This window comes from Bos indicus, chromosome 13 (genome assembly GCF_029378745.1).
Source record: "Bos indicus isolate NIAB-ARS_2022 breed Sahiwal x Tharparkar chromosome 13, NIAB-ARS_B.indTharparkar_mat_pri_1.0, whole genome shotgun sequence".
Classification (NCBI taxonomy): Eukaryota; Metazoa; Chordata; class Mammalia; order Artiodactyla; family Bovidae; genus Bos; species Bos indicus.
The window spans coordinates 34,146,733-34,290,911 of NC_091772.1; the positions used below are offsets into that span (position 1 = coordinate 34,146,733).

Consider the following 144,179-nt stretch of genomic DNA (forward strand, 5'->3'; position numbering starts at 1 on the left):
TGGAGCCCCTTGCCAGTCCCCTTCAGCTACCAATAGCACATCCATGGACCCTAGTTCAGTTCAGTTCAGTCGCTCAGTCGTGTCCGACTCTTTGAGACCCCATGAATTGTAGCACAAGCCCGTGGGGTCACTACGAGTCTCGACTGAGAGACTTCACTATCACTTTTCACTTTCACACAATGGAGAAGGCAATGGCAACCCACTCCAGTGTTCTTGCCTGGAGAATCCCAGGGACGGCAGAGCCTGGTGGGCTGCTGTCTATAGGGTCGCACAGAGTCGGACACGACTGAAGCGACTTAGCAGCAGCAGCAAGCCTCCCTGTCCATCACCAACTCCCGGAGTTCACTCAGACTCACGTCCATCAAGTCGGTGATGCCATCCAGCCATCTCATCCTCTGTCGTCCCCTTCTCCTCCTGCCCCCAATCCCTCCCAGCATCAGAGTCTTTTCCAATGAGTCAACTCTTCCCATGAGGTGGCCAAAGTACTGGAGTTTCAGCTTTAGCATCACTCCTTCCAAAGAACACCCAGGGCTGATCTCCTTCAGAATGGACTGGTTGGATCTCCTTGCAGTCCAAGGGACTCTCAAGAGTCTTCTCCAACACCACAGTTCAAAAGCATCAATTCTTCGGCACTCAGCTTTCTTCACAGTCCAACTCTCACATCCATACATGGCCACTGGAAAAACCATAGCCTTGACTAGACGGACCTTTGTTGGCAAAGTAATGTCTCTGCTTTTGAATATGGACCCTAGAGTACCTCACAAATGCTACCATTTTCTGTACATGCCATGCTCCGGGGGAAGAAACGGATGCACTAAGGATGTTATGTTGGAACTTTTAGTCTCAGTTTCCAGTAAGGCCACGAGTAATAGATAAAATATTCCAAAATGTGCATGTGAGTTCTTCAGTTTTACACTTATCACCAGGGTCCTATGTAATAAACTGTGCAATATCAGAAATAAAACCATTTTCTTTGTTAAAAAAATTCCAAAATGAACTGCAAGATTTGCAAGGAATGCTTATGAAAACCAGTTTTCTACTGTCAGTCCACCACCCACCTCCAGACTATACAAGATAACTAAAAGGCCAAGAAAAGAACTGCTGTGAACAGAATTTGGAGGAAGAGAGCTAACCTGTGGGTTCCACCTGGAAGAATGGCATGTCTCCCTCAAAACAACACGCAGGGGCTTTGAGGAAGCATGTGGAGGTTTAAACTATGTCCCTGAAGCTGGGGGACACAGTGGGCTGAAGTCTGATGGAGTCTGGAGGGAGAGAGAGCCTGGCGGGCCAGCCACTCTGACAGCCAACCCGGAGAGTCAGCCGCCTGGGGACTGGCTAGCCCTCAGCATTGAGGGGCAGAAGGCTCTCAGGGTTTCCAGAGGGCAGGATGAGGGCCAAGCAGACACCCACCACTGGAAGATGGGGTCAGAACCACAGTTGGGGGTGCACTGGTGGGTAGGGGCTCTTTGCTCCTGCTGACCTCAGCCTGCAGTCCATGCAAGGGGGAGAGGCAGGCAGAGTTTTCCCGGTGAAATGAAGTGTGATGCTTCTGATTATCACAGGAGATTGGCCACATTAATTACTAAAATGAAGTGATGCTTTGAGATTTAAGTGACTGGGACATTTCTCATATCTAAATGGTACCAGGAGAGTAATGGGCACCTGGTTTTCACCCACCAAATGCTCTAAAGGGAGACTGCAGCAAGAATAAACTTCCCTTCTTGCTGCCCGCTGGGATCCTGGCTCATCCATCCTCACAGGTGCAGCTCTGTCTGAATCCCCTCCCATATATGTCTGCATCAGCTCCTTGAGAGTAAGGCCCATCCTTACCTGTCAGGGCCTTGGACTTGGTGCAGTGCTGGGTGCACAGGGGCACCATGGCATTTGGTGGATGGACCCAACCGCCATCCCGTCACGCGCTGCATTTCTGTTTCCTTCTTCCCAGTTTTCTCATTTGGAGCTCCTCACCTCTGAGCCTGGAAGGAGTTGCGGGTGAGGACAGAATGGTCGTCCTCCACCCCCAGCTCAGCCCTCGGGCCACCACGTGAGTCCTGTGGGGCTGACACCCAACACCAGTTCTCTTCAGCCACCAACACCTTTTCATCGCAGCATGCCTTCCAAAAACCATTCCTTCCTGCTTTCCTGCTCTGAAGTTTATTTCCATCTCTCCCTGAAGGTCACCTGCTATACCACTGCTTCCCCATCACCCGATGGAGTGTTACTTCCTCCTTACCTGTGCCAGTTATGTGTGACTTTCCTTCTTCATCTTGGTTCACTTAGAATTCTTCGCATGTGGTGACACAGGTGTCCTTATGTCTACGTTACTACCTTGCTACGTCTGTTACAGATGTCCCCACACCTACGTCACATATCACTACGTCTGTGTTACGGGAGTCACCACAGCTACATCACAGGGCACTACGTCTGTGTTAGGGCGTCCCAACAGCTACATCATACGTCACTACATCTGTGATACGGGCGTCCCCACAGCTACATCATACGTCACTACATCTGTGATACGGGCGTCCCCACAGTTACGTCATATTTCACTACGTCTGTGACACGGGCATCCCTGCATCTACCTCATACCTCACTACATCTGTGACACAGGCATCCCTAGGTCTACATCATACATCACTGTGTCTATAACACAGGCATACCCACAGCTACCTCATACGTCACTGCTTCTGTGATACGGGCGTCCGCACAGTTACGTCATACGTCACTACGTCTGTGACTCGGGCATCCTTGCATCTACCTCATACCTCACGGCATCTATGATACAGGTGTCCCTACATCTACGTCATACGTCACTACGTCTGTGATACGAGTGACCCTACAGTTATGTCATACGTCACTGCGTCTGTGATACGGGTGTCCCCAGTTACGTCATACGTCACTGCATCTGATATGGGCGTTCCTACTTCTATGTCATGGAGAAGGCAATGGCACCCCACTCCAGTACTCTTGCCTGGAAAATCCCATGGACAGAGGAGCCTGGTGGGCTGAAGTCCATGGGGTTGCTAAGAGTCGGACACGACTGAGCGACTTCACTTTGACTTTTCACTTTCATGCATCGGAGGAGGAAATGGCAACCCACTCCAGCGTTCTTGCCTGGAGAATCCCATGGACAGAGGAGCCTGGTGGGCTGCCATCTATGGGGGGTCGCACAGAGTCGGACACGACTGAAGCAACTTAGCAGTAGCAGCAGCACTTCTATGTCATACGTCTGTTATAAGCACTGGGGGGTAATGAGGATGCTCACAGCCATCACCAAGAACTGCCTCATGCCTCCCTCTGAACCACTGCCACGTGTGTCATCCACATGTTGCTTGGGCTATGGGGCTGGCTGAGCTCTGGGACCAGCCAGCCTCCAAGGTGAGACTCGATTAAGCTGCAAAGGGAGAGGTGTAGTGGCAACAAGCTTAGTCTCCAGCTCCACCCATTTGCAGGCACCCCAGGCTTTTCCCAGCCCTGCCTCTCATGCCCTTTGGTTTCTACTCAGCTGCATCTTCACTTTGCAACTTCCTGGCCTCGGGGTCTTGCTTCCCAGGCCTGATGCCAAGGTTCCTGGGCTCTGCTTCTCCCACCTGGAGCCCTGGTCCCTACCTGTTCCCAGCGGCTCTGGATCCTAGGAACTGTAGGATCTGCTAACTGAACCTCTGCTAATGGATCTTTCTGATGATCCCCATTCAGCTACATCCCAAACCTGGTATGATCTTGTTGGTCATGAAATCTGAAAGAAATTCAAGTTTTATTAGAAATGGTAGGGGCAAATGACATATTATAGCACTTATATGGGGAATCGAAAAAAATGATATAAATGAACTTATTTACAAAATAGAAAATAGACTCACAGACATAGAAAACAAACTTACAGTTACCAAAGGGGAAAGGGCAGAGTCGTGGGGTATCTAGAAGTTTGGGATTAAACAGGTATGCATTACCATATATAAAATAGAAAACCTACTGTATAGCATAGGGAACTATATTCAATATATTTTAATAACCCATAATGGAAGAGGATCTAAAACTGAATCATTTTAGTATATACCTGGGACTAACACAACATTGTTAATCAACTACATTTCAATTTTTAAAAAAAAGGTAAAATAAATGATAGGGACAAAGTTAGGAGGTGAGAAAAATTACCCGATGCCAAAGATCACAGAATGGCAACTCACTCCAGCATTCTTGCTTGGGAAATTCCATGGACAGAGGAGCCTGATGGGCTACAATCCATGGGGTCGTGAAAGAGTTGGACACAGCTTAGCTACTAAACAACAACAAAAGATCACCTGAGCCGAACTGGAAAGAAGGTGTTTCTGAAGACTTCAGAAAAACGTTGCAAGCCGTCTTCTGGCTTAAGTTGTCTGTCTGCAGCTATGACACATGGTCATGACCGCCCACACCATTATTTGGAGACTCAGTTAGTATTAAAACTGTCTAGTAAAGTATGGTTCACATTGGTAAAACTCTGGAAACAAGAATAGAATTTTATTGTTTAGTCTGGCAGAAATTATTAAAACAATGGTAAATGAAAACCATGTTCCTTGATTCTTTGAGCTACGAGCACGAAACGCTCTTAATTCCAAAGGTTTTGGTAAACAGGAGATTACTTGCAGTATGTGAATGGAATGACTTCCTCTTTGCCAAACTACACACGGGGAAGTCTCAGGTACCCACTAGGCATCTAAGTATAATGACCAGTAGGGAATTAGGTACACTTCTGAAATTCAGGAGAAGAAACTTGGCTGAATACATCCATTTGCAAACTGTTAGCTCATGGATGGTGTATTAGTCATAAGTCAGGGTGAGATCCCAGAGAAACAAAATAAGAGTTCAGGATTGGAAAACCGGGAGTACAGAAAAAAAATGTTTTATTAAGTTAGAAAATCATACACTAGGAAAGGAGATAACCTCCCTTATGAAGTATTTGCTGCGTTCTCCCTCTATGGATGGGCCCACTGATATTCCTTCACTTCCTCCTTATCAAACACAAACCCCATCACGCTCCTCGCCTGGGGCATCGTCCTCAGAGAGCAGAGGATGGCTGTAGGCATGACCACAGGAGAGGCAGAAACTCCCAACCCACTTTTTCCAGATCCCAGTTCTAGGATCCAGGCTCTGCCCATAGCCCTCTCCCCTCACAGGGGGAGGGAAGGTGCAGAGTTTAGGAGCTAAGGGTTCTGGGAGCAACCCTTCACATCTCGCCTGGCACAGGGCAGGCACTGAAGTGCCCCCTTCCACTTGAGGCACCTGCCAGAGATTCCCAGGCCCTCACAGAACCACCGTCTTCTTCTTCAGGCCTCGCACCACCTCTGCTTTCCCACCGCAGGAAGAGACATTGACACCATGACCTCAGGGCCACCCCAAAGATACCTGCCCTTCCCTATCCTTCAATGAGGGACAAAGGCTTTCATCCTCAGAGATGGGGCTGCACTGTGAACTAGAGCTTCCCAACCTCTGTGCCAGTTGTCAGTGTATCAATAAACTGATCCCCTAGGGCCTTGGGCACCTGGGTACCCGGAGCATCCCTCACCACCCCACAGCATGGTCCCAGCAATGGTGTAAATGTGCCCATTCCCTGTGGCAGCCATGACATGTAGATAGTCTACACAAGAGCAGATCATCCTAGTGAGTAGCTTTTGTGGAGGATGGGTCCAGGTTCTGCCAGAGGCATTTCCACCCACTCAACTTTTTAGCCAGAGCATCACTACCTGCAGGAGTGGCAGCCGGCATAGAGGGCTGGAGACCCTAATCCGTCCCCGGTGCTGGGCCAGCCTGAGTCCTGTAGGGCCCTCTGAGCTTTTGAAGTAGAAGATTTCCCCGTCAATCTAACCTCCCAGAATCCTCCCTGGCTTCTTTTTTTCTCTCTCCCATTTTTACCCAAGGTTAGAGTCTACCTCAGCCAGCATCATACGCTTCCCCTATTCTGACCCTAGGCAGGGGACTCAGAAGCAGGGGTGGGAGCCCGGGGCTATGCCCTTAGCCCTGGTCACAGGTGACATAACCTCCCATTAATGCTTAGCAGGAAGACTTCAGAATTGACAACCATGCTCAGTTTTAAGAGGTTTATGAAACACTTTCCCCGTACCCGCCCCCCCCAAAAAAAAATGCAGGGATATTTTTAAATGAAAATGTGCTGTATTTCTATTTCTAAGCAAAAGCTATATTGCTTTCCCAAAAGCAGTTTTCAAACATTTCAAAAATGTTAGCTAGTGAGTCAAAAATCTCCTTTTATGCTTTCTGTTTTCTCTCACTCTGAAAATACATACATATATATGAGCACACATTACCCTTAGAGGCGTATTTTCTAGGATGTAAATAACAAAGGGAAGAAAGCGTATGGCAGTTGGAATCCTGGTTCTTGAAAGAGATGGATCTGTGCTGAGCATTTCAGCACAGCGTTTAGCACCCTGTTCCCTGCAGAGCATCTGTTCCCTTCATCTGCATCCTCCTCGTCCTCCTGTGCTCTCTGACCTGACCTGTGAGGCGGTTGGGCCAATACCCCATCCTTATACCACATGCTTGGAGAGTTCCCAGGGCTGGCAAGTCAAACGTGGGGCCAGGTCATTGCCTATTCCCAGCAAAATGAGTTCATATCCATTTCAGGCTCATTTTACTGCTGTTTGTTATAACTTGTTGTCCAGAAGAAGTGAGCAGGTTTGGGTACCATGAAGCAAAATAAAAATTGAAATTTTAACATATGTTTATTTCTTAAAATCATTAAGAAACGATGTAGAATGAGGACTTTTGTGTTGGTCTTCAGTCCTCTCCCACGAAGTCCAGGAGGACTGGGTGCTCTGGCCTTGCCCTTGGGGTGCCGGTGCCTGATCTCTCCTTCCTGTGCACAGAGGCCGTGTCCTTTGCTCATGGCAGGGCTGTGTGGAGGATCCCGGCTCCTGTTGCCTGGGACATTCCATCACAGACGCTCTCCTAGCAACATGGTGACGCCAGCAAACCCAACAATGACCTTTTGTCTTTAGCTCTATAAAGCCTGTGGCCATGAGTCTCACCAGAAAATTCAAAGGATTTTCTTTGCAAGTGAAGAGTGATTTCTAGCTGAAGCTTTGAATCCATTACTTTCCTCCAACCTGGAAATACAAAACTGGGCCTACACCGGATTGTTGCTTCAGATGCAGGGCGTAACCAAAGAGGTGCCCTGGATGGGGAGAAGATGAGTCTGGACGGTCCCAGTCTGGGCTCTGTTTAGGGACCCACCTACATAGCACCAGCAAGCCATTTAACTCTCAGATCTTACTGTCTTCATCTCCACAGGTGAGCAGTTACTTCTTAACAGTTCAGGGTACTAACCATCCATATTTCCTGGGCTGATGCTTGTTCTCCTTTGGAATCACAGTCTCTGGGACTGTACTCCTCACATGTGACTTTTAACCAAAGGCAAACAGATGACATTAGCCAAACAACTGTAAAAACACTTAGGTAATTAGCATTCTAATTTTGCTTACTTGGCACAAGAGGACCAAGGCACACCTAGAATTGATATGTTATGTATATGATGGGGAACATTGTTTTCCCCTAATAAATTGTTTTAGGGAACTAAACCAACCCGTTTTCTTTGTTGTTTCTGATTAGCTATCCTCTAAACAAGACTGTAAATCATGCACTCCTACTGGTAAAACCCTTTTGAGCATGTTCTTCCAGTATTTGTGCTTTAAAAATATTTAGTATTAATATCTATATTTATATATTATGTTATATGTTAGTATGAACACGTTATGAATATACTTCTAATACTAAAACAAAATTTTAAAAGGAAAAAAGTTGAAATAAGATTTAAACATTTTGATTAGAAGCAAGCCAGCAGCTCACTTATGGACTCATGTTAGAAGTCTCTCCACCTTCATTCTTTCAGCAGTCAGCCCACTGTTTGTAATTTTCTTCCTAACACTTTGCTTGTATCTTCTAAAGGGTTTTCCAACTAAAGAGAATGTTTACATTTTTCATCATTGCTTTATGTAAATTATTTCTCTATTGCAGTTTCTCCAATAGTGTATTTGCTATTAGGTAAGAAATCTCAAAAGTGGCTTCTAAATATGTATAAAAATTCAGGACATTATTTAAAAACCCTGGATGGAGAATCACACAATTCTATACTTCAAACAAAACCAGAAGCTTGGTTGTTTTTTTTGTTGTTGTTGTTTTTAATATATTCTGACATATTCATTTCAGATAGTTTGCTAAACATGATAATTTTGTTTTTATTATCTTCTACTATAGTAAGTGTTAGTCGCTCAGTCGTGTACGACTCTGCGACCCCATGGACTGTAGCCCTCCAGGCTCCTCTATCCATGGAATTCTCCAGGCAAGAATAATAGAATGGGTTGCCATTCCCTTCTCCAGGGGATCTTCCTGACCAAGGAATAGAACCCAGGTCTCCTGCATTAAGGAATGCTGTCCATTTAGGTGAATGTTTACTGTTAACAATAATAGATGTAAAAACTATACTTCAAATAGCTTTTGTGTAAGAACTTTTTAACAGAATTTTAGAGTTACAGAAGCATCACTAAGATATAGAATGAAGAATTCCCATTACCCTTCATGCAGCTTCCCTTAGTGTGAACATCTAATATAAAGAGTAAATTCATCAAAACTAAAACATTAGCATTAATGAAGTATTATCAACCACAGACTTTATTTTAATTTCTCAGGTTCTTCTATCAGTGCCCTTTTTCTGCTCCAGGATACCATCCAGGGTACCATGTCACCAAAACAGTCAGCAGCCAATGCCATATCATAATTTTGTGAAGATTTGTTTAGTTAAAACTAAATGATATTATTTAGTATTCCAGTTCATTGAGGAGTCCACTGCAAGTGTTATAAGATGCTGAAAGCAAGAGCAGCTTTGTCCTTATCTTTCCTACTGTGGAGTTAGGGCTCTGTTTTCTAATGGGCTGGAAATGAGGCAGTCTAGCTCGTGAACTGAACAGGGGCCAATCTCTGTTTATTAAATATTGGGGAAATCTTTTTTTCTTCCTTGCTTTTCCTTTTTTAAAGACAAAAGTATGTATCTGTGAAACTTCTCAAATTTCCTCTCCATAACGAATGTTCCTACTTAAAGAGAAGGCCAGGGTCTTTTGCACCCCCTGGAATACCTACATACCATTTTGGTGAACACTGCTCTATATTCATGCTCCTTTGGCCGTCCAGAGACTCTATGCCAAACTCATGCTGATATTTATTTATTTTGGCCATTCTGTGCAGCATGCAGGATCTTAGTTCCCCAACCAGGGATCAAACCTGTGCCCCCTACATTGGGAGTGCAGCGTCTTACCCACTGGACAGCCAGGGAGGTCCATCATGCTGATATTAACAAGGGCTAAGATAGAAAAACTGGACAGTTTCAGTGTCTTATTCTCCCCTAGTTAATTCACGTGTGTCTGAATTATTGGTCTATAATAAACAATTATTGAGTAACCTCTTAAGGCAGTGAGTACACACAGATTTCTCCCAGAAGCACCTCTTAGACCATCCTTCATTCAACTGTTAAAACTTCTGGTACTTTTGGCAGGGTGGTGCGGAGTATGAAGTACAATAGCCCTCGGGCACCCCGTAAGTCACCACAAACTATTGTGACTGGAAATTAAATCCCTGCCCTCTATGTCATTCACTTATTGAAGGAACAGCTAGTGTTGTGGATACTGTTCTGTGCTGTCTGATCCCGCCTTCAAGAGGGAGAAACTTCTCCCCCAGCTGCTGACAATGTGCCAGAAGTCCCTTACCATCCCTTTCCTCAGGGATTGCCTCTGCTGAAGAAAACTGCCTCACTGCAGGTCCACTTCCTTCAAGGACCAGCCAGCGTCTGGTACCTGATGGATGGTGGTATGATGGCCTGGCCCCTCCTCCCATCTTGGGGCAGCTCTGAGGGGCCATCCAGCTTCCGACTGCCTCCACCCTTCAGGATTGGCTTTGCTGGGACTCTGTCACAGACGGACTTCTGCCTCTTTCCAGTTCTGCTTCCCTTGCTCCCTTCCACAGGCATGCTTCCAAATAGATGTTCTGTACACAAGAGTCTCAGCTCAAAATCTGCTTCCCAGAAAAGTCACCTAGGCTAGTCCACCAATCCAAAAACAGGGTGCAAAGGAAGATCAATATCCCCATACCTGAAGATGCTTCCAGAGATGGTCCTGTGTGTGAATGTGCACATGAAATTAAAAGACGCTTACTCCTTGGAAGGAAAGTTATGACCAACCTAGATAGCATATTAAAAAGCAGAGACATTACTTTGCCAACAAAAGCCCATTTAGTAAAGGTTATGGTTTTTCCAGTAGTCATGTATGGATATGCAAGTTGGACTATAAAAAAAGCTGAGCGCCACAGAATTGATGCTTTTGAACTGTGGCGTTGGAGAAGACTTTTGAGAGTCCCTTGGACTGCAAGGAGATCCAACCAGTCCATCCTAAAGGAAATCAGTTCTGAGTGTTCACTGGAAGGACTGATGTTGAAGCTGAAACTCCAATCCTTTGGCCACCGGATTATGAAGAGCTGACTCATTGGAAAAGACCCTGATGCTGATCAAGATTGAAGGTGGGAGGAGAAGGGGACGACCGAGGATGAGACGGTTGGATGGCATCATCGACTCAAGGGACATGAGTTTGGGTAAATTCTGGGAGTTGGTGATGGACAGGGAGGCCTGACGTGCTGCAGTCCACAGGCTCGCAAAGAGTCGGACATGACTGAGTGAACTGAACTGAACTGATGTGCAGGTTCTTTACCATCTGAGCCACCAGCAAAGCCCACATATACATGTTGGCCATTTTCTTAGAGAAAGTGTAGCATCCTATTTGTTATTTAGTCTCTAAGTTGTGTCCGACTCTTTGAGACTCCATGGACTGTAGTCCACCAGTCTCCTCTATCCATGGGATTTCCCAGGCAAGAATACTGGAGTGGGTTGCCATTTCCTTCTCTAGGGGCTCTTCCCCATCTAGAGGTCGAAACTGCATCTCCTGCATCAGCAGGCAGATTCTTTACCACTGAGCAATACTTCTTTTTTTATATCATATTTTAAATATTAAAATTTATTTTTACATAGTGATACGTAATGTTTTTAAATTACTGCTTACTATGCCATTGTATGGACATACCACCTAATAGCCACCAGTTGATTGCCCACTATTCACTGGGCACTCTTGCAACCTCTTTGTATTTATTCAATATGTATTTATTGAGAACCTATGATGTACCACACACTGTTGTAGATACTACAGATACTAGCAACTATTATCTCAGGCTTCACTTCAACCTTAAGAATTAGCTACTGTTATTATCCCAGTTTTACAGAGGAGAAAACTAAGGTTTAAGTAACTTGTCCAAGGTCACAGGATTAGTAAATAGTGGCACCAGAATCCATAAGCAGGCAGAGCTGGTCTCCAGTGCTTCTGCTCTTAGCCCCTCCATTAGCATCCCTCCCCAAGTCAGCTTTGATAGGCAGTCAGACTACATGTGGAGAAGGCGATGGCACCCCACTCCAGTACTCTTGCCTGGAAAATCCCATGGACGGAGGAGCCTGGTAGGCTGCAGTCCATGGGGTTTCGAAGAGTCGGACACGACTGAGTGACTTCACTTTGACTTTTCACTTTCATGCATTAGAGAAGGAAATGGCAACCCACTCCAGTGTTCTTGCCTGGAGAATCCCAGGGACGGGGGAGCCTGGTGGGCTGCCGTCTATGGGGTTGCACAGAGTCGGACACGACTGAATCAACAGCAGCAGCAGCAGACTACATGCAGCTGGCAGCTGTTATAAACAACGCTGCAGTGAACATCTTTTCTCAGGCATCTTTGGGTTCTGTCTCCTCACTTTTAAAAAGCACTGGGAAAAGGATACAGGTGAGTTCATTATATTGTTAAGAATACCTGTTAACAGTCCCAGGCCATCACTCAGATCATTTTAAAAGGTGCCTTTCTTCAAAATTGGGGATTTAAGGAATCAAAAGATACTACATTCCATTCTTAATATGAAAATCTTGGGTTAAGCCTTTAAAATACTTCCATGCAGGCCCTGCGTGTTGGATGCATATTTGCAGATAGGGTAATACCTGGATTACCATTCCCAGCGTCTCTGGTGGGAAGTGGAATGTTTTTATTAAAATTTCTCTTGTTTGTGTTTCAGGGGAGAAAAAATGAAAGCAGATCTACAAGCCAGGTCTGGTTTTAATCAGAGCATAATCTTTATGAGACAACGCCAGGCTGAGAATTTTTCAATCTGATATTTTGAAAGAAAAATCCTTGTTTCATAATGATACAAGCCAATCAGCCTTAGAAGGATGGAAAAAAGAAATCTCTTGCATGAAAGAGAGGCAGGAAATTCCAGAGAAGTTTCACAGGGAGGAGGGAGAAACCCACAGTCTGTATCACTATTTGTGAGCTTATTTCTTCATATAGGATAATACTTGGTTTTGTTAACAACCAAAATTCAGTTCAGAGGAAGTAGTGGACTTCTTTCTCCCTGAAGTGGGAACATAACGATTTACTGAACATATTACAAACCCACAATGTGTCCCATGATCCACTGGCCCTTTAAACAAATATTTTGTCCTCTTCAGGGACTCTTCCCATCATGGTCATAGATCCATCTCATATTAGATGATTTAATGCCTGAGTAATTTGGAGTGTCTCTGTAGATATTGCTGAAATTTTTATATTTCCGTGTGATGGTACATTCCACTGATGGGGAGGGGGGAGTAATTTGGCAAACTTCAGGGTGAGTTGTTGAGATTTATAAGCATTTTCATATAATGCTCAGCTAGAGTGGGAATAGTAAAATCTCAGTCTTTCAATAAGCTGCAAAACTATTAATGGGTTTCTAGGTCATGTTGTTCAGGGTTAACACTCGGTGGAATATATTTTTCATTAAATATGAAAGTGCTCCAAGTGTGTTTTATACAGGTGTGCTAACTTCACTGTTTCCTGGAGTGTCTATAATTTCAAAACTAATCGAGTCTTCTTTTATATGCTTTTGCATGAATTCTGGCTTTCTTTTGAACAGTCATAATGACTCAATGAAGGAGACTAAAAACTGGCAAGAAAAAACCAATAAAAGCATAAAGTCCAGAGTTTCAGAGAAAGGAGATTTACGAAATGATTTACAGTATAGTTCCTTCGACCAGAGCTTTCAACGTTACATTTATTCGAAAATACCTCATTTAGTGTTTATTTGTGCCAGTTCCATAACATGAATCAAATCCTGAAGGTTCAATGAGCAAATCAAGCACCATTTTAAAATTCATCCTCAGAGGACAGGAGTGTCTCTTCTCTTTATCCCATTGTCTTATCTCTTTCCAAAACAAGAAATTTAAATTTTTATCTGACTAAAATCATTACATGTCCAAATATCATAGGACTGAAAACTCCATCTGCTTACACATTTCAGTTTCCTAAGTCCACTGCAAAAAGAAAAAGAACACTGGATAAATTAAAATATCTCATGTGTTCCTATTATTATTCTCCATTTAGTCCTCTTTGCCACATATTATATGTGGGTACTTAGATAAATACGATTGTCTTTTCTTCTGTTGCTTAAATCTCTCTGTCTATGTGAAGTGGAAAGAGCTCATCCATTATTTGTTACTTTTTCTATAACTGTTAATACATACATGGACCCGAGCAAAGAGGTTGATAGAGTGAAGGTCTGCACAGATGTTCTGCCTGATTTCAAATCCCATTTGAACTCTGTATAGATGTGTAATAGTGAAAACACATTGCCAGAAATACCAGGTCTTAATGCTATGATGATGGTGTATCAGCCGTCCCCAGCCTTATTTGCACCAGGGATTGGTTTCCTGGAAGATAATTTTTCCATGGAAGGGGGATGGTTTTGGGATGGTTCAAGAGTATTTCATTTATTGTGCACTTTATTTCTTTTATTATTACATCAGCTCCACCTCAGATCATCAGGCATTAGATCACAGAGTTTGGGGACCGCTGGTGTAAATGGTACTGTAAGAGGAAGAAATACTCAAATATTTTCAGCAAAAGGATATTCTCCTAGTTTAAAAGATGCCTCTTAGTCTCTGAATCCTCCAGGGCCCACAGTAGAAAGTCAGTTTCATCCCACTTTGCTAAGTGTGCATCAAGCTGATGTTTATCGAGTGCCCTGGATTTTTCAGTATAAAGATTGGGAGTTTGAGCTTTCCTTCAGGTTACGAGTCCAGCCTCACTCGGACAATGCCTGGGTTCTTCTAACTTCAGTTTCCTGAGTCTGACTCTTGAGTTTGTCATGGCCCCAGTGGCTGTCTCTGTGAAGGGAGGAAGTGGAATGGAAGGGAATTTTAGGGGAGCACTTCACAGGAATTCAGGGCAAAAACTTGGGAGGAAAACAGTGTCAGGCTCTTGCCCAACAGGCCTCCACTGCTGAACCTGCATCTATGTATTTGTTTAATATCTGAATTGATGTACTTTCAGAGAAGATTTACTTCATTCTGAAATGTTGCCTTATTATGTTGTTCAGTCTCTAAGTCATGTCCGACTCTTCACAACCCCATGAACTGCAACACCCCAGGCTTCCCTGTCCTTCACGATCTCCCGGAGTTTTCTCAAACACATGTCTGTTGAGTCAATGATACCATCCAACCATCTCGTCCTCTGTCGCCCCCTTCTCCTCTTGCCCTCAATCCTTCCCCACATCAGGGTCTTTTCCAGTGAGTCAGCTCTTCTCATCAGGTGACCAAAGTTTTGGAACTTCAGCTTCAGCACCAGTCCTTGCAATGAATATTCAGAGCTAATTTCCTTTAGGATTGACTGATTTGATCTCCTTGCTGTCCAAGGGACTCTCAAGAGTCTTCTCCAGCAACACAGTTCAAAAGCATCAGTTCTTTGGCACTCAGCTTTCTTTATGGACCAACTCTCACATCCATACATGACTACTTATATTGCCTTATGCATCGCAGCTTATGGCAGATAGCCCTCTGTGATGATAAAGTGAAATCACACACATAGCTGAGCTGTGGGCAATGTGTACTTTAAAAACAAATACACGGGGAAACTTTCCTGGTGGTCAACTAGCTAAGACTCCATGCTTCTAATGCAGGGGGTCCAGATTCAATCCCTGGTTGGACAAGTAGATCCCACATGCCACAACTAAGAGTTTGCATGCCTCTACTAAAGATCCTCCTCCTCCTGCTGCTGCTGCTAAGTAGCTTCAGTCGTGTCGGACTCTGTGCGACCCCATAGATGGCAGCCCATCAGGCTCCACCGTCCCTGGGATTCTCCAGGCAAGAACACTGGAGTGGGTTGCAATTTACTTTTCCAATGCATGAAAGTGAAAAGTGAAAGTGAAGTCGCTCAGTCGTGTCTGACTCTTAGCGACCTCATGGACTGCAGCCTACTAGGCTCCTCCGTCCGTGGGATTTTCCAGGCAAGAGTACTGGAGTGGGGTGCCATTGCCTTCTCCGAAAGATCCTGCATGCCACAGCTAATATCCGGCACAGCCAAATAAATATAAATATACAAACAAAAACACAATTACATGATGGGGGAATATGGGAAAGATACAGAGAACAAAATAATTGATCAACAACAAGTGTCTTGCTTAGAGAGATTCATTGAAGGAATGGGCTCATGGTTGTAGAGATGAGTAAATACGACATTTACTGGGAAGCTGGTAGGTTAGGCTGGAAGCTCAAGCAATAGTTACTTTGCAATCTTGAGTCCAAAATCCACAGGGCAGGCTAGAAGAACAGAAATCCTGGAAATATTTGTGGGTTAGGGTCTTGAGGCAAATTTCTTCTTCTTCCAGAAACCTCGACGTTTGCTTCAACTGATTGGATGAGGCCCACCCACATTATCAAGGGTAATCTTCCTTTCAAGTCAACTGATTGTAAGTGTTAATCATATTCCAAAATATCCTCACAGCAACATCTAGACTAATGTTTGACCAAACACCTGAGCACCGTAGCCAGGCTGACACATAAAAGTAACCCTCATGGTACTTTCCCTGACTATGAAGGAGGAGACTGGGGCTTGAAGAGAGTGAGTAACTTGCTCAAGGTCAAACCATTAAGAATGAAATAATATCAAACTTTAGGCTGTGCAACCTCAGTGTTTCTGCTCTTAATCACAGACCCTGGCTGCTTGCTTAGACTAATTGCTAAATTAGACAGGGAAGAGGTTCTAAAAAAGAGGCATCTGAACCTGGTGACTTTTGATTTAAGGCAATAGTTTTAAAAACAGGGCAGACAAGATGGAGTAACAAGGGCCATATTTGCCCTCTTATCTAAAATAGCTGGTAACAAAGGTAGTGCATATGAAACAAGAGTTTGAAAGACATTGGACATCAAGTAGGAAAGGACAGTGATCCTTGAGAGATGAGATATAAGCCAGGGGCTGTCTAACTCCCCCAGCCCTATAGGAGGGTTTCCAAGGCGGGGCCAGGGAGGGAAACCCAGGCAGATCCCAGTGGTCTCCCTGAGTTGATGAGACAGAGCTGAGGGTCTGGGGAGACCAAGGTGGCTGGAGTTGGCTCCCTCCTCTGGGAGAGGAGGGAGTCATATGACGAAAGTCTCCAGAAGTATCCTGAGGATATTCCCTGGGGCTTCCTCTGGCAGCCTATTAGCAAATGTGTATGTGGAAACTCCTGAGGCTGGGGGAAGAAGCACCCAAGAGATGAAACTAACCATTTTCCAGAGATCACACAAGACCAGAGCAAAAGAGGCGTAATCAATGGAGCTGTGAGCGGAGGTTCCAAAAGTGTTTGCCTTGGTGATGAGGTGAAATTAGACCTGGGCTCCATTCTCTCTGGTTCTGCCTATGTGTGTGTGTGTTAAGTCTCTCAGTCATGTCCAACTCTTTGCAACCCCATGGACTGTAGCCCACGAGGCCCCTCTGTCCATGGGAATTTCCAGGCAAGAATACTGGACTGGGTTGCCATGCCCTCCTCCAGGGGTTCTTCCCAACCCAGGGAACAAACTCCTGTCTCCTGCGGCTCCTGCACTGCAGACAGAATCTTTGCCACTGAGCCACCAGGGAAACCCCTGTTTCTGCCTAACAAACCTTAAAAGCAAACTTGAAAAGACTGAACCATTTTCAGGTAATTTAACTATGCTCCATAATAGGGTTCAAGAATAGTTCTAGGAATAAGAAAATAGACAGCACCCCACAGGGTAAAATTCACAGTGTCTGGTATCCAATCTAGATTACGAGGCATGCAGAGCAACAGAAAATTTTTACCCATAATCAAAGGAAGAAATAAGATCATGGAAATTGACACATAGACATCTATGGAAATGACATAGATGTTAGAATTACTAAAGATCTTTAATAGTTATTATATCTGTTTTCAATACGTTCAAGAAATTGAAGGAAATATCATGCATAATTAGCAGAGACTTGGAAAATATAAGATACAGGGACTTCTCTGGTGGTCCAGTGGCTGAGACTCCATGCTCCCAATGCAAGGAGCCTGGGTTCAATGCCAGGTCAGGGCACTAGATCCCACATACCACAACTAAGAGTTTGCATGACTTAACTAAAGATCCCATGTGCCACAACTAAGACCCAGTGCAGCCAAACAAATAAATGTTTTTTTAAAAAAGAAGATATACAAACTGAAATTCTATGAAGATTACAGAATTTAAGACTAGAAACCTAGTCCAGTTCAGTTCAGTTCAGTTTAGTCACTCAGTCGTGTCTGACTCTTTGTGACCCCAAGAACCGCAGCACGCCAGGCCTCCCTGTCCATCACCAACTCCTGGAGTCCACCCAAACTCATGTCCATCGAGTCAGTGATGCCATCCAACCATCTCGTCCTCTGTCGTCCCCCTTCTTCTCCTGCCCTCAATCTTTCCCAGAAGCATCAGGGTCTTTTCAAATGAGTCAGCTCTTCGCATCGGGTGGCCAAAGTATTGGAGTTTCAGCTGTAACATCAGTCCTTCCAATGAACACCCAGGTCTGATCTCCTTTAGAATGGACTGGCTGGATCTCCTAGCAGTCCAAGGGACTCCCAAGAGTGTTCTCCAACACCACAGATCAAAAGCATCAATTCTTCAGCACTCAGCTTTCTTTATAGTCCAATTCTTACATCCATACATGACCACTGGAAAAACCATACTCTTGACTAGACAGACCTTTGTTGGCAAAGTAATGTCTCTGCTTTTCAATATGCTCTCTAGGTTGGTCATAACTTTCCTTCCAAGGAGTAAGCGTCTTTTAATTTCATGGCTGCAGTCACCATCTGCTGTGATTTTGGAGCCCCCCAAAATAAAGTCAGCCATTGTTTCCACTGTTTCCCCATCTATTTGCCATGAAGTGATGGGACCAGATGCCATGATCTTCGTTTTCTGAATGTTGAGCTTTAAGCCAACTTTTTCACTCTCCTCTTTCACTTTCATTAAGAGGCTCTTTAGTTCTTCTTCATTTTCTGCCATAAGGGTGGTGTCATCTGCATATCTGAGGTTATTGATATTTCTCCCGGCAATCTTGATTCCAGTTTGTGCTTCCTCCAGCCCAGTATTTCACATGATGTACTCTGCATATAAGTTAAATAAGCAGGGTGACAATATACAGCCTTGACATACTCCTTTTCCTATTTGGGACCAGCCTGTTGTTCCATGTCCAGTTCTAACTCTTGCTTCCTGACTTGCATATAGGTTTCTCAAGAGGCAGGTCAGGTGGTCTGGTATTCCCATCTCTTTCAGAATTTTCCACAGTTTATTGTGATCCACACAGTCAAAGGCTTTGGCATAGTCAATAAGGCAGAAACAGATGTTTTTCTGGAATTCTCTTGCTTTTTCGATGATCCAGCAGATGTTGGCAATTTGATCTCTGGTTCCTCTGCCTTTTCTAAAACCAGCTTGAACATCTGGAAGTTCATGGTTCACGTATTGCTAAAGCCTGGCTTGGAGAATTTTAAGCATCACTTTACTAGCGTGTGAGATGAATGCAATTGTGCGGTAGTTTGAGCATTCTTTGGCATTGCCTTTCTTTGGGATTGGAATGAAAACTGACTTTTTCCAGTCCTGTGGCCTGCTGAGTTTTCCAAATTTGCTGGCATATTGAGTGCAGCACTTTCGCAGCGTCATCTTTCAGGATTTGAAATAGCTCAACTGGAATTCCATCACCTCTACTAGCTTTGTTCATAGTGATGCTTCCTAAGGCCCACTTGACTTCACATTCCAGGATATCTGGCTCTGGGTGGATGATCACACCATCGTCATTATCTGGGTCATGAAGATCTTTTTTTGTACAGTTCTTCTGTGTATTCTTGCCATCTCTTCTTAATATCTCCTTCTTCTGTTAGGGCCCTACAATTTCTGTCCTTTATCGAGCCCATCTTTGCATGAAATGTTCCCTTGGTATCTCTAATTTTCTTGAAGAAATCTCTAGTCTTTCCCATTCTGGGATTAAAATAGATTAGACATTGCAGAGGAAAAGATTAGTGAATTTGAAGATGTAACAATAGAAAGTAAATACAATGAAATTTGGAAAGAAGACAGACTGGAAACAATATACAGTATCTGTGCACGCTGGGACAACTTCAAGTGGTCTAATATATGTGTAATTGGCAATTCAGCAAACTAAGCATTGAAAGGAATTCCTCTACTTGATAAAGGTTATCCAAAATGTGTAGCTACCCTCATAGGTATGACAAAAGACTGAATATGTTCCCCTGAAGATTAGAAACAAGATATGGATGTTCACTCACCACTTCTATTCAGTATCGTCCATGGAGGTTCTAACCAGATCAATCAGTAAAGCAAGAAAAAGAAAAAAATGGCATTACAATTGGAAAAGAAGCATTGATGACATTATCATCTATGTAGAAAATCTTACAAAAAGAAAAAAAAAAAACAAAACTCAAAAGAACTAATAAGTTACTTTAGGAAGGTTGTAGGATGTAAAATCAATATGCAAAAATCTGTTATTACTAAGTACTACTAATAAATGATTCACTATTGATATTTTTAAAAATTCCATTTACAATAGCATTAAAATGTTAAATTCCTAGGGATAAATCTGGAAAAGATGATTAAGAATTTCACACTTCAAACTATAAAACGTTGCTGAGAAAAATGAAAGACCTAAATAAATGGAGTAATTCACCAGTTTCATGAGTCAGATGACTCAGCATAGCAAATATATCAAATTTTCCCCAAATTAATCTGTGGGAAAAAAAACAGATTCCCAGTCAGAATCCTTTTTGTATAATTTGGCAAACTGATGCTAAAATTCACTTGGAAATATAAAGAACCCAAGGAAATAAAACAATTTTGAAAAATAGGAGGAAAGATTGCACACTACCTTATTTTGATATTTATTATAAAAGTGCAGTAATTAAGATAGTGTGTTATTGGCATGAAGATAGATAAATAGATCAATGGAAGAGAATAGAATAATTACAATACTATGATATTGGTGTCAAGATGGACAATAAGATCAATAGAAAAGAAGAGGAGTCCAGAAATAAACTCACATCGATAAGGTCAATTGATTTTTTTTTACACAGGTGTAAAGGTAATTCAGGAAAGAAAATATAATGTTTTTAACTAGCAGAGATAAAACAATTGGATATTCTTATGCAAAAAATAATTCCAGTCCAATCCTGCCACTTCCACAAAAAGTAAGTCAAAACGGATTGGAGATTTAGCCATAAAAACTAAAATTACAAAATTTCTAGAAGAAAATACAGGAGAAAATCTTTGTTATCTCAGGTTAGGTAGAGTTTTTTTACATTCAACAGCAAAAGAATACCACATATATAAAATTGATATTGGACTGCATCGAAATTAAGAAACATTGTTCAAAGGACTCTGTTAAAAAATAAAGAGATAAGTCACAGAGCAGAAGAAAATGCTTATAAATCTGATAAAGAACTGATATCCACTGATATCCACAATATATTAATAACTCCCTAAGCTCAGCAATGGACTTCCCTGGTGGCTCAGAGGGTAAAGTGTGTGCCTGCAATGCGGGAGACCTGGGTTTAATCCCTGGGTCGGGAAGATCCCCTGGAGAAGGAAATGGCAACCCACTCTGGTACTCTTGCCTGGAAAATCCCATGGACTGAGAAGCCTGGTAGGTTACAGTCCATGGCGTCACAAAGAGTCAGACATGACTGAGCCATTTCACTTTCACTTTAAGCTCAGCAAAAAGGAAACAAACAACTGTATTGCTTGAATGAGCAGAAGATTTGAACATGCAGTTTATCAAAAAAAGCAAATGCATGACAAGATACTCAACATCATTATGCACTATGGAAATGCATGTTAAAACCACAGAGAGATACTCTTGTAGGCCTATTAGTATATCTATACTTAAAAAGACTGACTCTATGAATTGTTGGTTAAGATGTAAATTAACTAGACCTCTGACACACTGCTGGTGGGGACGTACAATGGCACAAATACCCAGAAAAAGTTTGACACCTTCTTAAATTGTTAAACAAGCACTTTATAAGACCCAGGCTTTCTACTTCTAGATATATTGTTGGTGTTGTTTAGTTGCAAGTCATGTCTAACTCTTCTGCAACCCCATGGACTGTAGCCTGCCAGGCTCCTCTGTCCATGGATATCCCAGATAAGAATACCGGAGTGGGTTGCTATTTCCTTCTCCAGGGGATCTTTCCAAGCCAGGGATCAAACCCGTGCCTCTTGCATTCACAGGCAGATTCTCATCTTTCTATGGCCATAGGCATTTATTTCATCTAGAGATATACCCAAGTAAAATAAATGCCTATGTCCATGCAAAGAGTTGTGTAGAAATATTTTTAGCAGCCTTGTTTGTAATGGCCAAAATTAATTAATTAAAATAAATTAATGCATTAAAATAGAACTAAAAACAATCCAAATGTTCATCATCAGGTGAAGGGATAAACAAATTGTGGCATATACATACGATGGAATACTACTTAGTAGTAAGAAAGGAATGAACCATTGATACATAGAAGTAAGTAAGTGTTAGTCACTCAGTCGTGTCTGACTCTTTTCGACTGTATGGACTGTAGCCCACCAGACTCCTCTGTCCATGGAAGTCTCCAGGCAAGAATATTGGAGTGGGTTGCCATTTCTTTCCCCAGGGGATCTTCCCAACCCAGGGACTGAACTTGGGTTACCTGCATTGCAGGCAGATTCTTTGCTGTTTGAGCCATCAGGGAAGCCCCCATTGATACATGGAAGGACCTGGATAAAGCCCGAAATAATCATGCTGGTGAAGAAGCCAAACAACAATTAGTACAGACTGTGTGACTCCGTGGATACCATACTAGAAAATGTAAACTGACCTGTGGGGATGGAAAGCTGATGGGTGGTTTCCTGGGTTAGGAGGAAGGAATGGGAGTGCTTACAAAGGGCCAGGTGGAAAGTTTTGGAGGGGTGGACATGTTGGTCACTTTGTGGGGTGGTTTCATGGGTGCACACGTATGTCAACATTTCACATTGTATACTTTAAAAACATATAGTATATTGTTAGGTCATTGTACCTCAGTCTCTAAGTTGTAAGGCTATAAGGCTGTTAAAGCAAAGATCTTGCTGAAGTGACATGCAGTGGCTCTGAGACTGGAAGAGGCAAGACTGAAACAGAATAACCACTCAGGAAGATGCTGAGAAATCCAATTCTCTTTATGCCTAGAACCTGCCTTAGAGGCACCAATTTTACAAAATAAAAATATAAGAATTCTGGTCTATTAAGGGTTACTAGAAAGGGGAAAAATTGGAAACTGTGACAGATTTTATTTTCTTGGGCTCCAAAATCTCTGCAGACAGTGACTACAACCATGAAATTAAAAGATGCTTGCTCCTTGGAAGGAAAGCTATAACAAACCTAGGCAGAGTATTAAAAAGCATAGACATCACTTTGCCGACAAAGGTCTATATGGTCAGAGCTATGGTTTTTCTAGTAGTCATGTATGTATGTGAGAGTTGAACCATGGAGAAGGCTGTGCACTGAAAAATTGATGCTTTTAAACTGTGGTTCTGGAAAAGACTCTTGAGAGTCCCTTGGACTGCAAGGAGATCAAATCAGTCAATCCTAAAGGAAATTAACCCTGAATATTCATTGGAAAGACTGATGCTGAAGCTGAAGTTCCAATACTTTGGCCACCGAGGAGCCGACTTGTTGGAAAAGACCATGATGTTGGGAAAGGTAGAAGGCAGGAGGAAAAGGGAACAGCATAGGATGAGATGGTTAGATGGCATCACCGACTCAATGGATGTGAGTTTGAACAAACTTCACGAGATAGTGAAGGACAGGAAGCCTGGCGTGCTGCAATCCATGGGGTCACAAAGAGTCAGACATGATTTAGTGACTGAACAACAGCAACAATAAAGCTAGTACATTTGAGACTTTTTTGTTACTTACAAAAGGACTCCTGATTCCTGCTGCTCTGTCACCCATCAGCTGGGTGCCTTTGTGCATGCACAGGCTGAACAACCACCCATAGCAGCCCTGATCCTATAGACCACATGGTGTGATAGAAGCAGCACTGACCACCAAATCTTGGTACTAACCATATGGCCTTTGGTGAATCAACTAAAAATTCCTCATAACTTAGTTTCTTCATCTTGGATTCCAGTCCTGTGGGGCTTGGTTGAGATAAGGACTAAGATGAGGCTTTAAAAACAGACATGGGCCCCATCAATGTGTTCTGGCCAGAAAGTGAGGGGAAAAAAGGCTGGCCTGGAGTTCAGGAATTAACATTCCTCTAATAATAAGAACATCCCAGGACTCTTTATTAAGATGTACATTATGTGACTAAACAGGGCTATCTTGGCTCAAACTGTGAGAGACATGTGTTCCCACTTCTACCCCCACTGCTCGCTTCTGGGGCCTTTTCCCTTACAAGCATCACACCCAGTTCCCCCATCACAACCTGGCTGCCCAGGGCCCACTGGGAATTCCCTCCCAGAGAAGTTTGCTTCCCTGAATTCCCAAGTCAGTCCATTCCTTGCCTCCATCCTTCATCCCTCAGCATAGAGATCACAGCGGGGAGGAATGAGGATTACTAAATGGACTCTCACTCGGGTTTATATATATGTCCAGAGTTAGCTCTCTTAGCCTTAATCTTTCAAGAGACACTTATTTTAAATGAGATGCTTGTTTACTCCAAAGAGTGACTTTCTAATGGAATTTGGTATCAGCTAGCTAGATCTTTAGGCATGGGATTGAGAGGGTGTCTCTAGAAAGAAATCTCCACATTTAGTGCCCAAATCTCCAAAGTGGTCTCAAAAATATCATTTACATGGAATTTTGGGCAGGAGAAGTTTCTTTCTGTATAATTATGTTTATATCTGTTTCTATATAACTGCTACAAACTCTGCACAGGAAATAATGGAATCAAACATGCACATTTTTTTCTATTGGATACACTGGGTCTTTCATTGTTATGGGATGGATTTTTCTAGATGCAGCAAGCAAAGGCTACTCTTTGTTGAGGTGGGCGGGCTTCTCGTTGTCGTAACTTCTCTTGTTGCAGAGCACGGGCTCTAGGCATGCAAGCTCAGTAGTTGTGGCTCACGGGCTTAGTTGCCTCTCGCCATGTGGGATCCTCCCAGACCAGGGATTGAACCCATATCCCCTGCATTGTCAGGCCGTTTCTTAACCTTTGGACTACCAGGGAAGTCCAGACTTCTTTTTTAAACACACAAATCATCAGATTCAGATGATTTGTGTTTTCTTTTTAAAAAATATTGATTTAATTTATTTATGCACTGGGTCTTTTTTGCTACAGTCAGGCATTCTCTAGTTTTGGAGAGTGGAGGCTGGTCTAGTTGGGGTGTACAGGCTTCTCATTGCGGTGGCTTCTCTTGTGGTGGAGCACAGGCTCTAGGCGCGAGGGCTTCAGTAGTTGTTGCATGTGGGCTCGGTAGTTGTGGCACATGGACTCAGTTGCCCTGAGGCATGTGGGATCTTCCTGGACCAGGGATTGAACTGGTGTCCCTTGCAGTGTGAAGTGGATTCTTAACCTCTGGACCACCAGGAAAGCCTATCCGGACTTTTTTTAGTATATGAAACTGATACACGGATTGAAGGCTGCTGCCACACCTGGTACATTGTTCAGATGCTGCTAGTGCCTGAAGTTCAAGAAATCTCCACATTTAGTGCCCAAATCTCCAAAGTGGTCTCAAAAATGTCATTTACATGGAATTTTGGGCAGGAGAAGTTTCTTTCTATATAATTATGTTTCTATCTGTTTCTATCTGTTTCTATATAACTGTTACAAACTTTTAGGTAGTTCCAGTAATTTAGCTCAATATACTTGTCAATGACCTAGAGGATGAAGTGAACGATAGTGTGAAAGAATCTCCTGATGACTCAAAAGTGTTTAGCTTGGTAAGAGCCAAGGAAGATCTTAAGATGGTTCTAACAAACTGGATGACTGAACAAATGCGACTGATGACACTTTACAGAGAAAGTCAAAAGGTAATAGATATTGAAACAAATAACTTAAGCTCCACATAATTTAAGCTGTACACACTGATGGACTTAGAATTTATGTTAGTTTCAAAGGAAAAAAGACTTGCTGTAGGAATCAAATTAATAAAGACAATTTCCATAAAGCTATCTAATCTGCAATGGTCCAGAAAAGGCCAAAAGAGTCTAGAAGTATACCCAGAAAATGAAGGGGAAAATACAAGAAAACATGCAGTGGACAGGACAGGATGCTGGCCTAACAAGTTCTCTTTGGCTAATTTGGTCCTGATGTTTTCCTCCAGTTGTCCCTAGCCCTAGAAAATGAATCAAGATCTGTCTAAACCAACAAAAGTATGATTCCCTGGACCAGCAGCAGTGGGATGACCTGGAAACGTATTAAAAATGCAAATTTATTAGGCTCCATTCTGAATATAGTAAATCAGAAACTTTGGCCCAGGAACACAGCAATTTATATTTTAATAAGGCCCCCAGGAGATTCCAGTTCATGCTGAAGTTTGAGCACCACTGGTCTAAACCAATTATGATAATCCCATTCCACTTTGCCAATGATTATGTTAAGGATAAGCGTGAACTCCCTTTAGGCCAATGAGATACAAGTAAAAGTCTGCTGGGGGATTCTAAGCAATATATTTCCTGAAAAGAGGAAAGACCTTTCACCCTTTGGCCTTAGTTCTGTGAGAATGTGATGACTGGAGCTGCAGCATCCATCTTGTGGCTATGAGGAGGCACAGTTGAGGACTGCAGAGCAAAATATATGGTTTATGCCAATCTTCCCACGACTTTACATCCAGGATGTCTTGCTGTGTGAGAAAGTAAACCTCACTTTTGGTCAGAAATGCTTTTCCTTGCATCTGAAACCATCCCTCAAAAGCACATCCCTTTCTTCTCTACTGTGGTACAGAAGAAGAAAACCTGACTGAGTAAATTCTCACAAATAGTGAGAAACAAAACAAAACACAGATCTCGGACCTTTCACCTGAACAGGTGATAGCTATATTCCCTAATCTTTAGTTAATATATTGTATATCCATTTTTATTCAGCTCAAGAGAAAAAAATATTTTTGGCCCCTTGGCATGCAGAGATCTTCGTTCCCTGAACAGAGACTGAAATAGTGTCCCTGCAGTGGAAGTACAGAGTCTTAACCACTAGACCACCATGGGTATTCCCTTATCTTAAAGCAAGTGTATTATTGAGCCTCTCTGCTCTTATATATTGTATTAATGTAACAAATATTTACTTTCCTCACAGTTTTTGTAAAGTATCTTTTGTAGTGAGCTATGTGCAAACATAAAAAACCCCTCTGGCAGTCAGCACACCATCCATTCAGTTCAGGGCTGTATGGCCAAAAACTACATTGGGAGAGAAGTTTGAAGGTGTGATTGTATTGATCTCAACTTTAAAAAGTTAAGGCCACACACAATGCACTTTCATTTCCCCAAACCCCATTATGAGTGACCATTTATGATTCGACTTACCTCTCCACATTGTTATTCATATTATGAATTAAGAGATCATGCAGTAGAGGTAAACCTCAACCTTAGAATCACTTTCATGAGAAATAAAATGCCAAGATAGATGCATGGATGGAAACCTACACAGAGAGGAGGCAAAAAGTATTTTTTGTGGATTGTGTCTTCATATCTTGGCAACACACATTGTGTGGGTCTGTCAACAAAGCCATAAGAAAGAGGGCAGAGAGTGGAAGAATCAGCCTGATGAATGCATCTTTTTCTGTGCACCATCCAGCTTAACTTTCGACAAACTTTTTACAATGAAGCCCCCCCAATAACTAACTGCAAACACAGATGGGGTTGTCAGCATGCCCTATAGGTCAGGAAGCTTGGGCTTTGCAGGACTGACAGCAGGAATTGGTCCAAAATCAACTGTTCTCCACTGAGAATTCCCTGTCAGCTGTTGAAGAAGGCTGGCTCTGCTGAATTCAGCCCTCAAAGAGTGCAGAGAGGAGGGAAGACCTCTCAGAGACAAAAAGCAGACTCCGCAGGATTTTAGGGCTTAAGACCAATACCTTCCCCTGCACTCAGAGGCATGAAAGAAGCCAGCGCATCTGGAGCCCAGATGTTCCAAGAGAGTCTCCCTCTGAGCAGAGGCTGTCCCAGTCCACCCTGGAGCTCAGAGCAAGTCACCAAAGAAGGTGGCCTTGCCCCACACTGGAAAGTGGAAGAGCACTTCTGGTTGCAGTCTTTATCCAGGCTGGAGCCTTGAGTTCAAAGTTTCTGTGCCTCTATTTCCTCTCCTTGGAAGGCAAGGCTATTCTGGTCTCCTGGTGGAGTGAGGATAAAGCAGGACAAAGGATGGGAAGAGCAATGATTGTCTGGAGATAGATATAGATATAGATATAGATATAGATATAGATATAGATATAGATATATAAAACTCCCCCTGGGGGAAACCCTGTTAAGGACTCAGACAAACATATTTCCCAGACTCCTTTGCAGCTAGGTGGGGGTCATATGTCTCAGTCCTGGCCAGTGGGTTGGAGGCAGAAGAGACATGCATCATTTCCATGCTAAGCCCAGAAAACCCACCTCAACCATCTCCACCATCCTGCTGCCCTGTCTCCTGGTCACATGCAGAGGATCCAATAGATGATCCCAAAGCCAGAGAGAATGGGGGAACCCCAGTGGATGGACCTCAGATTCCTGATCAACTTCATAGAAGCCTGCCTTCCTAAGTGTCTCAGATTGTGATAGAATGAAAAACGAAACTCTGTGCTAAACCAGCTCAGATTTTTTGCTGCACCAAGCATTATTTATCCGACATAATGCAGGCTCTGAACGTGTCCTAGAGAAAGCAGCTGAGAGGGTGACGGAACCTGGGATGGGCGAGGGGAGGCAGAGGTGGCAAATACATTTAAAGGGATGCTCGTGATGTCTAGGTGATATGTGGTCTCCCACTCACCTAATGACCCCTCCCTTATCAAGGCTTTTATGCTCCGGATGAACCTCTTTGAGGCTGCCCAGTTACCCCTCACCTCCAGCCAGCTGTCAGGGTCTATACAGACAGCCAAGGAGTTATATTAAACAGATTTCAGGGAGTTCAGGGTCTGAAAGAAATTAGCCTAGGCACATCGCTGCCAAGTAAGTTTGTCTTTTTTTGAAGACAACATTGGCAAACAAACACAAGCCACACTGTTTCTCAAAACCTGTGTCTTCACTGCCATTGAATTCATCCACGGTTGACTGTTGACAAGTGGAGGGAGGATTGGCGAATGGACATCAGCTTAATATCAATTTTATTTGGCTTAGCAAGAATTTTTTGTATATGAGCTCTACAGAGTTCTTATTCCAGAGATTGCAGTCATTTTAGATAAATACTTTCATGCAAAAGATTCTGCCAGATATTTTTCTAACACATGAATAACCTGATCTGAACAAATTCATTTCTGATGATCAGATATTACCTCACTTTTGTATTTTTATTGTGACAAAATATACATAGCACAAATTTACCATTTTAATAATTTTTAAGAGTACAATTCCATGGCATTAATTACATTCACAGCGTTGTAAGCCATTATCACAATATATTTCCCAAACTTTTTCATCATCCCAAACAGAACTTCTCAAAACAATGAAAGCATAATTTCCTCTTCCCTCTTCTTTCAGTCCTTCATAAACGCTAATCTATTTGCTGTCTCTAAGAATTTTCCTGTTCTAGATATTTCATGTAAGTGGAATTACAAAACATGTGTCCTCTTGTGTCTTATTTTACATAGCGTAATATTTTCAAGGTCTATCCATGTTGTATCATGCATCAAGCATTCTTTTTTATGGCTGCATAATATTCCACCATAGGCATACCGATTGTTTATTCATTCATTTGCTGAAGGTCATTAGGTTGCTTCTGCCTTTTGGCTACATTTGTGAGTAATGCTTCTATGAACATGGCTGTATAAGTATCTCTTCCAGTTCCTACTTTTCAATTAGTTTGGGGTATATACTGAAGAGTGGAATTGCTAGGTCATACAGTAATTCTACACTTTGCTTTTTGAGAAACTACCAAACTGTTTCCCATGGTGAATCTGCAAAATTAAAAACCCAGATTAAAGAAAAAATGTAGAATAAGGCTCTCATTATCCATGGGGATGCCTGAGTGATGAGAGTGCCAGCTGGCCCTGGAGCCCTCATTAGCACGGAGCATGTATCTCTCGGGTCAGCTCTCTGTGCACAATCACATTAAAGACTTCATACCTGAGTGATGCCTAGATACAGAGGTAAATTGCCAAGAAGCTGATGAAGCTGAGAGCCCCTCACTTGCAGTGGCTCCTTCCACAGTGCTGGGAAGGGCCCTTACAATGTGGTCATTTTTAAAAATTTTGCTAACAGTAAGATATTTGAGCTCAAGTCAGTTAAGACCACTGACTCCTTTCAGTCCAACTTCCCCTTGTATTGGGTGGTGTTGGGATGCCTGTGGGCATTTGGAGGAGGTTGGTGATTTACTCTGGAAGCCACTGAAAGAAGAGTCCCAGTTTTTCAGTCAAGTAAGTCTCCAAATAACCACTGAATGACACTGCAGTAAGCTAGGCTGAGAGGCTAATGTGGTTGAGACCTGGTTCCTGCCCTCTAGGAGCTTCAAACCTTGCCTGGGGTGGAAGGGGAAGCAACACTAAACACACATTAATATTTACAATAAAAGTCAGAACATGCAAAATGCCATCACAAGGCGTGATGGGTCCAAAGGAGGGAGGGATGACATGGAAACAGGAGTCAGGAAAGCATTTGTGAGTAGGGTCCATTTGGAATGGGCCTGAAGGGGAACATTTCCCCCAGCAGAGAGTGGACTAGTGGGAATCAAAGTGGGAAAGGCAGGAGAGCCCAGGCTCTAAAGACATGAAACTGGAAGGAAATTTGGGACCACATTTTAGAGCAGGGGTCAGCCAGTATTTTCTATAAAGAGACAAATGATATTTTAGGTTTTCCAAGCCGTGTAGGGCCTGTCACAATGACTCAGCTCTGCCATCATAGCATCAACACAGCTATAAACAGTATGTAAATGAATGGGAGTGACCATGTGCCAATAAAACTTTATTTACACAAATAGGCATCAGACCAGAGCACCCAACTAAGGAAACTGGAGACCATGAGAAGCCACTGGAAGTCTGTGAGCAGGAGAATGACATTGTAACATGACCAAAGGTATGTATTTGGGAAAGAAATCTGGCTATAGAATAATACTTGAATTGGAGGATGTAGAATTAAGCATGGAAATAACTGTTGAGGATGTTAGAGTGTTTAGGGGCAGAGACTGGAAATTTTAGGTCATTGAGAGCAGAAAAAGAAAGCTGGCTTGATGGGGCATGGGGTCTTATTGGGGAAGAGAGCTGGGTTAAAAGGAGGCCTGGGGGACTGGGATTTTGAGGTTGCAGGCAAAGTTTGTGAGTGATGGGATGAAGGGATTGGGGTTTGGATGTGTTTCTGGTTGACTGCCATGATGGCTCAGTGGTAAAGAATCCACCTGCAATGCAAGAGAAACAGGTTCAATCCCTGGGTAAGGAAGATCCCCTGGAGGAGGAAATGGCAACCTACTCCAGTATTCTTGCCTGGAAAATCCCATAGACAGAGGAGCTTGAGGGCCTGTGGTCCATGGAGTCACAAAGAATCAGAGCGACTGAGCATGCCTGCCTGCACATGCCCTGGGATGGTCTCTGCACTCTGAGTGGAGTGGTGGGCAGCTCATGTCAGATGGCTGAGGCTCCTTTGTGCCACCCATGGCCACGTGGAACACGGTTGCTGTGGGCTCCATCCAGTCTAACCCCCAGGGCTCCCAGCAGACAACACCCGACTCTATGTGAGTCTGGCCAAGCCTGGGCTCCAGGCAAGTGCTGCCCGGGATCCCTGAGCCCTGAGACGTCTCGGAGGACAGCCAAGGACAGCCAAGGTCAGCCAGGGCAACCCCATCAGAGGCAGGTGGAGGCCATGCCAAGTTACCCTGGCAGCTGCGTGGGTGGGCTAGATTGCTTTCTAATTACATTGTGCTTCAGACAAGACAAAATCGTGTCTCTTAAAAAGCATGTATGTGGAGTCGGGGTGCATCCAGAGAAGGTCAGGCCTCCTGGAAATCGGGAGCAGACAGTCAGGTTACAGAATTCATTTGCATCCCGGGGACTCCATGTGCAACCCCGTGGCCCGTCGGGGACGCATTCTGGAGGAGCGAATGCATTTAAATGGAGCGGGTGATTCTGAAAGAAAATGTGCCATTTCACCGCGAATATCTCATCATTTCTCCCTGGAACTTAATATAATACCCTCCTGGAAAAATCATCTAAAGATTGGGCTTTTGCCCGTGTCCTATAGCAAACCCTCTCCCTGCTGCTCTGCATGCTGAGACAATTTAGTTGAAAAGGAGCCACCTTAGAATTTGCCATATTTCTGTTTGACAAAGAGGCAGTTTACTCACTGGTTACATGCTTTCTTGCTGAGACATGAACATTAGGTTGGCAGATATTGAAAATACTATTTTGATACTTCACGCACTTTCTTGGGAATTTATTTTAGAAGCAGAGTAATAAGAGAAATCTTCCTGACTTAGAAATATAAATATGATGCTACCACTTGGGGTTATTTATTTCCAAGGCAATCAATGAGGAAGCGTTAGAAAATATATTCAGAGTGATTTCAAACCTGATTTCAGTCAAGTGAGTAATCTTTCCATTTTCTTTCCATATGTTACATGATTTAAAAAAAAAAAAAGATGAAATGGTAAAGAATTAAAAGGCACTCTGGAACTAAGACCATAAATATGAATATAAGACTGTCTATTTTTTTAAGGAATGAAATGGCTTTAATTATGCTGAAACAAATGTTGATAGTGAAGCTAAATACTGTTCAGCAAAATGATTTTGTACATATATATATGCATTCTTTTTATATTCTTTTCCATTATGGCTTATCACAGGATATTGAATATAATTTCCTGTGCTATACGGAAGGACCTTGTTGTTTATCCATCCTATATATATTAGCTTACGTCTGCTAACCCCCACCTCCCACTCTATCCCTCCTCCACCCCCACCGCCTTGGCAACCACAACGTCTGTGATTCTGTTTCTGAGTCATAGATGAGTTCATTTGCGTCATATTTTAAACCCTACATATAAGTGACATCACACGGTATTTGTCTTTCTGATTGACGTCCCTTAGTATGATCATCTCTAGGTCCATCCATGTTGCTGCACATGGCATTATTTTATTCGTTCTATTCCATTTATACATTTATACAATTCCATTGTATATATACCACATCTTCTTTACCCATTCATCTACTGATGGATATTTAGGTTGCTTCCGTGTAAATAAATTATAAATAAAATACTTACTAAAATAGGCTATTATAAATAGAACAGGCACAATATTTTGAATACAGCTGGTGGCTCCAGGACTTTAGGAAACTCTTGCAGTTGTTTTCCAAGCTGAAGGGTCAACCAGCTGGGATCCGTCTCTTCAGCCTGGCCGCAGGTCTAGATCAAGTCCAGCCCCAGTTATTATAGGGCTCAATACCTGAGTTTCCATTGTACTTACACACCATGGGCTTTGCCTGTATTTGTTGGCAAAAGGGTTCAGAAGTGATTATGAGAAGGGGTTACATGTGGGTCCTTCACACTAGGGCCATGAAGGAGAGCAGACTTGTGGAGGTGCTCGACCAGTTAAGTCAGGCACAGAGAGTGAGAAATCACAGGGCAGAGAAACCCTCTTTCTGGTAAGATCCTCTTCCTGGACTATGTTAAAGGTTATTTCGGCTGGGGTTGGGGGGAACTTGGTGGAATGGGTCAGGTGGGTGGATCAAGAGCAGATGCTACCTAGAGACCCAGGTTGGCCATGGGCCTGTGGATACCTGCCCTTGAAGGTATTCATCAGGAGCAAAGGTTTGGAAACCAATGGCCATGTCCTTGTGTCTATAACCAGGTACGTGGGACTGGGTCTCCTGATCGAGTCAGCTCCTTTGGGCTCTGCGGGGGGTGGGATGGCTTGCAAAGTTCAGGGTGAACTGGACGCAAACTTAGTTTTGTGTGCTATTGACCTTGGTGTGGAGACAGGCACCTTCCCATCCATGGAGCGTCCTTGTCTGCAGGCCTGCTTTGCTGATGATAGACTCATCCACTGATAAGCCCGGCAAGGCGTAGCCTAGGTGACACTGCCCTCATTTCCCTGCGTGGCCCTTTGGTGCCCTCCTAGATGGCGGTGGTAGTGGTTTAGTCACTAAGTTGTGTCTGACTCTTGCAACCCCATGGACAGTAGCCTGCCAGGTTCCTCTGTCCATGGGATTTCCTCTTCTTTTTTCTGGGACCCAAGGACCCTCCTGCTCTCAACCCCTCCTTGCCCCTCCCCACCACCAATTGCCTACAAAGCTTAACCTCAGGCAAGAATCTGCATATCATTATAATCTTCGTGGGATGTTTTCCATCTTCTCCTCTTGGCAGAGTCCTTGGTTCAGATGGTAGAATTGAAAATTTTGTTTCCCATTTGAGGGTTTCAGGCAGCAAACTGGCAGAGGAGGACATGTAAGGAACATGTCTGCATGCAGATGGCAGCTCAGCTTTGGCCCTACTGTATCCACACCCTGGGCATACACACTTGGCAATATTTGGAAACATGAGACCACAAGATAGAAATGTACTTATTCTTAGAAAAGACATTTGGATGTGAAAAGCCAGTTCATCTGTGCATATCTGGGTGAATTATATGGCTTGAGCCACAGCACATGACGTTCAGTAGCTGAAGACAAACGGAGATAATTCTGAAGTCACTCTGAGCAGAGACGAGGTATCTGTCGCACTGTGGGTAACAGACACCTTCAAATGCACTCAGCCTGGTTCTCTTCCAGTTCTGTTTCAACCTACTTTCCCAGCCCCAGTCGACACGGCTCTCGCGGCTGTAGCCTGAGAAAGGAAGTGACCCTCTGAGATGAGAGGGTTTCCCTAGTGACATCCATCCAGCTGGCCACAGTGGGGGCTCGTCTGGGGCCCACACAGTCAGGCCATCAGAATGTGCCAAGATCAGCAATAATAAGGTCTTTGCACAGAATTCCTTCATCATGAGGGGAAAGCAGGCTGGACTGAGACAGACCTGAACCCAGCCCTCGCTTCTAACATCTTCAGCCAACGGAACCGAACTACACTCAGAGAATACTCTGACTGAAGAGACAGAAGGAGAGACAAAAAGAAGAGATAAACCAAGGTCATGGCTGAAAAACTTCAGATACTTTTGCAAATCAGACCGAAACAGCTATATCAGCTAAAAGGTCAAAGCATCTTATAGGTAAAGTCCCAGTGGCTTTGGTGCTGGAAAGTGACTCCTGCCAGAAAGCTCCATTCAGATCTACAGAATGATGGCTTTTATCTATTTAGTCCTACACCTCCCAAACTTTATCATCATTGTCTTCTAATTGGTCTTGATGCCAGGCTCAAGGGCCTAATGAAATCAGCAAGCACAACTCTGAACGGAAAGAAGAAAACCAACTTGTGTTTGGCATTTGATAAAATGCCTGTCCTAGAGAAGATTCTTGACAGCCCCTTGGACTGCAAGGAGATCAAACCAGTCAATCCTAAAGGAAATTAAACCTGAATATTCATTGGAAGGACAGATGCTGAAGCTGAAGCTCCAATACTTTAGCCACCTGATGCAAAGAGCCGATTCATTGGAAAAGACCCTGATGCTGGGGAAGATTGAAGGCAGGAGGAGATAGGGAAGACAGAGGATGGGATGGTTGGATGGCATCATTGACTCAATGGACATGAATATGAGCAATCTCCGGGAGATAGTGAAAGACAGGGAAGCCTGGCATGCTACAGTCTATGGGGTCACAAAAAGTTGGACACAACTTGGCGATTGAACAACAGGGATTGGATATGGAGCTCTAGACCTGCTATTGCTGGATTTTTCCCACAATGGATGGCTCTGCAGCTGGGAGGGAGAAATTACCATCTGATACCCATGGGGGCTCCCTGGGTTCCTCCAAAACAGACAGAGAAGGTCTGAATATACTGACCTTGGAGAAGTGACTCTCCACCTCCATTTCAAACTGTCCTCTACTTGATTAGCTTCAAGAAACACATGCTTACCAAAGATTAGGCCAGGCATCAGGGCTGTAGCTAGACAGAATCCCTACACTGTCTAGAGCAGAGGTCCCTGACTTTTTTGGCACCAGGGATCAGTTTTGTGGAAGTTACTTTTTCCACGGACCAGAAGAGGAGTGGTGGCTTCAAGGTGCTTCAAGCACATTACATTTATTGCGCACTATATCTCTATGGTTATTATATTGTGATATATAATGAAGTAATTATACAACCCACCAAAACGCAGAGTCAGGAGGAAGCCCTGAGCTTGTTTTCCTGGAACCAGATGGTCCCATCGTGGGGTGATGGGAGACAGTGACAGTAGGGTTTGCACCCCTGATAGTCTAATGCCACCACCAGTCTGATAGGAGTCGGAGCTCAGGAGGTAATGCGAGTGTTGGGAAGCAGCTGTAAACGCACATGAGGCTTCTGTCGCTTGCCCACCACTTGCTTCCTGCTGTGCAACCTGGTTCCTAACAGGCCATGGGTCAGTACCAGTCCATGACCTGGGAGTTGGGGACCCCCAGTCTAGATAGTAAATACTGTATTATGATAAATGCTTCATTATAGTGTGATAAATGGTCTTGTGGATGGATGCACAGAATAGGGATACCCAAGGGCACACAGCAGAGAGAACTAATGCTTGTCAAGGGTTGAAGATAGCAGGGGCTTATAAACTAAGAGAAGGCAAGTTCCCTCAAAAAGTGGGACAGTCATCTTGAAAACTATGAACGAATCCATTTTCGAGAGGCATTGCAGGATCAGTGTTAGGAATATGGGTTTTGAAATCTGGATGAGTCTGACTCTGTCACTTGTTGACTGATGAATTTCAAAGCCCCTAACGTCCTTCTACTCCCCTTTACAACGTGACTTTGCAACTCCTCCAGTCGAGAGGTAAGAGTCTGCTTCTTTACTCCTTGCATCTGATTTTGCCATGTCGTTTTCTTTGTGACACAAGCAGAAGCTTGAGCACTGGGCTGTCCTCTCCTTGGGTTCCTGGGACCACCACAGGCATGTCCCAGCAGCCTGTTGTTGGATCAGAGACTATTAGATGCGGCAGAGCGCTCAGGTTTTTTTGTGAGCCCAGCAAGACTCACGGTAGAATCTCCCAGCTCAGTCCACCCAGTTGCTTGCCCACAGACTTCTGAGCTGAATAAATGATTGCTGCTGGTTATAGAATAAAAAGGAATTGGTACAACAACAAAAGAGACTTATGCTTGTCCTACCTTTGGAAGGGGAAATATTTGATGGGGTTGGAGAAGTGGGAAAAGATGTCTGCTCATTTAGGGAGATGGGCTGTGCTTTTTGTTATTATTACTGAGGGTAGGGTAATGGCTCCTCTGGCTGGGGGACTACCCTGGCTGCCCAGAGATGCTTGCCGATACTCCTCGACCATTTCCGTTGTCACATGGACCCTCCACCAACTTGTGCTACAAGCTGATTGTCCTGACTTTATATTCTCAGTCTCCCTACTGGTGCCCTGGACCACTTGTGTATAGGACACACTCTGTGTGTTCATTAAACAAAACGACAACAACAAAAATACAGCTTGCCTCTCTTAAAACTCTGCTATACCAAATAGGAAGGAGTTGAAGCTTACTTTAGCTTTCACAGCAGATGTTTTTGCATTCATTTTCCCCCCGGGGAGGAGAGGAAATGCAAATTGTTCATTTGAGCAATTTCTATCCCTTTTGGATGGCCCCATCCTCTCTATGAAATGTGCGTCGCTCCTCAACCAAATTGTATGGGATCATCTTTCCAAAAGGAGAAAACCTAGTTTGCATGCTTCAAATTAGAGAACTGCATTAAAGCGTGTGGAAATCAGAGATGCACACCACCCTGGTCCCAGCCAACTCGGGCCTTCAGGGAGGATGCTGCCTGATGCTTAGTGGTTCCGACATCCCAAAGAGGTGGCAGGAGATCTAATGACATGTCTAAAGAATGTATAGCTCATTATGCAATGTTTTGAAATTGTTAGTGGAGCATCTTTCTTAGGCAGGTGTATTAGGGATGAAACTTTCAAAGCCTCTCTACACAGGCTGTATTCGGGCCAACTCCCTGGTATCAAGAAAGCGGAAGGAATGTGAATTAAGTTTTCCTTTTTTCAGCACAAAACCACCTTCTGCAGCCCATCGGCTGGCGCTGGCTTCCTCACCAGTTCAATTTCCCTGGAACTCTGAGGCCAGCAGAAAACTCCGGAAACTGAAACCAAGAAACCTCCAGAGTTCCCAGAGGAAATTGGACCACCCGAACCTTTCTAAAAATGGGTGATCACTGACCAAATTACAAGTCAGGATGAGGGTCTCTGGGGCATGAATTTTTCTGAGGTTTCAGAATATTTTCACTGGACTGAGAATGTTTGGACTCAGGTTTTTGGTTTTCTGGATCAGGAAAAATATCTGGGCCATTTTCCCCTCAGGAGAACAGAGCAAAGGGACCACGACTGTCCCGAGGGCTCCAGGGCAGGCAGAACCCTGCTGCCCATCCAGTACCAGCCGCTCCTGACACTCCATCCTGGGATGCTCACTCTGCAGCTACTCCCTGGGCAGCCACGTCGCTGTCATTTACTGCTGGGCTGGCCTTCCAGAAGCCCAATCCCATGGACTTTTGATGACAGGGATTTTCAGTGTTTGGCTAGTAAAGTTGCACTGTTTTTCTCCAGTGGATAAAAAAATCCTGACTTCCTTTGTCTCTAATTAAAGACAGATGGGCAGAGGATGACTCGCCTCTTCATTTTTTCCCTCCGTGTGAGCGTGTGGCTGAGGGCAATCCACTTTGCCTGTCACCAATTTGTTGGGCAGCTTTAAACAGGTCACCGATCTCTCTGCAACGTGAGAGACACACACACACACACTTCTCTATTGGGTGTCCTGTGCTCCTTCCCTGTTGGGTGATATTTAGCACCTGTAAAAGTGCTCTGGAAGCAAAGCCCTGGGTTGTCAAAATGCCCATTCATCATTATAAACAAATTTATTCCCTAACACTTGTGATCTTTAGAACTAACTGGAGTAAGTGCAAAAAAACCAAAAATCTCTTTGAAATAAAAGGGAGGAGGATGGAGTAAAAGTCTGGTCCACACAGTAAGTTAACAACACCCTGGGACTGCAGGTTTTTTCCTACCTGAGAAGCTTTAACTCTGCAGGTGCAGAAGCATGAGGAGAGTGAAGACCTTCCCAGATCACCAAAAGGCAAACTATTTGCCGCCACTTTGTGCCTTTTCCCCCCCCCGAAATAGGCATCAGCACGAGTCATCGTTCTTGTGCAGCAGGTGTAGCTCGTGCCCGGGTGATCCTTCCAAATGAATCAGTGTTTAATTAACATCTCCAGGCAAGAAAACTGGAGTGGGTTGCCATGCCCATCTCCAGGGTATGTTCCCGACCTGGGGATCGAACCTGCGTCTCTTACGTCTCCTGCATAGGCAGATGGATTCTTCACCACTAGCTCCCCCTGGGAAGTCCTATATCTCCATAAATCTAGGGTAGGGGGGCGGCGGGGGGAATTAACTGCATTGGGCCTTCCCTGGCAGTCCAGTGTTTAAAACTTCACCTTCCATTGCAGGGTGTGAGGATTTGATCCCTAGTTAGGGAGCTAAGATCCCACATGCCTCGTGGCAAAATAAATAAATAAATAAAACAGAAGCAATATTATAACAAATTCAATAAATATTTTTAAAAATGATCCACATTAAAAAAAACTTTAAGAAATAAGAAAGTGCATTACTTAAGGTATTACAAATAAAAAAATAGAAAATGAGAAGTAAAAGGGGAGAGCCTTTCAATGTTTTTAAAATATATGTGTCCCAAAATGTTGACGATAGCTGCCTTAGGTATTTTGGTAACGATCCTTGTCAGAGTCTAAAAAATGAGCCATCCTCGTCCGTATTACTCACCAGAAACATGCTCAAAGCTTCTCATGTTTAATACACTTGGAAGAGAGTTCACCCACCTGCTAACAGAAGCCCCCAGAAGAGGGTCCCTGGGGAGGACGGAGGAGTGACCATGATGCTCTATCTTCCTCGAGTGGCTTTTTGCTTTTCTCTTCCGGAAGGAGTTCAGAAGCAAAGAGGAAGTGTCTTTTCTGTCCTCGAACACAAGGAATCAGGACTGAAACCTATCATAATTCCAGTCCCTTGGACCCATGCCCCCGCCCCCGAATGAAACCATGCCAGCCATCGCAGACCTGCTCCACTGCTGCAAGGGAAGAGAGAAGAGAAGCTGGAAGAGAGGGATCAGAAAAGGGCCTCCTGCTTCATCACACACTGAGCCTGATCAGGTTCTTTGCAAATCACCACCGAGAAGTCGCTGCTCTGGGAAGTGCTGCTCTGCCATCACTCATGTCCCTAAACCTAGGACGAGTATGGCTTTATCAGGGTTCATCTGGTGCTTATCACAGTCTTGCTGATGGCCGTACATACTCAGAAGACCCTGAAAACCAAGAGCTGGCCACCCCCATGAGAACCGCCCCAAATCCCAGTTTCCACCAAAGGAGATTAAAGCAAAGAGCTGTTTTTAGGGACTGTGTGTGTGTTTGTGCACGCTTTTGTTTTTTTAAACTGTTCAAAGAGTCTGTAGGAGGATTTTTGCTCAGAGCTCTGGCCCTCCAGACAGCCCAGGGCCCTCCACCACATCCTGCCTCTCCACTTCCTCCCCCTTTTTCCCAGCTCCAAGCCAAGCTGGGAAGTCTCTCACGCCCCTGAGGCTTGGCGGGAGGAAGCCTGAACTTGATACAGCTGCCTTTCCTGGGGCCTGCGAAGCACATTGATCCCTGGGTCTGGGCTGCTTTGCTTGCCTATTTTTAGCCTCGTGCTGTAGACCTTTCTGAGGGCTCAGGACATGTCTCCATTTGGGCTGGGCCATGCCAGGGAGGGGTCCCCGTGTGCTGCCAGGGCTGTTGGACACCTGAACAGGGATCCACGCAGCAGTTAAATGTGGTTTGTTTTAACGTCAAAAGGAAGAGGAATACACACCCTTCACCAGCTCCCTCCCTGTCTCCCAAGAACAAAGGTCTGAGTTGCCTCTTCAGCCCAGCGGCAGGCCCTAGAGGGTAGTTGTGGATGCTTGACTCAGGTCACACCGCAGAGGCAGAGGGGCAGGAACGTCCCACGCAGGACAGCCAGTCACAGATCAGGTCAGAGGGGCAGGAATGTCCCACGCAGGACAGCCAGTCACAGATCAGGTCAGGCTTGGTCAAGGACCTGCCTCCCCAGCCTGTCCTCCATCCTTGTCCCCTGTGTCAGGCAAGCCACCCTCCCCACCACATGTCCTGGCTTCCAGCCTTGGCACCCACTGCTTCAGCAGAGCTGAGCTCGCTTGTCTGCTCTGCATCTTCAAGACCCAGGGCAGACCCCACCACAGCCTCCATCGCCTAGGAATGGTTGATGTGTGGCTGTCACACCCACCCAACAGGGTGCCTTGAGGGTGACCATGTCTGCTCACGTTATTTGCATGTATGCCTGGTGGTCCATGCCTGAAGGGAGAGTGTGTGGTCTTGAGGAAGGAGGCGTGGTTTGGGGCCAGCATATGACCCCACGTAACAGGTTCAGTGAAAGCCGAGCAACTGAGCCTGCACACCACAAAAAAGATCCTATATAATGCAACTAAGACTTGAAACAGCCAAATAAATAAATAATAATTGTGAAATATTGAATATACCATTTCTGACTTGTCTCCGTGCATGCTAAGTCACTTCAGTTGTGTCCAACCCATTGCAACCCTGGACAGTAGCCTGCCAGGCTCCTCTGTCCATGGGATTCTCCCAGAAAGAAATACTGGAGTGGGTTGCCATGCCCTCCTCCAGGGGATCTTCCCACCCCGGGATTGAACCCACATCTCTTAGGTCTTCTGCATTAACAGGCGGGTTCTTTACCACTAGCGCCACCATCATTATCACCCAATATTCAGGCAGAATGTCATATCCAAAATAATCAGACGTGACACTTAGAAATGAAAAACGAGCTAGAATTCACAAGCTGACATGAGACAAATAATCGCCGTTCAACCCAAAAATGACATCCCAGCAGTGACCCTGCAGTATTTACACCAGAGCTTGTCATACTAACTCTTGGACGGGGTGGGGGCAGGGCAGGCGTGGGTAGCTGACAGTCACCAGGTGTAACTGCAGAGCCAGTGCTAGGAGGTGGGACTTCTGACCAAGGGAAGAGGTCCAAAGACTAGGTAAGTTCAGTATGAGGGCCCCTGAGCCTGGGACAAACTGCAGCAGAGATGCCCTAACCAGAGTCAGCATAAGAACAGGTGTCCAGCACAGGCCTGACCCAACGCTTGGGGACGGGCCCTCAGGAGCCTGTGTCACCGCTGACCCAAGGCAGCTCCTGCCGCATGGGTCAAGAGGGACTCACGGCTCCACTGCCCCACAAGGAGGCACTGAGTTCTACAGACTTCTGTTAAGATCACTAGACCCATGGTTCACCACCCAAGGGTGTAATCAGAACTATCATGGGAGTTTTGTTTGTTTGTTTCAAAATCCATGTCAGGGCCTCCCACTGAACCTGGAAAGCTAGAATCTTGGATGAGACTGGGGTGAGGTGGGCAGACATGTGTGACTTTAGAAGGCTGCCCAGGTGACTTAGATACAGCACCAGCCCCAAGGTGGGCACCTTCTCAGCCCAGCAGTTTGAGGTCAGAGACCCTGGCTTTGTGAGGTTTTATTGAAGTAGAGTTGATTTACAATGTTAATTTCTGCTGTATAGCAAAGTGATTCAATTATATATATATATATATATATTCTTTTTCATATTCTTTTCCATGGTGGTTTATCATAGGACGTTGAATATAGCTCCCTGTCCTACACAGTAGGACTTTGTTGTTTATCTGTTCTATGTATAATAGTTTGTACCTGCTAATTCCAAACTCCCAGTCCATCCCTCCCCTGCTCCTGATCCCCCTTAGTGACCACAAGTCTTTTCTCTGTGTCTGTGCGTCTGTTTCTATTTCATAGGTAAGTTCATTGTGTCATATTTTAGAGCCCACGTATAAGTGATGTCATGATATTTGTCTTTCTCTGCCTAACTTTCTTCACTCAGTATGATAATCTCTAGGCCCATGTATGTTCTGCAAATGGTGTTATTTCATTCATTTTATGGCTGAGTAATATTCCATTGTATATATGGATCACATCTTATTTATCCATTCATCTGCCAATGAAGCTTGTTGCCACATCTTACCTATTGTGAACAGTGCTGCTGTGAACCTAGGGGTACATGTATCTTTGAATTATAGTTTTGTCTGGATATATATGCCCTGGAATGGAATTTCTGGATCATATGGCAGCTCTGGATTTCCCAGGTAGCTCAGTGGTAAAGAATCTGCCTGACAATATATCTGCCTGACAATACAGGAGCTGCAGGAGGACTCGGGTTTGGTCCCTGGGTAAGGAAGATCCCCTGGAGGAGGAGGCCTGATCCCACTCCAATATTCTTGCCTGAAGAATTCCATGGACAGAGGAGCCTGGCGGGCTACAGGCCATGGGGTTGCAAAGAGTCAGACACGACTAAGTGACTGAGCATGCATGGTAGCTCTAGTTTTGGTTAGAGACCACACATCTTCATACGTAGTACAGTTCCTCTCACATCAAGACCTGAAATGATATTTGTTGACTGAATGAACTAATGTGTGAAAAAAAATGAACAAACACTCCCAGTGACCATAAGAATTATTGATGATGCCAACAAACACAGGGCAAGACTGGAGTTTCCCACAATAGATTTTAGACCCAGTTGTACGTTAAGTCTTCCAGTTACCCACTCAGAACAACAGCTAAATGTGATAGCATTAACGTGTACTTTATAGACTAGTGCAGTTCGGCAGTATATGGTATTACTGGGCAAAATGAGGATTTGTATGAACATCGCAGAAGACAGCATACAACGAAAGAAAGTTCTCCACCTAACTCACAATTAATTATATCATCTGAGGCTTCATTCTGGCTTTGGAAACAATGGGAACCATAATTACATGTCTAAAGCCCAAAATGGAAGCCCACAAGTGTTTGACAAGGGGAACATAAGGATGATGGAGTGCTTTACCCATCAGCTTGACCACAGAGCAGCCCTGGTGAGTCACGCTTTCAGGCCGCAGTAGGATTTCTCATTACCCGCCATTCTTCTCAGTAAGTATATTGAGCTCGTGGCTACTTGATGGATGTGACTTTGTTTGTGAATTCAGGCTGGCCTGCTGTCTTCCTGGACCTGACTCTTATATAGAATAGCCATGCAAATTAGCATGGGCCTCGGGCCAGGAAAAATTAATCCAGGCTTCAGTGCAATCAAGTAAAAGGTGTCAAAGGGCAACAAAGAGGGGGCTGTGCCTGGGGCCAGGGATGCTCACTTTTACAGGTTTCTCTGCTCACCACCTGGTGATTGTGTTTTTAGTTTTTTAAAATTTTGTGACTAGCAAACTGGCAAAAATGTAAGAGAAGCCGATGGAAGTCTTTCTAAATCTGTATGAGATGTGATGGAAGTTCATGTTGAAAGTGCGATTAAGGCATTCAGAGAGGGCGTCCCCAGCATCAGGTCTAAGTGGGCCTCCAGGCTGGCTGCCTGGCCTCCATCTCCAGCACCCGGCCATGCCTGGACAGCGCTCTCCACACTGGGCTGTTTCATTTACTTGGTTTGTGATGGTTGTCTGTCCCCACCATTGGACTGAGGTCCTGGAGGCTAAGGATCACATCTGTCTTGCCTTCCTCTGATTCCCAGCAAGTGGCACAGGCACTGCAGGAACACAGGAGATGCTGGCGATGCCCCCCAGCCTTCCTCTAAGGACAGCAGGCTCCAGGGTTGGCCAGGTCCACAGTTCACCTCGTACCTGACCTTCATTGAACCCCCTGCTGGCCAGCAGCTCTTGTGTTCTGCTTAGGTCCAGGGTGTCTTGAACACTCACTAAGTTTTCTTTTAGCCATGCCGGCAAGATGCTAGGTGAAACACCACCCAGAGAAAACAAGACAGAATGTGAGCAGCACAGGCAAACTGGAGAAGGAAAAGCAGGGGCTGGGGCGAAGCGGGGTGTGGATCCAGGGAGTAGATGGTCAACAGAGAGCCAGGTGGCAGGCCAGGGTCCCAGAGGGGCTGGAGGTGGAGGGCAGGAATCAGCCTAGACCAAGCATGTGGTGATGGAGACCCAGGCACAGTGGTACCCACTTCACAGGATTCCACTTAGAGGCCTGCTGCAGGGGCAGAGCCCATAGTAAGAGCAGTAACTGGTATCTAATGGACTCTCAGTCCATGTGCAGAGTCTCCTCCTGGTGGGAGTAACTGACCCAGGTCCGGGACAGGTAATCGTCAGAGCTTAGAGGTCAGAGCAGGGAGGATTTGATGGCTGGGATGGTATTATCTCGAGAGAACCAGCAATGTCCCAAATCTCAGTCAGTCCCCCGCCCATGAGGTTTGATCTTGTATGTGGTATCACCAAGGAACAATGGCAGAGTGACAACCAAAGCACACTGTTATCTCCTGGTGCCCCCAACAGAGTGCTCGCTCACTATTTGAGCTGGGTCAGAACCAGTGGTCTCAACCAGTGGTCCCCACCAGTGGTCCCCAACCTTCTTGGCACCCAGGACCAGTTTCGCGGAAGACAGTTTTTCCACGGATCAAGGGAAGGGGTGGTGGTGGTTTCGAGATGACTTGAGCTCATTACATTCATTGTGCGTGCGCATGCCCAGTAGCTTAATCGTGTCCAATACTTTGTGACCCTATGGGCTGTAGTCCACCAGGCTCCTCTGTCGATGGAGTTCTTCAGACAAGAACACTGGAGTGGGTTGTCATTTCCTCTTCCTGGGGATCTTCCCGACCCAGGGATCAAACCTTTGTCTCCTTGCATTAGCAGGCTAATTTTTTACCACTGAGCCACTGGAAAGCCCACATTTGTATTATTATGTGCACTTTATTTCTATCATTATTACATCAGCTCCATCGCAGATCATCAAGCATTAGATCTCAGAAGTTGGGGACCCCTGGTCTAGATCAAAAGCTACACAACACAAAGACCTCCTCCCCCACAAAAATATGTAAATAATAGAATTAGCAAATTAAGAATGTCTGTAGGAAGAGTGTGGGCACGTGAAGGCAGCTGAGTCCTGGATGAGGTGATCAGAGGGGCTGCTGCCTGGGGCTATGCCCTCGGATGATGGCAGCCTTTGAGTGTCGTCATCCTTCAAGCATCTCTTCCTTGGAGAAGAAGGATGTCCCACAAGGAAGTGGCCCGGCCAGGACGCAGGTGAACAGGCAGAAGCGTGAGGACATGGGAGGGGAACCATCTGCCCCTATAGCAATTGTAGTAATAACAATAATGATGATGATAAATATTTAGATCTTATTTGCAGAGTGCAATGAAATGTACTGTTTAACCTTTACAGCAATCATGTTGGTAGCTGTTCTTTGCCTTGAGATAAGCAGATTGCTTTAGTGACTTATCCAAGACCGTAAACCTAGGAAGTAGCAGAGACAGAACTCAATACCAAAAGGGCAAAGCCCACCAGCTTTCTGTCCACCACGGAAAGCTGAATTAATCCCTCTGGGTAACGTGATTTAGATATAAGGCAGGCCTGACACTGCACCAGTCATCCCAGCCAGGCCCTCTCCTTCCATCACTCGTCCTTCTAGGCATCTTCTGCTGACTCCCAGGAGAGGAAATTTTCTCTCTGGCTATACCTTTCCAATTATACATAATGTAAACTCTTTCTGGGAATTCCCTGGTGGTCCAGTGGTTAAGAATCCACTGCAACTACTGAGCCCAGGCACTGCAGAGCCCATGAGCGACAGCTAGAGAGCCTGAGTCCTGCAACTACTGAAGCCCACACGCCACAACTAGGGAGTCTGTGCACTTTAACAAAAGGTCCTGCATGACTGAAATAAAGATTCTACATGCCACAACTAAGACTCGACACCACCAAATAAATAAATAAATATTTTTTTAAAATAAAATCTTTCCAACAATTGGTTAATTCTTAAATGCTCATCACAAGTACAGGATTTATGGCAATAGGAACCATCTAAATATATTGTAGCTTGTTTTAAATAAAACAGTATATCTAGGTGCCAGGATACATAGAGCAATGAAATGGACCTTGGAATATGGTTACTTATTGCAACCAAAAGATGTCACTTCAAATTACTCAGTGAAAACATGGATTATATAAATAATGATAGAATAAATGATAAGATAAAGGAAAACTCAACTGAATCTTTACCTTAGTCTTTACCATCAACATACAGATGCATCAAAAATTTAAGTATAGAAGTACAAAGCCATGAATGTACTGGATAAAAGCTATGACTATTTTTATAATCTTGGAATGAGCAAGGGACTTTTCCATCCCAAGATTATATTGATATAGCACATAATTTTAAATCTCATGTAGCAGAAAATTACAAGAGAGAAATAATGAACTGGGAAAAATATTTGCAAACTGTATAACAGATTGAGAGTTAATATATTTACTATACACAGAGCTCCTACAAATCAATAAAAGGAAACAAATAGCCCAATAAAAATGGGAAAGGAAACACACAAGCTTTTTTAAGCTACAAAAGGGTATATTTTATTTACTTATTTACTTTAAATTGGAGTATAATTGCTTTATAACGTTGTGTTAGTTTCTGCTGTACAACAAAGTGAATCGGCTACACTTATACATATATCCCCTCCCACTCACCCAGTCCCACGCCTCTAGGCCATCACAGAGCACCAAGCTGAGCTCCCTGTGCTATATACAGCAGCTTCCCACTAGCTATCTATTTTACACATGGCAACCCACTCCAGTGTTCTTTCCTGGAGAATCTCAGGGACCGGGAGCCTGGTGGGCTGCTGTCTATGGGGTTGCACAGAGTCGGACACGACTGAAGTGACTTAGGAGTAGCAGCAGCAGCAGTGTATATAAATATGCCAATGCTAGTCTCAATTCGTCCCACCCTCTCCTCCCGCTTTGTGTCCATGAACCTATTTGCAGGGCAGACACAGAGAACACATAAGCTTTTAAACAAAGAAGAAATATCTAACATGAAAATATACTCCATCCTTACTAATAAGCATAGTTACACAAGTAACTATAGTGTATTTGTGTGTGTATGTTTACCTATCAAATACAAAGAATAATGAGACTGAATGTTGCTAGCATGCTACAGAATGGGTTTTTGCATGCACTGGTAGTTGGCATACAAAATGGCATAACTTCTGGAGGAAAGTTTAGTAATATACACCCAAATTTAAAATATACATACTAAAAAATAAAATAAATAAAATAAAATATACATACTTACTCTTAGCCCAAGAATTCCAAGTCAAAGTATTCATTTATTTTTACTGTGGTAAAAGACATATATTATAAAATTTACCATTGTAACCACTTTAAAATGTACAGTTCAGAAGCATCAACTACATTCACATTGTTGGGCCACCATCACCACCATCCACCTGCAGAACTTTTTTCTCCTCCCCTATTGACACCCTTCACCTATTAAACAATTGTGTTCTTTCTGTCTCTAGTAATTTGACCAAAGAATTAATCTGAATGAGAAATTGCATTAAGAGCTACATATATATGCACAAAAGATGTAAAAGATGTCATTCAAAAAGCATTTCTTGAGGACCTACTGAAGGTACACTAGGTAATAAACCAGATAGGCCAGGTTACCTGACTTACGCACAAGTCATGATCAAGAGAAGGTACAGCATGAACAAGTGCATAAAGAATAGAGCATTAAGTTGCCATTAAGTTTGAAGAAAATGAACAGGGATTTCCCTGGTGTTGCAGTGGTTAAGGATCTGCCTTGTAATACAGGGGACGCCGGTTTGATTCCTGGTCCAGGAATTAAGAGCCCACATGCTGCAGAACAACTAAGCCCACTCGAGGCAACTATTGAGCCCTCTGGAGCCTATATGCTACAACAAGAGAGTCTGTGTGCCACAATGAAAGATCCAGAATGCCTCGACTAAGACCTGATGCAGCCAGGTAAATAAATAAATACTTAAAAAAAAGTTCTCTCAAGCACTATTTATAAGAACCAACAAATTAGAAAAACTAAACATCCAAGCAACATCTCTGTGAAGGTGGAGAATCCATCTGGCCAGATGTCATTATGTGCCAGTTTATTACAGACCGCAAGAGACTTTCTCAGAACTAACTCCCTTAATTCAGGGTTTTCTTCTGTATTTTCCTGGAGGGCAAGAGTTTCCAACATTTGGGGGTAGAAAATAATGTAGCAGGGGTCCACGCCAATGCTGCTTTATTCCAAGAAGGAATGCATGGATGACAGTTTCAAGTGTTTGATGTCCAACCCCTCCTAAAACTGTAACATAACAGCCGGCAGATGAAGAGGCTGATCTAAATCTCCTTTCTGTGGTTTTACTTTTGTTCTGGCAGACTGAGCAACACGAAAAAAAAAAAAAAAAAATTACAGCGCGTGCATGGGAAACATTCTTCCCTTTTTTCTTGAGTAACGGACACGTTGGAGAGCCAGCGTGAGTAAGGGGCGACGGCTTTGCTGTGATAAATGCAAAAAAGCATCCAGGGCCTGGCCTACCCTGAGCCCAGGCAGGAAATTCAAGGGTAATATAACACTTTACCGTTAAGTAATGCCATTGGAATAAAACCATGTTTGGGATGACTTTTGGCTCTCACTTGGAATTTCTGTTTCATTTGCTTCCAAAAAGAACTCTTCTCCCATAAAGTTCTTAACTTGCATTTCAAAAGTTTTTGTAGCTGTATAAATAGGATGTATGCGAACTGGCCTTGAATTGAAGCTGTATGTCATAGAACACGCAGAAAAACACATCCAATCCAGGACCTCGGTTTTCAGGATGGACTCCAGGGCAGCAGCTTCGAGCAATGGAAGTGCAATTCACAAGTTAGAGACCTCACTCTGCCCTCTGCTAGCAGTGTGACCTTGCGTGGATTCTTTGACCTTGGAGCCAGTAAAAGAGGAATAACAATAGTACCCACTCAGAGGGTTTTTTGACGATAAAATGCAAGAATATGAAAGGCTCAGTGCTAGCCTGCCATACAGCTTTTTCCTTCTTTCCTGGGCTTCATAACTGAGCTGGGCATGACTAGCCTCAGCGTAGAAAAAGACTAAAATGGAAAACCAGAATTTATTTTTGTCTGAATAACTTGGCCATGGTTGGACTGTTTTTCCCTGTTGGTTTTAAGCCATATTTCTCCAGTGCTGCCTCCTAGGCTGAATTTCTGCATGATTGAAACACCATTTTCAGTTTCAGAGGAACTCAGGTGAACTGAAGCATCTCTGCATAACTCGGATGGTGCAGGAATCAGACTCACGGGACAGACTGGTGAATCTGCAGGTTTAGCTGGGAGAAGACTGGGGGTGAGGGTGTGGGGAGTGTCTCCAAACATCTGAAGGGTAATACCATGTGAAATAGAAATTTGATTAATTCTCCATGGTTCCATAAGTGGAGGCAGATTCCAGTTTTATGGATAGAAAACCTCTTTTTAAAAAAAATCAGATTGTCAAGGAAAGATGCTGTCTTCTGATGTAAGGAATTCCAGAGGGATCCTATCAGGGAGTAGTTCTTCACATCCCAGGAGTCCTACAGGGAATTCTACATCAGAAAAAAGCTGAGTAAGCACCCTTTCAGGTTCTTTTCAGGTCGGGGAGGCTGCAGTTCAGGTAGCTACAGACATGCAACATTTTGCTGCAGGCACTTAAGGAAGCAGCCCTAGGAGCTGCAAGGCACGTACAGGGGCTCACAGACTGAGCTTATGTGAGAATTTCAACCTTTCATAACACAAGTGTCACGCCACATTGCGGGGGGAGGAGGCGGGGAGCCTTTAACCCGCTAGAAAGGAAAACGTTCCTAGTTTAGGTATCATATTTTACAGGTTCCATCATATTTTACAAGTTCCTGTAGACACAGGGACCAAATGAAACTGAACCACGATCTTGGGCATCAAATTACACTTCACTTTTACCTTTTCCCCCTGTGATTCTGACATAAGTGATTAAAAATGAACCCGAACCTTTGACCTACCCATTTGGTTTTGTTCTTTTTTTTCCTCGTCTCTCTGTTCACCTGCAAACCTCCGCTAGTCGTTTCATAGAGCTTTGGTCAACTGCTTTCAACAGCTAGACATTAAAGCCACTGAGGGCATAAACAGGAAGCTCGTGTTTAGGTGGGAGTTCCTAGGAATTTTATACCACTGACCACAGAGGCCAAGAGAGAAAGGAAATAGGAAAAACAGTGTAAATACCTGGGTGACTAATGACGCGCAGCTCAGCTGGCTTTTCTGAACACTTAACAGGAAGTCTTTCCAGGGGAAACACCCTGCACATTTTTCGGGACCCCGCGTGGCACTGAAGGGCCGTATCGGGGCGTTTGCTGGTAACCCAACAGACTCTGCCCACGTCTCCAAGACGCCAACTCGATTTGCATGCGTGGTGCAAACCGCTCGCCGAGCGCCAGGCTCCAGGTCTGGGATTGCAAAGGCTTGGAGGGCCACCCCCTTCCCGGTTCACACCGCGAGCGCCTAAGAGGATTTAGAATCAAGTGGGCACATTTGCAGGCCTCGTTGTGAAGAGGCAGCTGGAGCGCGGCGCAGCCCCCCGCGCCCCAGGGCTGCATTGTCCTCCGAGGGGCCGCCGCCAGGGCTCCTTTGTGCGCGGGGCTGGCCCTGCCCTCCCGCCCGGGGCCCCGCGGGCCCCCTCCCCGACCTATCCCCCCAGCCCCCCACAACCACGCAGACGGCTCCCTCCGGCCCCCGACCCGCCGGCTGCCGCGGGCCCCGCGCCGAGGAGCAGGCAGGGCGGGCAGGCCATCTGCACCGAGACTGACTGCGGCCCCGGAAGGTCAGCGCCCCGAGGATCGCCGTCTGAACAGCAGGCCACCCGGGCCTCCCAGCAACACAGGGACATCTGCTCCCCTTCATTCAGAACCCGGGTTCCGATTTCACCAACTCCCCCCACCCCCTACTCCCCGCAGACCCGGGCTCCCAGGAGTGCAACGGGAACGGGAGGGGCCGAGCAGACGCGCCGCCCGCCCCCTGCTTCCCCCAGTCGGAACGGGGCAGCTGAGTCCGGCGTGGCGGGGAGGGGCTCACCCACGTGACCGGGTGACGTCGTGCGGGGGAGGGGTGGCCAGGCCAAGGGGTGGCGGGGGGTGGGTCGCAGAGACTGCGACACGCAGGTGCGTCCTGCGTTTGCGGAGGGGTTGGACCGGGATCCCACCCTGCTAGGGGAGATCGGGCAGCTCCGCCGCCTACTCCCCTCAGGACAGATGGGTTTAACCGTCCGCCTCATCCCTGGCTGGGAAGAACCAGTGAATGCGCGGGAAAGTTTGTAGCGAGCAGAGGCAGGCATTCCTCGTGCGGGGCTCCGGACCCACAGTTGTAGAGCCAGCGGTCTGCGGGTAAGGCCAGACTCTAGCCTGGATGGTTGACACCCAAACTCGTCCTGCCTTTTCTGCTCTATGTTTGGGCGAAAAGATGGAAGGATGAAAGAATTGCATTTCTGTTGTGTTTCCACCGCTTGATCATAAACCCCCTGAACACAGAAACGCTGAAGTCTTATTCGTCGTCGTCTCCTCCGCCTCCTGCAAATATTTCGACTTTAGCGTGCAGAGGGGTGCGGGTGTGGTCCTTATGACGTTTGAGTGTAACTGCTGTCCTTTGTTATTTGACAAAAACCAGGGAGAAGGAAATGGCAACCCATTCCAGTACTCTTGCCTGGAAAATCCCATGGACAGAGGAGCCTGGTAGGCTGCAGTCCATGAGGTCGCTAAGAGTCGGACACGACTGAGCAACTTCACTTTCACTTTTCACTTTCATGCATTGGAGAAGGAAATGGCAACCCACTCAGTGTTCTTGCCTGGAGAATCCCAGGGACAGGAGCCTGGTGGGCTGCCGTCTATGGGGTCTCACAGAGTCGGACATGACTGAAGCGACTTAGCAGCAGCAGCAGCAGCAGGGCATTGTGGGACTTCCCAAGTGGTGCTAATGGTAGAGAACCCGGCTGCCAATGCAGAAGACAGAAGAGACACGGGTTCAATCCCTACGTCAGGAAGATCCCCTGGAGGAAGGCATGGCAACCCACTCCAGTATTCTTGTCTGGAGAATCCTATGGACAGAGAAACCTGGTGGGCTACTGTCCATAGTGTTGCAAAGAGTACAACACAACTTAAGCGACTTAGCACGCTTCAGGCGCAGGACATTGTGGAGAATAAAGTGTGGACGAAGGGAGGTGTTAGTTCGTTGTTCCTCCCTCCTGCTGTCTTCCCTGCTTTTCTTCCTTCCACAAACATTTGATGGAGTGTCCCTGTGAACTGGGGACCAGGCAGTTGACTAGATCTGGGAAGTAAAGAAACATGACTCCCAGGCTTCAAGGTGCAGCCATTCTGCTGGGGGACTGTGCACAGGAAAACAGCCAACCAGGATTCTGGGTGACGAGTGCTATTGACAGGAATAGGGGATCCCTAAAGCTTAGCTTCTGGAGAGGGAAGGGGTCTAAACAGATGTGGGAGGGCAGGTAGTTTACTGGGAGAAGCTCTGTGGCTGACACAGTTCCCTCTGCGGATTCCTTCCAGGTGTGTTTACCTCCTGGTCAGTTTTTAGGCCTCGGGTGAAATGTCACTTCGGTGGCACCTAAGATAAGGTTTTCTTGTTAAGTGATCTGCCGTACCTGGCACTTTTTTTTGTTTTGTTTTCATATTCATGGCAGGTCCAGTTGGGCAAAGTTCATCATCCTAATTCAACTGTAAGCTTCTTGAGGCAGAAACTGGCCTTTTATTCATAGGCAGAGTCTCCATACCCAGCCCAGTGTTCCCTAAATATTTGGTGGGCTAATGAATAATCAGACTTTCCTTAAGTTAATGAGAAACTTGTTCCTGAAGTTTCTTTTTAAAAAAAAAAAAAAAAAACAACTTTAGTATTTTTATTTATTTATTTTTGGCTGCCTGGGTCTTCGTTGTTGGTCTCCAACTTTCTCTAGTTGCTGCAAGCGGGGGCTACTCACTAGTTTCAGTGTGCATGCATTCTCATTGTGGTGGCTTCTCTTGTTGCAGAGCACAGACACTAGGGCGCAAGTGCTCAGCAGTTGCATATGGCGGGCTCCAGAGCGAGGACTCGTTAGTTGTGATGCACAGGCTTAGTCGCCTGGAGGCATGTGGCATCTTCCTGGACCAGGGATCGAACCCATGTCCCCTGGATTGGCAGGTGGACTCTTAACCACTAGACCACTAGGGAAGTCCCAGAGTTTCTGTTTTGGATGTGGGGACAGGCTGCAGCTGCTCCACTCCGGGTACCCCCAGGGGAACCACCAAGACGAGAGTGACTGGGGTATAGAATTTATTATTTTGTGGTCTTCTTCAGCTTGCTAATTTCAAAACTGTTTCTGCAACATCATCGTGAGGCCATCATGAAATAAGTCTGAAGAGAGTTGTTGACCCCTGGCCAACAGGTTTCTGAACTGCAAGGATTTTAGAGCCTCAACTGGTCTCGTAGGTTGTGTTCAAACCAGAAATATCTAGTAACACTTCAGAGCTGGGAGTGTGGATGGAGTGAAATGGTAACTTTGCTGCTGTTTCCCCCATCTCCTCCTGTGTCCTGGGAGGACGGGCCTTGGGGAGAGATGAACAGGATTAACTTGTCCTCATCAAGGTCAGTTCCCTTATCTTGGCCTCTTTGTTATATCCTGTGACAAATCCTTTCCTTGTTTTTTGATGATAAGGAGAGAATCAAGGATACAGATTAAAGAGTCAGGCTCTGGTGACTGGTGCTGCCTGGCTTAGACTCTACCATAAAAAGTCTGCTACTTCTTAGCTGTGTGACTTTGGAGGCCTTCCTTAGCCTCTCTGTGCTTCAGGCACTTTGTAATGAAAGATAATAGTATGTACTGTTATACTTTTAAAAATTCTTGTGTGTACAGTTGGCCTTTGAACAACGAGTTTGAACTGCGAGGGTCCACTTATATGCAGATTTTTTTCAGTAAGTTCAGTATTGCATGGTCAGTGCATTGGTTGACCCTCAGATGCTGAGCCGTGGGTACAGAGGAACTGAAGACAGGCAGGGTAGACTATAAATTATATGTGGATTTTCATGGAAGGTCAACTATTGACCTTCAACATGGAAGGGTGGGGCCCCTAAACCCCTGATTGTCCAAGAGTCAACTATATTAAGAATTCTCATGATAGGCCAAAGTTTGACTTAAATGCTAATAGTTGATTAATTAAATGTTGAATATCCAACCTCTAATAGGTTAACATAACTCCGTAAGTCGTGTGTCAGTAGAGCGAGTCACAGGGGACTAAGTCCTGGGAGAGGAGATTTTCTTTGCCGCTGCCTTTGGAACTCAAGGGACACCTTTTGGACCTTCATCATTGATTGCTCTTCCCTCCAGAAGGATTCCAATTCTTTTATTTTTCATTTTTTTGAGATTTAAAATTTTTGTACTGAAGTATAGTTGATTGGCAAGCCACTCCAGTACTCTTTCCTAGAAAATCCCATGGATGGAGGAGCCTGGTGGGCTGCATTCCATGGGGTCGCTGTGAGTCGGTCGCGACTGAGCAACTTCACTTTCGAGCGATGGAGAAGGAAATGGCAACCCACTCCAGTGTTCTTGCCTGGAGGATCCCAGGGACGGCGGAGACTGGTGGGCTGCCGTCTATGGGGTCGCACAGGGTCGGGCACAACTAAAGCGACTTAGCAGCATAGTTAATTTACAATGTTATGTTAGTTTCAAGTGAAAGTGAAAATTGCTCAGTCATGTCCGACTGTTTGTGACCCCATGGACTATACAGTCTATGGAATTCTCCAGGCCAGAATACTGGAGTGGGTAGCCTTTCCCTTCTCCAGGGGATCTTCCCAACCCAGGGATCGAATGCAGTTCTCCCACATTGTAGGCAGATTCTTTACCAGTTGAGCAACAAGGGAAGTTTCAAGTCTACAGCAAAGTGATTCAGTTACATATATATACACACATATATATTGTTTTTTGGATTCTTTTCCTTTAGAAGTTATTACAAACTATTGAGTATAGTTCCCTGTGGTCTACAGCAGGATTCCAGTTCTTTACCAGCATTTACAGAGCTCTCCCACTTAGTAAATTTAGTTGTGATTCCATCTCCCTTTATTCTCAAAGAGAGAAGCAGAGTAGCTGTCTATCGAGATTCAGACATTTTGCCCACAGTCCATTTTCTGATTTAGTAGCCAAGTGCTAAGTTCCTCTGCATCAGAGTTGTGATCCAGAAGACCACACTATCTTAAACAATAGCGACCTACTTACAACAAAAAGTAAATGGGATCTTGCATTGTTTGTTGCAGCTTAATTTGACCATGGGAAAAAAAAAAAAAAAAATCAGTACTGGATTCCCAGAGAAGAAACATTTTCAGGGGCTGTAGGTAAGAAGACAGTGAAAAAAATTCACATTGTTTAGAAATTGCACTTACACCAGCCAGCCTCAAAGAAGGCTGCTTCTGGAAATTCAGAGGTACTCCGAAAATGAGTGTAGAAATGGTTTCTTATCCATATATGTAATATGAACAGTTTCACTCCTTCAATTATTTATTTTCTGCAAAGGACATTGACTTGGGTGGAGCTTGTTAGACTAGATGTTTGGAGTAAGTCTGTTTTCAGATGTAATCTCTGATGCATTCATGAAAGCATCATACTTTGAAACAGGAAACAAACGACATACTTTTTCAAATGTTGTCTCTGTGCATAGATAGAATCTCAGTGCCTAGAACCTTGTGTGGCTTATGTATCATCACATCATCATCACACTGATAAAGATTAAAAGATTTTAAGAAGATGCTCTTTTTAAAAAAAATTCATTGAAGTATAGTTGATTTAACTTTTGCAGTACAGCAGTGACATATATATATATATATATATGTACACTTTTTCATATTCTTTTCCATTATGGCTTATTATAGGAGATTGAATCTAATTCCTTGTGAAAGACAGAAGGACCTTATATGTATATATGTATCATTTCAGTCCAGTTGCCCAGTCGTGTCTGACTTTTTGCGACCCCATGGACTGCAGCACGCCAGGCCTCCCTGTCCATCACCAACTCCCAGAGCTTGCTCAAACTCATGTCCATCGAGTCGGTGATGCCATCCAACCATCTCATCCTCTGTCGTCCCCTTCTACTCCCTTATATATGTATAAAAGTATATATATAGAAAGGCAATGCTGAAGAATGCTCAAACTACCGCACAATTGCACTCATCTCACACGCTAGTAAAGTAATGCTCAAAATTCTCCAAGCCAGGCTTCAGCAATATGTGAACCACGAACTTCCTGATGTTCAAGCTGATTTTAGAAAAGGCAGAGGAACCAGAGATCAAATTGCCAACATCTGCTGGATCATGAAAAAAGCAAGAGAGTTCCAGAAAAACATCTATTTCTGCTGTATTGACTATGCCAAAGCCTTTGACTGTGTGGATTACCATAAACTGTGGAAAATTGTGAAAGAGATGGGAATACCAGACCACCTGACCTGCCTCTTGAGAAATTTGTATGCAGGTCAGGAAGCAACAGTTAGAACTGGCCATGGAACAACAGACTGGTTCCAAATAGGAAAAGGAGTACGTCAAGGCTGTATATTGTCACCCTGTTTATTTAACTTATATGCAGAGTACATCATGAGAAACGCTGGACTGGAAGAAACACAAGCTGGAATCAAGATTGCCGGGAGAAATATCAATAATCTCAGCTGTGCAGATGACACCACCCTTATGGCAGAAAGTGAAGAGGAACTAAAAAGCCTCTTGATGAAAATGAAAGTGGAGAGTGAAAAAGTTGGCTTAAAGCTCAACATTCAGAAAACAAAGATCATGGCGTCCAGTCCCATCACTTCATGGGAAATAGATGGGAAAACAGTGGAAACAGTGTCAGACTTTATTTTTCTGGGCTCCAAAATCACTGCAGATGGTGACTGCAGCCATGAAATTAAAAGACACTTACTTCTTGGAAGGAAAGTCGTGATCAACCTCGATAGCATATTCAAAGGCAGAGACATTACTTTGCCAACAAAGGTTCGTCTAGTCAAGGCTATGGTTTTTCCTGTGGTCATGTATGGATGTGAGAGTTGGACTGTGAAGAAGGCTGAGTGCCAAAGAATTGATGCTTTTGAAGTGTGGTGTTGGAGAAGACTCTTGAGAGTCCCTTGGACTGCAAGGAGATCCAAGCAGTCCATTCTGAAGGAGATCAGCCCTGGGATTTCTTTGGAAGGAATGATGCTAAAGCTGAAACTCCAGTACTTTGGCCACCTCATGCGAAGAGTTGACTCATTGGAAAAGACTCTGATGCTGGGAGGGATTCGGGGCAGGAGGAGAAGGGGACGAGAGAGGATGAGATGGCTGGATGGCATCACTGACTTGATGGACGTGAGTCTGAGTGAACTCCAGGAGTTGGTGATGGACAGGGAGGCCTGGCGTGCTGCGATTCATGGAGTCGCAAGGAGTAGGACACGACTGAGCGACTGATCTGATCTGATCTGATGCTTTTCATATTCTTTCCTGTTATCATTTACCACAGCAGATTGAATATAGTTCCCTGTGCTATACAGGGCCTTGTTTTTTATCCATTCTCTCTAAATTGACACAGTACTTGGCATCTGCTAATCCCAACCCCCAATCTTTCCCTCCCCGACACCCACTCCCCTCTGGCAACTATAAGTCTGTTCTCTATGCCTATGATTATGTTTCTGTTTTGTAGATAGGTTCATTTGTACTGTATTTTAGATTCACATATAAGTGATATCATATGGTATTTGTCTTTCTACTAAGAAGATGCTCTTAAAGAAGCATTCAGTTTTAGTCGTGGAGTACCTCTTGGGTACCATCTCAGTGCCTTTGGGCATCTCTTGTCCTTTATTATGGCTACTGATGCAGGCTGTGAGCAGCTTCCTGTGGGGGCAACCTAACAGGCCCTTGCCTCTTACCCATACCTTACTTCTCTGCTAAAGCTTCTAGAGTCTGTCCTGAAGTGTCTCTGAGCCACATGAGGCTCAGAATTGATTAAGCCAGAAATTCAGGGGACTAAGTTTGTGGTGGAGGGGTGGGGGCGCAAATCTTTGAACATTAGAGCATAAGCACTTACGGATAAATGCATTCCTTTTTTCCCCAGCTGCTGAGAGGGCCGTTGGATGGTGGCCCTCAGCTGTTAGCCTCTGGGGTTTGCCTCAGCTAAAGAAATCTGCCTGAGGATCTGAATATCACACCTCCTTCTAGGGACAACCTGCCTTGAGTGGGCCTCTTACCCTAACTTGGGACAACTCTAAAAGGCTGCCCCATGTCAGAGCTCCACGTGGGTTGGCTGCTGACTGGACCGCATCTCCACTTCTCTCTCTAATCTTGCTTCCCCCTCTCCCATCTAAAGTATTGATCCCAAGAGTAGTCCTTAATCAACTACTTCCCTGGGAACATGACCTACAACAGCCCGTAAAACTGGGGTCATGACCAGATGAGATCATTTGTATTTGTAGACTGGTGAGGTCAATGAATGAAAAACTTGGGCTATAAAAAGTACTTCATCTTATTAATACCATAGTATTATAAACCTCTTGTTAGTTGTCAATTGACTTTTTCTTTTTAGCCGTCAATGGATTTTGATTAAAATATACATATAAGGAGCAAAGGGAACTCTTTTTGACAATTCCTAAATACTTTCAGTCTGGGCACATCTGAATTCAAATGCCAGATTTCCAACCCTGGTTTCAATTCTCAGTTTGGATTTTAGCCATTTCATAAAAAACAGAATGCATTTTCGCAGAGCTAAGTTAATGCAAACGTTCCCTAGAGTTCTGATACTGATAAAGTCAGAAACTTTAGGACATTTGTGGATTCATATATTCGCATCTGAAATCCCAAAGTTTTGTGCCTGCTTTGCATGCATGGCTTGTATGTCAGCTCGATCAGTTCTTAAAACTGAACCATGCCAATAAGGCAGATGTACAATAAGGCAGATACATGCCAAGACTTGTATACGGTGGACAGTTGCAGAAACTTAAAAACATTCAGTTTTTATCAAACTCTATAAATATTTTCTTGATTTCTGACTCCATATTCACCCAATAGCAGCTCCATGAACTCTGTCGAGGTTTGAGGGGACTCAGGGCTGATCAGAAAAGGTAGAATTGGTGTCCCCACCTGCCGTCTGTTTGCACACGTGTCCACTTAGGTCTGAATGCCTGGACAAATCAGCAGGGCATGTTTTTCTTTTTCATCCCTTCAAGTTCAGCTCTCATCTCATCAGAAAGAAACGTCTCATCCCGTCTTGGATCCTTTGGGAAAAGAACAAAGTAGCTCCTCCAAATTCATTTAAAAATTTTTTTTAATTTATTTATTTATGGCTGTGCTGGGTCCTCCTTGCTGCACCGGCTTTTCTCTAGTTGCAGCGAACAGGGGCTACTGTCTAGGTGCCGTGCTCCGGCTTCTCATTGCAGTGGCTTCTCTTGTTCTGGAGCACAGATTCTAGGGTGATCGGGCTTCTGTAATTGTGGCACGCAGGCTCTAGTGCACTGGCCCAGTAGCTGTGGCACGCAGGCTTAGTTACTCTGTGGCATGTGGGACCTTTCTGGACCAGGGATCCAACCCACGCCTCCTGCATTGGCAGGTGGATTCTTTTTACCGCTGAACACCAGGGAAGCCCCTCCAAGTTCTTTCATGACCAAGTTATTGAGCTAAGTGGTTCAGAAAACTTCTCCAACAAGTTTGTAAACTCAGCAGTGATTATGTGTGTGCTCAGTTGTGTACAACTCTTTGTGACCCCATGGACTGTAGCCCGCCAAGCTCCTCTGTCCATGGGATTGGATTCCCCAGGTAAGAATACTGGAGTGGGTTGCCATTTCCTTCTCTAGGAATCAAACCTGAGTCTCATCAGTGCACACAAGAGGACTGCTGACAGGTGTCATGAGCCTGAATGGCCTCGTCCCTGGGCCAGTTCAGAGGAGGATGCCTTGGACGTTGGGCACGTCTCTTCTTTGGACTTGAGTAAAGAACTGAGAACTTTCCCTCTTTTCAGATGCTCCCTCTGCGGTAAGTGATCCAGCTTTTCCACTTGATGTCAAGCTTCTCAGATCTTTTACTGGAAGGAGCATGAGGGCTGAGTCATCTGTGGATACTGACATTGCCCCTGGGCCTAGTGGCCCCCACCTTCCTGCCATTCCCAGCTCTGCTCTTCCTGGTTTGCATGATTCTATCAGTTCTAAACATCTCTGGTTAGGAGGACTGTAAGAGCAAACCCCATCATGCTCCCCAGCTTTGAAGGCTCTGACATGTGTGCCATTCTTCTGCCATCGTGGGGGCTGCAGAGGTGGGTGGACCAGGCAGAAGAGACCAGAACAGAGTAGTCCAGGGGAGTGATTTAGCCCAGGTCCTGTCAGAGCCTGAGTCAGAGCTCACTGCTGCTGGGCCCTGTGCTTCCTCAATTAGATTAGCCTGTCTCCCTCACAATTGATTTAGCCTGTGCCTGGGGAGGTGATCTCTGGGAATATTGAACCCAGCCCTCATCTGTGTGTGTTTGGATGCCAACATCCTTGCATTAGTACTTTTCCTCTTTCTTTCGAGCACATTTGCCCTTTCCCTTTGACTATACCATTGAAAAGGCTGCTGTTGAAAATAATAGTAAACTTCTGCAGTACAGTTAAGTCTCCTACATACGAATGAGTTCCATTCTGAGAGTGCGATCATAAGTTCAATTTGTTCGTAAGTCTAACAGTGTTTGCCATGTTTCTTCTTCAAGCTTTCATAAAAGCTTTCAGCTCTCTTGAACCATCACTAAGCTGAACAGGACTCAACACTGATGCTGATCCTGCATCTACACACTGAGATGGTTTTCCATCTCCTCCATCCACTTTTCCCTGCTTCTGTGATATTATTGTCGACATCATTGGCACAGCAGACGTCGTCTGTTCCACTGTCTTGTCCTTATTCTTTAGAATCCTGCCGATGGTTGAAGGATTCATGTTACAAGAACGAGCTACGCCTACCAGCGTTTCGCCCCTCGGCACTCTCTCAATTATGTTCACTTTTGTTTCCATCATTGTCACTTGGCACTTCTTAGCAGTACCAGCTACATCACTGCTGCTTTTAGGCTTGCTTCCAGACATCTTGGGCTTGAAATAAAGACCCTGCACTACTGTACTCTGTACAGTAAAGTACATAAAAGCACAACCACTCGTAGAGGATGCACACATGTGACAATGTATGCCAGACACGTGAATGAACTTATGTTTGGACATACTAACACGTGGTAATCCCTCTGTCCGTGGGATTTCCCAACAAGAATACTGGAGTGGGCTGCCATTTCCCGCTCCAAACAATGACAATAGATACGAATATTTGGAGGGATTTCTGAAGGGGAAGTGTATTAAAATAGGCTTTATAACCACTATCAGACTTTTATATTTGATTTCCGACTGAGTTTTAGTCTGAGAATTTATCTATCAGGGACTTCCTTGGAAGTCCAATGGTTAAGACGCCACACTTCTAATGCAGGGGGCATGGGTTTGATCCCCAGCTGGGAAACTAAGATCCAGTATGGCACGTAGCACAGCCAAAAAGGAAAATAAGAAAGAGAAGAATTTACCCATCTGTATATGCCTATAGTTAACGAAACTAATAATAGCAACTTTGTAATTATGTATAGTGCTTTACAGTTCACATCTAAAGTAAATGTCAGTCCTCTGGAAAACTGTCCCAAATCTCCAGTACTCTAGTATGTATTGAAAAAAACATGCAGATAAGTGAACCTGCACAGTTCAAACCTGTGTTGCTTTAACGTCAACTGTAACTTATACGCCTGACTCCTTAGCAGACGGACTTCTCCAAGGGGGAACTTGGTTTTTTCATTTGCAGGCTTTTGTGATTTGACTCATGATAAATAAATGAGATAAATGAATGAATGGAAGAATGAATGATATTCCTATATTAAGCATTTGATAAATACTTGATTATGATAGAATGCTGCTGCTAAGTCGATTCAGTCATGTCTGACCCTGTGGGACCCCATAGACAGCAGCCCACCAGCCTCCTCTGTCCCTGGGATTCTCCAGGCAAGAATACTGGAGTGGGTTGCCATTTCCTTCTCCTATGATAGGATAAAGAAGAATAAAAGCAGATAAATCTTGCTAATAGCTGTGGAAAAAATATTTGTGGGAGAAAGTTTGGAGTTGTAGATAAAACTAAATCTCTAAATTTTCCTGAGTACCTTTATCCCTAGGATAGATAATGAGGTGTCAGAGGCATTAATCTGGGCCAGCCCTTCTGCAGTGTTGTGAAATTGATTTAATTCTGTCCCATCTTTCCTTAAGACTTAGAAAGTATTCCAGGATTTGAAAAAATATAGAACAAATAGCTGCCATGTAATTTGTAGAGTATCAGCTTCTTTGCGTATTTTCTCCTTCATGCTTAAATGTTACTCTCTGAGTTATGCACTATAATAATAGATCCAACCAAAAAAGTGTTTCTGGGACTAATGCATAAAATATGTGCATGCAATTTGAAGACTGAAAAATGGTTCATTCTTGGGGGGAAAAGGATTCATAAGAAAGTTACTGCCATTCTGGGGAAACAGAATGTGATTCTTTACAAGGTTAGCTGATTTTAAATACTGGTTTCCAAACTGCTCAATAAAATATGAATACTTATTATGGCAATTTGTATCACACACTACACATCCTATTTTGGGGGTGATATGTGCCTTCTTGAAGAAATTTACACTAACTAGGTAATGTCAAACATTATAAAGTGTGTGGAAATTGAGTCTGAAGTTCTTCTTCCTTATTGGTCTCCCAACTAGACTTCAACCTCTAGGAAAAGGCTAAAACTATAAACAGTATTTAGTATCCATGGTAACATGCCTAAGAAGGTAATTTTTTTTTTCTTTACATTTTTAAATTTCAGAGTTTAATAGCATATTATATGCATTGCCTCAGGCCCACAGTTCCTCCAGTTGGTCATTAAATATCAGGGAATACCGTCTCTACCAGTCATTATTGCTAAAATAAAATACCACTTACAAGCCCTGGCGAACAAAAGATCCACAGTGGCAGTGGCAGGCACACCTTGACTATCTAGTGAGTTGGCATAGAAAGCAAGAACCCTCAGAGTACCCGGCCCAGAAGCCTAGCCGTGTCCTGAGAGCAATGTTCACTGGGAAATCTTTTCAGTTGCAGTTAATTAGACTCAAGAAACACCTCTGTCCTTCAGGCGAATCCACCAGAAGAAAGGTCCTGAGTTCATGTTCTCATCTGGTCACTGACAACAGGAGCAAAGCATTCTGGGTATATCCAACCAATGTACATTAATTCCATCTGACTATGGAGAACTACTTTCTGATGAATCAATTAGGTAGTGAGGATTTTGTACTATTTGTTTTTTGTTTTTTTTTAGGAAAACTCATATTTACAACAAACCAGATGATTGAGAAGGTATAAAGGCAGAATTTACATAACAGAATCTGTCTGATGTGAGTTCTACACAGGCTGAGTGGTGACAGTATTTTCAAGTAATCCAGAAAATCCAGTCCAAGTTGAAACCAAAACTCTTTTCTGAATCACGGAGACTCCCTTTTTCCTTGGCCCCTGAACACCTGGGTGACTGACTCCAGACAGGTGCCCCTCTTACAGTTTGGGTTTGCCTGCAGAGGCAGTCTCTGTAAGCCCGTCCCCAGATGCCTTATGCAAACAAAAGGAAAAATATGTGCTGAAAACTAGAGCTAATCTAGGAAGTTCCAAATTTAGATCAGATTATTTTCTTCCAAGAGTTTGTTTGTAAATCAGTTTTTGGAACCTGGGGCAAACATTTTCCCATACATGTGGCTGTGTAAATGTCACCCTCATGGAAATGAACAAGTACACAGGAGCAAGAACATCTTTTATCAGCTGTGTTTCTTTCACTCTTTTTCAGCTACATTATGGATTAAGTGGGCCGTTTTTCTAGGCTGGTCTGGGAGCTGGACCACCATGTGCGATAGTTTGTATGGGAAATTAGTTGAACTCAAAAATCTAGCTGGGAGGAACTCTCCTCCTGCTGCCAAAACTTCACAGGGAACAGGAATTCTCTCTGGTGGTTCTGATAACACTACCCACAAGCAAGAAGGGGCAGCTCTTTTGGTGTAAGGGATATTCATAAATTTGGTGTTTGTACTTTGGGGACTGCCAGTACTTAATTTAGAAAGCATTACAAGTGTAATTGGCTGAAGTTGAACTTCACAGAGTTTAGACCAGGAAGTTGAATTAAAAAACATAAACAATAAAGCAAAATATAGAACCAAGATTTGAACAGAGATAGACCCTGGAAGGAAGAACTTCATAGCAAGGCTGTGAGCAAGACCAGTGTTCCAGGGCCAAACAAGGCAATGCACTCATTTCTTTAGTAGAAAAAGAGAAATTCAAGAGGCCCCAAACCATGGATTGTGATACAGTCCACACAAACTCCCTGCTTTTCTTTGGTCCCTGTCTATGCTGCCTCTAAAAGTTAAGAAGTTCTGAGTAGTCTAAGCTGTCTTGAAATCATGTGACCATCCCACTCCCCATCTGTGATCCACACCCCAGCAACTTGCCCTACCCGCAAAAGCTGTGCACAGCAAAAGCTCTCCTTCTAGACATTCCCCAGTTGGTTTTGATTCCAAATGGCAAGAGTGATAGAAAATTTTTTTTCAGCCAGAACATGTGTAAATATATATAAATATATATATGTTCGTTCTTTTCTTTATATTCTCCATTATGGTTTATCATGGCCTAGTCACTTCAGTTGTGTCTGACTCTTTGCAACCCTATGGACCATAGCCTGCCAGGCTCCTCTGTCCTGGATTCTCCAGGCCAGAATACTGGAGTGGGTTGCCAGGCTCTTCTCCAGGGGATCTTCCTGGCTCAAGGATCAAACCCATATCTCTTATGTCTCTTGCCTTGGCAGGCAGGTTCTTTACCCCTAGTGCTACCTGGGAAGCCCCATGCTTTATCATAGGATGTTGAATATAGTTCCCTGTGCTATACAGAAGACTTTATGGTTTATCCATCCTATGTATGTAAAAGCTTATATCTGCTAACCCTCACCTCCCACTCCATCCATCCCCCAACCCCTTACTCCTTGCCCACACTAGTCTGTTCTCTATGTCTGTAATTCTGTTTCATAGGTACATTGATTTGTGTCATAGTTCAGAGTCCACATACAAGTGATATGATATTTGTCTTTCTCTTTCTGACTTACTTCACTTAGTAAGAGAATATTTAGTTGCACCCATGTTGCTGAAATGGCATTATTTCATTCTTTTTTATGATTGGGTAGTATTCCACTGTGTATGTGTACCACATTTTCTTTATCCATTCATCTGTCTGTGGACATTAGCTTGTTTCAGCTATTGTGAATGGTGCTGTTATGAACACAGGGGTGCATGGATCTTTTTGAATTATAGTTTTGTCTGAATATATGCCCAGGAATGGGATTGCTGGATCACATGGTAACTCTAGGTTTAGTTTTCTGAGGAACCTCCATACTGTTCTCCATAGTGGCTGCAGCAACTTATATTCCCACCAACAGTGTAGGAGAGTTCCCTTTCCTCTACACCCTCTCCAGCATTTGTTATTTGTGGCCTTTTTAATGATGGTCATTCTGACTGATATGAGGTTATATCTCATTATAGCTTTTTTTTTTTTTTTTTTTTTTTTTTAGGCAAGGAAAATGACTTTATTCAGAGAGTTGGCTGATCAAGAAAATGTCTACTCATGTCTCAAAATGACCAATTTATCAGGGTCTGGAAGCCAGGTTTTTTTATAGATCACAGATGGGAGGAGGTGAGGAAACAAAATAAAAAGGCCATTAATGTTTCAAATCTCTCCTAAATGGCAAGCTTCAGGCTGGGTGAAGAGTTAATTTCTTCCTTCCTGCCATCTGCATCTCTCTAGTAATTAGCAATGCCTAGAGAATCCCAAGGACAGAGGAACCTCGTGGGCTACACTCCATGGGGTCACAAAGAGACATGACTGAGTGACTAACACACACACTAGCAATGTTGAGCTCAAAGCTATTTGGAAATCACTTCTCAGGGTTAGTTAATGAAAGGCCCACATAATATGCTGTTTCCACAGCACCAACATACAAAAGTGTGTGTGAGCCTGCTAGGCTCCTCTGTCCATGGAATTTTACAGGCAAGAATACTGGAACAGGTTGCCATTTCCTACTCCAGGGAAGCTTCCCAATCCAGGGATCGAATGCATTTCTATTGCATCTCTTGCATTGGCAGACGGATTCCTTACCACTGAGCCAGCTGGGAAGCCCAACATACAAAAGTGGCTGTATGCACAGCTGCTGTTGGAAGAGAAAGGGAAATGGCAATCTAATGGTTTGGGTAGATTGAAAGCATAAGGTAAATTTACATCAATGATAGATTTTTCCACTCCTTTGGACCTGAAATTTTAAGCATCTGTGGAGCTGGTTCCTGTCTCATTTTTCAGCTTAGTGCTTTCAAATATGTTAATTTCAGACAAATGCTTCTTGCTACTTAGTTCAAATAATACCTTCTTGGATGAACCAAGGGCAGAGGAACGGGAGAGTCAATTTAAAAAATAAGATACATTCCAAACTAATGAGATTATTGCAAGTCTGACTTGGTGGGAAACCCTAGCCTCTGGCCGTCTGCCACTGCAGCAGTGCACTGTGGCACAGCGGCTTCCCAGCTTCATGATGTTTGGAAAGTGTGGTTTGTACAAAACAAATCATCAAAATATATCAGTCTCGTCAATGTTCCACCTAGAGAATTAATGGTCAGAGGAAAACCGACCACCTTTGTCATCCTCATCAGAAGGGTTTCCTTTCTCAGTTGGTGGTTTTATGCTCTCGGTCATTTCAAAATGAAATTTTAATCAGGATTGACATATATACACATAGTATGATACTATCCCGGAGAAGGCGATGGCACCCCACTCCAGTACTCTTGCCTGGAAAATCCCATGGGCAGAGGAGCCCGGTAGGCCACAGTCCATGGGGTCACTAAGAGTCGGGACACGACTGAGCAACTTCACTTTCACTTTTCACTTTCATGCATTGGAGAAGGAAATGGCAACCCACTCCAGTATTCTTGCCTGGAGAATCCCAGGGACGGGGGAGCCTCATGGGCTGCCATCTATGGGGTCGCATAGAGTTGGACACGACTGAAGCGACTTAGCAGCAGCAGCATGATTCTATCCATAGTATCATAGTATATACATATTCATCAATTCAGTTCAGTTGCTCAGTCATGTCCGACTCTTTGCAACCCCATGGATTGCTGCACGCCAGGCCTCCCTGTCTATCACCAACTCCCGGAGTTTACTCAAACTCATGTCCGTTGAGTCTGATGCCATCCAACCATCTCATCTTCTGTCATCCCCTTCTCCTCCTGCCTTCAATTTTTCCCAGCATCAGGGTCTTTTTAAATGAGTTAGTTCTTCGCATTAGGTGGCCAAAGTATTGGAGTTTCAGATACAACATCAGTCTTTCCAGTGAATATTCAGCACTGGTTTCCTTTAGGATGGACTTGTTGGATCTTCTCCAACACCACAGTTTATATTGATCCTGTGATACAGTACGTATTGATACTATGTATAAAATATATAACTAATGAGAACCTACTGTATAGCACAGGGAACTCTACTCAATCCTCTGTGGTGACCTAAATGGGAAGGAAATCCAAAAACGAGTGGGTCTATGTATACATATGGCTGACTCACCTTGCTATATAGCAGAAGCTAACACAACATTGTAAAACAATTATACTCCAATAAAAACTTTTAAAAAAAACTGAGGTAGGCAAAAGGGATTGTATATGATATCCTGTCCGTTCTACCTAAACTTTGTGTTTGTTAATGTATGTTATGAGGTAAATTTTTAAATTCCTCACTGATCATCACAGATAGGCTGGAAGAAGGTCTTCCTGAATCACCAGTGCCTGGATGATGAAACCAGTTGGACACACATGAAGTCTGATTGTTTTAAGTAGTTCCACTTGACTATTTATTAGACTTCCATAAGCAACAGTGATTGAGGAAGTTGTGTCAACAAAATCACGTGGTTGGTCTTGACTCATCCATCCTTTGCTCTACTCCACTTGTGTTCTTGAATGTGCCTGGGTTGCATTCTCTGCCTCATAATCACAGATCATCCAGTGGTGGAAATGAGGTAGGGGCCTTCCCTGGTGGTTAAGACTCCACTTTCCAATGCAGGGGCCACAGGCTTGACCCCTGATTGAGGAACAGCCCATGTGTAGGAAAAAAAAAAACAAGAGTTGGAAAGGGAGGAGGGACCGTCTAGGTCAAGGATTGGCAAACTTTTCGGTAAAGGGCCAAAGGATAACTATTTCCAGCTTTGCAGGCCATATGGTCTGTGTCACAGCTACTCAGCAAGAGCCACGTGGCCTGAAAGCAGCCACAGATAATACAGAAACAGAGGAGAATGGCTGTGTTCCAACAAAACTTTATTTACAAAAACAGGCAACAAGCAGAATTTGGCTGGTGGATATTAGTTTGTTAACCTCCAATCTAGTCCAGCTTCCTCACTCTACAGATAAGGAAAAAGAAACCTGGGAAGACTGGGAATTTCCTAGAGTCACTAGATAGTTCAAAGTGAAGCCAGATCCCAAATCTAGAAATTAAGTCTAGAATCCAGCTCTATTTTCACCATGCTGTGTCAGTCTGTCTTATTTCATGAAGCTGCTCCTGCCGTGTAGATGACATAGGTTTGAATCAGAAAGTGGTATTTGAGGAAATTATGCTCTGGTAACATCAATTAATTAATAGAAATTACTTTGAAGGAGAGATTTTATAGGAGAGTGTCACTAATTATTGACACCACTCTCAATGCCTTTGTTATGTTTCAAGGTGGCATTAAAGGAGTGAAAAACTGAAAGATTGTTATTATGTCACAGGGTCTTGTTTTAACGAGGTTTTTTTCACTAGAGTTGATTTGAATAAGGCTAGAGAACTCGAGGTTCCCATTCACCAATGAGCAATCAGCCTCCAAAGCAGAAGCTCTTAGTGTGGAATTCATGGGGTTGATGAATCTCTGAAATTCATGCACAATTCTGTGCATGTACATTTCTTCTCAGGACAGGGTGCACTGTTTTCTTCAGATCCCCAAAGGCAGGGGTCCCCAACCTCCAGGATCTAATGCCTGATGATCTGAGGTGGAGCTGATGTAATAATAATCAAAATAAAGTGCACAATAAATGTAAAGCATTTGAACCATCCCAGAACCACCATGCCTCCTCGTCTATGGAAATACTGTCTTCCATGAAACTGCTCCCTGGTGCCAAAAAGGTTGGGGACCACTGCCCATAGGGATTTGTGACCTCCACTCCAAGTTACAGGATTCTAGATGGTGAAAGATCTTTGTCCAACCATCCTGCCTAAAGAAAAAGAAGTTCCAACCAACCAAGTTCCTTTCTTCACATGTGACCTCAGTGGCTGGCTCTCTGGAGGGGAATTATCTGGCCACCAAAAGAGTTCTAGACGGGGAGAGAAAAGCAGTCAGTTGACACAGGTGGATACACAATATAATTAGAGAGATGAATTAAGCATCACAGGTTCCAGGAGCAGTGATGCTCAAAGTTAGCAGACAGTAGCACAGTCTGCTATCAGAATAAGACCTCCACCTGTGACTGACACTCAGAAGGCAAAATTTTGAGCCCTCAGCAGCTGGTGTGCGGGCTCCACTTCTGGCAACATGGTGGAGTGAATGGACTCAGCCATTCCTCCTGGTGCAAACACAATGAAATCCTGGATGGAATGGAATTTAAAAAAAAAATGCTGTTTAATGCAAGCTGAATTTAAACAACAACAACGGAAGTGGAAACTCTCACATGTCAGGAGCATAGTGAACTCAAATGAGAATGGTCTGTCTGAGCTGAAGCCACATGGCCCAAGAGGCTAAAGGATAGACTTAAAAAAAAATTGATTTATTTTGTTTTTGGCTACCCTGCGTCTTCACAGCTACGCCAGCTTTCTCTAGGTGCCGTGAGCAAGGGCTACTCTCCGTTGCAGTGTGCGGGCTTCTCATTGTGATGACTTCTCTTGTTGTAGAGCACAGGCTCTCGGCATGCAGGCTTCAGCAAACAGGCTTAGTTGCCCTGGCATGTAGGATCTTCCCCAATCAGGGATCGAACCTGTGTCCCTGCACTGGCAGGCAGATTCTTAACCACTAGGCCACCAGGGAAGCCCTTTAAAGCTAGACTTATAATTCCCATGCATGGATAAAAAATGTAGCCTTGAGTCAATGCCAGAGGAGGAGGTAGAAGTGAGGTTTCAGCTGAAAGCCAGGACTCTTGAAGGGCTACTGGTTTATGAGAAAGGGTCCAGGAAACTTACAAAGGCCCAGATAGGTATTAAGAAAGCTTTCTGCCCAGCCCTGAGCCCCAAGTAGGAAAAAAAAAGTCTATTGTGAATAAAAGTCAATCCTGAACTTCATGTTCGAGGGTGGAATATGAGTTTACATGACACGCATAGATTGCAAATCTCTGGCAGAGGAGAAAATGGTACAATGGCTACCCAGTGGCTGCCTGCATAGAACCAGGGCATAAACCATGGCCCATGAGCCACAGCCTCCCAGAGGATGATACTGTTCACTGATGATGAGGCTGTACACACATCTGAAGATACACACAAACTGAACCACCACGGAAGAAACAAAACTCAAAGGTGATTGGACAATCTGGAAGAGATTATAATATTTTTTTAAACCTCACAGGTGTTTATTTTATTTCATCTTATTTTTTTAATCTATTGGCTGCACTGCACAGCAGGTGGGATCTTAATACCCTGACCAGGATCAAACCCATACCCCCTGCATTGGCAGCATAGAGTCTTAACCACTGGACCACCAGGGAAATCCCTGGAAGAGATTATAAAATAAACATTTTAAAGATATAAAATAAGGGTTTGAAACCATTAGGGAAGAAATGAGCAACAGCAACAAAGGTCTGAAAGAAAACCAATTACAGATGACAGAAATGAGAATCATAACGTGAAAAACCTGTGACCAACCGTTTTTATTTAGCTGAGGCAGAAGGCAGATCTGAGGGAAGAGCTCTGAACACTGCACAGAAAGTTAGAGGTGTTGAAGGCTGTTTTGAGCAAGTCCATGGAAGCCCAGGGCAGCCAGGCTATGACAGCAGGAGCAACCATAAAACCAGCTAGTAGCTCCTTCCCTCTGCACAGCCCGCACCGCACCCCCCCCCACACCTGCCGCCAGGGCTGGGGGTCCTGCAGAACCTGCTCAAAATTGCTTCAGGAGGGAAGGCAGCCTGTGCCTGAGTGTCTGGGGAGCTCTTGGTAAGCAAAGCTTGAGGAAAGGTGGGTGGGGGCATCTTCCTGACAGGCCTGATGTACCTGCCATCACCTGTCCCCTAGAGGTCTTCCTGTCTGGAGATTAGCTCCTCCCTGGAAAGGACGAGGGAACTGTCCAGCTTTCTTACGGTTCCTTACCAGACTTGTGATCCTTCTCCAGCTGAGGAGAGCCTCCCTGGGGTCTTTCCAGGTTTGTGGGTGGTTTTCTAAAAGCCATACTGCTCAGTGCAAGGGCCTGACTCCGGGGCGGGTGCAGCGGGGAATATTCACCAGGCCTGGGTAGATCTCATTAGAGCCCTGGGGACTGGCAGCTGTCTCCCCTGAGTGGGCCACCCAAGAGGATAAACTCAAGCTCCTGAGAGCCTCCCTCTGTGGGATCCCTGGGCCAACAGTCAGCCCCTGACCTAGCGCTGGCCTGGCCCCTCCACCCAGAGCTCCAACCCCTCCTGCTTCGGCCCTCAGATAACCACACTGTCCTGCCCGCCTCTCCCAGGCCTGGGACCACCAGTGCTTTGTCCCAGCCCCCCAGCCCAGGCCTGGTCACACGCTGAGGATGACCTTTTCACAGCCAAGCAGGGTCTTTCCAGAAATTGACATCTCCCTTTGCTTCTATTTGCAGGAAGCCATTCTTTTTCTGAGAATCTGCCATCAAGAACAGCACTAAGGGAAACACACTTCTCCCAGGGGTCCTGGAACAACTTCATTAGGAAGCTGGAGGTGAATTTTCACAGGCGCGTCACGTGGGAGACCCCCAGAGAGCTGGACCAATGAGCATGTGGCAGTGATTTGGGTCACACACGCTAATGGCCCAAGAAAATAACACCATTAGTGCCGTAATGGAGCAGCAGCATCTCTGTCCCCAGGACACCCACTGACTGGAGAGGGACCGGGCCACCGGGTGATGTTAAGATGCCCTCTGCTCCTTTCCTGTTCAACATGTACTGATTCCAAAGTGAATCAGCAATTTGAACCCATGAGGACCTTTGTTATCTGAAACTACACGTGCCATCTAACTGCTTAGACAAAGAAAATGACTTAATCAAATCACTCTGATTTCCATAAGCAGGGTATCCCCAACCCCCAGGATCAAATGCCTGATGATCTGAAGTGGAGCTGATATAATAATAATAATGGAAATAAAGTGCGCAACAAATGTAATGCACCTGTATCATCCCCAAACCATATCCCCGGTCCCTGTCTGTGGAAAAACTGTCTTCCATGAAACCAGTCCCTGGTGCCAAAAGGTTGGGGACTGCTGTCCATAAATATGTAGCACATCATCACAGACAAAATTTTATTCAGCCCCTGGAAGGTACCCTCAGAGACTGTCAATAGGGTGGCACAGAGGGTATCAATTTAGTACAGGGGAACTAAGGATCCAGAAACTAAAATCTTGACTTTGGATATCTGAACAGACATATCTCAAGGCCAAGTTTGTTATCCAGATCATCCTTATGATAATCCAAAACAAAATCCCCAAGAAACCTTCCCTAAATAGGCTGCTTCCAGCCAATGAGGATGAGATATATTTTCAATTCAGTTTTTTGCTCCTGCGTTAAAAGTCACAGGCAAACTGTTTCTGTAGTCAATGAGAATATTTTGCACACTTCCAAACTTGTTAAGAGGGTAGGGGTGGTGGTGGTGGTGGCATAGTTGCTAAGTCGTGTCCAGCTATTTGTGACACCATGGATTGTAACCCGCCAGGCTCCTTTGTCCATGGGATTGCCCAGGCAAGAATAGTAGGTTGCCATTTCCTTATCCCTGGTAAGATGGTAGTGTTTGAGCTTATAATACTTGTAAAGCTTTGCAACCCCATGGACTGTAGTCCACCAGGTTCCTCTAGTCCATGGAATTCTCCAGGCAAGAATACTGGAGTGTGTTGTCATGCCCTTCTCCAGGGGAATCTTCCTGACCCAGGGATCGAACCCAGGTCTCCCACACTGCAGGCAGATTCTTTACCATCTGAGCCACCAGGGAAGCCCCCAAAGAGGGTAGATCTCGTATTAAATATTCTTAGCACAAACAAACAAAAAAGTCACAAGCAAGAAGATGACCCATTTCGGCTTCCTCTTCACTCTTACCCATCAAGCAAAGCTCCCATCAAACATTTGGGGCCTGGCCTGCAGTTTTCATGCGTGAACATAGCAAGCTTTTTGAGACCGTTTGGTAGCAGCGAAGCCAGAGGCCTGGGCCATTTGGAGGGCGGGAGGGATGCAGGGCGTTCCACTGCCCTCTCTGGCAAGTGCCTTTGAGGGAAGCAGTGAGGACCAGCCGCCTGGGTCAGAGACCTGGTTCTGCCCTGAATCAGCTGTGTGACATTGAGCCATCACTTAACCTTTCTGTGCCCTGGACTCTTCATCTGGAAAATGAAGATAATGGTCTATCTCACTGAGTTGTTTTAAGGGTCAATGTATAATACTTGTAAAGCACTGACCTTGTAACAAGCTATGAAATGAAACCTCCCTGTGTTGCCAGAGCAAGTACGTAATACCCATCTAAGAGAGGGATCCCTGCCTTAAACTGCACATGCAGAAGAAGATACAGACATTTCCAAGAATATTTGGGCATTCTTAACCAAAAGGACATATACTATTTTTTAGTGGAGTATAATTGCTTTACAATGTTGTGTTAGTTTCTGCTGTACAACAGCATGAATCAGCTATATGTATCCCCTCCCTCGTTGACCTTCCTCCCCTCCCCACCCTCCAGGTCATCACAGAGCACTGAGCTGAGCTCCTCTGCTATACAGCAGGTTCCCACCAGCTCTCTGTTTTACATATGGTAGTGTATACATGTCAATGCTACTCACCCAATTCGTCCCACCCTCCCCTTCCCTGCTCTGTGTCTACACATCCATTCTCTACATCTCCATCTCTACTCTGCTCTGCAAATAGATCTGTAGAGATGCGGATGGGCCTAGAGAACATATATTATTAATCAAGTAGCAGGATTCTGGTGGATTAGGGCTGTAGAAGGTAAGTAGGGACCATTTGCTGTTGTTATTTTAGTCATTAAGTCGTGTCTGACTCTTGCAACTTTGGACAGTGGACTGCCAGGCTCCTCTGTCCATTGGATTTCCCAGGCAAGAATACTGGAGTGGGTTGCCATTCCCTTCTCCAGGGGATCTTCCCTACCCAGGGATTGAACCCCCATCTTCTGCTTCTCCTGCATTGGCAGGTGGATTCTTTACCACTGAGCCACCTGGGAAGCCCCAGAGACCATTTATACGGTCCTAAATACAGATTCATTTTAAACAAAATATTATTTCTTTTATTGAAGTATAGTATAGTTGATTTACAATGTTGTGTTAATTTCTGCTGTATAGCAGAGTAACTCAAGTGATACACATATATACATTCTTTTCCATTATAGCTCTCAATGCAGGTTCTAAATTAGCAGCTTGCTCATAGAGTTATTGGAAAATCAAACAAAATAACCCATGTAAAGGTGATTAGTGCAGGGCTTGGCACAAGGAAAGCTCTCTATACATGTTGGCTGTGCGTGGGCTGAGTCTTTCACATATGGTGTCCTAACCCAAACTCACCCTGGTCCATGGAAGAGTGCGTTTTCACAGGTGAGGAATCAGGGGCCCCCTGCAATTATTAAGAATCAGCGCTGACCCAGAGCAATGGGCTTCATGACCAGTGGGTCCTACAGTATGTCTCTTTTTCTCTCCTGGGTATTCTGAGAACATGAGGGCCTTCTGACCCATTCACAAGATTTTATCACCTTATAGAGCAGGAGTTTACTGTGTGATCCCCTCAGCCAGCAAGGTGGCCGATACCTACCTGAGTAAATCCTTCTTCCAGTGACACAATGATGCCACATTGGAGGCCTTGTCCATAAATGGATCACTGACAAGTGATCACTGTCCCAAGATCCTCCACACCCCTAGTCCTAAAAGCATCTCATAACTGGTGATTATCTAACAATCAACTACTCTCCACAATGTTTTTCAACACATGAATCAGGGGTCCAGACATTATTACCCAGCAGAACTCCCGCTCTATCTCACAGAGTAGTCATTTTGTAGCACTGTTTATTTAGGTTTTAACAATGGAGTTTTATTCTTTCTCTCACCTGCTGCTCATCGATGGACTTTGTTAACTCCTGTTCATTATTGCAAATCACCCTAGTGACCGGTGATGCCGTGTTTCTCACTTAAGAAACTCAAAGGCCTCCATGGGCAACAGGATTCAGCCACCTGGCTTTCTTATGTTTCTAAATAAACAAATCAAAAGGAACAGAAGGCAGGGAGGTCCCTGAAACCTATATTTAACCTGCACTTGGATCTCAGAATTATTAGAAAAATGCTGATAAGCATAACATTATGGTTCCATTTGTTGATGACTCTGCCTTTGACGTGGCAACTGGCATTGCACTGTCCAATTTAGAGACGATTTTCCTGAGCACTGTCACTTGTGATTCTACCAAAACCCTGTAAAGTAGGTGGGACGTTTTACAGATAAGGAAGTGGAACCTCTGAGAGGTTAGGTGACTTCCCAGGTCACCCACAGAGCGGGTGCTCTGACTTCAGGTCCATTACCCAGCATCCTGGCACAGCAGAAGATATAGCCAGCCCTGCCTCCCAGCAGCCCCCCAGGGAGAGATGCAGGGAGAGTCTGGGCAGATTATTTGAACACAACCATTTGAACAGCTTGATGGGATTTAATTGTTTGGAAGGTGTTCAACATGGTATTTCCAAACACGAAAGGAGAATGCTGGAGACTGCTTTCCCAGATAATGATCCTGTCTTCATTTTGGAGAGCGCTTTCGTGTTTACAAAGCACTTTTGCAAATTTTCTTATTTGATTCTGGACACAATCTGGGATTGGTGTGAAAGGTTTCATTTTCATTAACAGATCCAGCAATGTACTGGAAAGAAAAAAAAAAGATGCTGGACATGAACAAAAGGGAGAGAGCCAGGCCTTTCTACATCACCTCCCTCCCTGCTTACCTGTACCTGCAGGCCAGGTGTGCCAATGGGCGGGGCAGAGAGCCCAGAGCCTGGTTCTTTCTGTTTACAGGCACCGCCCACTTGACTTTCTTGCTGAGGGAGCTCTCTGACCTTAGAGAGACCTGTGTTTTACTGCCTGCGAGGGTGTTTTACAGACTTGAGTTATTGTCCACAGGGACTCGTTTGAAACCAGCTTATGGGTGAGTCAAATGGTACAGATGCAGCTGCTAAGAAAGGGGAGTGGGGGGCTGGGGGCATTCCAGGCCTAAGGGGGGGTCTTTAGGAGGCATGAAGTCTGAACCTTCCCCCAACTGTGTATTTATAAGATGCCTAGGTGAAAAGCTAGCCTTTTTTTTTTTTTTTTTTAAAGAATCTTTAGCTAAGGGGACTGCCCTCCCAGGCCTTGGTTGGATGGATTTAACTGCAAACACTGCTGAAGCCATCATACCAGGAGGCTCTGAGAAAGAAGTGGGAAGAGATGAGGCAGCAGCTGGGGCCTGAGACTGGGCGGAAGGGCTCTGAGGGTCTGAGGAGGGGGAAGTGATAGCATCTCTCAAAGTCAGCTTGCAGGTGGTGGTCCCACCACTTATCTGGGCGGGGCTCTTGCTGTGTCACCCAGATCAAGTGGAGGCTCTCCTCCGGGAGCACTCTTCATCCTCCCCTCCGGGCCGGTTCGGACCACACCCACAATCACTGACAGCTCTTGTCTTTCTATCCATACTGGGGACACAAACAAGCATGAATTCAGAGCACACATCAGAATAGGATTAGACTTTAGCAGACCAACACTAAAGAAACGCACCCTGTCTTGTACAAACTAAAAAAGGAATTCTCAGAGGAGTGCACATTTTCCTTCTATATTATCGGAAGATTTCTAGCTGGTCTTTCCCCTCCTGGTGCTTGCTCTTCTGTCCTCACACAGAGGCAAGCAGCTTTGAGTCAAGTCCTGGCATCCCACTGCTCCAGGCTAGGGTGACAACCCCTCTCCTCTGGTGTCTCTGCCCCTCTCTGGTCTCATCTCCTGCCCCTCCTCTCATCTGTTCCAGCCACATGGTCTTCCCCCTCAGCCCTGCTCATCCCTTTTTAGGGCTTTTGCTCTAGCTGCAAGCTTTGCTGGAAAGGCTCCTCCCCTCCAGATTCACAGGTCTGGCATCCCCAACTCCTTCAAACCTTGCATCTGATTTCCCCTTCCTTATGCAGCCCTCCCTCCTCATCCCTTACCTGTGGTCTGTTTCTCCGTAGCCTCATTCATTTCCAACCCACGGGTTCAGCCATTTATGATGTCCATTGTTGTCCATTTTCGGCCCCTGCAACATGAACTCCCCGTGGGGCAGAAACAGCTCTGCTGGCCTATGGATGCATCCCAGGGCCTAGAACTGGACCTGGCACACGGTTACCATTTAGCTAGCCTTGTTGGGTATATAAAGGGCATCCAGCTGAGGGATGGTCCTCAACTCCCCATGCGGCTGCCACGTGCATTGCCACCCTCATGTTGAAACAGGACTCTGCTGAACACTACAAGTGGCCGCATCCGCCTCCAGGCTTCTGGAAGAGGAGCTGGAAATGCTACACAGAGGGTCTGGCTGTTGTTTCACAAGGACTCAAGGCTGCAGGTGTCGGGGGGGGGGGGGGTGGCGGAGAGGCTCCAGGACGCGAGGCAAACACCAACCCAGGGTAGGCACAGCCAGCTTGGCTCTAAAACTCCTCTGCTGCTGGGGAGTGGTGACCCCAGACCTTGCAGCCCTGGTCATGGTCGTCTGGAGCACTCAGCAGGATTGTTCCCGGTTGTCAGGGCCAGCTAGGAAGAGAGCTGGACAGGAACCTGTTACATAATTTGTAGGGTTCAGCCCAAAATGAAAATATGGAGCCGGCTCCTTATTAAGAATGTATAAGCAATTTCAAGATGCTGACGGCCGAGCTTTACATCAGGCCCAGTCCTTCTGAGGACTGACCACCCTCATGGCATTTCACAGATCTCCCTTGAGGGGGTGGAGGGGAACGTTCCCCGCCCCAAATGTAGATCACTTATACCCAAGGTGTGTAGCCAGCTTCTCCTTGAGGAAAGGAGCCCGAGGGTGCAGTGGAGGACAGTGGGCGACAGTCCCAGAGAAAAGGTGGAAGTACCAAAAACAGTATGCCTGCAGCAAGCAGAAGGCCCCGAGGTCATGTTGCGGGCGTGGGGGGTGGCAGAAGAAGGTAACATCAAAGTGGCATGTGGACCAGGAGGGGAGTTATGTTCACAGAGAGGAATAGCCAAAGCCCTGGAACATTCTCCTTTCACAATGGTGGTCAGTGATTCATAACGAGTGGGAGAAAAAGAAGAAGAAAATGTAGTTTGAAGAAATAACGCCAGTTTGGGGTGTCCGTGGGTGGCGTGCAGTGCTAGGAAGCCCAGTCCACGCATGCGCCAACTGGGGGAGGGCGGGTCCTTACTCTCCTCACAACGCCCCCAGACATCTTGGATACTGATGCTGAGGCAGGCACTTCCTGCTTCCATTTGGAGAACGCTTCAGACAGTGAAGCGTCTGCCTACAATGCCGGAGACCCAGGTTCAATCCCTGAGTCAGGAAGATCCCCTGGAGAAGGAAATGGCAACCTACTCCAGTATTCTGGCCTGGAAAATCCCATGGACTGAGGAGCCTGGTAGGCTACAGTCCATAGGGTCGCAAAGAGTGGGACATGACACGACCGAGCGACGTCACTTTCACTTTACAGTTTTACAAGTGCTTTACATGATTTCGGTGGACTCTCTCCATGAGCCTCTCACTTGAGTGTTGGGGAAGGCCAGAGCGGATGTTACTTGGTTCTCTGGTGTTGAGTCCAGCACTTTCTTCCTTTCCTCCGTAATACGCCTGCCCCTGGTGGCTGCCATCTTCCCGGAGTCCATGGCCGGAGACAGACAAATAGATGCAGGCCAGGGCATCACAGGCACAGGGCAGCACGATGACAGACTGCCTCCAACATACCAGTGACCTGCAAGCACAGCCAAAGGGAGCCGGGAGCTGCTGGCCACGCAGAGGACGAGCCCCGACGGCAGGAAAAGGCAGACGTTCGGAGGGGTCAGATGCTTACCTTTCTACGAACATTATGGGAGCTGCTTTTTGGGGTCATCCGATAAATGGGACCTGCACATTAAGTAAAGATGAGTAAAATGATGCTACTCTGAGTGAGTATGCATTTTGAAACGGCCCATTAACCTCTTGTCAGGAAGGATTCTTTCCTTCGAAGCGTTGGTGGTTTCCTGCACTAAAAGGTGTGAGGGTGAGTTGCCAAATCACGTTATTATGTGCAGCTAACGGCTTTGCCAAAACTGGTACCCGCAGATGTGGGCTCAGAGGGTTAGAGTTCAACACCTCAGTCATTAACATCTTCTTTAAAAATTAACAAGTGCGATTAGCCCATATTAATGAAATAATCTCTTGAGGTTTTTTTTTTTTCTTTTAATCTGCAGTTCCATCTGAATCACACACAGAGAAAATGCACCTTCCCATCAGTTCCAGTTTAGAACTGGCACATGTTAAAAAAAAATAGCTGAACTTATTTTCCCCCTCTTCAAATTCTGCAAAATTTGCTCCCAGGTTTCCTTTCTAAGCCAAGTTTCATCGCTGAGCACATTTTTATGGTCTAGTTATAAACCCTAGAAAAACAAGGTTTATAGGAAATGTTGACACAACCTTCACTAAAGTGGTGCTAGCTGACACCTCTCTATTTTCAATTTGGGGATTTCTACTGGGAAAATATAAACGCTAATTCAGCAAAGGAAGCCAACGATAATAAAAATGTTGTAGTCTTCCTGTTCACCCCATGAAGTTCTACTTCAAAAGATGCCAGGGCAGCGTGGAGTGAGTTAGAACGAGGACGCGCAGTTTGGAAGGCACCTGCAAACACCTCAGCCTCCCGGTTACTATAAACCTTGCCTGGGAATGTATGACCTCACGGTGAGTCATGGCTGCCCACGGCCATTCAGTCGGAGAGGTGGCAGAAGATTCCAGATCTTAATGTCAAAGATGCCTTACCAGCCTCCAAATCTACCCTAAATTCAGGCAAATTGGATTTTTCACAGGCTGGTAAAGTCAACCTGCAGACACACAGAGAAGCCTCAAAAGATGAAAGTTGGAGAAAAGGCAGACCCTGGAAGGTGGATGTTGAATGGTTAGCAGGCTCAAGTTGGGGCCAGCAGCAGTGTCAGGGGGACCCAGGTGTGAGGGCAGGTCGGCACATGGGGACAGAGGGCCAGTGACAATTCCCATTTTCCCAACCCCGCTCTACAGCCCAGCCGAAAGGCACATGTGTTCCATATTTAGGCTTTGATTTTTTTTTTTTTTTTCTTTCTGAAACAGGAGGAGGTGGGAGAAAGGGGTGAAGGTTGACTCAGGTCCAGAGATAAAGACTGACATACACAAATGGCCCATAATAGGGGGCAAAGCGAGTTAAGCTGGAGTCAGTATTTTCAAATCCTCAGCTAAATAGACTAAACAGGACTGGCTGAGGAGCCAGGAGGGCCAGCTGCCGGCCAGGAGCTCCCACTGAGGAGAAGGGTAGCCTGTGAAGCCTCCCGTATCCCCCTTTTTGTCACCTGTACAAAGGGGTCCAGCATCCATCTAGCCATTGAGGTTGTGTGGGGAGTAAGGCAGGTTTCTGGTGGGGCTCTGTGAAAAACTGCAAGGTGAGGAGGAGTGTTATTTTACGTTGATTTATTCCTACTTTGGAAAACTACAGAAAATGGAAATGTTTTCAGTCGAGGGAGAAATCCATCAGGATAAAGGAGAGAAAACCTCTCTGGCATTCATATAATTGCTTTTCGTTCATCGAGACTGATCTTGGGGCAGGGGTGGGGGCGGTGGGCGGTGCGTGCGGGGTCTGCTGCTGACAACTTCGCTTTCCTCTTCAGTCTAAGAATCTACTAACGAGGCTGTTCAGGTTAACGCCCCAATTACCATTACATATTTTAAACTTTCCCAACTCACAAGGGACCACTCACTTACATAGCCTCCTGGACACAAAGTATTTCTTTGGATGATTATTTTTTCCTCCTGGGTTTCTAAGCCTGTTGGCAGCATTTTTCCAGAGTGTTTTCAAAAGCTTTCAGAAGATATCCTCATAACAACTGGGGAAAAAAAGATTAGGAAGCGTACTTTAAGACTAATGCTTAACTTCTGCAGGCCCTGATTTTTTGTTCAGGTTGAAAAGGAAGACAGTTTCTGGATGTACCTGTCAAGACTAAATGATTGTTCATTTCCTGTGAATTGGGAATCAGGTAATAACATGCAGCTGAGGAGCCAGGCTGGGTTTCTTGCTTTTTCCTCTTCCAGAAGCGGGGTCCATTACCAGCTGGGAAGTATTACTGTGTGAATGTGCTGAAAAACTTTGGGGAAATGAGAAGAACAAGAACATTCTAAATGTTAGCAGTCAGTTTAATGGTCTTACCTGTACCCACCAGAGAAGATTTTAACAGCAAAGGTACAGAAAGATTAATTTAACTAAAAATGCTCAAGAAAAAAAGGAGGGATTTTAAAAAACCTTTAAAAAGTCTTTTTCTAGGATGGAGCTGATGAGAATGAACTCTGCTAAAATTATGCATGCCAGTGACTGGGTGAGTTGGAGAGAAACCATTTAAAATAATAAAATTTTTTCACCCAAGAGGAAGGAATTAATCAATGAAGTTGCATCTTGCTAATGAAGTCATTGTTGTTACTGTTTAGTGGCTCAGTTGAGTGCGACTTTGCAACCCCATGGACTGTAGCCCACCAGGCTCCTCTGTCCATGGAATTTTCCAGGCAAGAATACTGGAGTGGGTTGGCATTTCCTCCTCCAGAGGATCTGCCTTATCCAGGGATCAAATCCACATCTCCTGCACTGGCAAGAGGATTCTTTATTGTTGAGCCACCAGGGAAGCCCCAATGAAGTCGTTACCTGGAACCAAAAAAAAACAAAAACAACAAAACCCACATAAATTCAATGCTGAGTTTAAAATTGGAATTCAGCAAAATGTCATCCCAGGCACTTACTTAAATGCACGCTTTTATCTTTTTGTACAATAAATTTCTTTCCGAGTTTCATTAGCCATTATACTACTCATGGTGATTGTGTTAGATGTTAGATGCTAAGAGATGGGTGCCAACATTTCATTTCAGGTGGCTCCTCTTCCAAGTCATCATCACAGTTAATTAGAGACAGAGGAGGGATGGGAGCCGAATCGACACTGGGAAGGTAAGAAAAGGAAGGAGGGGCCAGGAGGAGGGCAGTGCCAGTGGAATTTTACAGCATCGCTGCCCATTGCACAGACCTGTGTCTTGGAAGAAAGAGCTCTGGGGTCTGAGTGGAGTGTAGGGTTAGTACAGCTGGCTTGCATCACCTTGTGGGTGGTTCCCAGCCCTGGCTGAGCATCAGGATGACTGGTGGAACTTTTAAAAATAGAAGCTGGGCGCTCAGCTCCACACTCTGCCATGACCTAGAGAGATGGGATGGGGGTGGGGTGGGAGGGAGGCTCAAGAGGGATGGGATACATGTATACATACAGCTGATTCACAGTTGTTGTATAGCAGAAAGTAACACAATATTGTAAACTTGTAAAGCAATTATATTCTAATTAAAAGAAAATAGTAAAAAAAAAAATATAAGCCATTGGGTCCTCTCCAGTCCTGGGCTAAAGCTTGTGCATGATTTCTCTGTGTTTCAAAAATGTATGGGTTTTTCTGGGGAACTTCCCTGAAAGTGGTCCAGTGGTTAAGAATCTACTTCCAGGGCAAGGGATATGGGTTCCTCCCCTGATGGAGAAACTAATATCCCACATGCCATGGGGCAGCTCTAGCTGGAGCTCCACAGCTAGAGAGAAGCCTGTGGGCCACAACAGCCAAATAAATAAATAGTTTTTTAAATGTATGGGTTTTTGTTGTTATTTCAGTATATAATGAAAATTTTATTTTTTCAAGTTTTTTTTTAATGAATTATAGTTCATTAAATAGTGTTAGTTTCAGTGATTTGGTTTTATGTATGTGTGTGTGTGTGTGTGTGTGTGTAGGAGAAGGAAATTGCAGTCCACTCCAGTATTCTTGCCTAGAGAATTCCATGGACAGAGGAGCCTGGCAGGCTGCAGCTCATGGGGTCACAGAGAATCAGACACGACTAAGTGACTAACACAAACACAAACATATATATATATATATATATGTATAATAAAGAACATATATTCTTTTTCTAGAATGTGTATATATATGTATAACTAAGTCATTTTGCTGTACAGCAAAAAATAATACAACATTGTAAATAAAATACAACACTTCAATAAAAAATAAATTTAAAAAAGAATATATATTCTTTTTCAGATTCTTTTCCCTTATAGGTTATTACAAAATATTGAGTAGAGTTTGCTGTGCTATACAGTAGGTCCTTGTTGGTTATCTGTTTTGTATGTAGTAGTGTGTGTATGTTAATCTCAATCTCCTAATTTATCTCTCCCCCGTTCCTCTTTGGTAACCATAAGTTTGTTTTCTATATGTCTGTGCATCTATTTAAGCTGAAACCTACAATTGATTCTGAGATTCTGAGTGTTGAATCAGGGTTGAGAACCACTGGCAACATGGAGGTTGGAAGTAAACCCAGGTGAGCTTGACAGTGTTGCACTTTATCTAAATCTCTCTTTCATCTGGTTTGAATATGAAGAAGGAGTTGTATATCCTGAAGTTTATCGGGACATCATAGACATAAGAGGATGAGGATGACCATAAAACAATACCTAGCACTGCCATGGCTCTTTGGGGACTCTTACCCTAAGTGGCAGGGCACTTTCACATGCATGACGTCACTTCTCTCCCCTCCCCACCTCCCTGGATGCTGTGAGGCAGGCAGTGCAAGAGCATCACCCCATCTTACAGATAAGAAAACAGGCCACATCCAGCTGGATCCCCCAGCACTGCTAATGGGTGAGCTGAACCCCATTTCACATTCCTGCCTCAGATACAGTCCCTTAGGTCTGACAGCTGTTTTCCCAGTGTGTCTGGGGCAGGAGACAAGTTCCTGTGCTCTCCGGTGGTTTTATGCTCATGTAGCAGAAAAGAGAATTCAGCAAACACTCAGCTCCCATGTTCAGTGCAAATGGAGAGGTGCTTTGTATTTTGCCTTTACCTTAAAGAGTTGGCTTCCACCCAGCATGTGTGATAGAGTTTTGACTTTCCATTTTACATAGATCCTTTCCTTATGTGGTGGCTCAAGAATCCTCCTGAAATTCGGGAGATCTGGGTTTGATCCCAGGGTTGGGACTATCCCCTGGAGAAGAGAATGGCTACCCACTCCAGTATTCTGGTCTGGAGAATTCCATGGACATAGATCCTGGCAGGCTACAGTCCATGGGATCACAAAGAGTTGGGCACAACTGAGTGACTTTCACTGATTTCCTTAAATGAACACGTCATGCCTCCCACGTCTGTTCCATTGCTTACTGGGGTTCAGTGAAAAAGAGAAGAGATAGGAGAGAAGAAGAAGAGAGACAGTGACACGGGAGGGACAGTAGGCAGCCTCCTCCCCCTCTTTCTCCCTAGGAGGCCTCTTGGTGGCCACCTTGCCTACAAGCTTTTCCCACATCCTGAGAAGTAGATGGTCCCCAGGTTAAGGATGGGAAAAGAAGCTAAGAAGTCTTCCAGTCCTGTTTGGGTAATTTTCCTGCTATCAGTATAAGCTTTTAGTAGCCTTGGGCTTAAGATTCAACTATTCTGATGAAAACAAATAATGATCACAGTATTTGAGGCTGATGATGTTTAAAGCCAGAAGTTACCCTTTCCTAGAAACAATTTTGTTGAGAATGGACTTGAGAATAAAGGTATATATGATAAATCATGACACTAGAAGCTACGCTTTTGCTGATAAAATTTACTGATTAATCAAGTTACTTTGCATTTTATTGTAATATAGAAAAGCTTACTAAATAAGACTTTTTAAAGATGATTATTTTTTGTGATGTCATAATAGCTACCACTGTGGCAAAAAGTTCAATGTTAAAGTGTAATAGATAAGTGACAGGGATATGTTGTACAGCACAGTATCTTGTAGAAACTTTTAATGGCATATAATCTGTAAAAATACTGAATTGCTGTGCTCTACACCTGAAAATAATACAATATTGTAAGTCAGCTTTGCTTGAATTTTAAAAAGTATGATGAATTAATATCCTCCAGATACTAATATTTCACAGGTCAATAAAACTTAACCATGCTTATGGGTTTACTCCATTATACAAAAATATATTTATAAAAAGTATCACTAAGGTTTTTATAAATGAGTTGGCTGACTCTTCATTTTATCATGTTTTGTCTTCTACCTGTATCAGGTTAAAAGATTGGTGATGTTTTAATTATGTGAAATCCCATCTGGTTTCCAAGTAGCCTATTGAGAAACACTTTGGACAGTCACAAAAAGGAATTTTATAGAAAGCTGAATATATGGAATGTAGCTGACCTTTTAAAACAGGTCTGTAGAGCTATTTGGGGGGACAGAAATGGCAAATAGGTTTCACCCAAGCACTGACTGACTGGCCACTCAATAAAGTGTCCTCTCTGGAAGACTGGTCTGGGCTTAGTAAGCAAGTATGCCGAGATTGACTAGTGATGCCTGCTGGGGAAAAAGGAGGAGGTCTTGGTGCCATGTTTGCTGTCTCTGCTGTGGGGTAAAAGGGGAAAACACCAAAATGCCTATTTCACTAAGTGCAAAGACTACTGAGATGCATAAAGAATTCTCCTGATGGCACAGATTTTGCCAGAGCCAAGACTCAATCCATAGTTTCAAATAGTTTCAGATTTAAGAGCATTATTGAAAATGTTTAATGCATATCGGGGTGTCAGAAAGAGTAAGGATTATTCACTTTTCTCAACACGCTACACTGTTATGTGAAATTCTGGAATTAACTCTGTCATCGTTACGATAGTGAATGTCAGTCAGGATCTTCCAATTATCTAAGCTGCTCACAAGTACGGCTTTTTCCTCGAATTCCATCAGTATTCCGTAACAGTTCAACCTGCTCATTTTCATTAATGTAGTTTTCACTGCACCCAAAGCAGATGCCATCTTTTCCACTGGTGAAAATGGTGCCTGTGGGTGATTATGGTGCCCAGGGGTAGTCATTACATAGATCTTATTTCTAAATTCCATTCTACAGTGTTAGTGAGGATGCTCATCTAGTTAAGTTGTTTCTTTCCTCTAGCAAAGTGGGGCTTAACCCTCTGGAGAAACCTGAGCTTAAGATGATTAATGTTGCAAGGGAATAACTTTCTTAGTGAATAAATGGTCTTTTCAGCAGACTGAGTTGTCTTAAACTGAAAAATTTAATTTCAGATGGAAGAAAGCATTCGTCAATTTTATGGTAAATACTGACATATTTAGAACACATTTTTAAGCATGTTTCCTACCAGAGATTTATCATTTCAGGTCATTTTTATGTGTGTGTTCTTCTTAGTTGCAGATTATCCCTCTTACTTTTTGAATGGATGGGTACTTTGTTATTATCTGTTGATTGGTCTTTGAAGACATGGCTTGACTAGGAAGAGGTTGGTTCTGGATACAGTAAGTCCCCTACATACTAATGAATTCTGTTCCATGAGCATGTTCATTAAGTCCAATTTGTTCATAAGTCCGACAAAGCTAGCCTGGGCACCCAACTAACACAGTCAGCTATATAGTTGTTGTTCAGTCACTAGGTTGTGTCCGACTCATTGCGAATGCATGAACTGCAGCACACCAGGCTTCCCTGTCCTTCACTATCTCCCAGAGTTTATTCAAACTCATGTCCATTGAGTTGGTGATGCCTATATTACTGTGCTGTAGTAGGTTTTATAATACTTTTCACACAAATAATACATATAAGACAAATACAAACAATAAAGCATTTTTAATCATACAGTACAGTACCTTGAATAGTACAGAACAACAGCAGGCATACAGGGGCTGGCATCAAGTGAACAGGCAAGAAGAGTTACTGATTGGAGAAGAGAGAGGATGTGGGAGATGGCCAGCAACAGGAGATGGAGGGAAAGCTACAATTTCACTCATGCCTGATGTGGATGGAACACATGTTCACATCTTTGAAAGTTCACAACTTGAATGTTTGTATGTAGAGGACTTACTGTAGTATATATAGCTAGACAAGTGAATAGTCATGTACAGGACCCTCCAGGAGTTTGTCATTTCTTTCTATACCACTATTCTTCCTCCTCCTCTCTCTTAGCTATTATAACAAATCCACTTTCTGGGACACTCAGCCCCCAAATTGTAGCCCTTATTTTCAACTACCCTTTAAATGTGACCGTCAATTGTCTTGCCGCTTTCTCCAAACCAGCATAAGCCCAACCTGAGGTCTCTTGACTTTTCTCCAAAGACATTCTTCATACAGGGGATTTTTTTTTTTTAACTGTACATAATTGTATTAGTTTTGCCAAATATCAAAATGAATCCACCACAGGTATACATGTGTTCCCCATCCTGAACCCTCCTCCCTCCTCCCTCCCCATACCATCCCTAAAGTAAATAGCTTGAGTTAGAGGAGGAAACAGGATACGATTTTTCTGAATTCTTACATTATCTTTTCTGTTTCCATAATTTGTTGTTGTGGGGGAGGGTGTCTGGGAACTGATGCTGGGGCTGACACTGGGTCCTGCTTGGAGCTGGGTGTCAGACTCCCTGCAAATGGGGAGGGCAGGGGGTTCTGAGATGGATACCTGTGTTGTGGGTGGAACTTCTCTCTGACTGGTCCTTGACTCCCTCCTTTCATCCTCTGTCAGCAGATTGCTTAGCCCTTGAAACTGGTCTTAGCTCATGTCCTTTGATAAAAGGGGCAGTTTGATGAAAGTTGTCAGGAAATAGAGGAGGTGGGAAATCTGGTCATGTTAATGCTGCTGTGGATAAGACAGAAATGCAAATATGCCACTGAGGATCTTACTAATTTAATCCAATCGCGAACACATTGCCTAGAAAAACTTTTGGTGTAATAATCCAAGGGGGTGGGATTCCATTTCACCATTAGATGCATTAACTTGGATAGATTTGTTAGCTGAATAGTTACCATCACTAGTGCTAGGAGACATGATCCGGAACTTTCTGGAGTAGTCTGTCTAATGGGAGAAGATATACAAAAAGTAAGCAGTCAGGGTCGAGACGTACAGCTGCACAGGGTGTGCACTGACCAACTTCAGGGGACGTTATTTGCATAGACTATGGTATAACGTATGCCCTACTGGAAGGCATGACTGGTCCTAACACAGATGGTGACCCTTCAAGCAAGCTTTCTACAGTGAGCTAAATGATCCCACTTCTGGTCATGTATCCAGACAGAACTGTAATTCAGAAAGATCCATGCACTCCTGTGTTCATAGTAGGACTATTCACAATAACAAAGGCATGAAAACAACCTAAATGTCCATCAACAGATGAATGGATAATGAAGATGTGGTGTATATATACTGTGGAATGCTACTCAGCCATAAAAAATGAAGTAATGCCATTTGCAGCAACCCAGATGGACCTAGAGATTATTACACTAAGTAAGTCAGAAAGAGACAAACACCATATGATTATCACTTACATGTGGAATCTAAAATATGACACCAATGAACTTACCTATGAAACAGACTCATAGACATAGATAATAGAACTGTGGTTGCCAATGAGAAGGGGTGGGGGAAGGATGGACTGGGAATTTGGAATTAGCAGATGCAATCTAGTCTATATAGGATGAAGTTTCACTTTCATTTTCAAACAACGAAGTCCTACTGTATAGCACAGGGAACTATATTCAATACCCTGTAATAAACCATAATGGAAAAGAAAAATAAATAAAAAATAAAGTATAACAGTGATAGGATATGTATTGTGCCCTGGGAGCACAGAGCAGCAGCACCTGACCCAGCTTGCTGCTGCTGCTGCTGCTAAGTCGCTTCAGTCGTGTCCGACTCTGTGCGACCCCATAGACGGCAGCTCACCAGGCTTCCTTTTCTCTGGGATTCTCCAGGCAAGAACACTGGAGTGGGTTGCCATTTCCTTCTCCAGTGCATGAAAGTGAGAAGTAAAAGTGAAGTCGCTCAGTCATGTCCGACTCTTAGCAACCCCATGGACTGCAGCCTACCAGGCTCCTCCGTCCATGGGATTTTCTAGGCAAAAGTACTGGAGTGGGGTGCCATTGCCTTCTCCGTGACCCAGCTTAGGAGGTGGTTTCTTGGAGTAAAGGGCGTTACCATTGGGACTTAAAAGATCAGCTTCAGTTAGACTGGACGAAAGACAGACTGTCCAGGCAAGGGAACAGAATGTCCAGCAACTGAGAACAAGGAGTTGTGAGACTGAGTTGATGAAGGAGTGAAAATGAAGGACGTTGTGGCCTCTCTGTCCTGCTGGCCGACTGGAAGCCTGCTTACTCTAGCTTTTCAAACACAGATCAGCTGCACCCAAACTCGATGGAGTTAAATAAAAAACATTCTTCACTTCCCACCTGTTTTTTGACTGATTCTGTCTCAGCAACATTTACCCCCTCCAGTGCAATTGATTCAAAAGCTTAGGCTAAATGTAACACTCCGAGAAGAGTCCCTGCTTTCAGACAGATGGGGCTCCAAGGCGGCCACCTGTCCAACTTTATCAAATGTCAAACATTTTGACCCAGACAAACGCCGTCAACCTGATGGTGACACTCTTCTGCTTAAAGTTTCTTATTTTAAGGCTTTTGCCGTTAGAAAACAAAATGAAACATGAAAAACCTTTGGGGAGATAAAGTTCCAAATGCTTAGCATGGCTTCCACAATATAGTCATCGCCCACAGGGCAGGGACTATTTCTATCTGGTCCTCTCGCCTGGGCTCCATCACTGATTGGGATCAGGAACAGCTCAGGGGGCTATAGCCTTGGTGTGAACGTGATGGTGAGTCTGGAAGAGAAGCAGCTTTGTTCCCCCACGCTAGACCATCCAAGCAGCACGTTCCCACAGCTGCCATCGCTTGGAATAGGATGGAGACTCTACACATGTTTGTTTTAAAAAATAAATGAATGGAACATTTTCCAAAATTGACCACAACTCAGAAGAGGTTAAGAACTACAGCTCTAAAATTTTTCCTGGATAAATTATACACAGAGACCACATAATTTTTATTCCCATAGCATTTCTTTTACCTGAATTGGATGATGGTATTTTGACTTCATCTCCCTGACAGTTGATACAAGAAACATCTTCACAAAACTCATTGCTTTTTGTACTTTTAAAGGCTGCTGGGACATGTCACTGCTTCACTCAGTGGCACCTTTATGAAAATCCATGGGAAAAAAATTCTCAGTACTAGGAAAAGTGGTGCTTTATGTGGGCAATTCATTGATCTATTTAAGTAATTAAGTATCCTCAGTCTTGAGCCTCACACCTCCCCAAACGTTCCTCTTCAACTCTGCCCTGATGCTCACTGTTTTCTTCTTTACCTTACATGAGAGTCTTTTTTTTTGAAGTATAGTTGATTTACAATGTGTTAATTTCTGCTGTATAACTCAGTGACTCAGTTATATTTGCATTCTTTTTCATATTCTTTCCATTATGATTTATCACAGGACTTTGAATATAGTTTCCTGTGCTATACAGTAGGACCTTGTTTATCCATCCTATATGTAACAGTTTGCATCTGCTAACTCAAACTTCCAGTCCTTCCTTCTCAGCCTCCCTTGACAACCACAAGTCTGTTCTCAATGTCTGTGAGTCTGTTTTTGTTTTATAGAAAAGTTCCTTTGTGTTGTGTTTTAGATTCCACATATAAGTGATATTATATGGTAATTCTTTTTCTCTGACTGACTTCACTCAGTATGCTAATGTCTAGTTAATCCATGTTGTTGCATGATTTCATTCTTTCTTTATGACTAGCATTCCCTTGTATATATGTACCACATCTTCTTTATCTATTCATCTGTAGGTGGATATTTAGGTTCCTTCCATGTCTTGGCTATTGTCCCACTAGAGTCTTTGAACATTTTATTACAAAGATTTCCTTTGGGGTCTTCCCTTCCCTGAAGCAGAGCATTTTGACTCATCCATATTAATGTAGCTAGGTCAAAAATTAAAATCACTGTTCACTACCAAGGATCATGGTCAACCAAACTCTCGTCCTTATTCCATCTTCAATACTCCCCACTGGTAATTGTGGGAAACTTTCACTTTCTACTTTATTCATTCCCACTGGCTTGTAATTTTTATGGGTGCAGCCTCTTTATCCAGAGGGAAAAAAGAATAAAGATAACTGAACATTTAAATCTGGGTTAACCTCGAAAATGTTTTAGTCTTTACCTTCGCAACCCTCACCATAATGGAGTTTTAGAATTTAAACAAAGATCAATATACACAATAGGGAGTACCAAAAGAACAAAGAATTATTTAAGTTTAGACTTGAGAATTAAAGATCATCTATGGACAAATTATTCCTTCTGATGTCCTGTATATATTTAATAAGGACAATCAAATCAGAAAGAATACCCCAAAAAGCATATTGTCCACATCAAACATGGAATGGGTTTCATTGCTAGTCAGCTCAATCTGTTCATTACTGGCAAGTATTGACATGCATGGTGGCTTTGGTTGTAGGGTAGTGCAATGGCTCTGACCCTGAGGTGGTCAATATCATCCACTTGTAGAGAAGGCAGCGTTTCAGTGGTTGGTTCAGGCTTCATGGAACTAGGAAGGGGCTGAGCTGGGATTTGAACTGGGAGCATCCTTCAGAGCCCTTGTTCCTCACCGGTCTTGGCACTGCAGTATTCCTGTAAGCATCCTCTCAAAAGGCAGAGAAGCAGACTGATTAAACCAGCATGACCAAGCTTGCCTGGGTTATAGGAAATTGGTCTTCATAGGAAACACAAGCCAGCCATTAATGATTTGAAACTATTAGCAGTAGATTGTGGATATCACAATTCAGCCCATTGCTTTTAAAGCAAAATAAACATATTCCATTTGGAAAAAAAAAGAAAGTAAATGCATCTGACTACTGTAGCTTTAAGGGAGAATCAGAAAATCTGATACGTGGACCGTTCAAGTTTCATGTGACATCAAGACAGTGAGCAGACATCTTATTGAGAATGATTGATGGCCCCTGCTGTGATGAGCAAGTGCGACAAACATATGCTGCCTGTTTTTATGTGTTTGGGCTGCCAGATGGTACCTACCCTCCCCACCCCTGAACCTTCCTTCACCCCACCCATGCCTTGCCCCAAACCCTCCCCCTCATCCTGCCCAGTCCCCGTAATTCATCCTCCACCTGAAGTGAGAGCTGGGGGGGACACTGATGTGTGAGGCTCAGGTATAAAATATGGATGTCTGCTTTGCATATTATTGGGTAAAATAAAAAGCTTAAATTAGAATAATTTATTTTCTAGGACATATGTTGACAGCATCTGAATGTCATGTACCTTTCTCTCCTATGAGAAGCTTATATTCCTGTCTTCATTGCCAAGACAGTTCCTGGAACATAGTTCCTGGAACATTTATGTAATTAATGTCTGTTGGATGAATGAACAAATGAATAAATAAGTGAATACATGATCAACCCATATAATAACCCAACAAAAAAGGAAATGAGGTGAATCTGGCAGAATTTGGTGTCTGTAAACCCAAGCTTTTTCCCAGGGTTCTCAAGTCCTCTGCGTAATTGGCTGTTGTAGAATTTGCTGGAGACTCATATCAATCTTCTGATTGTGTTATTTCTGAACTGTACCATTACCCACTGCCTTGGAGAGCTGTGACATCACTTCTCTTTTTCCGAAGATATCCCCGGTGGAATTGTGATCATATTTTCGATGACTTTTCATTACCCAGATTATAATTCATCTGGTTTTATCAGCCAAACTTTATTCAGGTTACATAGTCTCGTACTGGACACTGAATTCTCTATTTAAAAAATATATAAAGATGTATATTTTCAATTGATTCCCTTTGCTGTAAAGCAGAAACTAATACAACATTGTAAAGCAACTATTACCCAAAATTTTAAAAAGATATACATTTTTACTTTGAAAGTAATGTAATCACATTATCAAAAAAGTCTCCAAAGTAGAAATGAAGGGAGAAAAAAAAATTGTCATAAGCCTAACTCTCTGTCTAATACCACCACTTATTAGGATTTGGGTAAATTTCCTCCTAATACTTTTTTCTGTTCCCCATCTGTTTTTACATAGCTTCATATGATTGTATTCCATATGCATATAATTTGATTCCCTAATTTTTTAAACTAGTCAGGAAACTAGAAACAACACTCATTATTTAGCAGAGAGAATTTAATATAGGAAATCGGTTAAGCAGGTATCAGAGAACTCACAACTCATAAGGCAGACCCTGAAATGAAAGAGGAATAGCAAGTGCAGAAAGCAGCTTCTATGCCAGGGCTGGAGGAACAAAGGGAAGAGGGCAGTGTCTCCAGACCAAGAAGCTTTGGGAGGGGCTGCAGAACTCAGACACAGACCTCAGGGACGGGACACCACCTGGATCAGGGCCGACGGCTCTGAGGGCAGGACTGCTAAGGCTCCTGCTAGGTGTGGGGAGAGGGTTGAAGACAGGGCCTACCTGCTGATGGACTCAGCTGCCAGGGTCTAGGTCCAGAGGGAGGGGCCCTGGTGGGTAACTGACAAGATAGGAAGCACCCCAGAAGGGGCTTGCTCCTTCCTCCATCCTCCACCTCCTATCTCCCTCTAGGGTCCCCTGCTGGTGGATACTAATTGGGAGGCAGCCTGCAAAAGCAGAAACTGAGTCTGCAGAGTCCAGGCCCCAACAGCACAGAGTAATGTTGGTTCCATGGTGGGGGCCAAGCTTAACAACCAAGCCATGCCTACAGCTTTGTTTGGAGTGTTTCCACACAACCTGTGTTTTGTTTTCTGTTTTTTTTTTTTTTTAATTGAAGTACAGTTGATTTACATTATTGTGTTAATTTCTGCAGTACAGCAAAGTGATTGTTATACATATATATATACATTCTTTTTCATATACTTTTCCTTTATGAATATAGTTCCCTGTGCTACTCAGTAGGACCTTGTTTATCCATTCTGTATATAAGAGTTTGCATCTACTAATCCCAGACTCCCACTCCATCCTTCCCCGACCCCTCCCCTTGGCAGCCACAAGTCTGTTCTCCATGTCTGTTGAGTCTGTTTCTGTTTCATAGATAAGTTCGTTTGTATCGTATGTTGCACTCCACATATCAGTGATATCATCTGGTGTCTGTCTTTCTGTGTGATTTCACTTAGTATAATTTGTAGGTCCATCCATGTTGCTGCAAATGGCATTGTTTCACTGTTTTTATGACTAATATTCCATTGTATATATGTACCACGTCTTCTTTATCCATTTGTCTGTCTATGGATATTTAGGTTGTTTCCATGTCTTGGCTGTTATTGTAAATAGTGCTGCAGTGAACATAGGAGTGCATGCATCTTTTTGAATTATAGTTTTGTCTGGATATACACCCAGGAATGGGATCATATGGCAACTCTAATTTTTTTGAGGAATCTCTCATACTGTTCTCCACAGTGGCAATACCAATTTACGTTCCCACCAACAGTGCAGTAGGGTTCCCTTTCCTCCACATTCTCTCCAGCATTTACCATCTGTAGTTCTTTGATGATGGCCATTCTGACTGGCATGAGGGATACCTCATTGTAATTTTGATTTGCATTTCTCTAATAATTAGTGGTGTTGAGCATCTTTTCACGTGCCTGTTGGCCATTCATCTTCTCTGAAGCAGTGTCTTCTGGACTAGATGTTGTTTGTCAGTGCAGACACACTGTATATCCACACATACAATCCCTACCTGTGTGTGCAAATTGTGTACATACATTTCTACATTTATATTCACAAACTATTCCTTGGACGGCTAGATTCTGCTAACAGATGACCATTTCTACTTCCTTTAATTAACTTTAAGAAGACAGATTTCATGCAGCAGTTTGTTCTATTAAATCCAAGCCATCTTTTCTCAGTGCCCAAATTTATGATCTTTAATTTCAGCACACCTCATATTTATCAAAACCACGAGAATGATTTCACAGTGACATGTGTCATAAAGAGATTTTCTTTGCTTTGTCCTCTGGCCGGGTGAGGTCGATGGAAGTCTGCTGAGTGTTTCTTTTTTCTTGAAGGGGATGGAAGGAAGCAGAGGAGACCAGCCACAGGCCCTGTTCAGTGTGAAGGGAGTGATAGCCTGTGGGGTGCAGCTGTTGCCATTTGGGGTCCTTCCCAGTTTACATGCGAATTCATTGCCTGAGCCAGGGAGGAGGGAGATGAGGCCATTTGTGGCCAGCTTCAGGTTTCAGGGCTGATAACCTTACGCCTTAAAGATAAAAAAAATAGAAGCAACGTTTAGAGCCAATTTTGAAGGACAGTCACAATTCTGCAAATATGTGATTGAGAGGAAAGAAAGATCGTAGAAGGAAAGAGAGGTAAATTCACAGGCAAGCTCCTAGGGCTTGGAAAGAACAAGAACGTCAGATGCCTCAGAACAGGGCTCTTGGAGGTGGGTGGGAGGGTGGGATGGGGGAATGGTTAAAGCAGGGGTGACCCTGAATCCAGGAGGGAGCCCAACACTGCATGTCTGTCGACAGAAAGGACACCTTCTAGTGACACGCCGTGTGGTCGAAAACATCAGAAGAAAATATGTAAGGAACTTAAGAATGTACTTTGGGATGAGAGCAAAGAGAGGATTATTTAGGAAAAAACTCTAGAATGCTCAGGAAATAGGATCAAATGAGTTAAGATGTGTAGTGTGTGTGGATAGCAGATATAATGTGTTTGCCATTTTTATTCTCAGCAGCATCACATGGGCCAAATGATGGAGGGGTGGAGGATGGGGAAGGTTCCAAGGCAGGATAGAAGGTGGCGAGCAGGAGGAAGAGTGTGGCGCATGCATCTGTCTGAAGTTTGGGGCGGTAGGGTACAGGGGGTGCTCCAGCCCACAGGGTTAGTTGATGAGAACGTTGGTCAAGTATGTGCTGGCTCTGGAAATAGGCCTGGCAGGGGACCCAGGCAGCCTGAGCAGGTCCTCCTCACTGGCTCTGGAAGAAGTGGGTCCTAGCCTCCTGACCTTTTTAGATCAGTTACTCTGGTCATCCTAAAAATATAACCAAGCCCCTGCAGCACACCTGGTCTTAGACACCTCACCCACATTCAGTCACCCAGCCCTCTTCCTCCTTCTGCTTCCTGTCCTTTTAATTTGGGACCCAAAACAAAAACTGACTCAGACATAGAGAACAGACTCATGCTTGCCAAGGAGGATGGGCTTGGGGGAGGGAAGGGTTGAGAGTTTGGAATTAGTAGATGCGGATTATTATATATAGGATGGATAAACAACAAGGTCCTATTGTATAGCACAGAGAACTGTATTCAATATCCTGTGATAAACCATAATGGAAAAGAATATACAAGAATATATATATGTATAACTGAGTCACTTTGCTATGCAGCAGAAATTAACACAACATTGTAAATCAACTATACTTAAATGAAAACAATAAAAATTAATTTACAACTCAAGCTTTTGTTCCACAGTTGAAAATAAAAAAACATAAATAAGGGACTTCCTTGTTGTTCAGTGGCTAAGACTCCATGCTTCCAGTTGCAGGGGCCTCGAGTTTGATCCCTGGTCAGGGAACTAGATCCCAAATGCTGTAACCAAAGAGCCTGCCTGCCACAACTAAGACCTGGTGCAGCTGAAAAACAAACAAAACCTTCATAACCAAAATATAAAATATATTAAATATAGTTTACATTTATGTTTTGTAAATAAAAAATACAAATTACATTTGTATTGAAATATAAATCTTGAGACCAGTGCCTAAAACTTACATTCACTGGATGTAATTAATCCATCAGCAGGTGTAATCCATTCTTGTTAGAACCTCAGCAGAGTGGTCAAAAGCCTGGGCTTTTGTGTCAGACAGACTTAGATTTAGTTCCAGGTCTGCTGATTGCCAGAAGGGAAGTGAACTTGTGCAAGATGCTTCATTTTTATGAACCTCAGTTTCCTCATCCACAAAGTGGGGAGAGTGACATCACTTACCCTTGGGATTGTTACAAGGACTCCATCATCTTTTACAGGTAAAGTAGTTAGCACGTGCTACAGCTCAGTACCGCCCTAGATCTGTTCCCTGCTGCTCTCACCTGTGGTCTGGCACTGTTGCCGCCAGCCTGACCTCTGGCTGCCTTCCACAGCTTCCCCTTTGTCACAGAGCTTCATGGCTGCTCTGATCTGGGCTCCTGCCTCTGCATGCTCCCAGTTCTCAGGCTGAAGTACCTGCTGTCTAGGTCCACTCTGCCTCTGGGATGGACCCACGTCACCTTTGTATGAAAGCAGTTTGTCTCTTTCAATTCTGGTTTCCTCAGTGTGTATGCCCAGCAGTGGGATTGCTGGATCATAAGGCAGTTCTATTAGAACTGTTTATATATACTGTATATATATATATATATATATATAGTGTATATATATATATATATATACTAATAGTATATAGTATATATACAGTATACTATATACTATTAGTCCTGTTTATAATAGCCAGGACATGGAAGCAACCTAGATGTCCATCAGCAGATGAATGGATAAGAAAACTATGGTACATATACACAATGGAGTATTACTCAGCCATTAAAAAGAATACATTTGAATCAGTTCTAATGAGGTGGATGAAACTGGAGCCTATTATACAGAGTGAAGTAAGCCAGAAAGAAAAACACCAATACAGTATACTAACGCATATATATGGAATTTAGAAAGATGGTAACAATAACCCTGTATAGGAGACAGCAAAAGAGACACTGATGTATAGAACAGTCTTTTGGACTCTGTGGGAGAGGGAGAGGGTGGGATGATTTGGGAGAATGGCATTGAAATACGTATAATATCATATATGAAACGAGTCGCCAGTCCAGGTTCGATGCACGATACTGGATGCTTGGGGCTGGTACACTGGGACGACCCAGAGGGATGGTATGGGGAGGGAGGAGGGTTCAGGATGGGGAACACATGTATACCTGTGGCGGATTCATTTCAATATTTGGCAAAACCAATACAATATTGTAAAGTTTAAAAATAAAATAAAATTAAAAAAAAAAAGAAAAAAGCAGTTTGGAGTGACTTTTTAAGGAACTGGCTGACTTTAAACTTTAGAATTTGGTTATCAGTGAAAACATAACTATGGATCATGTAGCTGGAAAGCCACATGCATATGAGTATTGACTCTGCAGGTATGGATGTGGTGAGAACCAGACCTCACTCATCTATAATTTTTAAAATTTTATTGAAGTACAATTTATTTATAATGTGTTAATTTCTGCTGTACAGCAAAGTGATTCAGTTACACACACACACACACGTATGTATGTATATATATATTATTTTTCATATTTTCCATTATGGTTTATCATCACAGGATATTAAATATAGCTCCATATGCTATACAGTAGGACCTTGTTGTTTATCCATCCTATATATGTTTGTCTCTGCTAATGCCAAACTCCCAATCTATCCCTCACTGACTCTTCCCCACTTAGCAACCACAAGTTTGTTCTGTCTGTGAGTCTGTTTCTGTTTCATAGATAAGTTCATGTGTGTCATATTTTAGGTTCCACATATAAGTGATATCATAAGATATTTGTATTTGTCTGACTTCAATCGGTGTGAACATCTGTAGGTCCATCCATGTTGCTGCATATGGCATTACTTCGTTCTTTTTATGAATGTGTACTATTCCACTGTGTGTGTGTATACATATATATATGTATATAAGCACAGCACAGCACCTTTTCTATATCCATTCATCTGTCAATGGACATTTAGATTGCTTCCATGTCTTGGCTATTGTGACTAGTGCTGCTATGAACATAGAGGTGCATGTACCTTGTTGAATTATAGTTTTGTCCAGATATATGCCCAGAAGTGGAATTGTTGGATTATATGGTAGCTCTGTTTTTAGGGTTTTTTTTTAGGAACCTCCATACTGTTCTCCATAGTGGCTGCACTAATTTACATTCTAACCAACAGTTTTAAAAGTGTTCCCTTTTCTCCATATCCTCTCCAGCATTTGTTATTTGTAGATGTTCTAATGATGGCCATTCTGCTTCATCTGAGGTAGTACCTTATTGTAGTTTTGATTTGCATTTCTCTAATAATTAGCGATGATGTCATTCATCTATAATTAAAGAACAGTGACACATGGTAGAGCTTTGCATGTACAGCATTCAATCCAGTATTCAGGGAGAACTTTTAATTGGTTGATTAGAAAAAGACAACTTAAATTATTTTAGTGATTTCACATCAGGTAGCATGGTGCTCCAGCCATGCCTTGTAATGACTTTCCAGGCATCCTATCCACACACCAGAAGGTGCAATATTTTCTGAGATTGTCCTTTTTTACAGGTGAGGAAAGGGAATCACAGAGGCTGAAGACTTGTCCAAGGACACAGCTTGTAAATGTTGGAGTTGAATTTGAATTCAGGTAATTGAGCTCCAAATTCCATGCTCTCAGTAGGTCACCTCTCAAAAGAAGAATTTCCTTCAAACATCTTGCAGTAGTAATTATTTTTATTTATTTGTTTGCTTTATATAATTCTACAAGCTGAGGGTCAGTTTACAGAACAAGTGGAACTGCCTTATTCAAGGTAATTACTAGTTGTTTGCAAATGCTTTAAGAATGAAGCTTTGCTGCTGCTGCTGCTAAGTCGCTTCAGTCGTGTCTGACTCTGTGCGACCCCATAGATGGCAGCCCCCAGGCTCCCCTGTCCCTGGGATTCTCCAGGCAAGAACACTGGAGTGGGTTGCCATTTCCTTCTCCAGTGCATGAAAGTGAAAAGTGAAAGTGAAGTTGCTCAGTCGTGTCCGACTCTTAGCGACCTCATGGACTGCAGCCCACCAGGCTCCTCGGTCCATGGGATTTTCCAGGCAAGAGTACTGGAGTGGGGTGCCATTGCCTTCTCCCAAGAATGAAGCTTCAGGGAACCATAAATACCAGGAAGTGAGGTTTTTAAGTCAGTTAATCCAGGCTTGGTACCTGCAAAGCCAAGAAAGAGTAAATGGTATATCAGATGTTCTATAGTTCAGAGTTCTAACTTCTTACTCATGTTTGGGTTGCTAGATGTGGAAAAACCTAGAATTATTTGTCCCTGCCTTAACAAAATGATCAATTATTGAATTATTTTCTTTTACCTGGTCTTTTCATAAAGAGGTCAGTATCAACAAAATTCTCTGAGAGCCCAGGATGGCTGGTGTTTGTTTATCTATTTAAGAGAAATTTTTGGTGGCCTCTTGAGTTCGTACAGTTTTAACCCAGTTTGTCCCATCCAGATAATCTTTAGCATGAGGACTATGAGATGGTCACGCAGCTTCCATTTTGTCCTGTGGACTGTGTTTACCAAGTCAGAAAAGTGGCCATGTGTACTTGATGGGTTCCTAAAAGCACTGGCTCTGAAAAAAAAAAAAAAAAAAATCAATAACATTGTATTCCCTCAAGTTTCTGGCTGAATACAGCTTTACTATTGATCAAAATGTATTCTCTTCTATTAGGACAATTACTGAGAAAAAATATTTTGTGTACCTCCTCTGTATTGAGTGTTATATGCATACAAGTTGCCATGGGCATCACTTTTGTATAATTGTTCCATAATTTTAAGAGAGAACCCAGATTAGATGCACTCAGCTAAATGGTGTATGAAGTCTGTTGAGTTCTGGCAATGCCTATTAAGCCTCTTTGGTGCAGGACCTGGCTGGGGCTCAGTGAGAAGAGGGAATCGAAACTGTGTAAGATACAGTCCTCCAGATGACTACAACAGAGGTGACTAGAACACAAAGCAAATTAAAGAGCTGCAACATCACAGCAGGATCCTCTATGACCCACCTCCCAGAATATTGGAAATAAAAGCAAAAATAAACAAATGGGACCTAATTAACCTTAAAAGCTTCTGCACATCAAAGGAAACTATTAGCAAGGTGAAAAGACAGCCTTCAGAATGGGAGAAAATAATAGCAAATGAAGCAACCGACAAACAACTAATCTCAAAAATATACAAGCAACTCCTACAGCTCAACTCCAGAAAAATAAACGACCCAATCAAAAAATGGGCCAAAGAACTAAATAGACATTTCTCCAAAGAAGACATACAGATGGCTAACAAACACATGAAAAGATGCTCAACATCACTCATTATCAGAGAAATGCAAATCAAAACCACTATGAGGTACCATTTCACACCAGTCAGAATGGCTGCGATCCAAAAATCTACAAATAATAAATGCTGGAGAGGGTGTGGAGAAAAGGGAACCCTCTTACACTGTTGGTGGGAATGCAAACTAGTACAGCCACTATGGAGAACAGTGTGGAGATTCCTTAAAAAACTGGAAATAGAACTGCCTTATGATCCAGCAACCCCACTGCTGGGCATACACACTGAGGAAACCAGAAGGGAAAGAGACACGTGTACCCCAATGTTCATCGCAGCACTGTTTATAATAGCCAAGACATGGAAGCAACCTAGATGTCCATCAGCAGATGAATGGATAAGAAAGCGGTGGTACATATACACAATGGAGTATTACTCAGCCATTAAAAAGAATACATTTGAATCAGTTCTAATGAGGTGGATGAAACTGGAGCCTATTATACAGAGTGAAGTAAGCCAGAAGGAAAAACATAAATACAGTATACTAACGCATATATATATGGAATTTAGAAAGAGGGTAACAATAACCCGGTGTACGAGACAGCAAAAGAGACACTGATGTATAGAACAGGCTTATGGACTCTGTGGGAGAGGGAGAGGGTGGGAAGATTTGGGAGAATGGCAATGAAACATGTAAAATATCATGTAGGAAACGAGTTGCCAGTCCAGGTTCGATGCACGATGCTGGATGCTTGGGGCTGGTGCACTAGGACGGCCCAGAGGGATGGTATGGGGAGGGAGGAGGGAGGAGGGTTCGGGATGGGGAACACATGTATACCTGTGGCGGATTCATTTTGATATTTGGCAAAACTAATACAATTATGTAAAGTTTAAAAATAAAATTAAAAAAAAAAAATAAAGAGCTGCAACACCACAGAACTTGTAGAAATGATTCAACTCAAAATGGCAAACATCTGGTGATGCACTGCCACACCCCTTTCCGAGGCAGACATTATCAATCAGTCTCAGCACTGATTCCACCGAGCCTAGAATTAACCTGAAGGAAAATAACGCCTACAATACTTGCTCTCTCATTATCTTGTATTTCCTTCTTGAGGGGGACAACAAGGAATGGAATGATAGCTACCAAGCTGGGAACACCCATTGGGTTAGGTGTGCCTCAAAAATAAAAAAATAAATAAACTGTCATATGTCACAGCAATGAAGAAAATGGAGATTTTTTTTTTCCCTTGGAGGGGGTGCTATTTTTAAGTATCCAAGTTTTTACCATATTTACTTTAAAAATTATGGTAGCTTCATTTGCCCCACTTTTGGTGATTTTAGTGAGAAGTTACCGCACCCCTTCCAGCTCGTTCCAACATACCAATTTACTGGGGGCACCTCCATTGAGAACAGCTGCTCTGGCGGATTAAACTCGCAAAACTGTTCCAGACCAAGGTGAAAGAACACGCTAATTAAGTAAAATCACCTTAACACGTTGAGAAGTCACTGAGCCCGTCCAAAGCAAACTTTCCCCTCCCTCTACATTCCTGACAGATGTGCTTGGTCTTCCTACGCGCAGATGCATTCAGTGCTTGGTTACCAAGTCAGTTATGACAGGTCAGAGCCACCACGTTGGGTTTATCCTTTGCAGACACCCCTCTGAAGTGTGAGGAGGGCAGGCATGACCATGCTTGCCGGCACCTCCTGTGCCCCTACTCTGTGCCTCAATCCTGTGCCAGCCCTGGCTGCGTCTCAGAGTCCTTCCCTGTCTTCCCCCGGAGCCAATGCCCTTTATGAGGCCCTGGTGAATAGTGAGAGCCTTCACTGAGTGTTCTTGAGGCTGGTGTCTGCCTTTGTCCACTGCATAATACAGAGCCTGGTGCACTGCAGTGCTTAGGAAAGATGTTTGAATGAATGAATGAAAAATCAATAACATTTGCCTTACACTGAGATGCTCCTATGTTGGGTGTATATATATATACACATATACATATATATATATACACACACACACACACACGCAATTGTTATAGCTTCTTCTTGGATTGATCCCTTGATCATTATGTAGTATCCTGTTTTTTCACCTGTAACAGTCTTTAAAATCTATTTTGGCTGATATAAGTATTGCTACTCCAGCTTCCTTCTAATTTCCATTTGCATGGAATGCCCTTTTCTATCCCCTCACTTTCAGTTTATATATGTCTCAGCCATGGAAAAAAAATGAAATAATGCCATTGCAGCAACATAGATGGAGATTATCATACTATGTGAAGTAAGCCAGGCAGAGACAAATATGTGATATCACTTATAGGTGCAATCTAAAAAGAAAAAAAGTGATACAAGTTAACTTACTTGGAAAACAGAAATACACCCAGAGACATAGAAAACAAGCTTATGGTTATCAAAGGGAAAAGGTGGAGGGAGGGATAAATTAGGAGATTGGGATTAACATATACACAACTATGTATAAAATATCAATAGATAATCAATAAGGACCTTTTGTATAGCACAGAGAACTGTACTCAATATTTTGTAATAATCTATAAGGGAAAAGAATCTGAAAAAGAATGGAGATTATATATATATGTGTGTGTGTGTGTGTGACTATATAATGTGCATATCCTAAAGGAAATCAGTCCTGGGTGTTCATTGGAAGGACTGATGCTGAAGCTGAAACTCCAATACTTTGGCCACCTCATGCAAAGAGTTGACTCATTGGAAAAGACCCTGATGCTGAGAAGGATTAGGGGCAGGAGGAGAAGGGGACGACAGAGGATAAGATGGCTGGATGGCATCACCGACTTGATGGATGTGAGTTTGAGTGAACTCCGGGAGTTGGTGATGGACAGGGAGGCCTGGTGTGCTGTGATTCATGAGGTCACAAAGAGTCGGACACGACTGAGTGACTGAACTGAACTGAACTGAATGTGCATATTATTACGTATATCATCACATAGAATATCTTCTATTATTATATATTATATAATGATATATAATATGTTATATGTAATAATTGGCTTCCCTGGTAGCTCAGCTGGTAAAGAATCTGCCTGCAATGCAGGAGACCCTAGTTTGATTCCTGGGTCAGGAAGATCCACTGGAGAAGGGATAAGCTACCCACTTTAGTATTATTGGGCTTCCTTGGTGTTTCAGCTGGCATAGAATCCACCCACAATGTGGGAGACCTGGGTTAAATCCCTGGGTTGGGAAGATTCCCTGGAGAAGGGAATGGCTACCCTCTCCAGTATTCTGGCCTGGAGAATTCCAGGGACTGTATAGTCCATGGGGTTGCAAAGAGTTAGACACGACTGAGCGACTTTCACTTTCATATGTAATAACATATCATATATAATAATATATATAATATCATATATATATATATAACTGAAACTTTTTCTGTACACCAGAAGCTAACATTGCATTGTAAATCAACTGTATTTCAACTTAAAAAATTAATAAAAGTCCCTTTGGTACATCTCTGGTCCCCTTGCAGAACTTCTCTTCAGTGCCAGGCAACCTCACCTCTCTCTCCTTCCCTGCTCTTCACAGCTCTGGGCTGGCCTTTCTACTTCTGGCAACTCCCCAGCATCCTCCCCTCTGATACCTCCCTTCCTCATGCAGAGCTGCAGGTTCTCTCACAGCTGGCATCCCCACACCCAGCACCTCCCCCTAAGCAGACCCTTAACAACCTGCCTTCCTTCTAAAGCAGCTGGTGAAAAAACAAGGAACTTATCTGTCTCACAAATAAAATGGTCCCATCACTCATGCATGCACCATACTCCTGCTCCCGGGAAGGAGTACTCTTTGAAGGCAGGCCCCTTGCCTTTCACTTAGAATTCAGTATGCTCCATGTGAGTTTGTGTGTGTGTAGGGAGGACTATCGATGTCACACCTTTGGATATTTTGTGAGTCCCAGCGCAACACCCAAACCTCAGACATATTAATACTGAGTTTAAAAATGGGTGTGTTGGCAACAGGGGGAATTAAGTTCTTACTTTGTTTCCCGATAGAGAGAAGGCCTCTTAAGGGAAGTGGGATTTCCTAGACTTTGAGTAAGGAAACATAAGTTTTCTTTTCTTAAGACCATAATCTAATGAGTATAAACATTCATTTAGGCAGACTGTGTGACAGCTCTGTAATTCTTTCCAGTAACATGCAAAGAGAAAAAGGAAATTTCTATTTTGCTAGCTCTTTTCTCTTACCTCTTCCTAATATTCTCCATCCATTTCCCCTCCCTACACACACACACACACACACACACACACACACACACACACACACACACAGAAACAGAGGGGAGATGTGTTAAAGTGAGCAGATAGAGAATTCCAAGCCAAAGCTGTGTGATTTACGGTTGATAAATCTATTTCTCTGTACCATTTTCTGCTTAAAAGCCAGTTCCAATAACTCAGCTCCTTTTCAAATGGACTTTGTGCAGTAATGTTGTGTATCTCCATTCCATCCCCTGGAACTTAATTTTTATTTGATTTTATTGATGCTGCTCGATTGGAATGTGTATCACTTGAGCCCCCATGGAGAACCGAGCAGGTGTGAGTAAAGCCAAGCATCTTTTGTTAATAGAAGTACACCCTGGGAGTTCATGGAGACACTATAACTTCAATTGCCTTTATGAAAATTCTGTAAATTCCCGTGTTGTGAATTTCAAATGGAGCTTGGGAGACCAACAGCCTTTAATACCAGCCAAAGATATGGGTATTTCTATTACTGAAATAAATGTTCTGCTTTCTTTCTTCTAAAAAAATAAAGCCAGGTATTTAATTAGAATGTTAAGCCAGTAGAAAATCATATTAGCTTTAAAGTTTGGCTCTCGTAGCGAAAATGGAACTCTTACTGTGGTCAGCCTACAGAAAGATGACTTGGGGTTTCCCAGGTAACTTCTCTAGATAAAGGAGTGCCCACCCCACTTTCTTTGGGGTCCAGAATGACTTCTAGCATTGCCCATTTTCAGTCCAAATCTTCACACACGTTTATATTTGGAAACCAAGGAAACGGGAACAGATTCCCCAAAAATCTCAACTTAAGGGGGTGGTGTCTAAATTCTCCGTCTGCCTCTTAGATCAGCTGCTGCAGATAATCCAGGGGTGAAGCCAGGCCCAACTTTCCTTCTGATTTGGGGCCAGACTCGGCTGATGCTGCCTTCTCCCAAGCTGGAAGGAAAGACGTAAGCTCAGTCTATTACAAAATTGCATGTGTCATTAGACAAAGATGTCAGAGTGCTTTATTTAAAACTTTGTTTTCTCAGGTTGTGTTTCCCAAGTGTATCTTGGCACAGACAACCTCAGCTTCAAAAATTCCAAGATCTATAAAGAGGTTCACATAGCTGAAGCTATTATCCTTGGTTATTTGCCATCACACCTTTCTCCCCTTCATTCTTGCAGAGGAGTGAAGTGATGACTGCATTTCTACTTAAAAAAAAGTCATTCTCTCCTTCTTGCAACATGAGATCTATTCTTGACAGAATCATTTGTCTGCTCCAAAAAGGAAAATGGGGAGTTCATGGTGATGCAGGACCCTTGGGGATTTTTTGGACAAAACCTTCGAAGTCAAAGCTCTCACCATTCCAGGACAACTTGCAGAAGTATTATCTAACAGCCTGCCCTGGTAAACTTGCCAAATTGCTTGTCCTTGGCTAGAAACCACGGGTGCTTGTTAGTCTTTTTTTTTCCCCCTATAGAGCAATAGAGCATCACTTGACGGAAGGTAAGCACCCTTGTGTGATGGCTCTGGGAGCTTTTTCAGGCTGGATAAACTCTTGTAAAGGACTTGTTTCACCTGCCAGCTAGACATCCTCACATCCACTTATGGAGAAGAACAGATGTGTCTTTTTTAAACACAAGTTTTGCTTGGTTTCCAATGCTACTTGGTAACTGAGTGGAGAAACAAAAAGGGCGTTGATTATTTTTTCCCCAAACTTTAGACTGTTATGGGGCATGGCTATTCTTAAGTGGAAAGGTTCTGATAGACTTGAGGATCCTCCTGTGCAACCACTTCCCTGGGGATGGTCCTCCTGGGCAGGGACTGAGTCTCATTTCCCAGGAAGTCCCCAACTCTGTCCATCAGCTCAGCACAAGGACTGGGACCAGGCTGAGTGTTGCCACATCTGTCCCTGGGACCTCTCTGTATTTCCAAGCTGCATGACCTCAGCTCCTCAAAATTAGCACAAGCAATGTTGGAATTTATTTTTGATGCCCTTGGCCACACTGAATAAGAACATTTGCTAGAAAATAATAAATCGGAATCCAAACAATGATGTTCAGTAATCAGTCAACAGGGAGTAAGAGATCCAACATGTTGCTTTCCTGAGGGTTTAAGATCCTGCCACCAACACTGATTCTAAGTGACTCGTAATTCGAATATGCCAACAAAATGGTGTGATGCCTAAAAGGAGCCGTCTGTTGACTGGGGGATAAGGAAAAGAATAGGAGGCTATTCACAGGCCCAGCTTTGCCTGGTATACAAGTCTCACGAGTCAAATGCTCTCCTTCGACCAACTGGAGCCAAACCAGCTCAGGTACAGGTGGAAGAGAAGGGGCAATGAGTTAGGAAATCCAAGATCAAGGTGCAGAGCTCCCCTAAATGAGTCCTGTGCCCTCGGGTAAGTAACGGTAATCGTCAGTGTCCTTTCTCTCCACCAAGAGGTCTAGACAGGACCTGAGTGGCTCTTCTGTCCTGGGATGTGAATCTTCCCACATCTGTCTTCATGCTGTACTGCTCACGATGGCTGACCCCACTATCCTTCCCAGCTCAGGTCGCCCCAGGAAGGGAGTAGGCAGCCCTGGGAAGTCCAGCAGTCAGTGTGCTGGGCTTCTGGTAAGGGACCAGGGATCTTGGGCTTCAGAGAACACATACATGGGATCAGGAAAGCCGATATTTGAGGCTGGCTCCACCTCCCACCCAGGAAAGAAAGATGCCAATGAGATGCCTCCTCTCACTGGCATCTCAGCTACTGGAACCAACACACCCAACCTGGATCCTACGGCAGTAAGAGTTGACATTATCCAGCTGTGTCCTTATAGCACTCTCCCAGCTCCTGCCTCTCTCTCCCCTGCTGACGGCAGAAACGCTGGCTTTAAAACAATGTGAATTGCAATCCTTTAGGTAAACATATTCACATCTATGCCTAATTACCAAGCAACACAATAGCGATTATATGTGTTATAGACATTGTAATCCTAATGAGATCTATTCAGTGAAAACACTGTGCGTGGCCAGTTCGTGGATGTTCAGTCTTCAGAGATTAGGGGAAGGATTGGATTGCTTTTCTCATTTATCCTCCAGGCACCCACATTTCTAGATAACAAAACCTAAACCAGTGCTTCTCTGTTATTAATATGTAGAAGAATGTGAGAGATTTGGAGTTGTTGTTAAAAATGCAGATTCCTGCTCTGAAAAGAAATGATACAAATGAATTTACAAAACAGAGAATTCCAGACTTAGAGAATGAACTTATGACTGCTGGGGCGGGGTGGGGGGGTGGTGGCTGTGGTGGAGTTGAGGGTCAGGGGGAGAATGGTGGGAAGGAATGATTAGGGAGTTTAGGATGGCCATGTACATACACACGGCTATATTTAAAACAGATAACCAACAAGGACCTGCTGTATAGCACAGGGAACTCTGCTCAATGTTATGTGGCAGCCTAGATCGAAGGGGAGTTTGGGGGTGAATGGATACATGTATATGTATGACTGAGTCCCTTGCTGTTCACCTGAAATTATCACAACATTGTTAATCGCCTATACCTCAATACAAAATAAAAAGTTTTTTAAAAAACGTGCAGATTCCTGGGTGTCACCACCAGGAGTCCTGGGTTAGTAGGTCTGGGGAGGAGCCCAGGAAGGTGCCCTCTTAACTAGGATGCCAGATAAGTCCAGTGCTCTGTGGTCGGAGGAGATGACTCTGGGGAGATACAGACTGAAACCCTGCCCTTCTGCTGGCTCCCCTGACCTGAATGCCTGTCACCTGTTTCAGACCTTGGCTGGCTCTTGCCTCCCATCCCCAAGCTTAGAAAACACGAGTTTCCTGAGTTTCCAGAGCACCATCCTGGCTGTGTTGCCAAACATCTTCCCTGGTGGCTCAAGAATCACCTCCGATAAACTTGAGTTCCAGTCTTTGCTGTTACATCCTTTATCTTTCCTGTCAGCCTCATCGCTTATTGTACTGAGCTAAAAAGTGGTACCCAGCATGTTTCTACTGGTACATCATTTGTGTTTATATGGTTCAGTGGATAAATAATCTGCCTGCAATGCAGGAGACACAGGAGATGCAGCTTCAGTCTCTGGGTTGGTTAGGAAGGTCCTCTGGAGTAGGAAATAGCAACCCACTCTAGTATTCTTGCCTGGATAATCCCATAGACAGAAGAGCCTGGTCGGCTGCAGTTCATGGGGTCGCAGAAGAATCAGACATGACTGAGTGACTAAGCACAAGCATACACCCTAAAATTTCCTTTGGAAAAATGCCTACCAGTTCTAACGTGGGATTCCAGAGTCTCTTTTCACAGAGCAAAGACTCTAGGGGTTCCTGGGTTACCCCCACACTTCCTGGATGATGGCAACAGGGTCCTCTCTCTTCCAGGACTCAGTGGGAAGTTTGTAGGGAGGGAGCTGCCTGGGGTAGGGGAGTGGGGTCACTCCAGCCTCCAGACAGCAATCCCCTGGGCTGTTTCTCTGCCTGAGGCCTAATTCTTTTCTTTTTTCCAAGAATTCTTGGGTTTGTCCCATGGCTTTGATTTCTACTGCGCCCACCTGTTTCTTGGGATCAAGGTTTCCTTCCTTCTCTGGCTCCTAAACCTTGGGATCAGCCATAAGTACCCTCCTACTCTCCAGCTCCTAAAGTCAACCACAATCCGTTAATCCTTTTGAAGTTGGAAACAGCTGGAAACAGGCCGAGGGTAAAAAGGAGCAGAAACTCGGGATGTTAAGTCCAAAGTCTCCCAAGCTGCCTTGTCCTCAGGCCCCTGGGGTTGTAACTGGAGCTGAGTCTGGGATGATGACCTGGCTCCTCTGAGGCCCCTCCCTTGATGCCTGAATCCCAGGGAGGAAGGGGCAGGGAGCTAATCTTCCTCTATTTCTTTCTTCAACAGTCCTTCCTGTTTCAATTTGTTACTTACTCATTTCTTGTCCCCCCCATCCCCAGGCCCTCCAGGAAAGAAGAAAATTGGGAAAATGCAAATGATGGAATTTAGGGCTCCCAAAGATGCCCAGGAAGACCCCTTTGTACACTCATCCCTAATCATCCCTGGAGGATTGGTTTCCAAACACCCATGGATACCAGTATTCGTGGATGTGCAAGTCCCTTACGTACAATGACACAGTATTTGCCTGTAACCCACACACATCCTCCTGTACATTTTAAATTATCTCTAGATGTAAATGCTGGCAATACTTAATGCAGCAAATTCAAGTTTTGCTTTTTGGAATGTTCTGGAGCATTTTTGTCTTTTTTTTTTTCATAGTCTTTTAAGTTGATATATTTTCATTTTTTAAAATTTAACTCAAGAAATTCCCCCGTCCCCCTCCTTGAAGCATGTGGGATCTTAGTTCCCTGACCAGAAGTCAAACCCACGTTCCCAGAAGTGGAAGCTCAGAGTCTTAACCACTGGACTGCCAGGGAAGTCCCTGGAATTTCTTTTTCTGGAGATTTTTGATCCATAGTTGGTTGATTCTGTGTAAGAGGGATCCACAGATATGGAGGACCAAGTATACTAGATGTTGTCTAAGCACTACCCTTACTATTATAATTTTGCTTCCAACTACCTTGCTCACTGCTTATTTCTCAGTTTTCCTCCAAGATGCCCAGCACTTTAGTTCATACCATAGTTCTCTTTCCAACAGTCAAAAGCAACCTGTTTCTTAGCAAGTCGCTTTGCAATTTCCCTAAAAAGTATCCAGTTTTTTGACGCCACCTTGATCACATCAGATGACCTACAATGCAAGTTAACTCCTGTGCAGCTTATCGGCAGTAAGGTTAGCAGGACCCAGGATTGCACGGGTTCATGATCTCTTCCTGGGCAAGTGGTAATGTTACCACAGCAGTAGAATGAAAACCTTCAGCAGAAAAGATTAAATAGCTTAAGAACCACACTAATTGCACTGCTGCTGCTGCTGCTGCTGTTTCAGTCGTGTCCAACTTTGTGTGACCCCATAGACGGCAGCCCACCAAGCTCCCGCATCCCTGGGATTCTCCAGGCAAGAACACTGGAGTGGGATGCCATTTCCTTCTCCAGTGCATGAAAGTGAAAAGTGAAAGTGAAGTCGCACAGTCGTGTCTGACTCCTAGCGACCCCATGGACTGCAGCCCACCAGGCTCCTCGGTCCATGGGATTTTCCAGGCAAGAGTACTGGAGTGGGGTGCCATTGCCTTCTCCAACTAATTGCACTAGGAACCTACAAACTGTATCTTTAAGAAAATAGCCGTTGTGGGCCTCTAAGAGACCCTCCCCTAGAAGTAAGACCAAACCTGTGTGGTTCTCACCTTGCGACAGTAGCAGGGCCTGGGGTGCCCACCTTCACAGCAGCCGACAGCCTCCCCTGCCTGCCCTGCCAGCTCTGTTTGGTTATAAATGTTGCCAGTGATGTCACTCTGTTGTCTGTGGCATTTTCAGTACTCCCTGAGAGTTGCCTAAGGGCTCTTGAGATCATTGTTCCAGGAACCATCTTTTGTCTTTATGCTGCTTTGGCTACAAAGTATAGTTTTGAGGGGCCTGCTCCAACTCCGGAGAAGGCAATGGCACCCCACTCCAGTACTCTTGCCTGGAAAATCCCATGGACAGAGGAGCCTGGTGGGCTGCAGTCCATGGGGTCGCTAGGAGTCGGACACGACTGTGCGACTTCACTTTCACTTTTCACTTTCATGCACTGGAGAAGGAAATGGCAACCCACTCCAGTATTCTTGCCTGGAGAATCCCAGGGATGGGGGAGCCTGGTGGGCTGCCGTCTATGGAGTCGCACAGAGTCAGACACGACTGAAGCAACTTAGCAGCCGCAGCAGCAGCAGCAGCTCCAACTCCCCTCAACCCCCGCCACCCCCCGCCCCCCATGCATGCTCAGTCCTGTCAGTACTCTTTGCAACCCCTTGGACTGTATCCCGCCAGGCTTCTCTGTCCATTGAATTTCCCAGGCAATAATACTGGAGTGGGTTGCCATGCCCTCTTCCAGGGGTCTTCCCAACCCAGGAATTGAACTTGCATCTCTGATATCTCCTACTTTGTCAGGCAGGCGGATTCTTTACCACTCACACCACCTGGGAAGCTCCAACCTTATTTCTTCTAAATTCAGTTCCTTTAGTAAACCATTTTTTAGAGCAGCTACACCTGTCTTACATTTACCTTGAACACACGTTTCAATAAATAATTTTGATGTGTCTTCATGATCACTGTAAGTAGATTGCAAGGCCTTTAAATCTTGAAGTTACCAAAAAGAAAATGTAGATGTTCATTTGCCTGGAAATAAGATGCCCTTCTAATACCCTTTCACCTAAGGTAGCCTGAATTCAGTGTTTACTAGTTTCTACAATCAGGTGTAGATACCATGTAGACTTCAGTTTCTGAGCTTCATGTTGATATCTTTATGAAACCATTTTATTTTCCTATCTTGTTCATTCACTCTCATGGTTTCTCTGTCTCCCTGTCTCTCTCTCCTCCTTTTCTTGTCACTCTTGGAGAGGATGACTAATTAAGCCTCTTTCTCAGTGACTGGTTAGTTTTCAGTTTTGTCAGTGTGATCCATCATGCTAAGATAAGATATTTTATATTCTTAGAAAAAGAAATGAAAGAAGATACACCATATTAATAATATGAGCTTATCTACCTGTCAATATTTAGCACAGGCCTCAGTTACCTTGTCATGTGATGTGTGAGTCATCTGTTCTTAGCGATTATGACATCAAATCAGGAACACTTAGCTAGTGTGCATACAGAGTATACCCCTTGCTACTATGAATCACATACAGATCAAATCCTTGTTATAATGTTGATTGAACACTTATTTTCTTTGTATACATTAGGTAATTTAAAAATCATAATAACAGCTAACAAATTTTAGCCAGTTTTTTATTAACTTATTTTATTTAAATATAGTTGATTTCCAATGTTGTGTTTCATATATTTATATGTATACATATATTTGTAGATATCAAGATATATATATGTGTGTGTGTATATCTATATCATTCTTCTCTCTCTCTCTCTTTAATATCCTGTTAAACCAGCCATTGTTATTTTAAGGCTTGCTAAGTGCCAAGTATTCTTAAGCATGTGAATGCTTTTAACTCATTTAATCCTCCAATCATGCCCTAGAAGATAAATACTCTGATTATGCTCATTTTTTCAGGAAAGGAAACTGAGAAAGGTTACTGGGCCTAAGGTCATACAGCTGGGGCATGGTGAAGCCAAAACTGAAGCCAGGCATTCTGATTCCAGAGCCTGCAGGGTAAACATCCCCTGCCCTCAACATGCTGGCCCAGAGAGGAAAGAAATGCCATTCCCATTATACAGTTGAAGAAACTGAGGCTTGGAAAGATAACCTTGTCCAAAGCTGCAGATGTGCAGGAATAGAACAGAGATTTGAACTAAAAGCTTAAGCCCTTGACCGCTTCAGTTCTTCTTGAATTTTTCTCCTTCTCTGTCGTCTCTGGCTCCTATTCCTCCATTAGATCCCCTTGTCTCTTGAATATTTTTAAGACTTCAGGTGGAAAAGCCTCAGTGCTTTTCATTTATTCTCTTTAAACTTGCATATTTATCACTTACTTCTCAAGCGTATGTAGAAATAAGAATATCTGGTTTAAACAGGAAGTTTTTAGCAAAAAAGATATCAATTTGAAGGCGTTCTCAAAAAAGTTCTCAAATGTGCAAACACTTTTTTTTTCCATTTAAAAACTCTTCTGAATTAACATGGCAGAAAACTGGCCAATCCTCCTAGCTTTGAGAATCCTCCCAATTTCTCTTTAAAATTCTGGGGAAGATAAACAAAAAGATTGGCAGTGGAAACTAAAGCTGAGGAGACCGTATACAAAAGACCAGCCCAACTGTCCTCACCCAGAGGGTTCTATGGAAGAACAGGCTTTTGGATTAAAAGGCACACACTCCAAAGTCTGAACCAGAACAAGACAGATACTCCCGAAGGAGACTGGACAAGCTTCTGACTCATGCGTTCTGTTATGGTGATACACCGGGTTGGCATTAAGAAGAAAAATAGGCAGTGTCCCCAACTTTTGAATCTGTGAGAGCCACACTTCTGTCTCCTGCCTACCAAGGTCTGCTTCCTACCAAGGTCTCCTTCCTACCAATGTCTCCTTCCTTATTTTTACCAATTTCTTCAGCTCTTCACCTATGGCTGCAACAGTGGTAGAAGTTGGGGTTGGGAGAAGGGAATCAGGGTTTTGGAGAAACTAAAAGTTCAGCAGCTCCCAGTGGAAGAATCCTTTGCAGATAAAGGAGTATGTTGTTCCCAGAAGAAAACAAAATGGGATTAGGCTGATAAAACCTGAGAGGGTTCCAGAAGATCTGCCCTCAATGAATACTAGACTTGATGAACTGAGCTGGATTCTCCAAATCAATCATACTCTCCACCCTGCAGAGGAGGGAGGCACTTACCAGTGTCCAGACCCCCATTCCCAGGCCAGGCCATCCGACCTCCAGGTGCCACAAGCTGAACCCTCCTCCAGACTTGATAGGAACTGCCTCAGCTGGAAAGGCAGAGAAGACTACATCCTCCCCTAGTCATTACACATGGCTAACAACCCATACTGTGCTAAGGGGTCAGCCCCTTATACAAGGTCAGACAACCTGTGGGACTGTTCACACTCCAGGGCTTCCCGTGGGCTCACACTGAGGCTGGACTTCAAATGAAATCAGCATGTTCACCTGGCTTCTCCCTCAGCCTCATCCTGGGCCCTTCACTGTCACACAGGTTTTACCTGCAAACTCTCACTAAGTCCCCTGCACAACAGCCCCCATCTCAGGCTCTGCTTCTAGGGACACTGGCCTCAGAAAATCTCCTCAACTAACTAATAGCCATCCTAAGCTCACTGAATATCATGTAAATAAAAATGCCACAAAAACATGTATACCTGTAGTTTTTCTCTATTTATATAGATTTCAAATTCAATTCCCCAAACTACACAGTCAGAATACTTTGTAACTCTAGAAATGCATTGCCAGATTATTTTTTTTGAAACTATCCCAATAGTGCTGAGCTCCGGCCATGTTTCAGAGCCGAGAGAACAACAAAGCGGCCAGCCCTCAGAACCAGCATCGTTCCAAACTCTGAAGGTTATCGCCGCTGCTTTCATCTGTGTGTCTTGGATCGCTAACGTGGCTGAACATTCCTCATATTTGTTTGCTCACCGAAGCCCTTTCATAGGTGCATTTCCAATCTGAGAAGAGAATCACATGCCAGGTTTCCAAAGGTTTCAATGCCATGAGATTAATCTCATCATGTGTGCGGGCTTTTGGGTCCCATGTAAGACAATTCCAAGTTTAAAAACTGGTCCAAGTCATCAGGACTGTTTTTCCTGTGGAGAAAGGTTAAGGCAAAGCAGATGTGAAGTGGCCTCACGTCTCTTTTCTCACACTGCGTTATTTGTCAGGGAGTGTTAACTCCTGAACCTGCATGCAAAAAGAGGCTGAAGAAATCATTTAATAGTCATTAAAATGACTTTTCATGTCATTTTAAAAAAGAAAAACAAGTGTACTCCATATAACCTGGGCTTCCCTGTGATAAACGACCTCATTGGCCTTCCTCCCAAGGCTCCCCTGGCAAACCCTCCTTGTTTTCCTCACTAACTTGTTCCCTTTCTTCTCCTCAAGTGCCCTGAAGGTAGGCGTTCCCTCAGATCTCTGTTGAGGGGCCTTTGATGCTTCCTCCTCTACCTTCTCTTACGGTGATTAATGTACAGCATGAAATAAAACCATCCAAAGTGGTTTTACCAACTCTTTCTTTTCCCCTCAGAAGTGTGGAACTCCTCAGTTACCCACAAACACAGCAGGGCTCTCCCGGTGACGGGACCTTCACTGGGAGAAGACACACAGTTCACTAGGAAGACACCATTGACCATGAAGACACACATTCGCTAGGAAATGCCACGGAGATAATGTAGGTGTTTTTATGTAATTCTTATACAACCTCCTGGCCACTGACCGGAGTGAAAGACAATTGCTTGCCACAGTCTAAGGGCTTCTTGTTATGGGCACAAAACAAGTTGTTGATATACTAAGCCCCAAGATACGGGTTTCTAGCCTGTGTTAAGACTTTAATTTACTTACCAATATCTAAAAACTGAGATTTCTTATCTGATTTCTAGATTCTCTTTAAAAATGATTTAACATTAGACTTCAGATTCCTGCATGAGTAGAATCTACAAAAACTTGGTAATGGCTTCCCTCTTTAATGAAGCATGTACCCTCCAGGTTACCATCGTCCGTACCTCTTCCTTAAACCTCCTCATACTTCTTTGCCTCTTTGCTTAATATCCTTTTCCCCTCATTCTATCTTTCCATTTTTCCTTCCTCCCATCCATCCATCCTTCCTTCCTTCTACCCATCTATCCATCCATCCTTCCATTCATCCATCCATCCATCTAACCATCCTTCCTCCAGCTTTCCTTTTTTCTTTCCTTCCTTTCTCCCTCCCTTCCTAATAAGTCTTTTCCTAGGAGTCTCTGCCTTCATGCTTCCTTTATCTTACCCCCTTTCATGGCACAGCCAGTTCAGTTGTATAATCCTGTTTGCTATCACCTCTTCTGTAAAGGTTTTCCTGCCTGCCCACTATCCCTACTACCTAGTTAATCACTGACTGTTCTCTAGTTACTCTCTCTAACATATATATCTGCATGTATTCCTCTATAAATATTGGGCAACCAATGTCTGTTGACGGACTAGCATGCAATTGGCACTCAGCCGGGGGCTGCACATGTAAAATCAAATACAATATAGTCCATGGAAGCATGGACTGCGCAGTGTGTGGAAGGTCCACAGAGTGTTGTGGAGAAGGGAGGAAAGGCCCCTTCATCCAGGCTCTCCATCTGGACCAGGCTCTCCAAAGCAAGGGACTGGCTAGATCCGAGATTGGAAGGGCAAGGAACTATTTACTTAGCTAATAAATCTAGGGAAAGTGAATTTAAGGGGAGGACACCATAATCTGAGAAGGCACATAACCTAAAGGGAACTGCAATCAGCTCTTTCTTTTTACAGATAAGCATGCATTTCATGAGGTAGCAAAAAAATGAGACAAGAATCCTTTTAGCCCACTCTCTTTATTCAGAATCATGGTCTCCTTTGACTCCATTTTAACTGGTAGAATTGATTAAGGGTCACAATTAAATAAAAATGATTATATTTTAGAAGAAAGACAGTTTTTAACTTAGTCCTACATTTTTCATCTTATTTTTGTGATTTTATGTGCCTGTGGAGCCTGCTCTTCAGCTTTCTTTGGAAGAGTTTAGATGGGATTTTGGATTTTGGAAGCAAGAACACAATACAGGCCATTTTTAACATCAAGCCAATCATGCTGCTTTGTTTTCAGACACAAATAGAAAAATTAAAGAGAAAAGTTTTGTAAATGCAGTCAGTGAAAATCGGACGACTGACTTATTTGGGGTAAAATAAGTTCTTTGGACTTTTCCAAATTATGCTCTGAAAGTTACAACAAAAGCAAATTTGATTCCCCAAATCTTCTCCTGGGAATTGTTTGGCAAATATGAAATGTGAGTGAGGAAAAAATTCTTCACAAACTTCCAAATGGAGTTTTCTGCCATAGTATCAGGAAAATATTACCTGAATTTATCTTGCAGGCAGACTAGATGTTATTTTACCCCTTCTCCCTCCCCGCACCCTCCCCCGCCCCCGCGAAATCACTTTCATGGATTAAGTCAGAAAAAGAAGAGATTATTTTGTACCAATGATAAATTCTCCCTGGGGCTGGATTTTGGTTATCACTGCCCGAAGTATACATAACACACATTAACATTGGTGCTTAGTGCTTAAAATTTCAGGTTCCACCTCCAAAGTTCCAAATATATCTGCCAAATATGACAAACCCCAGTGAAAGTTACTCATTTTGAAAGTTTGAATGGCTCATTTCCTTGATGTTCTAAAAATAAGGACCCCTGAATTCTTTAGCCAAATGTCTTTCCTTTTGATAACTAGTAAACTTAAGGAAAGAACTTAAGAACTTTATCGTGAACATTCAAATACTCACAAAGGAAGGCGTGTACTCTAGCACTTTCCACGAGGTTGGCTACCTTGGCAATGACATGAGCAGTTCTCATAGACTGCTGGGCAGGGTTTTAGATGCTCACCAGTGAAAAACTCATTTTTTATTTTTCCTGCTGAATTCTTCACTGTCAATCCAGTATTCCCAGAGCATCATCCGTGCACATTCCAATCAAAATTTTTTAAGCTCATTTGTTCAGAAGAATTTTGACAGGGCTTCAAAGGTATTATGGGTTTGATTATAGCCCTGAAGTCTTGAGAAACAGTTCTGTCCTTCCATGCCATCTTTAACCACAAGTCAGTCATAAAGAAATGGTGTAGCACAGTGCTCTCTAGGGCAGTCGTAAGACACAAACTAAGGGGAAGGATTATGGTTTTCTTCGAGTCCATGTCCAGGAGTGGGGTTGCTGGGTCATACGGTAGCTCAATTTTTATTTTTTCAAGGAACATCCAGACTGCAGAGACGTGGATGGACCTAGAGTCTGTCATACAGAGGGAAGTAAGTCAGAAAGAAAAAACATGTATTAACACATATATGTGGAATCTAGCAGGTACAGATGAACCTGCTTGCAAAGCGGAAATAGAGACACAGATGTAGAGAAAAAAATGTCTGGACACAAAGCAGGGAAGCAGGGGTGGGATGAATTGTGAGGTTGGGATTGACATGTATACACTACTCCGTAGAAAATAACTAATGAGAACCTACTGCATAGCCAGGGAACTCTCTACTTAATGCTCTGTAATGACCTGAATGGGAAGGAAATCCAAAAAAAGAGAGGGGATATATGTTTGCATATAGCTGGTTCACTTCTGTGTACAATAGAAACTAACACAACATTGTAAAACAACTATGGTCCAATAAAAATTAAAAAACAAAACTAGAGGGAGGAAAAGGCCAGGATTTGATGTGAAACGTGTGGTATCAGCAGGTAAGACTGTCTAATTCTTGACTATAGAATTCAAGAAAAAAATTCTGGAATAGTTGAGAAATATCCTCTCAAATAAACTTTTGGCAGTCCTCAGAATGCATCATTCCCTGAAACTCTCCAGATTGTGAAGTTTGGTCAGTCAGTGATTAAGAGAGATACTTTATGTAAAATCATTTACAGTTTCTGTTAATATGTTCTAATATTATTTAGTATGATATGCCACAGAGAATTGCACTCTAATAATAAGATCCACCCATATTAAAATAGGGGCTTCTTAGGTGGTGCTAGTGGTAAAGAACCTGCTTACCAATGCAGGAGACAGACATGGGTTTGATCCCTGGGCTGGGAATATGCCCTGGAAGAGGAAATGGCAACCCACTCCAGTATTCTTGTCTGGAGAATCCCATGGATAGAGGAGCCTGGCAGGCTACAGTTCATAGGGTCGCAAAGAGTCGGACATGCAAGCAACTTAGGCGTGCGTAGCATACATATAAAAATAAGGGTTTGTGTGAATCTGATTTAAATGCCATGATAAATTAGGAGTTTGGGATTAATATACACACTACTGTATGTAAAATAAATAATTACCAAGGACCTTCTGTATAGCACCGGGAACTCTACTCAGTATTCTATAATAGCCTCTGTGGGAAAAGAATCCAAAAAAGAATGAATGTATATATGTGTGTGTGACTGAATCACTTTGCTGGACACCTGAAACCAACACAACATTATAAATCCCCTATGTGTGTGCTCAGTGCTCAATCACGTCCGACTCTGTGTTTGCATGGACTGTGGCCCACCAGGCTCCTCTGCCCATGGAATCCTCCAGAAAAGAATACTGGAATAGGTTACCATTTTCTTCTCCAGGGGATCTTCCCGAGTCAGGGATTGAACCCACATCTTGCATCTCTTGCACTGGCAGGAGGATTTTTTTACCAAGCATCACCTATACTCCAATATAAAATAAAAATTAAATTAAAAAATAAATGCTTTGATAGCTGAGGTGGGGGCTACATGTTTGATCAGTGTTCTTAGGCATAAAAAAGTTGAACGCTTGTTCTCTGTAATAAGCCTGGCTTCAACCTTGGTATATAAGTGAGCCTCATCAGATTTGTGTTTTGGCTGCCATCTTCAGTTGCCTTATAGAAAAGAAATATTTTTTTAATGAGTATTTTCAAGAGTGACAAGCTGGTTTTGAAGAGTCAGGTGATGCTGATGGCAGAAGATGATCCCCTAGTTCTGCTCATACCTGAGCCCAGGAAGCAAAATGCTTTGTGTATATACCTGTGTCAGCCTGAAGCACGCCACTGTTTAATGGAGACTTAGATAAGATTTAAAGTAGTTCTACGATTCTCTGATTTCTTTATTTTTGACTGGGCTGGGTCTTCTTTGCTGCGAGTGCTTTTCTCTAGTTGAGGCAAGCAGGGGGCTATTCTCTGGTTGTGGTGTGGGGACTTCTCATTGCAGTGGCTTCTCTTGCGGACCACAGGCTCTAGGCATGCGCACTTCAGTAGCTGTGGCATGTGGGCTCAGTATTCGAAGTTCTGCGGCTCTAGAGTGCAGGCTAAATAGTTGTGGCCCACAGGCTTACTTGTTCCATGGCATGTGGGATCTTCCTGGACCAGGGATAGAACTGGCGTCTTCTGCATTGGCAGGCAGATTCTTTACCACTGAGCCACCAGGGAAGCTTGATTCTCTGATTTCTTATTTGTCATTGGACTAAACTTCATTGTCAAACAATACAGCCCACCAGGCTCCTCTGTCCATGGGATTCTCCAGGCAAGAATACTGGAGTGGGTTGCCCTGCCCTCCTCCAGGGGATCTTCCCAACCCAAGGTTCGAACCCATATCTCTTACATTGGCAGCTGGGTTCTTTACTACTAGTGCCACCTGGGAAGCCCATACACATTAATATCAACACACAAATACATAGTGTTTTTATTTTATAAAAGTAGTGCTATATATTGCCAGAGAAGGCAATGGCACCCCACTCCAGTACACTTGCCTGGAAAATCCCATGGACGGAGGAGCCTGGTAGGCTGCAGTCCATGGGGTCGAGAAGAGTCGGACGCTACCAAGCGACTTCACTTTCACTTTTCACTTTCATGCATTGCAGAAGGAAATGGCAACCCACTCCAGTGTTCTTGCCTGGAGAATCCCAGGGACAGGGGACCTGGTGGGCTGCCAACTATGGGGTCACACAGAGCCGGACACGACTGAAGCGACTTAGCAGCAACAGCAGCATATATTGCACATTTTCCTGCAACTTGCTTTATCGTTTACGAGCTTCTCATGGATGATCCCCGCTGATCCATAAAGACAAATAATTTCTTTTCAATTTAAAGAACACCAGAAACTTAAGATTCTGATTTAGTTTGCATTAGGTAAGGGGCGGCAGCCGAGACGAGCTACCACACGTCCAGGGAGTGGCAGCTGCACAGGCGCAGGAGGGCCAAGAGGAGCTATTCCACGTTCAAGGTCAGGAGGGGCAGCAGTGAGGAGATACCCCTCTTCCAAGGTAAGGAGCAGCAGCTGTGCTTTGCTGGTGCAGCCATGAAGAGATACCCCACGTTCAACGTAAGAGAAACCCAAGTGAAACGGTAGGTTTTGCAAGAGGGCATCAGAGGGCAGACACATTGAAACCATAATCACAGAAAACTAGCCAATCTGTTCACATGGACCACAGCCTTGTCTAACTCAATGAAACTAAGCCATGCCGTGTGGGGCCACCTAAGACGGGGGGCTCATGGTGGAGAGGTCTGACAGAATGTGGTCCACTGGAGAAGGGACTGGCAAACCACTTCAGTACTTTTGCCTTGAGAACCCCATGAACAGTATGAAAAGGCAAAATGATAGGATACTGAAAGAGGAACTCCCCAGGTCAGTAGGTGCCAAATATGCTACTGGAGATCAGTGGAGAAATAACTCCAGAAAGAATGAAGGGATGTGGGGGGTGCAATGCAAAAACAATACCCAGTTGTGGATGTGACTGGTGATAGAAGCAAGGTCTGATGCTTTAAAGAGCAATATTGCATAGGAACCTGGAATGTTAGGTCCATGAATCAAGGCAAATTGGAAGTGGTCAAACAGGAGATGGCAAGAGTGAATGTCGACATTCTAGAAATCAGTGAACTAAAATGGATTGGAATGGGTGAATTTAACTCAGATGACCATTATATCTACTACTGTGGGCAGGAATCCCTTAGAAGAAATGGAGTAGCCATCAATTTTGGACATCAAAAGAGTCCAAAATTCAGTACTTGGATGCAATCTCAAAAACGACAGAATAATCTCTGTTCATTTCCAAGGCAAACCATTCAATATCATCGTAAACCAAGCCTATGCCCCAACCAGTAACACTGAAGAAGCTGAAGTTGAACGGTTCTATGAAGACCTACAAGACCTTTTAGAACTAACACCCAAAAAAGATGTCCTTTTCATTATAGGGGACTGGAATGCAAAAGTAGGAAGTCAAGAAACACCTGGGGTAACAGGCAAATTTGGCCTTGGAATACGGAATGAAGCAGGGCAAAGGCTAATAGAGTTTTGCCAAGAGAATGCACTGGTCATGGCAAACACCCTCTTCCAAGAACATGAGAGAAGACTCTACACATGGACATCACCAGATGGTCAACACCGAAATCAGACTGATTATATTCTTTGCAGTCAAAGATGGAGAAGCTCTATACAGTCAGCAGAAACAAGCCCGGGAGTAGACTGTGGCTCAGACCATGAACTCCTTCTTGCCAAATTCAGACTTAAATTGAAGAAAGTAGGGAAAATCACTAGACCATCCAGGTATGACCTAAATCAAATCCCTTATGATTCTATAGTGGAAGTGAGAAATAGAATTAAGGGACTAGATCTGATTGATAGAGTGCCTGATGAACTATGGATGGAGGTTCATGACATTGTACAGGAGACAGGGATCAAGACCATCCCCATGGAAAAGAAATGCAAAAAAGCAAAATGGTTGTCTGGGGAGGCCTTACAAATAGCTGTGAAAAGAAGAGAAGCAAAAAGCAAAGGAGAAAAGGAAAGATATAAGCATCTGAATGCAGAGTTCCAAAGAATAGCAAGAAGAGATAAGAAAGCCTTCCTCAGTGATCAATGCAAAGAAATAAAGGAAAACAACAGAATGGGAAAGACTAGAGGTCTCTTCAAGAAAATTAGAGATACCAAGGGAACATTTCATGCAAAGATGGGCTCGATAAAGGACAGAAATGATATGGACCTAACAGAAGCAGAAGATATTAAGAAGAGGTGGCAAGAATACACAGAACTGTACAAAAAAGATCTTCATGACCAAGATAATCATGATGGTGGGATCACTCATCTAGAGCCAGACATCCTGGAACGTGAAGTCAAGTGGGCCTTAGAAAGCATCACTATGAACAAAGCTAGTGGAGGTGATGGAATTCCAGTTGAGCTATTCCAAATCCTGAAAGATGATGTTGTGAAAGTGCTACACTCAATATGCCAGCAAATTTGGAAAACTCAGCAGTGGCCACAGGACTGGGAAAGGTGAGTTTTCATTCCAATCCCAAAGAAAGGCAATACCAAAGAGTGCTCAAACTACCGCACAATTGCACTTATCTCACACGCTAGTAAAGTAATGCTCAAAATTCTCCAAGCCAGGCTTCAGCAATACGTGAACTGTGAACTTCCTGATGTTCAAGCTGGTTTTAGAAAAGGCAGAGGAACCAGAGATCAAATTGCCAACATCTGCTGAATCATCGAAAAAGCAAGAGAGTTCCAGAAAAACTATTTCTGCTTTATTGACTATGCCAAAGCCTTTGACTGTGTGGATCACAATAAACTGTGGAAAATTGTGAAAGAGATGGGAATACCAGACCACCTGACCTGCCGCCTGAGAAACCTGTATGCAGGTCAGGAAGCCACAGTTAGAACTGGACATGGAACAACAGACTGATTCCAAAAAGGAAAAGGAGTACATCAAGGCTGTATATTGTCACCCTGCTTATTTAACTTATATGCAGAGTACATCATGAGAAACGCTGGGCTGGAAGAAGCACAAGCTGGAATCAAGATTGCTGGGAGAAATATCAATAACCTCAGATATGCAGATGACACCACCCTTATGGCAGGAAGTGAAGAGGAACTAAAAAGCGTCTTGATGAAAGTGAAAGTGGAGAGTGAAGAAGTTGGCTTAAAGCTCAACATTCAGAAAACGAAGATCATGGCATCTGGTCCCATCACTTCCTGGGAAATAGATGGGGAAACAGTGGAAACAGTGTCAGACTTTATTTTTGGGGGCTCCAAATCACTTGGAGCCATGGATTGTGATTGAAGCCATGAAATTAAAGACGCTTACTCCTTGGAAGGAAAGTTATGACCAACCTAGATAGCATATTAAAAAGCAGAGACATTACTTTGCCAACAAAGGTCCATCTAGTCAAGGCTATGATTTTCCCAGTGGTCATGTATGGATGTGAGAGTTGGACTGTGAAGAAAGCTGAGCGCCAAAGAATTGATGCTTTTGAACTGTGGTGTTGGAGAAGACTCTTGAGAGTTCCTTGGACTGCAAGAAGATCCAACCAGACCATCCTAAAGGAGATCAATCCTAGGTGTTCATTGGAAGGACTGATGCTGAAGCTGAAACTCCAATACTTTGGCCACCTCATGCAAAGAGTTGACTCATTGGAAAAGATTCTGATGCTGGAAGGGATTGGGGGCAGGAGGGGAAGGGAATGACAGAGGATGAGATGGCTGGATGGCATCACTGACTTGATGCCATCGTGAGTTTGGGTGAACTCCAGGTGTTGGTGATGGACAGGGAGGCCTGGTGTGCTGCAGTTCATGGGGTTGGAAAGAGTCGGACACAACTGAGCGACTGAACTGAACTGAACTGAACATGTATTAAATTGGGGAAGAAATTTTTAAATCACACCATATTTCCATCTAGTAGCTTTAGTTTTCACTTATCAGTTGTTGGTTGTTTTTGTTTGTTTGTTTTAGGGCCGTGAGGCTTTTGGGATCTTAGTTTCCTGACCGAGAATTGAACCCAGGCCACAGCAATGAAAGCCCGAGATCCCAAACACTAGGTCATCAGGGAACTTGCTTATTAAGGTTTTATTTTACATCTTTCAAGGGAGAGGAAAAAAAAAAAAAAAAGATTTTTCATTTAGCTCTTGTAATTCTTTGTTAATTTATTTTTAGATTTTTAAAAAAAACTGCTGTGAAAAGGTTTGTATTTTCCATTTATCTTTAACTGGTTATCAGTAGTATGGTAGATTATATTATTGGTCATTATCTACCCCCTCCATGGTAAGAGAGGGTATGCCTGTTGTTGTGTCTTCTTGGAGATGAAACATGCTTACATGCTATCCCCACTTGGGTTGGCCATGTGACTTGTTTTGGCCATTGAATATATGATTAAAACACATCAAACAGAAGCTTGAGATTCAATTGTGTGTTTATACTTGTCCTCTTGAGCTTCTGCTCTCTGGCATGAACACGTCCAACTCTGGGCTATTTCTTCCGCCTAGATCCTGGAATGAGATTGTCTGTGAAGCAGACCTGCAGCCAACTCATAGCTTGGAGCAAAGTAGCTGCCAACTGTCAAGGACTGTGAAGGGTGTCATAGTTTGCTTTCAAGCTAAAGTGTTCATTTGCCACTTGCACGGATGCTACCAGAAGACATTTAACTCCTAGGTCAGAGACAGAAGATAGCAGCCAGAGGGAGTGTCAGCAGGTTCACCATATCTTCACATGGGGGCCCAGATGGATGCCTGAACACAAAGTCAGTTGCATTACAGGAGAGGGACACTGAACTTGAGATCCCACCATGTCTTCGCAGGCACTGAGCAAGCCTGCCCTGTGCCCCAGAGGTAGATATTACCTCCTCCCTCAGTCACTCTGAAAAGTCAATCCTGAGGAATGGCTGAGTTTAAAAAAAAAAAAAGAAAAAGATCAGGGTTTTAAAGGCTTAGCGTACTCAGCAGGATATGTAGGGACATAAGAGATTCAAGGAATAATGTCTCCCATCACCAATCCTCGGTCCTTATGGAGTGTCAGTGAGAAATAAATGTTTCCTATTGATTGTATCAGGGTTAATTGATGCAACAAGAACAAAGAACCATCCATTGATATCTGTATATTTACCTCATATCTTGCCACCTTATCTTAATTTTTTATTTTAAAAAGTAATCTAGTATAGTTTCTTGAATTCTCTAACTATAACAACATCTTGTGCAAATAAAGTGAATTCTCTCTGCCCTCCCCCAGTATTTCTGTTGACTGTTATTGACCATTTTGTTTTCTTACCTTCAGCATTAACCCGCATGTCTAATTTTTGAGTAATAATGATGATAGCAAATATGGGACTTATTAAGCTTTATCTCTTCATCCCAAACTTACCCTTTGATGCTTTGCTTATGATACAGGGGATGGAATTTGGCAAACCATGTTTTGACTTTTAACAAATTGACTCCATGTTAAACTCTGCAGAGCCCACAAGCGGGAAAAGGAAGAGGGGATTGTTCCTTCCTGTTTGTTTCCTGGTGTCTTTTTATTTGCTTCCTATTCTGTGAGCATTATCCCATGAACAGTTTTCTAATGTGTGTAGAAACCACCTCATTTCACCCTGGACTCAGATATACAAGAGACATCTGCATTTCATTTCCATAAGGCCTTTCCCCAAGCTTCTAAGTTTTAATAAATCCAACCTCTCTTCTTGACAGCTGCTTTCTGCAGTTGCTACTCTGTGATCCCAAGTTCTCTTTTTGTTTTTTAAATTACGTTGTTAATTTGACACCTAGTTAATAATTCTTTATGTTAAATTCTCTCTGCTAAAATAACTGCCGTGGTTTCTGCCTCTTGACTGACCTCAGGTTGATAAAGGAATCTGTTTTCTGATTTTTAATGATGATGCTTTATCCATTTGCCTTTTAGCACTATGACTGCTGGGTTTTGGTTTTCAGTTGATTCTTGCTGAAGTTTATCAAGTGTGCTTCCTGCATATATTGAAAAAATGCATTTTTCTTTCTTGTTATTGTAGAAAACTAGATATTTTTCATAACGTAGAATCATCCTTATATTTCTGGAATAAATAGCTAATAATTAAAAGATTTGTAGCGCTTACTACATATGTTCCAGGAATTTCATATGTATGAATTCATTTAATAAACCTATGTGATCATGGATCATAATTACATTGCCAAATTTGAATTGCCAAATGTTTATTTAGAACTTATGTTTAAACTGTAATTGAACACTATTTAGTTCTATATCTTGTATTATTATTATTTGTTCCCACTATATTATCACCACAGAACTAAAATCAATGCCTTACTATATAGTCAGTATCAGTATCTTGCAAGAATATGTGATTGATGCTTGTTGAATGATTAAACACACTTAATAGAGCTAAAGTATGTCTACTTTTTGAAAATTAACATTTATTCTGTAATATAAATTCTGATTTCACACATTTAAAAATATTTGTAAGAAATTAAAATACATAAAAATGGATATTGTTAATATTACTTAAACTAGATTTTTCTGGACATATGTATGCATTTCAGACCTCTAACATTTTAAAAATTGGTGCTTATCCTGTCTCCTTAAATGTCTTTTCATAGAGTTAAAATTCTCCAACATTTAGTAAATAGCAATAATTACTTTTGTATACTTTTGGGTTCCTGCATTTATGTTTGGGGATGTAGATTATATCAAAATTATTTCTTTTTCCAGAAGATTAAAGACAAATTAGTAGAAGATATGCATCAAGGGTTCTTAATGTATGAAACCATTTTCAACAAAATGCTTTTTATTTAAGTCAAAATTGGATTTCCATGGTTTAGAGCTTCAGGGTTTCTAAGCCATTGCTCCCACAGATTTAACATTTGAACTAGACATCAAAGGTTATCATGTGGCCCCTTCAAGGCACCAGCTAAAGGATTTGGCAACTGCTTTCTATGGTTTAGGTTTGCTTGAATCCTTCCCCAAAGCAGCTGTTGCTACATCATTGAGATTAAATTTAAGAACAAGATGTGTTATTATTTATGTGTGTTTTTTCAGTTGTATTTTAAAGAACTTCTGTGCACACAGGAGAATACTGGCAGACAGGTAAGTTAAAACATATCTTTTACCACCAAGGATTGTGCAATATAAGGGGGAAACAACATACAGACCCACTTATCATACAGAAAAAAACAATGTAGGACAAACTTTCTTTTGCAATCCCAAAGCAATATGAAAAACAACCTCTCACAATGAGGGGAGCACAGAGCTAAACTGGCACCCTGAGGATTTTTTCCTTCTTTGTTTTTGCTATTGTTTTACTTCTAGCTTCTGATTTTATGTGATTTGGAGGGTAATGATTGGGCAGTTATGATCATGATCACAAAGGATCTTTTTCTCACCTCCTCTTGTCATGTTTGGAAGCAATATTGTAAACCATGGTAATAGAAATTACTTTACTATTATTTATTTTTTCACCATCTCTGATACCCTAAAATTTATAATTCTAACTTTCATGAGAAGGAATAACATATATATGTCATATATATATTATATATAAACATATATGTATTTGTATATATAAGGGATATATATATATCCTTTTTACTGAAACAGTAGTTTTATAAAGTTTGGGCTGGATTTATCTGAAAAAAATACTCTAATTTATTATATAGTCTTTTTAATAAAGCTTAACTTTATATGCAGAGTACATCATGAGAAACGCTGGGCTGGAAGAAGCACAAGCTGAAATCAAGATTGCTGGGAGAAATATCAATAACCTCGGATATGCAGATGACACCACCCTTATGGCAGAAAGTGAAAGTGAAGTCACTCAGTCGTGTCTGACTCTTTGCGACCCCATGGACACCAGGCTCCTCCATCCATGGGATTTTCTAGGCAAGAGTACTGGAGTGGGTTGCCATTTACTTCTCCAATGGCAGAAAGTGAAGAGGAACTAAAAAGCCTCTTGATGAAAGTGAAAGAGGAGAGTCAAAAAGTTGACTTAAAGCTCAACATTCAGAAAACTAAGATCATGGCATTTGGTCCCATCACTTCATGGGAAATAGATGGGGAAACAGTGGAAACAGTGTCAGACTTTATTTTTTGGGGCTCCAAATCACTGCAGATGGTGACTGCAGCCATGAAATTAAAAGACGCTTACTCCTTGGAAGGAAAGTTATGACCAACCTAGATAGCATATTCAAAAGCAGAGACATTACTTTGCCAACAAAGGTCCAGCTAGTCAAGGCTATGGTTTTTCCAGTGGTCATGTATGGATGTGAGAGTTGGACTGTGAAGAAAGCTGAGTGCCGAAGAATTGATGCTTTTGAACTGTGGTGTTGGAGAAGACTCTTGAGAGTCCCTTGGACTGCAAGGAGATCCAACCAGTCCATCCTAAAGGAGATCAATCCTGGGTGTTCATTGGAAGGACTGATGCTGAAGCTGAAACTCCAATACTTTGGCCACCTCATGCAAAGAGTTGACTCATTGGAAAAGACTCTGATGCTGGGAGGGATTGGGGGCAGGAGGGGAAGGGGACAACAGAGGATGAGATGGCTGGATGGCACCACCGACTCGATGCACATGAGTTTGGGTGAACTCCGAGAGTTGGTGATGGACAGGGAGGCCTGGCGTGCTGCAATTCATGGGGTCGCAGAGAGTTGGACACGACTGAGCGACTGAACTGAACTGAACTGAACTTTATGAAAATGACCTAAAATTCATACTGAGTTTGATTTATCTTGGCATGTGTGGTTTCTCTGTGTGTGTATCATTGTCCTAATGGTGGCAAAATCCTATAGTTTTGAAAACTACAAATATAAAGAGCTATTTTGATGACTGTGTAATTTTAGAAGCAAATTATGGCATTGAACTACAGTCTGACTATGTTGTGTATATTTTCCATTACTATCCTATATTTCTATCTCAATTTTCACTTTACCTTTGAATATAGATTCTTCTTTTCATAGATTTTCATGCATTATGATTTAGAGACAAGGAAATTAGGAATGCATATAGTTTATAGGGTGTTAAGTGACAGACATGAGGATCTATTTCAGGAAATTAAAATGGCAACCTGGGCAGGAATTTGTTTTTCTATAAATTAGATTTATTAAGAAATACAAATTTTCTCATTCATACCAATTACATGATATTTGGAAACGCTAGAAAGTTGGTAGTTTAAAATTTCACACAATTGACTTAAAGATGTGGTTTGTTCACAGTGAAACTCTCTGGAATGCTAATCACAGGATTAAACATAAGACATACTACCTATTTTTAATCTGATGTTAGTAGCCCCTTCATTGTGAGGTTTAAGAACTGTTCAATTTTCTGTACAGTTTTTGATTGTTTTTTAATGTCTTTTTATTTTTGTTATTTCATTCTTTTTAAAATGTTGATGCTATTTTCACAGGGAAAAAAAAGAGCATAAACCAAAAATTATGTTGGGCAAATGTTAATGAAAATTGACTTAAGGGTGTAAAATCGAAGTGGAAACTTTTCAGCTGAGAAGTCTTGAGTTTTGTTTTATTATCATCAAAACTTCTCAGATTTTATGAGAGCGATTGAAATCAGGAGATGATCCCGAAGGAAGAATTGGGGGAAAAAAGTGACAATGGAATATTTCAGTTGCACAGCAACATCTTTTCTGTTTTGAAAATAAATCTTTGCAGGTGTGGTTCCAATCTTGCTTTCTTGCTCAAGGAAGAATGTTTATCATTTTCTGAATTTACCAGCAACTGGTTGTGCTGAGGGCTCATTTATTTCTTACAAAATGTCGCTAACTCACTCCTGTCCTCTTAAATTTAAAACAGCTGCTACCCACTGGCAGGATCTAAATCTTAACAGAGACAGAATTCCAGACTCTCTGGATGCCTGTATTACACTCTTGTTAATAACAATCTCTGTCCATCAAGGTGATGAGAGGACAGTGTGGGTTTATACACATATTTTTTCTGTTCATATGTAAAAAACTAAAGCTTTTATTCTGTTAACAAAAAACCCAGGATCTAATTGAAAAAACCCCTCTCATTATTGGTGTCATTTGAAGCACTACAATTTAGTTTTGCTTGAAGCCTCCTAACTTCCAAAGTTATTTCCTTTCTGTGCAGTTATATTTTTAATATTATCTGGGAGTTAGAGTAGCTTAGTTACTGAAAGTAGCAGGGGATCCAAACTCAGTGTTAAGAGGTGAGGCAAATTTGGGGAAAGAAACATATTCTTTAGTTTTCAATTGTTTAGAACCTTATTTTCAGATTCCATTTTCACGTTGTAGAATTTACAATCTCAACATTTACTTGTAAAGAAGACAACAATTCCAACTTTTTCAATGACTGCCTTACTATTTAACATAAGGATTTTGACATAAGCTTTAAATACTGAATTTTTGAGTCAGAGATACAATACTTTTTTTTTTTTTTACCCTGTTTTTACCTTACCAGAAAGAAATAATTTTGTTTTTCTTAGGTTTTCGTGCAGAACAACTGTTCAATTTCTATAAAGAGAGATTCATGTGTTTTGAAAAAGGCTAAAGATTTATTTTCATGCATAAGATAAATCCTTGAAAGAGACAGTAAAGAATTCAAAATGTACTTCATGTTCTACCAGAGCAAAATCCAAATCCTTCTTCCCTACAGTGAATTCATGGTTTCCTGCAAGATAAGATCTCATCCTATTAAGGACTTCATCTTTGAAGAAAAGAGAACATCGTCTCTCGAGGGAACTCCAGGATCATAATTCACAAAATCAAATATATTGATAAACATGGCTCTTACTTTAAAACAGTCATCCAAGTCTCTGGAACCTAGAGTCTAAACTATTGATGTTAAATTTAATATTATAATAATAACATAAAGCTGTTAAAGAGAACAAACAATTGTTTAATTATGTAAAAGTTTTCATTTTCATGAATAAAATTTAAATGCTCAGCAATCCTTAATTAATACATTTCCAATCCCTTTCTCAGTGACAAGAATTAACTTTGCAGTTTAATTCACCACTTTACCATGTGAAAAAGAAAGATAAAAAATAAGCCTCTTGGGAATGGGAAGAAAATTTCTAGTCTCTTACCAGCCAATCCAACTTTTAATGGGCACTCTCTGCCATCACCCCTTCTCCTGAAATTGCTGGTATTTCCACACTATTCCGCCCCATTGCTGTTTTACAAACATAAAACTGTACAGATCTGAGGTTTGGATTTCATTTCACCTTTAAGTGTTTGCCTAGATTTGTTTTACCGATTCATGTGGTTGTCCAGAACACACACACACACACACAAAGATTTTTAAAAAATAATAGACTCTGCTAAAGAAATATTCTAAATAGAAGGTGCCAAGAACCAAGTATAGCAAAAATTTTTTAATGTTTAATACTTTGCTTTTTACAGTGCCTGGGTTATCTTTGTATTTATTATTCACTCATTCACCAAAAATGTACTGAAAATCTAAAATCCACTGAAGATGGCATACAGACCCAGAATCTAGTCTTTGCCTAGAGGAACTCACAATTTAGTAGGAGGGTCAAAGTAAACAAGTAAGTTTCAAGATTAGATGGTAAATTTTCATGTCAAGGGTTGCATGGTGGTGTTGGGGAAACAATAAGACTTCTCAGAGGAGCTGACATCTGACCCAAGGCAGAACAGAAGGATAAGCAGAAGGTGGGATATTTATCCTTGGAAGAGAGATGACCACACCCAGAGAAGGAGTCTGGAGAGCTTGAGGACACAGATGCATGTTGTCCGAAGGTCCGAGTCAATGGTGACAGAGCAAACTGACAACAGAGAGATGGATTGCAGCCCAGCCTAGGAAAGCCTTTGTAGGCCAAATTAGAGTTAATACTTAAAAAAAAAAATTATTTTTTGGCTGCATCACGTGGCATGTGGATCTTCATTCCCCAACCACTGTGCCCCCTGCAGTGGAAGTGTGGCGTCTTAACCACTGCAGGGACTAAATAGTCTGGAGGCAAAGGATTTTAAGCAGAGGAATGACATAATCAGCTTTAAGATGATCAGAGATAGACTCCCTTAAGAAATAGTCACCCAAACCCTGATATTTGCATGCACCATTCAGATGGGGAGTAATTTGGGGAACTGAACCTGTAAGAGAGTGAAGCTGGGGAGGGATGGGAAGAGGCGGGTGTTGTGGAGCCAGGCACATTCATCCTGGGCTGCAACTGACCCCATGCAGAGTTCGGGAGCTGAAATGGCCATTCAAGGTTATCACATCTTTTTGTTTTTAAATTTTTTTTGCCATGCCCCATGATACGTGGGGTCTCATTTCCCTGACCAGAGGTCAAACCTGCACCTTCTGCATTGGAAGCACGGAGTCTTAGTCCCACCAGGTGGCCAGACCTCCTTACTCACAATAAGAAGTCACGGGATGTGAGCTGTCCTCAAGGAGAAGTCTAGGCTTGAGCAAGGCTGATTCCTGCAGGTGAGGGCAATTCCTGGTGAGGGACACAGCTGGGAGCCATCCCCAACCCGCATATCTGGCAGCTGGATTAGTGTCTCCATCCTGAAGAGGGAGCTAAGTGATGTGTCACAGAATCCACTACAGGGTTTTTTGGTTCAGTTCAGTTCAGTTGCTCAGTCTTGTCCGACTCTTTATGACCCCATGGACTGCAGCACGCCAGGCTTCCATCACCAACTCCCGGAGTTTACCCAAATTCATGTCCATTGAGTCAGTGATGCCATCCAACCATTTCATCCTCTGTTGTCCCCTCCTCCTGCCTTCAATCTTTCCCAGCATCAGGGTCTTTTCAAATGAGTCAGCTCTTCGCATGAGGTGGCCAAAGGATTGGAGTTTCAGCTTCAATATCAGTCCTTCCAATGAACACTCAGGATTGATCTCCTTTAGGATGGACTGGTTGGATCTCCTTGCAGTCCACGGGACTCTCAAGAGTCTTCTCCAACACCACAGTTCAAAAGCATCAATTCTTTGGTGCTTAGCTTTCTTTATAGTCCAACTCTCACATCCATACTTGACTACTGGGAAAACCATAGCCTTGACTAGACGGACCTTCGTTGGCAAAGTAATGTCTCTGCTTTTTAATATGCTGTCTATGGGCTTTTAAAAGTTGAAATATAGTTGATTTATAATGTTGTTTTAATTTCAGTCGTTACAGCAAAGTAATTCAGTTATATAAGTTAAGATTCTTTTCCCTTATAGGTTATTTCTACTTTTGCTTCATTGACTACACTAAAGCTTTTTTTTTTAATTTAATTTAATTTAATTTTTTAACTTTACAATATTGTATTGGTTTTGCCATATATCAATATGAATCCACCATAGGTATACATGTGTTCCCCATCCTGAACCCTCCTCCCTCCTCTAAAGCTTTTGACTGTGTGGATCACAACAAACTGGGGAAAATTCTTAAAGAGATGGGGATACCAGAGCACTTTACCTGTCTCTTGAGAAACATGTATGCAGGTCAACAAGCAACAATAAAACTAGACATGGAACTAGACTGGCTCAAAATTGGGAAAGGAGTACATCAAGGCTGTATATTGTCACCCAACTTATTTAAATTATATGCAGAGTACATCATGCAAAATGCTGATGAAGTACAAGCTGGAATCAAGATTATGGGGAGAAATATCAGTAATCTCAGATATGCAGATGACACCACCCTTATGGCAGAAGGGGATTCCTTGGTAGCTCAGCTGGTAAAGAATCCTCCTGCAGTGCAGGAGTGCAGGAGACCCTGGGTTGGGAAGATCCACTGGAGAAAGGAACCGCTGTCCACTCCAGTATTCTGGCCTGGAGAATTCGTCCGTGGGGTCGCAAAGAGTCAGGCATGACTGAGCAACTTTCACTTTCACTTTATGGCAGAAAACTAAGAGGAATTAAAGAGTCCCTTGATGAAGGTGAAAGAGGAGAGTGAAAAATCTGGCTTAAATGCAGCATTCAAAAAACGATCATTGCATCTGGTCCCATCACTTCATGCAAATAGATGGGGAAACAATGGAAACAGTGACAGACTTTATATTGGGGTGGAGGGTTCCAAAATCACTGTAGATGGTGACTGCAGCCATGAAATTAAAAGGCACTTGCTCCTTGGAAGAAAAGCATTGACAAATTTAGACAGTGTATTAAAGAGCAGAGACATTACTTTGCCAACGAAGGTCCATATAGTCAAAGTTGTGGTTTTCCCAGTAGTCACGTACAGGTGTGAGAGCTGGACAATAAAAAAGGCTGAGCGCCAAAGGGTTGATGCTTTCCCGCTGTGCTGGAGAAGACTCTTTAAAGTCCCCTGGACAGCAAGGAGACCAAACCAGTCAGTCCTAAAGGAATTCAACCCTGAATATGCATTGGAAAGACTGACGCTGAAACTGAAGCTTCAATACTTTGGCCACCTGATGTGAAGAGCCAACTCATCAGAAAAGACCCTAATGCTGGGAAAGATTGAAGCAGGAGCAGAAGGGGACGACAGAAGGGGACGATGAGATGGTTGAATGGCATCATTAACTCAATGGACATGAGTTTGAGCAAACTCTGGGAGTTGGTGATGGACAGGGAGGCCTGCGTGCTGCTGTCCCTGGGATCCCGAAGAATTGGACGTCACTGAGCAACTGAACAACAACAATAGGGTATTTCCTGCACATATTTCAAATTTTGTCACATCCATAATTTAGTCCCATGATACCCAATTCAGAAGAACTACCACATTTCTTCAATTTTTCTAAATTAAATCCAATCTGACTTAGCTTCTACCCTAGAGAGGCAGAAAATGCTACCATCAATCTACCTATATCCATCTACTTTCCTCATTCCTATTTCCTTCCTTGGGTTGTACACAAACCACAAAACAATGCAGAAGCACCTCTCTAGACTTCAGTCCCATGTGGCTGCCACTCCTGGTCACCTCTGCCCATGGGTCTGTGCAATCCGTTCATAGATATAAAGCCTCATGCCTCTGGATCAAGTTTAACTCAAGTTTAATCCTGGGGTAAAATGGGGTTAGCTAGATGTTTCCAAATTGATTTGGAAACATCTAAATTCCTTGAACACACATACTCCTTGGGGCCCTGTGTATAGGTGAGCCACTGACGCAACCTACAACTCATGTGGATCCCTCCCCAAAAGCTCCCCTCCAGCCCCCCAACTTTCAGTCCCTCTTTCACCTTTGCAACTGTTCTTCAAGCATGGATCCTGGACCAGCTGCATCACCTGAGAAGTGCTTTACATTTTATTACTTATTTATTTTCATTTTTATTTGGCCTAATGGCATGCTGGTGATGGACAGGGAGGCCTGGCGTGCTGCAATTCATGGGGTCGCAAAGAGTCGGACACGACTGAGCGACTGAACTGAACTGAACCAAATGGCATGGAGGATCTTAGTTCCCCTCAGCAGGGATTGAACCCTTGCCCCCTTCAGTAGAAGTGCAGAGTCTTAACCACTGGACAACCAGAGATATCTCTGCTTTATATTTTAATAATTTTATTTATTTACTTATTTTTGCCTGTGATGGATCTTTGTTGCTGGGTGGGCCTTTTCTCTAGTTATGTCAATCGGGGGCTACTCTTCTTTGCAGTGTGCTGGCTTCTCTTGTCATGGAGCATGGGCTCTAGGGTGCACAGACTTCAGTAGTTGCGGCAAGTGGGTTCAATAGTTGTAGTTTCAGGCTCTGGAGTACATGCTCAATAGCTGTGGTCCACAGGCTTAGTTGCTCTGTGGCATGTAGGATCTTCCCAGATCAGAGATCAAACCTGTGTCTCCTGCATTGGCAGGTGGATACTTTACCACTAGACCACTCAGGGAAGCCCCCCTGCTTTACATTTTAAAGTTTACACAGCTTTCATATGTCATCAGGATGGAGAATCACTGTCCTAGATTTCAGAACAATGATGATAATAGACATGTTGGGAATGCATGTACCATGAATGCATTTTAAAGTATTTCAATGATTGAAGTCTATTACAAGTAGGTTTTAATTGTATTGAGAAATTATCGGTCTAGTTGCTTAATTAGCTGAGAAAATCTTCTTGGGAAAAGTGATCTTTATGGAGTATAACTGCTGTATATTCTGAATTTTCTTCCTGCCAACTGGCAGGGGGGTGGAGGAGGGGTCCTGTAGCCTGGCTGCCATTTTGGATAGTAACTTTGTGAATGTAGGTTAAGTATGACTGAGCAACAAAATGTGAAGAGCCTGAATCCCTGTCACCAGCATGGGTGAACTGGTCCCACTGGACTACCTATGTCCAGACATTTTTACACCTTAAGAGATTATCCTCAGGCTTGTTTAAGCCTGTTATCTCGGGGGTTTTATCTTGCAACCATACCTAATCCTGACTAATGTCAATGGCAGTACTTACCATATGACTAGACAAGAGAACCTCTCCCAAATAATAGACTAATTAAATACCCACATTCTATACAGCCTCAGAGCTCACTTTTAAGTATAATTTAAAGGTGACAAGACTACCATTTGTGGTATAGAACAAAATGTGAACGTGATAATTAACAGGATAATTAATTTTCCTTTTCCCATGTTGCTACCTGAGAACAGAGGCCAAGGGAAGGAAAGAAACTTCAGTGACTCTCTGCTGGGTAAGCCAGTGCATTCTGTGACTGCAGTTAAGACCACAGTCACATACGCCCGGCCATAGTGTGCACCTAGGCTTCTATTTTGCACTTCAGTTTTTCTTAAGTATTTTTTGTTGTTGTTGTTTAAATACCAAAAAGCCATATCTTATTGGAAAAATCTCTAATGAACAAAAAGTTTATTCTCTAGAAGACACATACAGACATGGTGAAAAAAATATAGCTATTGAAAATTATTAATTCACTGAGAGCATTACTGGATTTCTGAGCAAAGCTGCTTATTTTGCAGGTTTTATGGTCTTTCTTAACTCCAGGAGATAGTGAGGGACAGGGAGGTCTGGCATGCTACAGTCCATGGGGGTCACAAAAAGTCAGACATGACTTAGCAACTGAACAACAACAACAGTATCTTTCTTAAGCTAAAGACTTAAATGATCAAGCCCTTCACTTTGAAGATCTTCGTAAACTCAAGTGTCTTCAGGGGCATGTGGTAGATTAAATAGCACCCAAGTGAGGAGATGAGAAAACAGGAACCATCTCTGTGTCTTTGAACTGGGTTGACTGGGGGACTAACATCATCAGGGCCTTTGATTTTTTGGAAGAAGTCAAAATATTTGTTTTTATTTTTCTTTTTAAATTTTCTAATAATAAAGATTTTAAGTAATTTATTTTAATTGGCTGTGCTGGGTCTTAGTTATGGCGTGTGGTATCTTTGATCTTCCTTGTGGCAGGTGGGCTCTTTCTTGAGTTGCAGTATATGGGGTCTAGTTCTCTGACCCAAAGATCGAACCCTGGATCCCCTGCATTGGGAGTGCAGAGTCTCAGCCACTGGACCACCAGGGAAGTCCCAAGACTTGCTTTTTAAATTTTATCTTCTGATATCAATTCAAAAATTTAAAAATATTTAAATCGAACCAAATGGAACACCTCAGTGAGCTGAGTCCTATCTCAGTCTTTAAGCCTAGATGTAATTGGATCTGAGTTTGTGAAATCAGATTTTAAAATTTATTTTAATTTGGCCTTATTATATTGCTTTAGCTGATTACAAATTGCCTGAACCCAACATTACAGTGTTGTGTTAGCTTCTGCTATACAGCAAAGTGAATCAGCCACACATATACATATACCCTCCCTTCCTTGGATTTCTCCAGAAAGGTATTTAAGGCTGAAATTGGGAGTCGGATAACTTTAAGCTTGTGACCTGGGGCAAGTACTCAACCTCACTTTTACCCTCTTCTTTAAACAAGTAAAAACAGTACCTAGATTGAAGAGTTTTTGTGAAGAGTAAATAAAAATTTCACATAGAATGCTGACCAGTGATTTAGATCTAAGTGCCAAAAAGGCTGGCAGTTATTAGCAGAGGCAATCAATGATAGAACTTGAACTTGAAGAGAGACTAGATCTTTTCTAATAGATGGGCTTCCCACCTGGCACAGTGGTAAAGAATCTGCCTGCCACTGCAAGAGACACAGGAGACTTGGGTTCAATCCCTTGGTCAGGAAGATCCCCTGGAGAAGGAAATGGTAACCCACGCCAGTCTTCTTGCCTGGAAAATTCCATGGACAGAAGAGCAAACGTATTTTGTATTGGAACATTTTTACTGCATTTTGTATGTACTTCTTGATCATTTCCATTCCATCAAAGGACAGATGATGTTTATGTATGCCTATAGGTGTATCTAGAATCTCATTAAAAAAGAATTTCAATTTTGGGATGATATACATAAACATTTTATAAGCATGTAATTAAAGAAATTAACAACTGAAAGTTTTCTTAAATTGTTTTTTAACAAGGAAAAAACAAATATTGCTATTTTTTCAATGTGTAGAATTTTAGATTTTTTTCTAATATTTAGAATTTTGAAAAGTGCTAATTTTTCTATAACTCTGCTCCACAGAACAAAAACCTTCTTATCTACAAACTTTATAAATTTCTTTCATCTTATGATAGTGATCATTAACATTTGTGTGTGTTAGTCCCTTAGTTGTCTCTGACTCTTGACGACCACATGAACTACAGCCGGCCATGCTCCTCTGTCCATGGAATTCTCCAGGCAAGAATACTGGAGTGAGTTGTCATTTCCTTCTCCAGGGGATCTTCCTGACCCAGGGATCGAACCTGGGTCCCTGCTCCTGCACTGCAGGCAGAGTCTCTACTGTCTGAGCTACCAGGGAAGCCCAATTAAAACTTTGTATGATATAGTAAGGTAAACCATACAAATAATATCCAAGTCAGAAACTTTTATAAACTTTAATTACTTAAGTGTATTTTCCCTGAATAATACGTTTATTTTTAACCAGCCCAGATGTCAAGAGTTAAAGGCTAACAGTCCCTGTCATCTTCATCACTCTTTCCTATAAAAATACTACAGTATTTTCAATGAGAGTGTAAACAAACCATTGTTTCAGGTTTTATTTACACTCGAGCTGTCTGGCAAAATTCCATGCTTGATCTAGCTATTTGTCGTGATTCCAAGTTTTAAAAAGTGATCCTTTCTCTCTTCAGTACTTCCTCCTTGGCGTCTACTTCCAAGACCTCCTTTCCCCAGTCTTTATTTCTCCCCAAGACGTAGTTGTTTGAGTTACTTTTTAGGATAAAGTGTTATTTTCTTTCCTGACTGTAAGACTAATAGAAAAATCCTATAAGCCAGAAATAAATGTTTAACATATTGCTGTCGGTTCTTCGAGCTTTCAGTTTTCCTTTGACTAAGCCATCTTTTAACCAGAAAAGAGCATAAAATAGGAGCAGAGACCAGGGCTGGAGCAGGAAAATGTCACCAGGTGAGGAGGAGGTGGAAAGTTTACACGAGCGAAGACGCATAAATATTTTGTATATACAGATCATCGTCTGCTAAAGCTAATATAGTGGAACCGGTGCAAAAGTTGGAAATCTAGTAGGAAGAGGAAAGACTAAAAACTCAAGGAAAACGTTACAACAGCCGCCAGGACAGGGTGGGGTCGCGGGGCGCCGGTCCTGCCTCCAGTAGTAGCCGGAAGGGCGGACCCCCCAGGGGGCGGGGCCAGGTGGAGGGGGGGTGGTCCGATTGGGGAGGAGTATACTGGGGGTGGGCGGGGCCGACTACTTGGGGCGGAGTCGGGGCGGGGCGGCATAGGAGCAAGGGCTGGTGGGAGACCTGAGCGCTCCCGGCGAAGGGACCGCAGCACCTGATGGACAGCAAATGGCTGCTTCCGCACGTGGAGAACTTTTAACGAACACGTGAGGGAAGAAAGGCAAAGTCTGTGGAAAATTTACCTCACAACTCTGGCGTCCAGCCCTAGCCCCTTAGCGACACCCTGTTTGCTGTGGGTCTTTGCCCACTCCCATTGTTGCCTCGCCCCCGGCCCCACGGCTAGAGCACAGCTCTCTCGAGCAGCCCCCGCCCTCGGCGACCTGGTTTGGGAAGCCCTCCAGGAGGCAGCCACGCGGGCCGTCTGCGCCTGCTCCGCGCCCGGGGCCCCGCGGCGGGGCGGGGCCGTTGAGGAAGGGGCGTGTCTCCCGTCGGCGCGCGGGGGGCGGTGCCCGCGGCCTGACCTGCCCAGGCGCCGGGTCCTCTGACGTCACCTCGCCGTGACGCGAACGCGGTAGGAAAACTGTAAGTTTCTGAGGATTCCTGAAGCTGCTTGGGCCTCCGGGGCTCCCCCAGCTGTTCGCACCCCGGGAGTCGGTGGTGGCCTTGGGTTCCGCCCCTGGGGCGGTCCGGGGAGCCGCCGAACGCGGTGACGGGACAGGTACCCGCCCGGGGCGGGAGCGCGCTCTCCGTGGCGGGCGGGGCGGCAGTGCGAGCAGGCGAGGCCGCGCCCGGGGAGACTCGCACGGCCTCCCTTGGGACCGCAGTAGAGGCCAGAGAACGGGGAGTCCAAGGGAAGAGCCTCTTTTCATTCTTCCTCCTAGAGAGGACTGAATTCGATCTGTCTTGGAGTTTGACATGTTGAGTCAGCGGTGCAGGGTTCCTGCAGAGACCCCCGCATATCTGGGCTTCCTTTGGGGTCCCAGCAGCTTCAAGATAGGTGAGGGCGAGCTGCAGGGATGGCCACTTGCTGCCTCAGTTTCCTTTTTGTGTAAAATGGAGGCATAGCGGCCTCTAACCTCCCTAATGGGCATCTCCCAGGGCCGGGAGCATTGTGAGAGGTAACCTTGCCAGGAGAAAACTTAAGACAGTCGGTTATTCTGAGAATGTGGTGACCAGAGGCCTTGTAGGTAGGGAATGTTTTCAAAATTTTGCCTTCTTTCCTTCTGCCCATCTAGTCACGGACAACACTTGAACCGGACCACAGATCTGAACTCTTGTCTCTGAGCTTGGTGGACAGGAGTCAAGACATCACTGGTATCAGTATCACAATGTTCTCAGCAATTAAAACGCCCCCTTGTCTGGTGTTGTAGAGAAAACTGAGCGTCCTGGAATGAGCACAGTATACTCAACAGACACACTGTGTTTTAGGGGTTGTTCTGTCAGTTTGGAATTTCACCTCATCATATGTTACTGTTTGACTTTCTTGGCTTGTCAGAGGTTGGTGCATTTTTGATGAGTTAGTGCTATACTATGAAACTTCTCAAATTCAGGAGCAAGTGTTTGTTAAGAACTTTGAAAGGAAGAATATTGGGTGCCCCTAGGGTGTATTTATTCAGGAAATTGAATACAAACATTTCTGTAAATTTAGCTCAGGGGCCCAATACCCATCCATCCTAGTTTGAAGAGCCTTAGAAAGCGAGGATTCTGATTTTTGTTTCTGATAGTTACTAGCTTTGTGTCCAAAGAGAAGTCACCCAAGCTGGGAACTTTTTCTCCCCAAAATGGGAGGTGATAGTATATGTACTGTTTGTTTTTTGAGGATCAGATGTGATCATGAAAATGAAAGGCTGGCTAAGTATTGTTATTAAGAAACTCCGGCTGGTCCTCTAACCTGGTTAGGAGATGTGTACTTTCAAAGTCAGGTTCTGAGTCAGAACTACACATAGAGCAGCAAATAACATGAAGTTGCCAACCTGGTGGAGCTCATGGTCCAGGAGGGTATCAGACATCAAAGAATAAGTACGTAATGTTATTTCAGATGGTGGTAAGTGCAGTGAAGTCAAGGAAGATAAGAACAACAGTGGGAGTACAGGGCGGGTTGTTTGACATGGGGTCCATCAGGGAATACATTGCAGAGGAAGAACCTGAGGTAATAAATTTTTAGGCAGGCATAATCGTAGCCGTAAACCCTAACCTAGAGCTAACTATGTGAGGCATTCTTCTAAACACTAAATTAGATTTTTACAACCTGAGATGTGTATTCATATCTCCATTTTTTGTTATAGAGGAGGATACCAGTGCACAGAAATGTTACACATGTGCTCATGGCTTCCCAGGTGACTCAGTGATAAAGAACCCACCTGCCAATGCAGGAGACGTGGGTTCTATGCTTGGGTTGGAAAGATCCCTTAGAGTAGGAAATGGAAACCCACTTCAGTATTCTTGCCTGGAAAATTCCATGGGGGGCTGCAGTCTATGGGGTCGCGAAGAGTCGGACACAGCTGAACGACTGAGCATACATGCTTGCAGACAGAGCTAAAATGTGATAGGGACAGTATTTGAATGTGGGTAACTCGACCTCAGAGTTCAGACTTCAGAGGATTGTATGGTACTGTCTTGCGACAGCAGTGGTCTGAGCTGGAAGCAAGCCTGAGGTGTCCAAGG

General features: G+C 43.4%; 1 protein-coding gene and 3 long non-coding RNA genes across 19 annotated transcripts in view; 3 read left to right on the forward strand and 1 right to left on the reverse strand.

Annotated features, from left to right (window-relative positions):
• Nucleotides 1–6,187: 6,187 nt before the first annotated feature.
• On the forward strand, nt 6,188–72,894 carry LOC109568125 (uncharacterized). Of its 3 annotated transcripts, none has more exons than XR_011570033.1 (4): nt 6,188–7,281; nt 15,758–15,838; nt 30,446–30,540; nt 37,875–39,975. It is a non-coding gene; the product is annotated as an uncharacterized lncRNA (long non-coding RNA). The 3 variants fall into 3 exon arrangements; XR_011570032.1 differs by lacking the exon at nt 37,875–39,975 and adding an exon at nt 48,245–48,378 and having other exon boundaries at nt 6,189–7,281; XR_011570031.1 differs by lacking the exon at nt 37,875–39,975 and adding an exon at nt 72,356–72,894 and having other exon boundaries at nt 6,191–7,281.
• LOC109568024 (uncharacterized) lies at nt 47,738–51,109 on the reverse strand. Its single transcript, XR_002182179.2, has 2 exons — nt 50,672–51,109; nt 47,738–50,022 (listed from the first exon to the last, which is right to left on the reverse strand). It is a non-coding gene; the product is annotated as an uncharacterized lncRNA (long non-coding RNA).
• A 3,630-nt stretch (nt 72,895–76,524) lies between the features above and the next one.
• LOC139186473 (uncharacterized) lies at nt 76,525–101,661 on the forward strand. The gene is made up of 3 exons (XR_011570034.1): nt 76,525–76,893; nt 100,080–100,158; nt 101,416–101,661. It is a non-coding gene; the product is annotated as an uncharacterized lncRNA (long non-coding RNA).
• A 39,962-nt stretch (nt 101,662–141,623) lies between these two features.
• The window catches only part of ZNF438 (zinc finger protein 438), a 216,643-nt gene continuing 214,087 nt past the window's right edge, over nt 141,624–144,179 (forward strand). For 7 of the 14 annotated variants that reach the window (XM_070800930.1, XM_019973152.2, XM_070800929.1 and 4 more), the window contains exons 1-2: nt 141,624–142,097; nt 142,751–142,829. The gene's annotated coding sequence lies outside the window, so the exon portion shown is untranslated. The other 7 variants (XM_070800933.1, XM_070800931.1, XM_070800937.1 and 4 more) reach the window with 4 other exon arrangements.